The 125,814-nt window shown below is 39.7% G+C and overlaps 2 protein-coding genes, 1 long non-coding RNA gene and 4 pseudogenes across 5 annotated transcripts; 4 read left to right on the top strand and 3 right to left on the bottom strand.

Annotated features, from left to right (window-relative positions):
• Window positions 1–9,842: 9,842 nt before the first annotated feature.
• Window positions 9,843–29,303, bottom strand: LOC114688681 (annotated as a pseudogene).
• Window positions 26,961–44,020, top strand: LOC119087316. Its single transcript, XR_005090737.1, has 2 exons — window positions 26,961–27,094; window positions 42,865–44,020. It is a non-coding gene; the product is annotated as an uncharacterized LOC119087316 (long non-coding RNA).
• On the bottom strand, window positions 31,096–49,980 carry LOC114688679 (zinc finger protein 54-like). Its single transcript, XM_028863218.2, has 5 exons — window positions 49,709–49,980; window positions 41,868–41,959; window positions 38,809–39,108; window positions 35,217–35,343; window positions 31,096–33,530 (listed from the first exon to the last, which is right to left on the bottom strand). The coding sequence occupies exons 2-5, from the start codon at window positions 41,895–41,897 to the stop codon at window positions 31,882–31,884; spliced, it is 2,106 nt and encodes a 701-aa protein (XP_028719051.2). The 5' UTR covers window positions 41,898–41,959; window positions 49,709–49,980; the 3' UTR covers window positions 31,096–31,881.
• On the top strand, window positions 45,978–48,754 carry LOC119087313 (annotated as a pseudogene).
• Window positions 49,981–58,609: 8,629 nt separating the features above from the next.
• On the top strand, window positions 58,610–64,083 carry LOC114688682 (annotated as a pseudogene).
• Window positions 64,084–71,971: 7,888 nt separating this feature from the next.
• Window positions 71,972–90,571, bottom strand: LOC119087312 (zinc finger protein 54-like). Of its 3 annotated transcripts, none has more exons than XM_037202252.1 (5): window positions 90,480–90,571; window positions 88,343–88,434; window positions 81,907–81,998; window positions 74,953–75,079; window positions 71,972–73,328 (listed from the first exon to the last, which is right to left on the bottom strand). In XM_037202252.1, exons 2-5 carry the CDS (start codon window positions 88,374–88,376, stop codon window positions 72,061–72,063), a joined length of 1,521 nt encoding a protein of 506 aa, XP_037058147.1. In that variant the 5' UTR covers window positions 88,377–88,434; window positions 90,480–90,571; the 3' UTR covers window positions 71,972–72,060. The 3 variants fall into 3 exon arrangements, with proteins under 3 accessions (XP_037058147.1, XP_037058146.1, XP_037058148.1); XM_037202251.1 differs by lacking the exon at window positions 90,480–90,571 and adding an exon at window positions 89,471–89,764; XM_037202253.1 differs by lacking the exons at window positions 81,907–81,998; window positions 90,480–90,571 and having other exon boundaries at window positions 88,343–88,431.
• Window positions 90,572–101,618: 11,047 nt separating this feature from the next.
• On the top strand, window positions 101,619–110,640 carry LOC114688680 (annotated as a pseudogene).
• The last annotated feature ends 15,174 nt before the right edge of the window (window positions 110,641–125,814 follow it).

Below are 125,814 nucleotides of genomic sequence, written 5' to 3'. Positions count from 1 at the left end.
AAAGCATTGATATCTGAGAAGCGGTCGTTCCACGTTGCTCTCTCAACATATTCCAACATAACAACAGCTTTGATTGTAGTTAGGAGTTTGTTCCATGTCTCATCAAAATCCACTACTCTTGGTTTTAAAGACATTGTGCAAGTTTAGTGTTGAAACCTGCTGCCGAGGGAGCCGTACAGACGAGGCCGCTGCCGCGGGTCGGGATAGAGCCAGGGGAGGATGACGGGCAGGTGACGGGCGCGGGGAGCCAGTCGTCCTCCAGGGCTCCGGGCTTTGCCCGACACATGCCCTCCGCTCTGCTCTCTCAGCCTCTTGCACTCACACACACCCGCAGGATGCAATGGTCCAGTCCAGGTTACGGCAAGCGCAGGGAGCCACGCTTCGAGAATCGCGAAGCCATTTAAAAGGGACTTAATTACCACACCAATATTGCAGATCCAAGTCAAGGGATGAAGTCTCTTCTGGTCCTGAGCAGGAGGAGCTGATGGAGTTCAGAGGTTCAGTTCATCGTCATCATGGTGGGTCAGGGCAGCATGCAGGCAGACATGGTGCTGCAGAAGTAGCTGAGAGTCCTACATCTTGCAGGCAACAGGAAGTCTGTAATATTTTCTTTGACCAACCAATTTATTTCCTGGATTGTATCTTCAACACTAGAGATTCTCTATTCTATCTTTTGCATTCTATTGGATATGCTTGATCTGTAGTTCCTATTCATTTACTCAGTTTTTTTTCATTTACAGCATTCCCTCAGTTTGTATCTTCTTTATTGCCTCTACTTCAATTTTCAAGTCTTGAACTGTCTCCACCTGTTTGATTGCTTTTTCTTTGTTTTCTTGGCTTTCTTTAAGGGATTTATTGATTTTTTCCAATTTTTTGTTTGTACTTTTCTTGATCTCTTTAATGGAATTTTTCATTTTCTCTTTCAATGCCTCTATCATCTTCTTAAAGTTGATTTTAACGTCTTTAACAACTTCTGTTTCTTTTGCATTGGGATGTTCAGGTTTTGCTGTTCTATAACCACCAGTTTCTGTTGGTGCCATATTGCTCTTTATGTTGTTGAGTGTATTCTTGCACTGGCATCTTCCTGTCTCTTCCTCCAATCCATGCAGGTGGTGTTTGTGTCTCAGGAAGCTGTTCTTGGTCCAATCTCTTAGGCCAATCGGAGTTGGCAGAGTCTGTGTCTCAGGGAGCCACTGGGGTCACAGGGGATGGCATTCAGTGTTTTTATGGAAGAATGGAGTTTCTTCTGTGTATATGCACAAGAGTGGTATAGCTGGGTCTTGAGGTAGATTGATTCCCAGTTTTCTGAGGAACTGCTATATTGATTTCAATAGAGACTGTGCAAGTTTGTACTCTCACCATCAATGGGAGGAGTGTTCTCCTTGTTCCACATCCTTGCCAGCATGAGTTGTCACTTGTGTTATTGAACTTAGCCATTCTGACAGGTGTCTGATGAATATTTATCAGCCTTTACTGATTCCTCTATTAAGAATCCTGTTAAGGCCTATACCCATTTTTTCATTGGATTATTTGGTTTATTGATATCTATTTTTTTTTTGTACCTATCTCTCAATTAGTTTCAGTTTGAAGTCTATTTTGTCAGATATTAAAATGGCTACACCAGTTTGCTTCCTAGGTCCATGTGATGATTTAAAAGAACATTGACCTGATAGGGAGTAGCACTTTTATGAGCTTTGGCTTTGTTGGAGTAGGTATGGCCTTGTTGGAAGAAGTGTGTCACAGTTGGGGTGGGCTTTGAGGTCTCCTATGTTCAAGCTATGACCAGTGTGGCACACAGTTGCTTCTGCTACATGTGAATCAAGATGTATAACTCTCAGCTCCTTCTCCAGCACCATGTCTACCTGCATGCCACCGTGTTTCCTGCCATGACATCAATGGATTATACCTCTGAAACCGTAAGCCAGAACCAATTAGATATTTTCCTTCATAAGAGGTGCCATGGTCGTGGTGTCTCTTCATAGCAATAGGAACCCTAACTATGTCCATTTGCTTAGAATTATTATTTTTTTTACAACCTTTTATCCTGAAGTAATGTCTATTTTTTTTTTAAATTTTTTTTTTTTTTTTTTTTTTTTTTTTTTTTTTTTTTTTTTTATTGAAGATGTCTATTTTTGATGTTGCATTGTTTCTTGTATGCAGCAGAATGGATCCCGATTTTGTATTCATTCCTTTAGACTCTGTCTTTTTATTGGGGAATTGAGTCTATTGATATTGAGAGCTACCAATGACCAATGACTATATGATTTTTTCTCTTGTTGTTGTGGTTGATGGTGGTGGTTTTTGTATGTGTGGTTCCCTTCTTTTGGTTTTGCTGGTATGAAAATTTTTTTGTGTTTTCATGGATGTAGTTAACCTCCTTGGGTTGGTGTTTTCCTTTTAGTACCTTCTTTAAACCTAGATTTATGGATAGAATGGTTTAAATCAGGTTCTGTCATAGAACATTTTGTTTTCCCCATCTATGGTGATTCAATGTTTTGTTGGGTATAGTAGTCTGGGCTGGCATCTGTGGTTTCTTAGTCTATAAGACATCTCTTCAGACCCTTCTGGTTTATAAAGTCCATTGAGAAATCAGGTGTATTACTTGGTCTTTTTCTTTTGCAGCTTTTAATATTCCTTCTTTGTTCTGTTCATTCAGTGTTTTGATTATTATGTGGTATAGGGACTTCTTTCCTGGTCAAATCTATTTGGTGTTCTTTAAGATTTTGTGCCTTTATAGGCATGTACCTCTTAAGGTTAGCAAAATTTTCTTCTGTTTTTTTCCTTTTATTTTATTTTACAATACCATTCAGTTCTACATAACAGCCAGATTCCCTTGTTCTCCCCCTTCCTGCCTCCCTCCCCTTCCCCCCAGCCCAATCCCCATTCCCACCTCCTCCAGGGCAAAGGTTAAAAACATTTTCTGGGCCAGGATTCCTTTCCTTCTATTCTTATTATTCTTAGTTTTGGTCTTTCCATACTATCCCAGATTTCCTGGATGTTTTTTTGTTAGCAATATTTTAGATTTAACATTTTCTTTGACCAATATACCAGTTTATTCTATCTTATCTTCTACACTTGAGATTTTCTCTTCCATCTCTTGTATTCTGATTCTGTTGGTGATGTTCTGTAGTTCCTGTTTGCTTACCTAGATTTTCCATTTTCAGAATCCCCCCAGTTTTTATTTTCTTTATTGCTTCTATTCCCATTTTCAGGCCTTGAACAGTTTCCTTCACTTGTTTGTGTTTCTCCCCTCACCCTTGAATTTCTTGGCATTCCTTAAAGGATTTATTCATTTCCCCCATTGTTTGTGTTCTTTGAGATCTTATTTTTTCCTCAAGGATTTCTATCATCTTCAAAGAGTTAGTTTTATGTTTATTTTCCTATGCTTCAGTTGAGTTGAAATATTCAGGGCATGCTACAGTAGGATAACTGGGTTGTGATCATGACATATTATCCTGGCTCTTGTTATGTTCTTACACTGGCATCTAGGCATCTGGGTTTGAGGCAATTATATTTAGTTGATTTGAGTTTGTCTTTGTTGGATGAATGCTTTATTCTCTTGTTTTCCGTTTCCTCTCTGGTCTTTTGGTCAGAGTTGCCTATTGTTCTGGTGACTTTCAAGTCTTCTCACCCAGTAGGGTGCCTTCATTTTTTTTTTTCTTGTGTGTGACCTCTGAACTTCTGGGTTTCTGGGTTCTGTCATGGCCTCTGGAGTTCTTGGATTCTAGGAACTCTTTTGGGCTCTGATAGAGCAGGGTCTTTTGGAGTTGTGGGCTTAGATATAGCCATAAGGGGAGGGGAGCTGCTGGAGAAAAACTTGGTCAGCTCTGAGGAAGTGTTGGTGTGCAGTTTAGGTCTTACCTCGAGTTCTGGGAACCAGTATGGCCTCTGGTAGATCAGGAGGTTTCTGTTGGTGTTGTGGGCTGGGAAATGGTGAGGAGGGAAGGGAGACTGCTGGGGAAAAGCTGGATGGTCTCTGAGGAGTGTTGGCTGTCTATGGGCAGGGTCTTACTTGGGGTTCTGGGTATCCGTGTGGCTCGGGTAGAGCAGGGGACTTCTGCTGGAGTTGTGTGCCTAGGGTTTGGAACACTAGCATGGCCTCTCCTGTGTGGCCTCTGGTACAACAGCGAGTTCCAATGGAGTTGTCAATTGGAATACAGTATCAAGGAGGGGGAACAGATGTTGGGGAAAGATGAGTAGGCTCTGAGGAAGTGATGATCTACAGGTGGGGCCTTACCTGGGGTTCTGGGGACCAGCCTGGTCTCTGAGAGAACAGGGCCACACATTATATATTTAACCAGGTTGTAATTACACCTAACATTACGTAACTGTCCCTTGTACAAGTGCAAACACATTTAAAATTTAGAATAGATGGCAATGTCCCTTGCAGGACGTTCTTTCATATCTTGAATTTAAATATGATAACCATTGATATTCTCTTAATAGATGTTACAGCACAAATATTGGTACAAAAACCATTCTTAACAAAATACAACAGAAACACTTCTGTAAACTATAATCCTCATTTAGGTTTTACACACATACCCACTCTAGCATTGCAATTTCCCTGAGCCTTAAAATCCCTTCATCAACACTAAGTCAGGGTATATTAGGGATCTCCAACTCCTCTTCAGTAGGTCATCTTTTGATATATGCTTCAGCCAACCATCCAAATTTTGACACCTTTTAAACTGTATGATCTTTCAATTAAACCCTGAATCTCCACTCAATGGGTCCATATCACTGAACTCTTCCTGATCTAGTATTATGCTCCTTCCACCATCATCCCACACCCTTAAAATCCACTCCCACACATATTCATTATTCTTCTGCTTGAATGAATTAGCAAAATCATTAAGCTCTTTAGTAGCTTAGTGTACCTCCTTATGGATTGCGCTTTCTTCCTCCCCTTTAAGAGCCTGCTCTGCCTTAAGTCTGGTTATAGATCCAGAGGCAACTATTAGTGGACCCTGAGGGACATTAGTATTATCTTGTATGGCATTTCCTCCAGAGAAAGTCACCACACTGCTGTTTTAGCAGACAATGGGGATTAACTCCTCAGCCAAAGGTAAAAAAGGCAGTATTTCAAGGGGTGGGGCTGAGGGTACTATTTCCTCAGGTGCGATAAACCCTTGAGAATCTAAGGATTCCAAGTTCTCAGTTTCACTGGGGTCCTGTGCCCCACCCCAAGTTATATGATCCCATTCTTTACCAATTAATGCCATTACTTTAATCTTCAAAAGTCTCTGAGGCTGGGGCTTGAATTTTTGCTGTAATTCAACTAGCCATATAATGAGGACTTCAGTTTGATTTTCTGCAAATCAAGCTCTGTGGCTGCTGGAGGGAAGATTCTCTTTCAGGGCAAACTTAGAAATCTTTAGACTCTTAAGATGCATCTGTAGCTGATGATTTTTATCACTAAGTTCTTTGTTGTTCCTCACAGTATTCTGAGACACTAGAAGTTGGTTGATTTTATCACAGAGCTCATTCCTATCATTTATCAATTTATCCAGAGATGCTAAGACCAGCAAACCAGCAGCATCACTTTCCTTAGTTTGTGTAAATTGTCAAAAGTTTCATATACGGGGTCCCCAAATACATTGCCAGTAACAACTGGTAAATCAATAATCAAATGTATTTATCTCCTAAATTTGGGAATATAGTTCACACCATGGGCTTTCATTACTCTCCAAGTTCCCAGGAGAGGGACTGACAAGAGACACTTCAGTAGCTGTAGGTATTAGTGAACTGAAAAGCCTACTCTAAATATTTAAAGGATTCATCCTTATTCTTCTGTTGTTCTAGAGCCACTTCTCATACCAAAATCTGTATATTTAGGGTTCTCTAGAGTAACAGAACTTATAGAATCTCTCTCTCTCTCTCTACACACACGCGCGCACACACACACACACACACACACACACACACACACACAAAGGATTTATGGGAATGACTTCAAGGCTGCTGTCCAGCTAACCCAACAATGGCTGGCTGTTAACAGAAAATCCAAAAATCCAGTAGTTGCTCAGTCCACAGGGCTGGGTGTCTAGGCTGGTCTTCAAAATATGCTGGAATCCCAAAGAAGTTGGCTCCAATGCCAGTAAAGGAATACATGTACTAGCAAGGTGAAGGCAAGCAGGCAATAAACAAAAACTTCCTTTTTCCATGTCCTTATTTAGGCTTCCAGCAGAAGGTTGGGCCCAGATTAAAGGTGAATCTTCCAACCTTAACATCCAGATCAAAGGCATTTATTTTTTATTTGTCTTCCTACCTCAGAGGTCCAGAAAAATGTGGATTCACCAACTTCAAACCCAGCAAAATAATATTTCACAGGCGTGCCTCCCACTTATGAATTGTAGTTCATTTCAGACGTAGTCAAGTTTACAATCAAAAATAGCCATCACACCTAGCAATGCCAGAAGTTACATCTATAAAATCTCAACAACCTGACCACCCAAAAGTGCACTGAGCAAAGACAAACACACTGGAGATGTCAAAGTGGACAGGGAAAAGCCAACAGCCCTTAATCCTACAAAGAACTGGGAAATGGTGGTAGCAGGAGAAAGTCTCCCTTGGGGAAGAGCACACTGACTAGTTATTCAATACCAAATGGTCAGCCTTACAAAAATACAGGAAAGTAACATTATATGAGTAGTTTACTTAGGAATATATATTTATATAGAGAGACATATATGAATACAATAAAAATTAATGAAAAAGAAGCCACAAATTTGAAAGGAGAGGATTTGGTGGGAGGAAAGTGAGGGGAAGGTTCTAATTACATAATAAATTAAAAATGTTAAAAAAAAAAAGCAAAACTAAAATAAAGGAACAAACAATATCAACAAATCCAAACTAAGACCAAAACAGACAAAGAAAAATTATATACATATCCAGGAAATGGTTTTAGCTTTCATGCTACAATGGCAATGATCATAAATAGAAATGAGAACTAATGTTTGGCAAAAATGTGGAGAAGGAAGTCAAACACTATTCAGTCTAGATGTCCCACACAATAAATGAATGATAAGAAAATTACTGTGAGCCCATTACAGCACTGATGTGTGACACTATTCCTGTGTCAATGACAAAGAATTCCTGGAAACAATGACAAGCATCTACTAAAGGCAGAAAAGGAGCCAAAGAAAGCCAAAGTTGGGAAATCAATAAAGTCTAATTTGGTGAACCAATGAGTATTTTGTCTGACTGTATATCTCTGTACCTTGTGTGTTTCTGGTGCCAGCAGAGGCCAGAAGAGAGTACTGGATACCCTGGAGTTGAGGTTACAGATGGAGTGCACATGTGAGGGTCCTGGGAATTCAAAGTGAGTCTTGTGAATGAGCAGACAGTACTCTTAAACACTGAATCATCTCAAAAGCTAAGTGGACCAGTGAATTTTATGGGGTGACAAGTCTGGGTGAGGGGTTACTTATAGAAGCACAAAGGAATTAATGACAGCTGCATCACCCTGTGAGGGTGATGGCTAATGGAGGTGAAAACCTGGGGATCTCTGCACAGCTTGTAGGCAGCTCAAGGGAGGTTGGAAGTGTGTATTTCAAGCCACTCACTACCTCCTCCAGGCAGCTTGTCTGGTCCAGGCAGCTTGACCTGTGTCTGCTTCATGGCTGGTCTGAGCACCTTCTGTGCAGCTCACTTTGTCTGACAATGTCAGCAGTCCTTACCAATTTTATATACTTAAGGGCTTGAGGCAGGAAGGCATGAGTGGATTTTGCCAGTTTCTGTGAGTTCCTGAAGGTATTGAGTCCTTTATTTCTCAGCTTAAGGAGCTTATCTGTAGGACTGAATGTATCACCTCCAGTTATAGCATCCCATTAGTTTATGTCTTTCAAATCCTTGCATTTTAAAGAGCTTTCTCCAAGATGGAGGGGTTTCATCTCAGAGAAAATTGGTACACAGTAACCACTCCTGCCTATAAATTCCAAGAACTTGGCATCTTATCACTAAGATGATATCATTTGCTCAACATACTCATTGCTCCTTTTTTTTTTTTTCTCATACTAATGGAATCAACTCAGCTATCCATCAACTGACACATGGGTAACTGAATTGCCATACATATCTACAAAGCTGTGTTAGTTGCAAATAAAAATGAAAGTGTGAAATCTGGATATAAATGTAGGCAATGGCAAATACAGTGAGTGATGCCAACTAGATCTCAAATGTTAAACATCATGTTTTTTCCCATGTTAGTCCTAGTTTCAACCTTAAGTTTTCCTTTGTTCAGTAAGAGTACACATAGAAGCCAGAAAGCTAGAGATGAACCATTAGAAGGAGATGGAAGATGAGAGGGTAGGTAATTGAACATAGGTGAAATAAAATTGGAAGGCAGAATATTGGGGGCAGAATGGTTCAAATATGTACTGTAGTGGTGGTGAAGAGGGCGCTGCTGAAATGTTAACTGAAACGGGATGTCCATGAAGAAGCTACATGGGAACCTATTACTTTGCAACCCAAGTAAAAAATACAATATGATGATAGTAGAACACGTACTATAAAAGAATGGAGTATTGGGTATTTGCTAGATGTTTAACTGGGGATAAGGCAGGAAGGAAGAAGAAGAGTGGGTGGGTTAACCAAAAGTAAAGATGTATGAAGAAGTCTCATGAAATCCCACTGTCTTACAAGTTAATAGGAAATATAATTTTTAAAACTTTGAACAGAGGTTCCAACATGGGTGAATAATGCTGCTCCCAGTCACTAGGGCTATTAAATGGAACTATCTGTACCAAGTATTGGTTATCTGCCTAGGACTTACTGGTCAGGGAGGCCCTAAAGGTACCCCAAACAAAACAGGTCATTGCCAATGCTTTGTTGGTCACCATAAGTACATGGTGTTGCTGAAGACACCAAACTCTTTGGTTGCAACACACAGAGAAGTCTTGAATTTACCAGGAAATTCTCCCTCCTGGCTAGCTTTTGCAGGACTGTAAAGAAAAGATGTCAATGGTCTTATCTACTCCTGTATCCTATATCAACCTGTGCACTGGTGTAATACTGGTACAACTGCTTATGAGCATAAACACCTGTCTTGGATTTTATGATTGCTTCAGAGAGAGGAATTTATGCCATGTACTATAAAAACAATCAAAAAATCACAGCTTGGGGAGTAAAGGCCAAGGGCAGAACCTATTGATGTTTTCTTAATGATCATGTTGTTAATCTGCCATCTAAATATTCATGTTTATAATTATCAATTTGTACTATTCTCAACCTTAGTGAAAGAAGACTCTTGCAGTTGATAGTAGGTAATGCAAAGACTCGTAATACTTAAAAAAAAAAAAAAAAAAAAAATTGACTGCCAGGCAGTGGTGGTGCACACCTTTAATCCCAGCACTCGGGAGGTAGAGCCAGGCAAATCTCTGTGAGTTTGAGGCCAGCCTGGTCTACAGGGTGAGATCCAGGACAGGCACCAAAAACTACACAGAGAAACCCTGTCTTGAAAAACCAAAACAAACAAACAAACAAATAAATAAATAGAATTTGAGAACAACTGTGTTAGCTTGGTACAATTATGATTTCATCATGGTTGAGGGAGGGTCCCATGCATCTCCTTTCATGCCATGAAGGTCTACTGGCAGTTAAGGGCAGCTATATGACTTTAGAGTTTTGAGTGAATACTTGCCCTTTCCTCCTCAGTACTTCAAAATTCGTTTCTGTATGCTCTTGGAGATTTCTTTTTTGTTGTTTTTGAGACAAAGTTTCTCTATGTAGACCAGGCTGGCCTTGAACTAACAGAGGTCAGCCTGCCTTTGCCTTCACAGAGCTGTGATTAAAGACATGTAAGACCACACTCTCAGCCTTTGGAGTTTTTTTGTTTTTTGTTTTTTTTTTTTGACATATAAATAATATTTTATTCATTGCTCTGTTATTGCTTCTAGGCCTTTGGAGTTTTTTAAGCTGTATGTGAGCATGCTCATGTAATCACAGTCACAGCCAATCTCTTTATAGTTTCTCACCTTCCTGCTGTTTTTAAAGTTTGATTCTTGTATTAAGATTTTGAAGGTGAACGAAAGATGAGACTTTATTAGAGCATATTCTTGTTTCTTTCATAATGAATTCTTTTTATGTCTACAATTTCAGAACTAGGTAAAGGATTTATTAAATTGAATGCATTTCAAGGGTGGAATTTACAATGAATGGCAACACAAAGGGATTATATACAGTATAATTTCATATTGTTTCTCAGAACTATGAATTTTGTGATGTACAGCAAAATTAGAGGGCTCTGTCACATTTCTCATCTTACTACATTTTGTCTTATTATATTTATGTAGTCCTGGCTGTCCTGGAACTTACTATGTAGACCAGGATGGCCTCTGACACACAGAGATCTTCCTGCCTCTGCATTCTAAGTGCTGGGATTAAAGATGTGCACTACTTGGCCTGACATTATTATGCTTTTTTTGCACACTGAACAAGATAAATGCTCTTATTACAGCATTTTCTACAGGCTGAAGATATGGCTTAGTGGTTAAAAGCACTGGATACTATTCCAGAGGACCTGTGTTCAATTCCCAATGCACGCACCGCTCACAACTTTCTGTTAATCCAGCTTCAGGGGACCTAATGACCTCTTCTGGTCTTGACAGGCACCAGGCATGAAATACTTGCATACATATAGAAGTACCTGCAGGCAAAGCAACCATATACACTAAGAAAAAACTTTTCCCATTACTTTAGAATTTTAATATAAACTCTGTGATAGTTTTCTAAGATTTAGACCTTCATTAAAGGCATTCACGAGTTCTTATCTTCATGTTTCTATTATGTATACTGTTGGGATTTGTAAGCAGAGATTTGCAGATAAATGCTACGCCACATTATTTACAATGGTATTTTTCTCTCTAGTATGAATTTTCTGATATCTTCTAAGATTGGCAATATGGGTATAGAATGTGTCACTGTCTTTGCATTTGTAAGGTTTCTTTCCAGTATGAATTTTCTGATCTGCTCTAAGATATTTGCACCTAGTAAAAGATTTGTCACATTCCTTACAACTGTAAGGTCTCTCTCCAATATGAACTCTCTGATGTGTTATGTGAGTCCATGGTAAAAGATTTGTCACATACCTCACATTTCTAAGGTTTCTCTCCAATATAGATCCTATAATGCCTTTTAAGATGTGATATTTCAGGAAAGGACTTACCATAATCTTTGCATACAATATCTCTAAAGAATGAGTTTTATGATGCCTTCTAAATGGTTAATAGTGGGTAAAGGAACTGTGTCACAGTCATTGCATTCGTAAGGCTCCTCTCCAGTATGGAGTCTGTAATGGCTTTTAAGATGTGAAAGCTGATGAAAGACCTTGCCACATGCTTCATAACTACAACGTTCCTCAGCAGTATGGATTTTCTGATGTCTCCTGAAACTAGAATAGTGGGCAAAGGATCTATTACACTCCTTACATTTGTAAGGCTTCTCTCCTGTATGCAGTTTTTCATGGCTTTTAAGTGCTGAGGACTGACGAAATGACTTTCCACAATCTTTGCATTTATAAGGTTTCTCTCCAGTATGAAGTCTTTGATGTGTTTTAAGACTTGAGCACTGGGAAAAGGACCTGTCACATTCCTTACATTTGTAAGGCTTCTCCCCTGTATGCATTTTCTGATGATTTTTAAATGCTGACAAATGACGAAATGACTTTCCACATTCTCTGCATTCATAAGGTCTCTCTCCAGTATGAAGTCTTTGATGTGTTTTAAGATTTGTGCACTGGGTAAAGGATTTGTCACAAATGTTGCACTTGTAGGGTTTCTTTCCAGTATGTATTCTCTGATGTACACTGAGGCTTGTGGCATTACTGAAGTATTTCCCACATTCCTCACACTGGTATGGTTTCTCTCCAATATAGATTGTTTGTTGCACAAGATTGTACGTAGAATCAAAATAGTCATCACATTCTTCCTGCTCTTTCTTTGCAGTGCATAGTCTCTGATCTTGAGTCATGCTGGAACACAAATTTAAAGATTTCTCACAGTCTTTAGATTTGCAAAGTTCTTCTCCAGTTTGCATGCTTTCATGTCTATCTGGGTTTGATGAATCCATAGAGGCATCCCTGTGATTACTGTATCTGTAGTTACTGGCATTTTCTAGAGTTTCACTTGTTCTATAAAGTGCACATGTGGAGGGGTCATGAAGCACTTTGCCAAGGTCATTACACTGACAAGATTCCTTTTCATTATTCACATGTTGATGGGCAGGATCACATATGCAATCGTTCTCTGGAAAATGAGTACAGTTCAGATTAATAGGGCTTGTTCCAGATTAAACATTTGATAAGTGACTGCGACTGTCTTCCTATGTTTTCCCTTAAGATATGTCAACCAGCAACTATTTCACACAGAGCTCTTGGTATTCGACATTTTCCTTTAACTATAATTGTATGGATTTTCCAAAAACTGAGTGACAGGCTTCAAGGAACAAGAAACAAATAACTGAGGAGTCAGTAATTAGCTTTGGGATGGAGGTCACTGACTGATTATATTTAGAATACATGTTTCTATTTTTAAAATTTTTCTCTGTAAAATTGGTAAAGAAGATTTTAATCCAATCCCAGGTTCACAGTATTTGTACTTACTAATGTACAGCAAGGAAGAGTACAGTTCAGAAGTCCCAGTTCCTTTAAAGATAAAAGGCTTACTTAAGAGCATCAAAGGAGAGCCAAGCAGTGGTGGCACATGCATTTAATCCCAGCACTTGGGAAGCAGAGGCAGGTAGATCTCTGTGAGTTTGAGGTCAGCCTGGTCTATAGAGGAAGTTCCAGGACAGCCAAGGATAAAAAGCAAAACCTTGAAAAACAAGACAAAAAAACAAAAACAAAAACAAAATTTTAAAAAAGCATCAAAGTGTTTATTTTAAAAAAACCAAAAAAAAAACCAAAAAAAAAAAAAACAAAAACAAAACAAAACAAAAAACCACATTAGATTCTTTAAAAGTAAGAGAAGCAAAGCAAGAATTTTGCCAGATATAGGCTCTAGATAAACAGCCCAGAGTCTAGAATATTTGAGGCAGGGCTGTCATGGTCAGCTATTGCTTATTTCTATACTCTACTGTCTGAGCTCCACACACTGCTATGTTTCTTAACTTTCCTCATAGGGTTATTCTCAAGTCCACTCTGTACATAGACTCCACGGATTATTTTACAGAAAGGTATTCTCCACTGGGAAGAAAATGAAGGGTGTAATATGAAGACACACATGCATGGAAGACAGTTAAAGAATAAGCCTATTTCATGGACTCACATTAGACTTCAAATTTGTAAGATTATTCCAATATGATGTGAGCATAGTCAAATAAAATTTCATTTTGTACTAGTATTCAGTCACCATAATTCAGGTGTAATAAGACATGTTTTCTAACAGCTAGGGCCAGGACAGTATACTAAGGTAAATGATCCAGAATCCTTTCAAATGAAACTGAACACAGCAAAAACATTTCCAGCTCTTGCTTTGTCTTTCACTTGATGCCTTCACTGCCATCCCACTCTTTCACTAGCCTGCCCTGGTTGTGGCTACTTTCTAGTTTCTACATCCCAGGGCAATCTCATTTGCTCCAGACAGGTGACCAGGCCTACCTTGCATACAATAATCCACGTGTTCTGTGAGGTAGCCTATGAACCATGGCAGAGTTTTTAGAAAGAATATAGATGTTTAGCACAGTACTCTGCTCAGTACATGAAGAGAACACAAAGTAGTAGAATATAGGAATATTTTCCCAATTGCTATTTCCTGTCAGATTCACAGCATATTTAGGAAGAATTTTAAGTTAACTAATTTTAATTTTGAGTTTTTCTCACAATGTGAAATGCAGCAATGGACATGGAGCTTTAAGATAATGGGTGGAACCAGACACAAAACCTGTGACCTAGTAGAATCTGTCTGGCTTCCAAAATAAGCTAGGGCAATGGTGGAACAGAAATTGTGGGAGTAGCCAACAAATGTCTGATTTTACTTAAGGCTCAATCCACAAGATGGAATCCATAGCTCACACTGCTTGGGTAACCAAAGACCAGTGATTAGATAGCCCAGGGACCTAGGATAAATCAACAACTACTAGAGTAAAGAGGAAAAAAGGGGCGAAAGTATCAATAAAATGACTCCTAATGATATTCTGCTATATTCATAGATCAGTGTCTTATTCAGTCCCCATCAGAGAAGCTTCCCCCAGGCGGAGATAAAACAGATACAGAGACCCACAGCCAGACAGTATGTGGAGAGAGTCTACATGTGATGGCTCCATCAAACCCCTCCCCTTAGAGCTCAGGGAACCATGCAGAAGAGGAGGCGAAAATAGTGTAAGATCCTGAGGAGATAGAGAACAACAGAAGAACAAGGCCCTCTGAACCAACTAGCCAAGTGTAAGAGAATTCACAGAGACTGAAGCAGCAGGCACAGGGCCTACATGGGTCTCTACCAGGTCCTCTGCATATATATTATAGCTTTAAGCTTAGTATTATCATGAGTATCATGAGTGTGAAAACAAATGGGTCTCTGATGCTTGTATCTGTCTTAGGACTCTTGTTGGGTTACCTTATCCAATTTCAATATGATGTTTTTTGCTTTATTTTAATTTACTTTGTCATGCTTGGTTGTTTTGTTATCTCTTAGAAGCCTGCTTCTTCTTCTTCTTCTTCTTCTTCTTCTTCTTTTTTTTTTTTTTTGAGACAGGGTTTCTCTGAGTCACAGTCCTGTATCTCCTAGAACTGGAATTGTAGACCAGGCCAGCCTTGAACTCACAGAGATCTGCCTATTTCTGCCACCCAAGTGCTGGGACTAAAGCTGTGTATCACCACACCCCACTCCAAGTCTGTTCTTTTCTAATGAAAGAAAGAAAGAAAGAAAGAAAGAAAGAAAGGAAGGAAGAAAGAAAGGAAGAAGAAAGGAAGAAAGAGGATATGGAGGGGAGAATAAATGTGGAGAATTGGAATAGTACTGGGAGGGGAAAGTGTAATCAGGATATCTTGTATGAGAAAAAATCTATTTCAATGAAAGGAAAAAAATGAAAAAAAAAAAAGATATGAGTGGAAATGTTATATGCTACAGAATTTCTGAATGCACCTTGGAACCAAAGTGAAGGGTGCATGACACCACTAAAATGGAAAACGGAAAGAAAACAACAAATATCAAGAAAAAGTTCTTTTCTACTACCAAACGTTCCCTACTCTCCTGTTGTCTCCAAGGCAGCTTAACAGAGTTTACAACCTATAAAGTAGGTACATACAAGGGATGAGTTATACACACTCTAGAAGCAAAATGTTCTCACCCACAAAGACCAGGTTGTTGTAGTTCTCCAACATCACATCAATGTACAAAGCCCTCTGAGCAGTGTCCAGGCAATCCCATTCTCCTGGGAGAAGTCCACAGTCACATCCCTGAATGTCAACATACCCTGAAATGAAAATTTACAGTTTGACCATGTGGTACCAGACAGAGTGCTTTTCCTGGATATAAGGAGATTTAAGGAAATCAGAGATTTGGATGAGCAAAGGCAATCACTCAAAAAGATGATTTCTAATATAGTCACATTCTACAGTGGGTTATCTAACTCTGTGAAAACAGAATACTACAATATTCTCACAAGCAATATACATGAAACAATACACATTTAAGGTCTGGACAAGGTCATCCATCTGTTCTGGAAGCTGTGTTTATACCACACAGGATCACAGCATACATGTGTCAGAAGGAAAATTCATGATGAGGAAATGTGACTTTAAATGCTGTACCTGTAGAATATGCTAAATACGGACACTGAATCAATCCTGTCTGTACTTGGGCCTTACATGACTGCTGTGGGATGATCTGTATGTCAAATTACTCTGATTGGTCAATAAATAAAACACTGATTGGCCAGTGGCCAGGCAGGAAGTATAGGCAGGACTAACAGAGATGAGAACAGAGAAAACAGGAAGGTGGAAGGAGACACTGCCAGCTGCCGTCATGACAAGCAGCATGTGAAGATGCCGATAAGCCATGAGCCACGTGGCAAGGTATAGATTTATAGAAATGGGTTAATTTAGGCTATAAGAACAGTTAGCAAGAAGCCTGCCACAGCCATACAGTTTGTAAGCAATATAAGTCTCTGTGTTTACTTGGTTGAGTCTGAGCGGCTATGGGACTGGAGAGTGACAGAGATTTGTCCTGACTGTGGGCAAGGCAGGAAAACTCTAGCTACACATGACTGTATTCTAACAGGTTTCACTGGGATGTTTAAACTCTAGGTCCAATGTTACACCATTACAGAGAGAAGGGGTAGATATGGAAGGCAGTATTCATGACTGACCTTATAGGCCAAGAGTTGGTTTTTTTTCTCCACAATAAGAAAGAGTGTAGCAACACTTCAAACTGGCTATTATAACATTAATATATAAAATCATGTAGTTTATGAATTAATTTTATAAGAATATTTGAGCTACTACCAAGCAGATGTAAAATCTGCATCAGTCATGTTTGATATAATCTAAAATTGTCCTAACAATGTGCATAAGGCAACTTAGACAAATAACAATTTCAGAAGTTTAGAAGAAAATTTCACCACCAAAAAGCTATAAAAATTGAGGGAAGTCCAAAAACACATTAAATAATATTTAAGCTACAACTAAGTATATACACATAAGTGAAGTAACTTTGGTGTATTCAGGAATGACACAGATTTCCTGTGAGTAAATGAATATATCACTTTCAGTGCTTTGCAAATACAATATAGTACAGAAAAATGGCTTAGGATAAAATCTGAGCTATTTTGTATGAATTTGTAGTCCTCAATGTGTTCCTTTTTAGTACTTATGCTGTATTGTCTAATAGATTTTAGGTTAGTAGTATTTATGATAATTCCTTTATCTCTGGAAATGCAAAGTGGTAACATATTTTGTCTGACCCATGAGTCAGGGATAGAAATGTAAACCTGCGGGTCAGAGCCTATTCCCCAAATTTCTACTTTAAAATACTGCAGCTTCAGGGTAGGGGAGTAGAGCCATGACTCTCAAGAACTGACTAGAGGAAGGCAAGCATGAGGAATGTTCTTTCTGTATTAAATGTGATGACTTATGCTCATCAATCAATCAATCAATCCCCCAAGACACTTTTACTGATGCATTCCACATAATGCTACATAATGAGTCACAGAGAGAAAGGGCTGCACAGTGTGAGCCTGTTTAGAGCAAAAAGAAAAAGAGAAATAAAAAATACCGATCTCTCTACTTTGGGAAGTTACCACTGAGCTTCCTAACCAAGTGAGGATATGAGCAGCATTCTTCTGAAAGAAACAGATATCACGTGTCAACAAACACATGGACACATCATCACTACTGTGATGTTAAACAGCAAAGAGAAATACAAGCAGACTACTGCAATCTGAATCTCCACTCAAGAGCATTGATTTCATGGTAGGATCAAGCCACATGTCCTGCCGCGTTCTGCACACTTAGTACTAAGAACTAAGAAATACATCTCTTTAGTTTTATACATTTCTAAGATGTTATGGAAACTAGCCCATGTGTTCAATTAGCATTTTTATTACCATTATTCAAGGAAATGGTACAGATCCCAGAAGCAGGGCCTGTATGGCAGATGAACCATACACAGAATCATATATATTGATATAGTACATTCACTGTAGCAATGGGGCACCAACATGTGTTTGTAGTTCATGTGTCACAATAGAAATATTTTCAAAGTTATAGATCGTAAGTCCATGTGGAGTATTTGCCCTCAAAAATAGAGAAAAATGGCAGTACAGTAGAATTATGAAAAGTAGTAGAAGATATGTGGAATTATGGATTGTATTGTATAGCTGCAATCATAAAGACAGTCTAATATGGTCATAAAATAGACAGAAGAATAACAGAATAGGATAGAAATCCCAGAGAAAAAAACAGAAAGCTATGCCTACTTAACATTTAATAAAGGCAGCAAAAAGAGATTATAAAAATACGGTCTTTTAAACAAATGGTGTTGGCAAAACTGGATCCAGTAGGAGAATGAAATTAGATTCTTACCTTTCATGTTGTACAAAAGTCCACTAAAAAAATGGATCAGAAACCTTAATTAAACTAGAAACACAGAAACCTAGAAAACATAGGCAATATTCATGAGGATCCTGGAATGGACAAGGACCTCTGGATTAGAAAGAACACCAACAGCACAGGAAATAAGCCCAAGTACTAACAGATGGTGCTACATGAAAGTAGGAGTTTCTGTTTATCAAAGGAAACAGTCAGCAGAGCACACAGACACCCCACAGAATGGGAGAGTCTGTATCAGCAGCACTTTGGGTACGGGCTCATACCTAGAATTTACCAAGAATTACAGAAATTAAATACCAAAGAAATAGGAATACCAATCAACAAATGGGAAAATGAACTGAATAGGAACTTTTCAAAGACAGAAACACAAATGGCTGATAGATACTGCAAAAAGTGTACAAAATCACTAAAATGCCATCATGAAAATGCAAACTAAAATGACTTTGAAACACTGCCTTAAGTGAGGCAGGATAGCTGTCATCAACCAACGTGACAACAAATGTTCGTTAGGATGTCATGACAAAGCATCCCTCACTAACTCTTGGTGTGTGGGTGTGTGTGAGGGTTGTGGTACAAATTAATGCAGCCATTGTATAAATCAGCATGGAGATTATTCAAAAAAAATTAAAGATGGAATTAATGTATAACTCAGCTATTTCAGTTCTGGGCATATACCCAGAACTCCACACCCCACTATAAATCTGTTTACTGCTGCTTTATTCACCTTACGAAAGTGTTAGAATCATTCTAACTGTCTATCAACAGATGAACGGATAATGAAAATGGTATACATATAAAATGGAATACTATTCAGTTGAAAAGAAAAATGTAATGAAAATATGCAGGAAAATGGTTGGACTTAGATTGTGTCCAATCTAAGTGTCACAAAAGAAAGAAATCATGTTTTCCCTCATATGCAGAATCTAGCCAATACCTAGTAGATATTTATGGAAATGACATACATGTGGGCAAAGTAGAACATGGAGAAAAGAGATAAGAAAGGTTACATAATAGGGGTTGAGGTAGGACTGAATGCAGGTAATGAACACCAGGTATGAAAAAGGATATAAAGTTAATTGCTTTTAGTTCTAATTCTGTCACTGGTTTTTATCTTCTCTCTCTCTCTCTCTCTCTCTCTCTCTCTTCTTCTCTCTTCGTGGTAGATAAGTTCACAAAAATATATTTGAGAGTGAAAATATAAATTCTCATGTGTGGCTGCAGAGCTTCTGTTCCCAATGACTATTCTAACTGCAAAACAGTATATTGAGTTGTATAGTCTTTGGGTCCAGTTAATTTTAGTGTGTGATTTTTGTGGTTGTTTGTTTGTTTGCAACACTTCTGATAACATATTTTAAAAAAGGATCACAAGCAGAAAATTAGGGCATGCAATATATCAAACTATAATATTTCTATATTATAGAAAAAAGAATGGATATGACCACTGACCTGGGACAGATTAACTGGAGAATCAGCCATTTCTTAATGTTTTTCTTCTTTGTGTTTCTCTTTTACAAACAATGAATAAATGGCTTGCCAGCCTTTCATATTAATGGAGTCAAAAAGAAAAAGCAAAAATTAATATTGATATTAGTCAAAGAACAATGTCAAACCACATGAAAAGACCCAAGCGAAAGAATACGACCAGGAGTCCAGACAATGATCCCAAATCCAAGGAGCATGGAAAGACATTTAAAGCTTAGAGAAAATCACTATCAACCATACTATTACAACTAGAAAAATACTTTATTAAAATTGGTGGAGACAAGTGCATTTCAAGATAGTCTGGAATTAACACAATTGATTTCACTAAAGCAGCACTGCAGATAATCAGAGGCAAAACATACACAGGAAAGTCAGAGAATCATCCATGAGAACATGGGAATTAATAAATATCATGTGCATAGAGAAATACAGGAGAAATGGGAGGTAATCACCAATGGGAAAGAAGCAAACCACTATCTCTCACAGAGAAGGAAGAATGCTATGAATAATCCAACCAGCAGCAACATAAGAAACAAAAGCATAGGGAATAAACACCCTATGAACAAAGTATCTAGCTACTCTAGAAATCAATATGGAGAATCCTCAATTAAATAAACAAATTCTGAAGTTAAATAAATCTAGCACATGATCCAGCTGCTCCATTCCTTGGTATATTCTCAAAGGACTCAACGTCCTACTCCACAGATATTTGCTCATCCAAGTTCATTGCTGCTCTACTCACAATAGCTACAAAAGGGAAACAACCTTAATGTCCTTCAACTGACAAATGGATAGTAAAAATGTGGTACATATATGCTACAGAATACTATTCACCTACAAAAAAAATTGAAATCTTGAGCTTTGCAGTTAAATGGATGGATCATATTTAGAGAGTTACCTCAAGCCCAGAAAGAATGCATGTTCTCTCTCATAGGAAGTTCCTAGCTCCAAATCTTCAGATATGAGTACACAACCTGGAGTAACTACAGTAACAAGAAAAGTAAAAGGAGACCACAGTGGGGTGTGAGGGAGTAACAGAGATGGAGTAAAAGGAACCAGTGATTTGAAGGGGGAAAAAGAAAAAACAGGGAGGGATTCCTTATAGAGAATGGACAGATATAAACACAGAATGAGGGTAAAATAACAGTAAGGATGTCTGAAACAGTCAATGAATCATACTATTATCATCTACCTAAAATGCCTATAATACATATTAGTCTGTATAAGTATATATGTTTAGTGTATAAATGAAAAGTTCTCATGTGGGTAATAATCCTCCTCACAAGAGCATAGATATTCTAACAAAATCACTAAAACCAGATGTAAGAAGCTTGCTGTGGGATAATGCTCTTGTACACTGTAAAGATTTGTTACTCCTATTGGTTTAATAAAACACTGATTGGCCAGCAGCCAGACAAGAAGTGTAGGTGGGGTGACTAGACTAGGAGAAGGCTAGGGAAAGGAAAGGCAGAGACGGAGTCGCCAACCAGATGAAGAGGAAGTGATATAAGAATGCTGGATTGAGAAAAGGTACCAGGCAACGTGGTTAAACACAGACAAGCATTATGGGTTAATTTAAGCATAAGAGCTAATTACTTATAAGTCTGAGCAATAGGTCAAACAGTTTATAATTAATATAAGCCTCTGTGTGTTTATTTGGGACTGAATGGGTGGGAAAGAAACTTCTGCTTACAGAAGCCTGAAATTGTTGGTAATAGCCATCCAAGACATTCCCAACATTATATAGGCTATTGCTGTTGTCCATGTTTGCTTCCTAGGGATAGAAGATGAGTCCCTCTTATTGAAGAAGCCACACACTTCAGACACAAATCCTACAGGACTAGAGTTGTATATGACCTTAAAGCCTTCTCCCTGGGGACTAGCTTTCACAGTACTACAAGGCAACATGCAAGCTTCCAAAGGAGCCAACAAACAGACTTACCTAGCTCTGACACCTGTCCATAACCACAATTCTAGCATGCTGCTCATACATGCTAGCAAAGCACTCATATACATAAAATATAAATACCTAAATGTAAAATGTTATGAAATTCAAGCTATCCCAGTGTGATCCCAGATGACACTGCAGATCCACACAACCAACAGCATCATGGGAGTGGAGGAAGACAGACAAACAGCCTCATGCAATAGAACAGCAGATCCAGAACCTGCCATGTGAATGTTATCATATCAAAACACCATGAACTTATGTTGTAGACTAGACAGCCTCTTCAAACAGTGGTATTAGGAAAAGTATGAACCTAGGTTCAATTATCTTTTACCATACAATGAATCACAGACCTTTATGTATGATCTGAAACCATGAAGCCTGCAGAGCAACACAAAGGGGCAACACTTGATACAAGAGCAGGAACTGACAAATAGTACTGTGTAAAATAAAAAACATCTGTACTGTGTAAAATAAAAAACATCCGCCGGGTGGTGGTGGCGCACGCCTTTAATCCCAGCACTTGGAAGGCAGAGGCAGGTGGATCTCTGTGAGTTCGAGGCCAGCATGGGCTACCAAGTGAGTTCGAGGAAAGGCACAAAGCTACACAGAGAAACCCTGTCTCGGAAAACAAAACAAAAAAAAAAAAAAAAAAAAAAAAAAAAAAAAAAAACAAAAATCCAGGGAAAGGGTAATAATTAAAAGTATGAAGAGACACCCTACATAGCAGATACATTTATTAGCTAGCTATTTATACTACAATAGATAAAAACCTACAATCTATCAAAAGTTACAAAGGAAGCAAATGATAATCCATAAATAAGCAAATGAATTAATAGGCCATGGTCAACAACAGTCAAAATGGCCAGTATGTACATATAAAAAAGCTCTACAGTGTAGGTCATAAGATAATGTAAATTTAATATACAGAGATTCCAATTTTTTCTAGTGTCTACACTCAAGTTCCTAAACAATAACAAATGCATTTCTTTCAGTAATTTCTTGAAATGTAAAAGAATAATATTCCCTAAGCAAATGATATAAACAGACTACAGTATTCAAAAAAGGTGAGAAAACAAACATATTTTCAACTAAAAAATTTCATTTCATGTCTAAAGATACAAAATACTGAGAAAGAAGGAAAGTTTTTTTTTTAAATGCCACAACTATGGATAGCTGTTAAAGATAACTGATGATAGTCATTATAATAGTGACAGAAAAATAAAGACAAAAGTATCAAAATACAAAATAAACAGTATTAGCAAATAACAAAATGGTCCATTAGACAGAAAGTCCTTGATCAACATTAGTGCATGTCATATAAACCAGAATGCAGACATCCACAGCAGACAGAAAACAGGAAAATACATAAAACATGTGGAAACTGTCACATTGCCTCACATTCTTTTCACACACAAGACAACCTAGAAGGTGGTTTGTTTTCTCTAAGACTCCAAGCAATTCCCATTACAATCCTGTTGCATGTTTTATAGAAAGTAATCCTGAAAATACCAAAGAACAGCAAAGAGCCAGAAAATACTAAGGGGATCAAACCTAGAGGTGATCTCAGTGTTCCAATTAGTGCAACGGAAACCACTTGGAATTGTCATGACCACAGAAAACAGGAGATATCCATGGGAAGACAGTGTAGACAGAGTTTAGCAGGCTGTAAATATACTTCCTTATTCTTATCAAAACTCTGTTGGCATTACTTTCAGGAACAGAAACACTAAAAGAGACAGAATGTGCTAGAATACCAAAGCTCCAAAATTCTGAAAACAATAAATAAACTTAATTTTCATCATTTTATAAAATCATTCAATAATGGTATGAAGACATGATTAGTGATGTAAATGAATAAGGACAGCAACACTCACATGCTTAGTTAAATAAAATTTTATTTGCCTTCATTATCAATTCTTCTATGGAAAGTATTCTCACACCTACAATAGGATAACCATGAGACCTTTCTCAGTGGAAGTCTCCAGAATTATTTCCCATGAAACAAAATGTGGCAAAACTGAATTCATGTCCCACTTCCACATTCAATTGAACCCTTGCCATCCCTTCACCAATCCCTCCACCATGCCTGGATCCTTAGCCACTGTCTCCTCCCTCTCCACCTTCCAGGGCTCTTTGCTCTGCTCCACAGGTGAGCAGGTCTGGGTGATCAGTGAGCCCTGAAAGTCCTGGATTTCTAACACAGTACTATGCTCAGTAGTTGAAGAGAGGAATCTACAAATGATTCTCCAGTTGTCATGCAGGGTCAGAATACTGAAAATATTTAGAAAGCATTTTCAGTTAGCGTAACTTGAATGCTACTTCTAATCACAGCTCAGTCAAAACTCAGGGGCTGAAATGGAACTGAATAATCTGAATGACAATTTTATACACAAATGAGTTAGTGAATTTATCATGGATCAAATATGACAGAAATCTTACATTTCTCAAAAGGACATATACTTGCAGAGTAATTTACCAAGAAACCCTGAGGAGGAGCAAGGGAGACTGCAGGCAAACTGTTCTCACCCACAGACACCAGACTGCTCTAATTCTGTAACATCCACTCTCTGTACAAAGCCCTCTGAGCAGGGTCCAGGCATTGGCCCTCCTCCTGGGAGAAGTCCACAGTCACACTGCTGGCTGTCAACAGATCACAAAGTAAAACACAACACTGAGAAAGATTGTGTTGGTGCCTGTCTTTAATCTTAGCAATGGGGAGACAGATGTGGGGTGGAACTCTGTAAGTTCGGGTCCACCCTGGTCTATATCATGAGTTCTGGGCCAGACAGAGCAACACAGTGAGCTCAGGCCTCAAACAAAGCAAATGTAAGCCTAAAAAAGTAAGAGTTTGGCATGCATCCATGAACAGAGTCCTTTTCTTGAACTGAGACAAAAGACTATTGCAGACATTTTTCTGATGTAGATGAGTGATCATATTTATTCAAAAGATGCTTTCTTTATTATCTATCCTATATTAAAATACCTTTTCATTTTTTCCTTCCTTCCCTCTCTTTCCTTCTTGCTTTTTCTCCCCTGAGAAAGGGTTCCTCTGTGTAGCCCTGACTGTCCTTAAACTCACTCTGTAGACCAGGCCAGCAAGGAACTCCAAGATCTACCTGTCTTTGCCTCCAGAGTGCTAGGATTAAGGTGTGTGCCACCACCCCCAACAGGTTTATAATACACCTTCTAACTTTGGAAATACTGTGACCTGACACCTTCAAACAGCAGAGTGTGCTTTCCAAGCTCTAAGCTGCAACATTAAGAACTCAGCACAAGAAGCCACATTTCCTTTTTCTTTTCTTGTCTTCCTTACTTATTTATTTACTTTTTGTTGTTGTTGTTGTTGTTTTGAGACAGGGTCTCACCATGTAGCTATGGGTGTCCTGGAACTCACAATGTACACCAGGCTGGCCCAGAAATCACTGAGATCCACCTGCCTCTGCCTCCTGAGTGCGCCATCGGGTCTGACAAAGGCAGTTTTCAGAATGCTGTATTTACATCACAGAGTGCTTATGTCTCAGTTGGAAAGTTAATTGTGGATAAAAAGTTTACTTTTAAATGTTAAATGTTTACAACCGTATCTGTGGAACTCTCAAAAGTATATCTTCGAATTCAATTCAATCTGCAGGCATTCCTGTAAGTTAACAGGCCAGGGGAAAATCACTCTGCTCATGTCCTGCCCCAGAACTCTGAGATTGGTGCAAGCAAGCGTCTGGGAAGTGGAAGGCAGAGACAGAGGGAGCTGCTGCCTTCCAAAGCCATGAAAAACATGATGTAAGACACCTATAAGCCACAAGCCACATGGCAAGGTATAGATTTATAGAAATGGATTAATTTAAGATATAAAAACTAAATAACAAAAAAGCCTGCCACAGCCATACAGTTTATAAGTAATATAAGTCTCTGTATGTTTGATTGGGTCCGAGCAGCTGCAGGACGGGTGGGTAAGAGAAATCTGTCCTGACCGTGGGCCAGGCAGGACCAGGAAAACTTCAGCTCCACAAGTGTTACAGTAAAGATGGGAAAGGGGTTACCTGTTGGAAGCCTTACAGCTCTGAAGGGAAAGGTAGCCTGGCAGCTGGGAGCCAAGGAATACCACAAAGTCAAACTGAAAAACAAAACTCACAGAAGAGATTTATTGGGAGGGCAAAACACAGCCTCTGTGCTGAGGAGAATCACCAAAGAACTGAGCTTGATATATTTCTTGGGGGGTGGGGGGAAGGGACCTCAGAACTTTGTGGCATGTGCAGGGATTGCTGGGCTTTTGTGGCTAGATATTAGGCCTCCCTGCCTCATAAGGCGGGGCCTCGCCACACTCCAATCTCAAGGGCTAGAAATGTCAGTCAATACCCTTAAAGAATTCTAGGGGATGGGAGGTGGGGCAGGGACTAGCCACTCCTTTGTCTCAAGGGGCTTGCAGTCTGGAAATCAAGCCCTATGACTAAGTGTTCATAGGCATAACATTTCAGCATAAAGCAATACTTCAGGCCCCACTGTACTTTTCCACCATCTCACTGCACATGATCCAAAGACAGTACAAAAGTCCGACCCTCCACCAAGCTCTTCCCTTTCAGAGTAGCCACCATTCTGTGCTTTTCCCAATAAATCTCTTGCATGAGGTTTGTTGCACGGTGTGCCTTAGTTGTATTCCTTCACATCTGACTGCAAAAAATGCCCTTGCTCTCTCTCTCAAAAAAAAAAAAAAAAAAAAAAAAGTCTTACACTTCCTCTCATGACTTATATTTAAAAGCTCTCCCGGGATGCTACATCGCCACGTATAACACAGAAGTTAGCAGGGGTGATATAAATTTCAAGACTTTTGTCCTTATCATAACAAAGAAAAATCTCTTGCAAATATCTAATAAATAGATTCAAATGTGTTCTACTAGAGTATTCTTATAAGAATATTTTGGCAACCAGAAAAATCGATGAAAAAGAATCAGGATTAGTCCAGTTCATATGATCTAAAATTTAACGACAAGGAAAAGACATTCACAGCAGAACTTCAGAGGATTTCCTTATGAACAGCAGAGAAACTGCTCGCACCCCGGTCCCTCCCCTCCCGTGTCCCAGCCCCGCAGCTCCTCTGACCTGGGAGGTTCCAGGGCCGCCGGGCTGCGGTTCCCGCCACTGCGCTGCTGACTGGTGACTTTCCCAGGCCGCCCCGCGCGGCCACTGCGGCTCCGGGGAGATTTCGCGTCCCCGCGACACCCCGCCGTGTCCGCACCCAGGTCTGCACCACGCGGTTCCCCACCGTGCAGTACCTGGTGCAACGACAGAGAATGGGCACTTGTTTTGATTCCTCAGCCCAACTAACCGGGCCTCAGTGAGAGGACTTCCCAGCTTCCGTTACGTCACTCCGTTGACCCCTCCCACTCACGTCCTTCCTCTACACCTTACCAATGGCCAACAATCTCCTCCAAAGGCTGTTTCCGGTTGTGTGTCCCCGCCTCTGTGAGCCCGGTCCCTCCCACTCTGTCTCAGGCTGCCTTTCACACAGCTCCAGCTGTCAGGCTGCCCTGCACCCGCTCTGCACAGCCTCCCCACATGCTCGCTGCCAGCCTGGACCAGAACTGGATCTAGGAGGACGCTGCACCCCGGTGTCTGACCCCACAGTGAGTTCTGAACCCTTCAGATAAAAGACAGGCAGGCTAACCTCGGGTTGACTACCAGCCTCCCTGGCTACATACTTACTCAAACGATTAACACTCTAAATTCAGATGCCAGCGTCTCAGCGCTAACACAGACATGACAAGGCAAGGCCAAATACTGCAATTTCGACTTGGGGAGAGACATTTCAGGAACTTGGATGTTTAAAACAAATAGATGTCTCCAAAGTCAGTGGTTAGGCTAACAACAGCCCAGGACTGAATTCATCCCGCGAGGTACTACTTTCATCACCGATGGTGGTTTTGTATTTTTCTAACTCAGAAACAAGTTCGTCTTCTGTGACTCATGCTAAAGGTATTTTGAGATAAAACGAAGAAAAATTCTTAGAAAAAAATGCACTGGTGAATGCAGAGACTCTTGTCCCAGATGCAGAAAATAAGGTATATGTCCCAACCCTAAAAACGTTAGTTACACCATCCATCTATGGCTCTGGTAACACTGAGGATGAGGAAGAGGAAAGGAAATAAGAAGGGAAAGAGGAGGAAGGGCTAAGACACGCTGTTCTCCAGATTCCATACAGATACTATAATCAGTAACCAACAACAACTATACTAACCTGAGGTGGCCAAACACAAGGCAACAATTGATGTAGGAAAGGCTCCACTCATGAGCTCTTAAATGTTTGCTATAGGTAGACTTCTTGGTTGTTGTTTTGAGACAGGGGTTCTCTGTGTAGTCCTGGCTGTCCTGGAACAGGCTCTGTAGACCAGACTGGCCTTGAACTCAGAGATCAGCCTGCCTCTGCCTCATGAGTTCTGGGATTAAAGGCATGAATCCCCACTGCCCAGCTATGGATACATTTAAAGAGAAGAATCACTGCCTTTAGCTATAGTCCTCTGCTGAGCCCACCAGGTTCCAACACATAGCTCCAAACCCACAGTCTCACATGTGGCCCTGGTTAATCTCAGTGGCTCCCAAAGCAAAATGAATGGACATGAACACAACAGAGATTTGTTGGAAATGTGGACCGGGATAGGAGATAGGTAGAAAGTGAAAATGACAATATTTGAAGCACACATGTGTGAATATACTCGTGTGTGTGTGTGTGTGTGTGTGTGTGTGTGTGTGTGTGTGTGGAGAGAGAGAGAGAGAGAGAGAGAGAGAGAGAGAGAGAGAGAGAGAGAGAGAGAGAGCGCTAATAACAACACACTTCTTAAATGGCCATAAAAATATGTAATTTCTTTTTGGTTGTATTATCTGTTTTAATATCAGGAAATACCGAGTCAGGAAATCATCGGGTTTTTTGTTTTTGTTTTTTTGTCAAGAAGTATTTTAAGTGGCTTTGCTGTTAGTTCTTTGAAGTTCTGATAGAATACTGTCAGTCTAGTCATGGGGTTGTTTGGGAGGGCATTTTATTACTGCTTCAGTCTCATTGCTAATTGTAGTTCTGTTTACATTATTATTTCTTGTTTTAGATTGGTATGTTACATGCACTTTTAAACTTGTTTATTCCTATTAGAGTTTATAATTTAGTGGAATGGAAATCTTTAATGTTAATAGACAAAAGATACGCTTGTTCACTTTTGACTATCAAATGTTTTGTCAAGTTACCTTGGGTAATTGTCAAGACATGATAACAAAAAGTGATGTAGACGGGCGGTAGTGGCGCCTGCCTTTAATCCCAGCACTCAGGAGGCAGAGCCAGGTAGATCTCTGTGAGTTCAAGGCCAGCCTGGTCTACAGTACGAGTTCCAGGACAGGCACCAAAACTACATGGAGAAACCTTGTCTCGAAAAAGAAAAAAATGATGTATAGTTGGGCAAGGTCATGCAAGCCTATAAATCCAGCAGTCAGGAGGCAGGGGCAAGAAGTCTGAGCTCATTGAAATCTCAGTTGACCCGAGTTTTATTGGGGTGACTTACAAGAGTGGTGGTGAGGGGTTATTTATAGAATCATCAAGGACTCAATGACAGCTGCAGGACCCTGTGAGGGTGATGGCTAATGAAGCTGGAAACCTGGGGATCACTGCACAGCTTGCAGGCAGCTCAAGGGAGGTTGGAAGTGTATCTTTCAAGCTACTCACCACCTCCTCCAGGCAGCTTGTCTTGTCTTGTCTGGACCAGGCAGCTTGCCTGGTCTTTGCTTCATGGCTGAAGGTCAACTCAAATGAGATGTCCATGAAAAAGCTACATGGAACCTATCAATTTGCAACACAAAAAGTGTAAGAGTATAGTAGGACACAGGTGCTATAAAAGAATGGAGCTCTGGATAATATGTGCTAAATGTTTAACTGGGTAGGTGGTAGGAAGAAAGGTGAAAGAATGGGTGGGTTAACCAAAAGTAAGGATGTATGAAGAAGCTTTATGAAATCCTACTATCTTACAAGTTAGTGGTAAATACGATTTTAAAACTTTGAACAGAGGTTTCCCACATGGGCAAATAATGCTGCTCCCAGTCACAGGGATATTAAATGGAACTCTCTGTACCAAGTACTGGTTATCTGCCTAGGTAAGGGAGGCTCCAGGGTAATCCCAAATAAAACAGGTCACTGCTAGTGCTCTTACTTGGCCACCATAAGTACATGGTGTTGCTGAAGACACCATATACTTTGGTTACAAGATGGAGACCAATCTTGAACTTACCAGGGAACTCTCCCTGCTGGCTGGGTTTCGTAGCACTGCAAGGTCCTGTGCAGGGTCCTGGCAGAGAAAAGATGTCAATGATCTAACCCATCACCGGACCCTGCATCCGACAATACCAACGTATTAGGGAAAATGTGTGCACTGGTGCAACACTGTCACAACTGCTTAAGGGCATAACCAACCAATCCCTTGACTGAATTTGAGGCTTGCTCCGTAGAGGGGTCATGCCTTGAACTATAAAAACAAGGCAAAAAAAAAAAAAAAAAGTATAGCTTGGGGAGTATAGGCCAAGGGCAGAACGACTGATGTTTTGTTAATGATCATGGTTGTCAATCTGCCATCTAGATATTCATGTTTATACTTACTAATTTATACTACTCTCAACCTTGGTGAAAGAAGCCTCCTTTTCATTTGGTAAAAAGACTCCTAACTGTTTAGAAAGTAGTAAGAACAGGCAACTGTTCTTACTGTTCATGGCCAAGGGTGGGGGGTATCCCATGAGTCTCCTTTCAGTCCACGAGCATCTACTAGCTGTTAAAGGCAGCTATATTGTTTGATCAGAGTGAATACTTAGCCATTTTCTTTAGTACTTCAAAATGAATTTCTGTATGCCCTTTGGGGTGGGTGTCTTTGTAGTTTTATTTATTGAGATGGGGTGGCCTCAACCTCACAGAGATCAGTCTGCCTTTGCTTCCAGTGTCCTGAGATTAAAGACATGCACCACAACCTGAGCCATTGGGGTTTTGTAAGCTATATATAAACATGCCCATGTTATCACATTCACAGCCTGTCTCTTTACAGTTTCTCACTTTCTTGCTATTAGTAAGAGTAACAGGGTCCCAACCTTAGTAGGCCCCTAGACCTTAACACAACTGACTCCATTTTGGAAGAGCCATTCAGGATGTAAAACTCAGCGCATAGACACCATCACCTGCCAGAAACTAAAACAAAGACCTAATCCATCAAAGTTCTTATAGTTCTGCAAAAGTCTCAAAATTATACTAATCTTGCCTTTTAGCTTCTATAGCTCTGCTTCTGGCTAACTGTTCTTGTTAAATCAAGTGTGTCAACCCAGAACATGTTTTTTTGTGCTTAAAAGGCTAGGTGCTATACTGGGATCTCCAAACACCCAGTGTAGTCACTGGTAGACTTCCTATTGGCTTAAACCCATCTCTGAGCAGTCTCCTCTCGAAAACACCTACAACAGTAAGATTTGACTCCTGTAGGAAGATTTTGAAAGTCAACAACAGTTTAGATTTTATAAGAGCATTTTCTTGTGTTTTCTTTCATGGTGAATTTGCATTTATGTGGGCAATTTCAGCACTAGAGAAAGGATTTATCAAATTGAATTTCACACATGGGGATTGCACAGGGTATAACTTTATATGGTTTCTCAGAACTATGAATTTTTCAATGTACAACAAATTTAAAGGGCTTCATCACATTTTTTATGTTACTACATTTTGTCCTCATTACATTTTTTTTTGTTGTTGTTGTTGTTTCAACAGTGTTTATGTAGTCCCGGCTGTCTGGAAACTCACTCTGTAGACCAGGATGGCCTGACTCACAGAGATCTTCCTGAGTTTGCCTTCTGAGGGCTGGGATTAAAGGTTCTCACTACCATACCCACCATTATTATGAGTTTTTAGATTTTGAACAAGATAAATGTTTTTATTACAGCTTTTCTGAGGGCTGGAGATATGGCTTAGTTAGGTGCACTGGCTACTCTTCTAGAAGACTGGGTTCAATTCCAAACACACATACCAGCTCATAATTTTTTGTTAATCCAGCTTTAGGGGATTTGATGACCTCTTCTGGCCTCTCTAGGTACCAGAAATACATGTAGTGCACAGAAATACTTACATATAATGTAACCATGCACCAAAACAAACAAAAAACCTTTTCCTGCAGAATTTTATTTTCTTATAAACCCTGTGAAATCTCTTAAGATTTATACCTTCATTAAAGACATTCACAAGTTTTGCATCTTTATGTTTCTATTATTGTGACTTCTGAGTAGACAATTCCAGATAAAGCTATGTCACATTATTTGCAATGGTACTTTTTTCTCCAGTTTTAATTTTCTGATGTTTTCTAAGTTTCAAAATCTGAATAAAGGACAGGTCACATTATTTGCACTCGTAAGTTCTCTATCCAGTATGAATTTTCTGATGTATTCTAAGATGTGAGTTACGGGGAAAGGATTTGTCACATTCTATGCATTTGTAAGGTCTCTCTCCAGTATGAATTTTCTGATGTTGTCTAAGAGTAGAGCACTCAGTAAAAGATTTGTCACACTCTCTACATGTGTAAGGTCTCTCTCCGGTATGAATTCTCTGATGTGTTCTAAGATGCGAGTCCTGGGTAAAGGATTTGTCACATTGCATACATTTGTAAGGTTTCTCTCCAGTATGCATTTTCTGATGGCGTTTAAGTGCTGACAACTGAAGAAATGACTTTTCACATTCTCTGCATCTGTAAGGTCTCTCTCCAGTATGAATTCTCTGATGTATTCTAAGATATGAGTCCTGGGTAAAGGACTTGTCACACTTCAAACATTTGTAAAGTTTCTCTCCAGTATGAATTTTCTGATGCGTTCTCAGATTTGAGGTCACAGAAAAGGATTTGTCACATATCTCACATCTGTAAGGTTTCTCCCCCGTATGGATTTTATGATGCCGTTGAAGAGTTGAGTTCAATGTAAAGGATTTACCACATACCTCACATTTATAAGGCTTCTCACCAGTATGGATTCTGTAATGCCTTTTAAGATGTGATAAGTCAAGAAAGGATTTACCACATTCTTTGCATTCATACAATTCCTCTAGAGAATGAGTTTTCTGATGTCTTCTAAATGATGAATAGTGAATAAAAGAACTGTCACAATCATTGCATTTGTAAGGCTTCTCTCCAGTATGGAGTCTGTAATGTCTTCTTAAGTGTGAAAGCCAATGAAAGACTTTGCCACATTCTTGACACCTATAATGTTTCTCAGCAGTATGGATTTTCTGATGTCTCCTGAAGTTAGAATAGTGAGAAAAGGATTTGTCACATTCCTTACATTTGTAAGGCTTCTCTCCTGTATGCATGTTCTGATGGCTTTTAAGTGCTGAGGACTGATGAAAGGACTTTCCACATTCTCTGCATTTGTATGGTTTCTCCCCAGTATGAAGTCTTTGATGTGTTTTCAGACTTGAGGACTGTGTAAAGGATTTGTCACAAACGGTGCACTTGTAGGGTTTCTTTCCAGTATGAATTCTCTGGTGCTTTGTAAGAGTTGACTTTACAGTGAAGCATTTGTCACATTCCTTACATTTGTAAGGCTTCTCTCCAGTATGAATTCTTTGATGTACAGTGAGGCTTAAGGCAGTACTGAAGTATTTCCCACATTTCCCACATTGGTGTGGTTTCTCTCCAATGTAGAATTTTTGTTGCAAACAACTGTATGTAGAGTCAAAATAGTCATTATATTCTCCCTGCTTGTGCTCTTTTTTTGCAGTGTAGAGTCTCTGATCTTGAGTAAGGTTGGAACACAAATTTAAAGATTTCTCATGGTCTTTAGATTTGTAAGACTCTTCTCCAGTGTGCATGCTTTCATGTCTGTCTGGGTTTGTTAAGTCAATAGAGGCATCCCTGTGATTACTGCATCTGTAGTTATTAGCATTTTCTAGTAGTTTCACTTGTTCTATAAAGTGCACTTGTAGAGGGTCATGAAGCACTTTGCCAAGCTCATTACACTGACAAGACTCCTTTTCAGTCTTCACATGTTGATGGACAGGATCACATATGCAATAGTTCTCTGAAAATGAGTACAGTTCAGGTTAATAGGGCTTGTACCAAGATTAAACATTTGCTAAATGACTGTCTCCCTAAATTCTCTCTTAAGGTAAGTCAACCAGCAACTATTTAGAATAGAAGTCCCAGGAGTTCACTTTTTTTTTCACTCTAATTTATGGACTCTCAGAAAAAACAAAAACACCAACACCAACACCAACAACAAAAAAAACAGTGATAGCCTTCAAGGAAGTTGAAGCCGATAATAGAGGAATCAGTAATTAGCTTGGGGATGGAGGTTACTGACTGTTTAAATGTAGAGTATATATCTCTGCTTTCAAATATTTTTTTCTCAAATATTGATGAAGAAGAGTTTAATCTAATCCCAGGTTCACAGTGTTTACTTACTAATGTACAGCAATGAAGATTATAGTTCAGAATACCCAATTCCTTTTAAGATTAAGGGCTTATTGAAAGGCATCAAAGGGTTTATATATATATTTTTTTCCTAAATAACACATTAGATTTTTCAAAAGTAAAAGATACAAAGCAAGTATTTTGCCAGACATCAGAGGCTCAAAATCAAAGGTTCTCAACCTGTGGGTCATGACTATCTGAAAATACATTATTTCCAATGGTCTTAGGAACTGAAGCATTGTTTAGTAACAAAGTTACAGTCAAGAATTAGCAACAAAAATAATTTTATGGTTGGGAGTCACCAAAACATGAGGAACTCTATTAAAGGGTTGTAACATCACCAGGGTAGAGAACTGCTGCTCTAGACCATTTGAAGCAGGGCTATCATGGGAAGCTAGTACTTATTTCTATCTACCATCAGCATACATGCAAGGAGGCAATTACAGAATAATACTACTTCATTTACTCCTGTTAGTATTAGAGTTTTGTAAAATAATTCCAATCTGATATCAGCATAGTCAAATGCAATTGCATTTTGTACTAGTATTAAGTCACCATAATCCAGGTGCAATAAGACACATGTTCCAACAATTACAACAGGAAGGAGGCATCCCTGAGCTAGGATACTATACTAAGTTCAATTATCAGAAATCCTTTCAAGTGGAATTGAGTATAGCAAAAGCATTCTCAGCTCTTTCTTACTGTTTCACTTGAAGATATCACTGTTGTTCCATGGGTACTCTCTCCTCTCCATGTTCTAGAACAATCTCATTTGCCCCAAATAGCTGACCAGGTCTACTCTGCATACAATTATCCATGTATTCTATGAAGCTGTTCATGATGCATGCTAGAATTTTTAGAAATAATACAAACATCTAACACATTACTGTGATTAGTACATGAAGAGATCACAATGTAAAGGAATCTAGGAATAATTTCCTATTGCTATTTCCTGTCAGAATCTTCAGCATATTTAGGGAGAATTTTCAATTTGCATATCTTGAATTTTTCTTACAACTAAAGCAATGTCAAGTACAATGACAGACATGCAGCTTTAAGATATGAGTGGAAATATTATATGACCCTGAGTTTCTGAATACATCATGGACCCTAAATGAAGGGTATATGACACCTGAATAGATAGAAAAAAACAAATACCAAGAAAAAGTTCTTTGGTACTACCAAGCATTCCCTAGTCTGCTGTTTCCAAGACAGCATAACACAGAGTTCATAACCTATAAAACCAGTACATAGAAAGCCTGAGTTAGGAATTCTGCAAGCAAAGTGTACTCACCCACATAGACCAGGTTGCTGTAATTTTCCAACATCACATCAATGTACAAAGTCCTCTGAGCAGAGTCCAGGCATTCCCACTCCTCCTGGGAGAAGTCCACAGCTACATCCCAGAAGGTCAACAGACCCTGAAACACAAAGTACAATTTGTGTTTTTACCAGATAGAGTGCTTTCCTGCACATAAGGAGACTTAAGGAAATCAGGGAGGTAGATGAGCAAAGACAATTACTCAAAAAGATGATTTCTAATATAGTCACATTCTATAATGGGTTTTCTAACTGTGAAAACAAGATGACATACTAGTCTCACAGTGGAAATATTTTTAAAATTACAGGTCATTAGTGTATGTGGGGATATTTGCCCCCGCTCCAACCCCAAAATCTATGGAGAGCAGAATAGAGGTAAGTGCTACAAGACATATGGAATTATAGAATTCCATTGTATAGCTGTATTCTATTATATAGCTATAGTCATAATGATCCTCTAGTATGGGAATAAACACAGACAGAAGGATAACAGAATATGATAGAGAACCCAGGAAGAAAACCATTAATCTATCCAACTTAATATTTGACAAAGAAGAAAAGATACATTAGAATAATATGGACTTTTCAACAAATGGTGCTGGCAAAACTAGATCCAGCAAGAAAATGAATTAGATTCTTAATCTTTCACATTGTACAAAAATCCATTCAAAAACCTAATTTAAAATGAGATGCAGGGGCTGGAGAGATGGCTCAGCGGTTAAGAGCCCTGGCTGCTCTTCCAGGGGTTCTGACTTCAACTGCCAGCAACCACATGGTGGCTCACAACCGTCTGGTGCCCTCTTCTGGCCTGCAGGGACACATGCAGGTAGAATACTGTATATATAACAAACAAATAAATCTTTAAAAAAACGAAAACAAACCAGACACACAGAAATCTCGAACACAGTGAATACCAATCAGTATACTGGGAGGGACAAGACTTTTCTGAATAGAAAGAACACCAACAGTGCAGGAACTAACCCAAGATCAACAGATGGGACTACATGAAAATAAAGAGTTTCTGTTTAGCAAAAGAAACAGTCAGCAGAGCACACAGACATTCCTCAGAATGGGAGAGACTCTCTACCAGCAACACTTTGGATAGGGGCTCATATATAGAATTTACCAAGAATTAGAGAAATTAAATAACATGAAAATGAAACTGCCAATCAACAAATGGGAAAACGAACTGAATAGACACTTTTCAAAGACAGAAACACAAATGACCCCAGGAACCCTAAACTGCCAACAGAGAAATGAGAACAAAAATTACTTTGAAGTACTGCTTCACTCCAGGCAGAACAACTGTCATCAACTAATCTAACAACAAATGTTAGAGAAGATGAGGAAAGTGTCAATGAACTGAATACCAAGCCCAAACCCAATGAGAGAATGAACACATGAACACCAGATGGTAAAGCCCAGGAAAGTGACACTTCTGCTCTGGAGAGAAATGCACTCCATCTGCAGAGAACATCCGTGTTTTATATAAATTTTGTTGCTGAGCAAGCAAGAGCAAGGAGGCAGATAACAAGGGCCAAAGAAAAGCAGGTAGATTGAGCTATACCACAAAACTGTTTAAAAATTTGAAATAACAGACATGGTTCCAGCTGTGACACAGTTTGAGCAACTTCATATGTTAGTATGTTATCCCCTTCTTGTGTGAGCCAGTCTGAAGGACTTTAGATACTGTATCTTTCCTGTGAGAGCACCCTCTTTAAATACATTGAACCTAGGTAAAGAACAATTTAACCCTTGAGTTGATTTCCTTACTTTTAGAGAAGACATTTTTCTCCTCTGTCACATCAATCTTCACTCTCCTCGAAGTATTCAAACCCTTGACTCTTCAAGTTTCATATTGGGCTTTAAGAACCATTAATTTTAACAGTATTTATTCTCTGTTTCTTGAGGCTGGCAAGATGGTTGAGAATACATGGGCCAAAGTTTAGAGCAAGTAGTAACAGTAAAAGGGGACCTGCAACTGCTGTAACCAGTGTTGTTAGCCATGGGGACCCGGAGAAATGGGATTCAAACCAGCTACAGGAAGCCTGTCTTGCTTCTTCCTTCTGTCTTTTTCTTTGTTTGAACAGAGTGAGGCTGTCTTTACACCAGAATGATTAGCATATAAACAACATTGTTTCCCTGAAGCCATACATAAGCCTCCCTGCTGGAGGCATAATAAATCCAGGCCTGTCCTGTTTTGGAGAAGCACCCGTGCTAGGGAATCAAGGTAGTCAGTCACATGAGAGACAGACTTTTCCAGTCTGGACATGTCTCGGTCTATCAGTCTCCCTAGCTCCTTATAATTTTGGTTTTCCTTTCTAAGAGCTGCAGTTCCCAGGGCTGTCAATTTAGCTATCTCAACCCCACTAAGGCTGAGATAAGAATAGCTGGTAGGGCTCTTGGGTATTTCCCTCTGGAGAAGATATGGTCTAGACCTCCCTCTCCTAAGTAGTAGACCTGGGGCAGTAAGTCCACAAGGATGACTAGGTTGATACATGGTTTCAACCCTGTTGTACATGCAAACCAGAACCCATGGGAAGGGACCATGAAGTTAAACATATGTCCTGTATCTGAACTAGAAACTGGGATGCTCGAATTATAAAATCTCCCATATGCCGAGCTGTTGGGGCTATAATATTCTGAATGAAAACAGGTACTTTTTCCTTTGAGTTCTACTTGTATTAAAGAGGGAGACCCTTTGGCCCATGGGCACTGTTGGGGTTTCAGCTCATCAACAGTGATTTTTCTGATATCAGAAGGCTGGTTTCCCTGAGAAGAAAGTGTGGCTATGCCTAACATAGTATGGGGGCCGAGGCTTAATGCAAAGCTAGCAGTCAGCAGTAGCATTAGGGTTAGGAACTTAGGAACTTGAAGGTTCTGTCAAGAATCTCAAGATGTAGCTTTCTTTAGGGGACATCTTAACAGGTAGATTGGCACAGTGGGAGGTGGCCAGTCCTCTGCTGGGTGAGGGCACCCAAGATGGATTATTGGCCTGATAACCTTACTTGTGACTACTGACAATTTTGGTTGCTTGGGCTGAGAGCACTGAAGAGTAAACTCAGTGTCAGGGTCCGGTCCTAAAACATATAGCCAGAGGCCCCATGTTTACTCTGACTCCTATCTTTGGTCGACAATAATGTCAAGACACTTTTTCCTGAAGATGACGGTATGCATTATTGTAAGTAATAGTCTTCATCTTTGGGTTTAACCCAGGAAGCCAGTGTCTCATATCACCATCCCCACACAATCTCATACCCTCCACCTCATAAGGGGGTGTTCTATCTGAGAAACAAGGGTAAACTAGCATACCTCTTTAATTTTTCATAATTAGCCAAGTGTTGCAACCCTCTGGCGTGTGCATAATCTTCCACTAGGTCACAGAGATTTATAGTCAGAGACAGAGTCAGGTAAGGGGAGATGGCACTGGCTAAAATCTTGCCATCAGATATTTGGGTGAGTCTCCAGTCATAATACATTGGCATATGAGCACCTAAGTGGGGGAAAAACATCAGCAGGAGAAAGACAAGCATTACGGGTCTTTTTCCCTGCATAGTTAATTGTACCTTGGTAGGTCCCAGGGGCTTTACCACCCATTCCTTGGGCACATGTTCAGGTTTTGTCAGCTGTAGATGATTCTGCTGAATCCAGTAAGGCTTGTCAGCTACTTTAACAGCAGTTGGTGTGGCCAAGATCACCTGGAACAGTCCAGTACACTTTCCTCCTAGCTGCTGGGCCATATATTTCTTGACCCAAACCCAGTCAATAGGTTGTATCTCTGGCTCATCTGGTGGGTGTCTCTCCTGGCAGGGTAGCTGGTCCTCTCTGACAGTCTCACCGATGTTGGGCAAGACTTCCTGGAGTGCCTGCAAGGATTTAAGAAGTTCTTGGTTAGTGACTCTTTCCAGGTGTTCTGATTCTAGCTTTGGAATAATGTGGGGAAGCCTTCCAAACAAAATCTCAAAGGGAATACATAAGGGGTGGAGTGAGCACTTAAGAGGGAAAATGGGAGAAGACTTACCCAGGTATCACCTGTCTCCACAATCAGTTTGGTAAGAATGTCTTTTAAGGTTTCATTCATCCTCTCTATCTATCCTGAACTTTGAGGGTGATATATACAATGAAGTTTCCAATAGACTTAAGTTAGACCTCAGTAATGTTGGCATCAGGCAATCCATCCTGTCCCAGAACATATTTGTGAGCCTCAATCTGGATCTAACATGCCTCCTCAGAAATAAAAAGACCTGCAAGAGCTGTTGGCAATCTTCCCAGGTGGGATTGTGAGTAGTAAAGATTGTACTTATAAAGAGAGGGTCCTCAGAGAAAGAAGGGTTCTGTTGTTTTCAATTATAAAGGTAGGTGGTAGAAAAGGAACATAAACCTTTGAGGTTTATGGGTGCTTCCTCTTCAGTAGCCCAGGGCTATGCAGCTGGCATTGCCTCTTCCAAGCGGAGAAAGGAAAGGAGAGTAAGGAAACCCTGAGGGCAGTAAGAACAACCAGACTGGGAGGAAAGTTGAGGTGGAGGAGCCCCAGGCAACAAAAGTGCAAGGTCCTCTTGAGGTTGAGAAGAATAAATGGGAGGAATAAAAACATTTTCATATTCCTCAATCCTCTTGAGGATGGGTGGTCAGGGCCCTGATTCATGGGGAGAATAGAATATGAGGTTTGGCACTTTTTCAGCCATGAAAGGAGAGTTTCTAAGAGATCAGCCCAGTTACAAAATAAGGTGTCTGATCAGGAGGACTCTTTAAGTAATAGGCACTGAGTTTATAACCCAGAGTCAAATCAATGGATCCTTGTGGAGGTCAATTTATACCCAAACTAGGCCATTCCACTTCAGAGTGTTAACAAGTGTGGCCCTTTTGGATGAAAACCAAAATTCTTGGTTCTGGCCCTAAAGGTAGAAAAGTTTACTAACACATATTCTAATAGAGTCAGACAAGAGCTCTGCTTCTGTCCCATATTTGAGATAGAGGAACATAACATCAAAACCAAAGTGAAATTGCAAAAGACAGTTAAAAGACAGATGAGCTCACAAAAGACAACAACAGACCAAAGGTTACCTGGATATCTCTGAGGAACCCTGACCAGGCAGCATATAGCCATGCCCAGCCTGCTGCTCAGATCCTGATGGTGCACCCCAGAATCTGAAACTAATGCCTTTTAGGGGTTTGGAGGACCAGGGCAGAGGGATCTCTCTACAGAGCTCTTCTTGACCAACTGGCCTCTAGAAAGTCAAAAGGCCCTAGAGCCATGTACATTTTTCTCAAGGTGTAGGGATCTCGGTGGGACCCCCAAAACTAATGGATTGAATCCCAAACCCAAACCCAATAAGAGAATGAACACCAGATTGTAAAGCCTTAAGAGTTTATTATCTGATGGCACTTCTACTTGGGAAAGAAATGCATGCCATTTGCAGAAAACATAAGTCTTTTATATAAATATTGTTGCTGGGCAAGAAAGAGCAGGTAAGCAAATTACAAGGGCCAAAGAAAAGCAGTTAGCTTGAGCTATACCACATTTTTTTTTTTAATTTGAAATAACAGACATGGCTGAAGCTGTGACCCAGTCTGAGCAACTTCCTATGTTATCCCCTTCCTGTGTGAGACAGTCTGAAGGACTTTAGATGCGATCTCTTTCCTATTATAGTACCTTCTTTACAACACACTGAACCTAGGTAAAGAACAATGTAACCCTTGGGTTGATTTCCTTTCTTTTAGAGAAGACAGTTTTCTCCTAAGTCACATCAAAAGGAAACCTTATTCATGGTTGGTATGTGTGGGTGGTGGTGGTACAAATTAACATACTCAAATGGGAATCAGTCTGATGATTATTAAAAAATTAAAGATAGAACTAAAGTAAGACCAACCTCTTTGACTCCTGGGCATATACCCTGAAAATACCGCACCCCACTATAGAGATATTTATACCCCATGGTTAATGCTGCTGTATTCACATTAGCAAAGAATTAAAATCAACCTAATTGCCTATCCCTAATGAATAGACAAATAAAATGGTATTTTTCAAATGGAATACTAGTCAGCTGAAGAGAAAAGTGTAATAAAAATTTGCAGGAAAATAGATGGGCTCATAATATATATAATTTTGAGTGAAGTGGTATAGTATCAGAGAAAAGATACCACATTTTTCCTCATATGGAGAATATAGCATTAATATATGTTTATGGAAACAATGCACATGCAGGCACAGCAGAATACGGAGAAAAGAGAACAAGAAGTTTAAATATCAGGGGCTGGAGGTCAGATGGAATGCAGGTAATGAACAACATTTATAAAAAAGCTAACTGCTTTTCTAGTTCTAATTATATCACATGTTTTTTGGTTCTTGAGGGTAAATAAGTACATCAAAATATACTGGATATTGAAACTATAAAATCAAATGTGAGGCTCCAGAGCTTGTTCCCAATGACTACTCTAATTGCACTCTAAAAGTACGTTGAGTTGTACAGTCTTTGGATCTGGTTAATTTCAGCATGTGATTTTTGCTTGTTAGCAACATTTTTCATAATAAGGTTAAAAAAAGTAATTAGAAGCAGAAATTTAAAGGCTTCCAATGTTTCAAACTATAACATTTCTACAAAAAAGGGGAGACATGACCACTGACCTGGGACAGATTAACTGCAGAGTCAACCATTTCTTTCTGTTTCTGCTCTTTGAGTTTCTCTTTCCAGAACAATGAATAGATGGCTTGCTGACCTTTCATATTAAGGGGTCAAAAAGAAAGTGCAAAAATTAATACTGAAAGTTGTTAGAGAACAATATTAAACCACATGAAAAGACCAAAGCAATAGAATATGACCAGGTGTCCAGACAATGATCCCAAATCCAGGAGAGCATGGAACAACATTTAAGCTTGAAGAGAAAAATCACAGTAATCAATATTGTTGCACAAAGAAAAAATTCTACCTTAAAATTAATGGAGACATGAGTGCATTTGAAGAAAGTTATGAATTAACACAATTCATTTCACTAAAGTAGCACTGCAGATATCAAATTAGAGGCAAAACATACACAGGAGAGTCAGAGGAACTATCCATGAGAATATTGGAAATAATAAATATCATGTGAAGAGTAGATAAATATAGGAGAAATCAGAAGTAATCATCCATGGGCAAGACAGCAAATCATTAATTCTCAGACAAAAGAAAGAAAATTACTACCAATATAATCTAATCATCAACAACATAAAAAAACAAAACCATAGGGAATAAAAACCCTAAGAAGAAGAACAACAACAAAAATCTAGTGACTCTGGAAACCAATATGGAGAATCCTGAAAAAGTTCAAGAAATCTAGCACATGGACCAGTACCACTCCTTGGCATATACTCAAAGGACTTGATATCCTACTCCACAGAAACTCGTTCACTCACTTTCATTGTGTTCTAGTCACGGTAGCTATAAAAGGGAGACAACCTAAATGTCCTTCAACTGACAAATGGATAATGGAGATGTGGTACATATGACTTATATATTATTGTTCAGGGATAAAGGAAATTGAAATCATGAGCTTTGCAGGTAAGTGGATAGACCTAGAAAAGGTTATATTAAATGGAGTAACCCTGACAAAGACAGACAGACACAGCATGTTCTCTCTCATAGGAATTTCCTAGCTCCAAATCTTCAGATGTGAGTACACAACCTGGAGTGACTGCAGTGACCAGAAAAATAAGAACAGACCACTATGGAATGTGGGTGAGTAATAAAGAGGGGATAACAGGAAACAAGTGATCTAAAGGGGGAAATGGAAAACCAGGAAAAGAGATTTAATTATGGAGAAGAGACAAACAAAACATAGAAGGAGGATGTCTAAAAAGTCATAAGAAATCATACTATTATCCATCCAACAAAATATGCCATATATATATATATATATATCCATACAAATACATTTAGAGTGTAATTGAAACATCTCCATTTGGGCTGATGATGATCCTCACAAGAGCCATAGATTTTCTAACAAAACCACTCACACAAGGCATGAGAAGCCTGTTTTGAAGTTGTTTGTCACAGCTGTCCAAGAGGCACCCAAAACACAGGCTACTGCTATTGTCCATGCTTGCTTCCCAGAGGTAGAAGGTGAATTTCTATTGTTGAAGAAGCCATACACTTCACACGTATAACCCAGAGGATGCAAGATGGATATGACCTTAAAGCCTCCTCCTTGGGGACTAGCTTTCATGGTACTACTAGGCAACATGCAACCTTCCAAAAGAGGAAGCCAGCCAACAGTCCTACCCAGCTATGACACCTGTGAACCACAACAATGATCTGCACTGCATGATAGCCCTAAGGGTGCAAGAGTGGCACACAGACCTTGGTGGTAATCACAGCTTCTATTTGGATTAAGACACTGTCAACAAGGGGGAAATCATGCCTGGTACTGGAAACCTAGTCAATTTCCCCAGGGTTAGTGAAGTCAAGGATCCTGGAGAGGAACCTACAATCATTACTTTACTAAATCAGCATAATCCCTAACTGCAATCTAAATATTTATCCTTATTCCCACAGAAAAATGTAGTTCTCACCTCTCATCAATAAAAATAATTTATGCAATACATAGAGGTTGTTACAGAAAACAACAGTCAGAATGCAGGGTTGTGGTGCCCAGTCTCCACTGACACATAAGCAACACAACTCCTTTGTGTTCAGGGATCACTGGGAAAGAGGGGCAGAAATACTGTAAGAGCCAGAGGAACAGGAAATGTCAGAGAAGCTACATGCATGAAATCATACAAACATGCTGATTAAACATGAACGGAACAAGAACACCACCAACACACTTGCTAACATGAAAAGAGGAAAGCTCACTAGGCTCATCCCTAGTCAAACACTAAGGAATTCTGAGAGCTGGGAAAATTTCCCAGAGAAAAAGGTGCCATATGGTTATCCAATACCAAATGTTCATCCATGAAAACATAAAGACTGAGTAGGTTGTATTTTTATGTTTAGCATACACACAAATATACAAAAACAATAGAAGAAATAGTTATTAATAAATAATAAATGTAGATGAAATTCTAAACAGTCTTATTAAATAAGAAACACAAAGCCAAATACAGAGTTAAAAGCCCAAGAGATCAGAGCACTTAGCTTATGAGTCACTGCCGTCCTTCCCCTGAGAGAGAGACCTTCTCCTGTGTGACCTGTCTTTTTATTGCCTTTCTGTTCTACCTTCTCATTGGCTCCAAACCCAACCATATGATTTCCTCATCACTGCCTATCTATACAGACCTTCAGGTCTCTAGGGTTCGTACTGGGATTAAAGGTTAGGGTCACCGCTTGGCTGTGTACTTGACTAAGCAGAGACTGCCTACCATGTGATCAGATTAAGGGTGTGTGCTACCACTGCCGGACTTCTGCTAAATGGCTTGCTTTTAGCTCTGATCCCCAGGCAACTTTATTCATTAATATACAAATAAAATCACATTTCAGCACAAACACAATATCACCATATTTCCCTTCTAATAAAAAGAAAAAAGTAGCCGGGCGGTGGTGGCGCACGCCTTTAATCCCAGCACTCGGGAGGCAGAGGCAGGCGGATCTCTGTGAGTTCGAGGCCAGCCTGGGCTACCAAGTGAGCTCCAGGAAAGGCGCAAAACTACGCAGAGAAACCCTGTCTCGAAAAACCAAAAAAAAAAAAAAAAAGAAAAAAGTAAAAGTTATAATTAATATAAGAAAAACTATATACAATAAGTACAATAACTATATACAATATATACAAGCAATAAATACCTAAACAATGTCTAGTCCATTTGCATTTGACAAACTCAGAGAAAATAATTCCATTATCTATCCTATTTTGGTAAGTCCAAAATGTACCTGATTCACTTTCTATCCTAACTTATATTACTAACAGAGAACTATCTTATAATGCCTTTCAAATTTATACACTTACACCTCTTTAGTGAGTTTCTTTTCTGAAATTCTTAACAAGGAAAACTACAACCATCTAATCTTCAACTGCCTCAGAGACTGAAGAAGGAAATAATATTACTAAAAAAAAACAGGAAGTGCATGAAAGCGGCTTCCAAAAAAACCGTGAGTTGACAGAAATAGCCAGCTGCCTGGACAGTCACCCGAGATTTCTCCGCAACGTTGGGGCATCATCTTCAGGCTAATGGCTTAGCATATCTGACAGATTTATTTGTGAAGTAGGGTGTACACAAGGCCTACATTTCGACCTCGCATTTGGTGAGAGTAGTCCATGTACCAGAAACACCTGAATTCCACCAGTGTCCTGTCATGATTCAGGGTTTTAAATTCTGGAAATTTTTGATTTTTTTTTTTTAAATTCAGCTGTCCATTCTTCTTGGTTTGTGGGTGGCTTCATCTCTTCTATTAAATGCCAGTCTACCATTGAGAGGTTAGACTCCGTCAGCTTAGTTACTCTTTAAAGAATAACTGTTTCAGCTGCTGTTCCACTGCATATCAGAAGTCATCGGTCCACTGCCAGTTCAGCTGTCTTTGAAGAAAGGGGCACTGTACTTTTTCTAGATTACAAAGGCCACTTCAGGGATGGTGCCATATAGTCCTGGTCTCAGAAGATACCTGTTGTTAAAGCCACAACGACACTTGTCTTGGCAAGAATCGATAGTCCTTTGTTTCATGTCCTGTCTGTCCATTTTGACCTGTTTGTCAGCAGTCGATTCGAGGATACTTTGTTGTCCAGTGGCTAACTTTTGCCACAGTGAAAGTTAACTCATATGCAGTGACAGAAAATCAAGGCAAAAGCTGAAGACAAGGAGTGGATACCTGTCACCAACCCTGGCTGCCTGGTTAAGGACATGAAGATCAAGTCCCTGGAGGAGATCTACCTGTTCTCCCTGCCCATTAAAGAATCTGAGATTATTGACTTTTTCCTGGGGACATCCCTAAATGATAAGGTTCTAAAGGTCATGCCAGTGCAGAAGCACATTCAGGCTAGGTAGAGGACCAGGTTCAAGGCTTTTGTCATTATTGGGGGCTACAGTAGTCATGTGGATCCTGGTGTTAAGTGCTCCATGGAGGTTGCCAATGCCATCTGAGGGGACATCATCTTGGTCAAGCTTTCCATTGTCCCTGTATGGCAAGGCTACTGGGGGAACAAGATTGGCAAGCCCACACTGTTCCATAAAAAAGTGACAGGCAGCTGTGGCTCTGTGTTGGTGCTTCTGATCCCTGCCCCCAGAGGCACGAGAACTGTCTCTGCTCCTGGGCCCAGGAAGCTACTGATGATGGCCAGTATTGACGACTGCTTCACATCAGCCAGGTGTTGCACTGCCACCCTGGGCAACTTTGCCAAGGTCACCCTTCACACCATCTCCAAGACCTACATCTACCTGACCCTTACCATTGGAAAGAGACTGTTTTCATCAAATCTCCTTATCAAGAATTCACTGACCATCTTATGAAAACCCAGAGCAAAGTCTCTGTTCAGAAGAACCAGGCTCCAGTTGTGACCACCACATAAGGATTTTAATATAAGAAAAGTGAATTAAGTCTGTTAATACACACACACACACACACACACACACACACACACACACACACACACAGAGTAAGCACTATTAACAAATGATAAATTAATCCATTAGATAAAAAGTTGTGATCAACATGGGTGCATGTCACAAAACCCAGAATGCAGACATCTACAGCAGACAGAAAACGGAAAAATACATAAAACATGTGAAAACTATCATATTGCTTCATGTTCTTTGCAAACATAAGAAGACAATCTAGAAAGAGTCTGTCTTCTTTAAGACTCCATGCAATTCCTATCACAATCCTATTGCATGTTTTACAGAAAGGAATGCTAAAAATACCAAGGACCAGCAAAGAGCCAGAAAATACTAAGAGGATTAGCCTAGAGGTGATCTCATGGCATACTACAATTACAGCAATGGAAACCACGTGGAATTGTCATGACCACAGACAATGGGATATATCCATGGGAAGACAGTGTAAACAGAGTTTAGCAGGCTATAATATATACTTCCTGATTCTTATCAAAACTCTGTTGGCATTACTTTTAGGAATGGAGACATTAACACTAAAAGGTAGAGAATGTGCTAGAATACCAAAGCTCCATAATTCTGGTAACTATATAAACCTAGAGGTATTAATTTTCATCATTTTATAATACATTAAAATCATAGACATGAAAACCAATTAATATGGCATAAAGACATGATGAGCGATGTGAATGAATAAGGACAGCATCACTCACATGCATAGTCAAATAAAATTTCATTTGATTCCATTATCAATTATTCTGTAGAAGATCTTCTCATGTCTACATTAGGATAATCCTGAGGAAATTTTCCTCAGTGGAGTCTCCAGAATTATTTCTAGTGAAACAGAATGTGGCAAAACTGATTTCATGTCCCACTTATATATTCATTTGAACCCTTGCCACCCTTCACCAATCTCTACACCATATCTGGGTCCTTAGTTACTGTCTCCTCCCTCTCCATCTCCCAGGTCTCCTTGGTCTGCTCCACTGGTAACCAGGGCTGGCTGATCAGTGAGTCCTTCATATGAGAAAGAGATACTTCAGAAAACACCTAGATTTTTAAAACAGTACTGTGTACAGTAAAGAGAAAACAAAACAGGATTATACAAGTGTTTCCCCAATTGTCATGCAGTGTCAGAATACTGAAAATATTTTAAAAGGTTTTCAGTGAGTATAACTGGAACCCACTTCCAGTCACATCTCAATCAAATCTCAGGGGCAGAAACGGAACTGAATTATTGGAACGTGTATACTATACACTAGTGAGGTTCTGAATTTATCACGGACCCAATATGAGGAATCCTCACACCTCCCAAACGGACACACAGGAAGAACAGAGATTATTTCATGTAGATTTTCTTTTCTGAAGATTTCACTTTACTCTGTGAGATGTGAGAATCATTCACACAAAGCTCATACATTTGCACAGTAATCTGCCAAGAAACCCTGAGGAGGAGCAAGGGAGACTGCAGGCAAACTACTCTCACCCACAGAAACCAGACTGCTCTAATTCTGTAACAACCAGTTCTGTACAAAGCCCTCAGGACAGGATCCAGGCATTGCCCCTCCTCCTGGGAGAAGTCCACAGTCACACCACTGGCTGTCAACAGACCACAATTGAAAAGGATAATGGTTTGAATGGTTGTGTTGATGCAAACCTCCAGAGAAAGAGGTGGGTGGAGCTCTGTTAGTTTCTGTCCAATTGGTCTACATTGTGAGTTCTTGACCAGACAGAGGCACATTGTGAGATCACATCTCAAATGAAGAAAGCACAATAACCAGAAAAATAACAATTTGGTCATATGTTCATGGACAGAGTACTTTTCTTGAACCAAGAAGACAAAAGACTATTGCAAACATTTTTCTGATATAGATGAGTAATTGTAATTATTCAAAAGATGCATTCTAACAATATCCTACACTAAAATGCTCTTTTCCTTTTCCTTTTTGGTTTTTTCAAGACAGGATTTCTTTGTGTGGCCCTTGCTGTCCTGAAACTTGCTCAGTAGACCAGGCTGGCAATGAACTCAGTGATCTAACTGCCTGTGTCTTCGTAGTGATAGGATTAAGGACATGGACTACCACCACCTGGCTTATAATGTCTTTTCTAACTGTGAAAATAGTGTGACCTGATACCCTTAAGCAGCATGATGTGATTTCCAGACTCCAGGTGCAACATTCAGAACTCAGGCACAAGGAGACAAATTTTAGTTTCTGTTTGTTTGTTTGTGAGACAGCGTTTTATAATATAGCTATGGATGTCCTGGAACTAACTATGTAAACCTGGCTGGCCTCAAACTTACATCTGCCTGCCTCTGCCTAAGTTCTGGTATTCAAGGCCTGTGCCACCAAGCCTGAAAAGGACACTTTTCAGAATGCTGTATCTACACTACAGAGTGCATTTGTCTAACACGAAAAAATGATGGATAAAATGTTTACTTTTAAATGTTAATGTTTACAACCACATCTGCGGAGCTCGCAAAGTAATATTTTTCTCAGGATCAATCAAATCTGCATGCATTCCTTTCATAACTATTATCTAAAAGCTCTCCAGGGATGACAATTCCCCAGGTCCAGATGCCATTCTTTTGAAGGGTGAGTGGTTTAACACGGAAGTCAGGGTGATGAACGTGAATTTCAAGAGCTCTTTTCTATCCATCATAGCAAAGAGAACACGTTTGCAAATATCAACAAATAAATTCAAATATTCTACTAGAGTCTTCTTATAAGAATATTTTGCTCCAAAAAAAAGAGAGGGGAAAAAAAAAAGAATATTTTGGCAACCAGAAAATCAATGAAAAAGAATCAGAATTAGTCCAGTTCATATGATCTAAAATTTACCGAAGACATCCATAGCAGAATTTGAGAGCTGGCTTCCTTAAGAACAGCAGAGAAACTGCTCGCACCCCTGGTCCCTCCCCTCCCGTGTCCCAGCCCCGCAGCTCCTCTGACCTGGGAGGTTCCAGGGCCGCCGGGCTGCGGTTCCCGCCACTGCGCTGCTGACTGGTGACTTTCCCAGGCCGCCCCGCGCGGCGACTGCGGCTCCGGCTCCGGGGAGATTTCGCGTCCCCGCGACACCCCGCCGTGTCCTCCACAACCAGGTCTGCACCACGCGGTTCCCCACCGTGCAGTACCTGGTGCAACGACAGAGAATGGGCACTTGTTTTGGTTCCTCAGTCCAACTAACCGGGCCTCAGTGAGAGGACTTCCCAGCTTCCGTTACGTCACTCCGTTGACCCCTCCCACTCACGTACTTTCTCTACACCTTACCAATGGCCAACAATCTCCTCCAAAGGAGGTTTCCGGTTGTGTGTCCCCGCCTCTGTGAGCCCGGTCCCTCCCACTCTGTCTCAGGCTGCCTTCCACACAGCTCCAGCTGTCAGGCTGCCCTGGGCCCGCTCTGCACAGCCTCCCCACATGCTCGCTGGCAGCCTGGACCAGAACTGCATCTAGTTGGATGATACACCCGTGTATCTGACCATCTTATCCTGAGTTTTGACCACTTCGGTTTGAAATTGTTCAGTCCTATAAACTCAGATAGAAAGAGACAACAATCCTCTTAAATCCTGATGCTTGCTCACATACCCCAAACACTAACATGAAATATTGCTGCCCCAAATCACCATTTCCTTGCCTATGTCCCCTAGGGAGAACAAAATAGATTAAATTTAAGAAACAGAGCACGCGCGCGCGCGCGCGCACACACACACACACACACACACACACACACAGGTTTTATATCCTGCTAGGCACACCCCCCTGTACAAGCAAATCCCTCACACATAACTAGGTGTCAAGACCAGCTAGGCATTCCCTACCTGCATTACATAAAGAGTGCTGTACACACTTTAGTTCTCTGATTCTGCTAGGTACACTTTTCCTATAGTGAAAGCCCAGCATATACATACAAGTCTATGTATCAGGTCCCCTGTGACATAACCCTTCCCCTACAACCAAAGATCACATATAATACCCAATTATGTGATACATCCTGCTACATATATACCCTCCCCTACAACCATAGCCCCATATTCACACAAGGCAAGTGTCTGGTTCTTCTATTTATCTCTTCTCTTCAAACCAAATCTCCAAATGCATATATACAGTTAGGTGTTGGGTCCTGCATGGAATCCCCTTCCCTACAGCCACAGACCTACTATCACATGGTAGGCTAGGTGTCAGGTCCTACTGTGCATCCCCTTGCCTACAAATAGAGCTTACCACACAGGTATGTTTCAGGTCTTACTTGGTACAAACTTCCCTACAACACAATCTACACATACATACTCACACACACATACATACACAAGCACACATGCATGGTGCATGGAAAGTGTCAGATCCTGCAAGATACCTCTCCCCATACCAGTACAGTTACACACACACACACACACACACACACACACACACACACACACACACAGGGGAGAGAGAGAGACAGAGACAGACAGAGAGAGAGAGAGAGAGAGAGAGAGAGAGAGAGAGAGAGAGAGAGAGAGAGAGAGCGAGAGCTGAAGCCCCACACTCAGGTCTATGTTTCAGATCCTGCTAGGCATCCTCTACCTTAAATAGACCACACACACAGGACTAGGTATCAGGTCCTAATAGGTACCTCCTTCTCCAATTCAAAGACTCAATACACCAACATAGGTACCCTCACCCCAGTGACAAAATACTCAGTACACACACACACACACACTCACACACTCACTCACGTGTGGGTGCACAAGTCTAAGCCCTACAACTAAAGCATCACAAATACATGCATGGCTATGTGTCTGGCTTTTCATGATAATTCCTCCTTGCAGGCAAAACTCCCTGAAATGGGGTTATTTGTGTGGTCTGCTAGTTGCAAACTCACCCCAACTCCTAATTCCCCGCCCTCCACACACAGCTAGATGTCAATTCCTACATGGTATCCTCCTCTATAATCAAAGTCCCACACAGGAATCTAGATGCAGTTCCTTCTACATGTCCTCTCCTGTCACCAAAGCCTTTCATACACATACACAGTTGTGTCTGGATCTACCATGCATTTCCTCCCACTCATCCAAAGCCCCACAAACACATACTACGAGAGTCCCACTTACACATACAGATCAAGGTATCCAGTCATGCTAGGTACCTCCATGCTTATCTGTTCCTCCATGTTTTATACTCACATTCAAAGAATGTGAGTTAAAAACAGAAGATGTGAAGAACTTGCAGCATTTGCATTTTTGGATCTGGGCTCATTCGTTCAATATAATCTTTTGCTAATCCATCCATTTACCTAGGAAGATGGCTCACTAACAAAGAGGGTTAATATGCTGAGCATCTGAAACTAGGTTTGTGACTTTGCAGTTGGTGAGAAGTCACAGGGCCCATTTTATTGATTAATGATGTAGAGATGGCCAGCCCATTGTGTTTGACTCCACCCTCTCAAGTTGTTCCTGAGTCCTGTAAGTAAACTGAGCAAGCCAAAAAGAGCAAGCTAGTAGTCAGCTTTGTTCCATGTTTTCTGCCTCAGTTCCTACCCCAACTTACCTAAATGACAGACTTTGATTGGGACATGTAAGCCAAATAATCTCTTTCTTCCCATATTGATTTTTGTCATGATGTCTATCAGCAATAGGAAATATACTAGGGCAATATCCCAAAACTGGCCTCAATCTTACAATCTTACTGCCTCCACCTCCTGAGTGTGGGGATAGAGGTATGTACTACAACACTAAATAGATAAATAGAAGTTTAAAGATGAGATAGATGTCATAGAGAAAAATTAGTCAATGTCTAGGCAAATAGAATTCCAGGTTCAGGATATTATTAATGAAGTTGATCAGAGAAAGTATCTTAAAGAAAATGGACTTGAGAATCAGAGTAGAAAACAAGAAATATGGCACTTGAAGAATACAGACCCAGGGGAGGAATTTGACTTTATTTTTACTGTATTGAGAAGCCAAGTTTTCTATTTGCCAACAAGACAAAGATCCACACTACATGTAGCTAAATGTCAGGTACTGTTACATAACCCCTCAACCACAAGTATATACAGACAGACACACAGACACACAGATACACAGACACACACACACAGACACACACAGACACACAGACACACACACACACACACACACACACACACACACACGCACACACACACACACACACAGAGCTAGGTAGCAGGTCCTGTTAGATTTCCAATTTCCTTAGAGCCAAACACCAAACAGTGTCAGCTTCTGTTAGGTCCTCTCATCCCTACAGCCAATATTCCTCAAGGATAGGTATCATGTCCTTGTAGAGATCCACTGACATACAGTAAAGTCCCCCACCCAGGGCTGAGTGTCATTTCCTGCTAGGAACTCCCTCACCTATAGGCAAACACCCCCAACACAGCTTCTTTATTCATACAAGTGTCAGGTTCTGGTATTTATCTCTACCATTTCAACTAAAGTTCCATATACACAAACATGGTTAGGTTTTAGGAACTGCTTTGCACCACATCCCATACAGCAAAACACCAGATCCACACATACAAACACACAAACACACAAATGCATGCATTCACACATGCACATATGCAACAATTATGCAAGTAGGCCCCTAAGAACCCTCACCAAGCTGTGAGGTCCCACTAGTTTTCCCCTATCTCTTGGATAGATAGCTTTGGATTTAGGGGAAGGGTACCTAGTAGGACCTGATACCTACCTCTGGGTATGTGGCATTGCTTCAGAAGAGGGGATTCCTAGCAGGACCTGACAAATAGTCATGTTTGTGTATATGGCCTTGGCTGTAAGGGTGCGACTACATTGCTACCCCTAACACCTAGCCCTGTGTGGAGAGATAAGGGTATAAAAGAGTAAGAAGTCCATCAGGATCTGAAACCTAATTTTGTGTGTATGAAGGGCAATGCTTTAGATATGCTGATGTGACACCTAGTAGATCTTGAAACCTATCTTACAGCCAAAGCCCCTCACTATTAGGTCCTGCTGCACAGACCCTCCCGTATAGGAAAAGCCAAATCTACACAAATTTCAGAACCTGTTAGATATATCCCCCTATAGTCAAATGACCCAATAGATGACTAGAGTATCATGTCTTCCTCAGCATCACCTCCCCTAGAGCAAAGATTCAAAGACACAATCAAGGCTAGTTATCACATCATGTTAGGTACCTCATTTCCTACAGCCAATGCTGCACATATACAAAGGGATGGTGTTATGTCATGCTGACTATTTCCTGCCTTACAATCAAAGCGCTCTCTCTCTCTCCCTCTCCCTCTCCTCTCCCCCTCTCTCTCTCTCTCTCTCTCTCTCTCTCTCTCTCACACACACACACACACACACACACACACACACACACAATCCATTTCCAGGTCCTGTTAGGTAACACCTCCCCTAAGGCCAATCCTTTATACAAATATACAACTATGTGTCTATTACTTCTAGACATTTCCTCCCCCACAGAAAAATACCCACATACACACACAGGGCTAGGTTTCCACTTCTGCTAGGTACAAGCTCCCTAGGAGGGTCTCAGGAACTAGGAGAACCTGATATCTAGCTGTGTAAGAGGGCCAAAGCTATGTGTCAAGTACTGTTGGTATCTGCTCCCCTCTCTGTTCCTCCATATTTTATACTCACTTCAGAAGTTTGGGAGACAGAAACATCTGATGGAGAGTACTCCTGGCATTTGGCTTTCTGGATTTGGGTTCTCTCACTCAATATAATAATTTCCACATCCATCCATTTACACAGAGAGATGCCTCAAAAAGAAAGAGGGTTATTGTGCTAAGTGTCTGAAACTAGGACTGTGATTTTACAGTTGAATGCAGGTTACAGCACCAATTTTTTTTATTAATGCCTAATGTGGGAGATGCAGCCCACTGTGGGGGGCTCCACCCCTGGAAGTTGTTCCTGAACTGTGTAAGAAAGCACATTAAAGCAGCCATGAAGAACAAGCCAGTAAACAGTTGTCCTGTACATCTGCTAGAGTTCCTACAATACCACCCCTAATGATGGAGTTTGAACAGGACATAGGAGCCAAATAAACTCTTTCCACCACATTGGGTTTTATCAGGATATGTCTATCATCAATAAAAAGTATACTAGGACAGTATCCCAGGACTGGCCTCAATTTGGAATCCTCCAACCTCCACCTACTGAGTGCTGCCTCTAAGTATGTAATATATACCTATATAAACAAATACAAGTTTTAAGTTTGGATTGATGTCATGGGGAAGACAAATCAAGGTCCAGGAAAATCAAGGTTAATTATAATGAAGTTAATCATAGAAAATATCTGAAGCAGATAGATTTCAGGAATCTTGCTGAATGAGGGTAAACACAACAAAAAAGTGCCCAAATGATGTATACGGAGCTAGGGGAGGAATCTGAGGTTTTGTTTGTTGGTTTTTTTTAATATGTTGAGCACCCATGAGAAGATAAAAACAGAAGAATGAAATCTTCTGACTTGAGATAGTTAATCATGGGACATGTAAGCTGCAACAGCGATTGCAGGAACATCAGTTTAGGAGACTGCAAGAACTCAGGTAACACCATGGATGATTTATCACCTAGTCCTATTTCAAAACCTTGATGAATTATGTCCACTATGCTGTGTGTAACATGGTTCATGAGGTCAGAATATATGTTAACACATAGTAATCAGCACCATAACCATTGTAATACATATAACCTGGCTCATGAGATCATAGGATGTGGGACATTCTGAACCCTGCCCTAGAACACATCCCATCACAATTCCTGAAGCCTGGTTTGTGAGGTCAGAAGGGATACTACTCTAGCTCATCCAGCATCATTCAGCTATCCCACCTACAAACCAGCACCATGTGTCTCACACCTGAGCTCAAGCAGAATACAGACAAATTAAGCACAACCAAACTAGGAACACCAAGCACCAATCAAAATACTCCCTGAACACAAAGGTATTAGAACAACTTAACCAAAAAAATAAATCCAGATGAGCAAGCCCCATGACAAAAAAGGAAGTAACATGAAAAACGAAAGTCAACATAGCTCCACCCAAGATGACTAACCCCATAGTAGTGGTCAAATTCAATGCTACGTAAAAAGGAAGGCTCAGGGGTGGACACATGGATCTCCCTGGGAAGGGGAAAAAAGAGAGATCTCCTGGATCGATGGGAACTTGAGGGATCTGGTTGGGAGGTGGATGGAGAAAGGGTGTACTGAAAGAGATGATTAGAAAGGGGGGACCATTTGGGGATCAGGTAGAAACCTAATACAAGGGAAACTCCCAAAAATCTACAAGAATGAACCCAGTGAATTGTTCTAGCTATAGTGGATACAAAATCTGAATTGGTCATCTCCTGTGATCAGATTGGTGGTTATCCCAATTGTTATCAGAGAGACTTCATCCAGTAACTGATGGAAACAGATGCAGAGACCCAAAGCCAAGAATTGTTCTGAGCTCAGGAAATCCTGCTGAAGAGAGGGAGGAAGGATCATAGGAGCCATAGGGGTCAAGGGCATCACAAGAAAACTCACAGTAACAACTAACTGGGCTCATAGGAACTCACAGCCTGCACGGGAGTGACCCTGGCCCTTTACATATAAGTGATAGTTCTGTAGCTTGGTCTACTTGTGGGACTCCAGTGGGAACAGGGGCTGTCCTTAACACTTTGGCTGGCTCCAGGGAACCTATTCCTCACACTGGATTGCCTTGCCCAGCCTAATACAAGGGGAACTGCTTAAGCTTATCTCATCTTCATAAACCATGCTTTGTTGATAACCATGGGAGGCCTACCTGTTTCTGAACAGACCCAGAGGAGGAGGGACTGATGGGGTGGTCAGAAAGGAGGAGAGAGGAAATGGGAGGAGGGGAGGGAGGGAAATGGAGATATGGGTGTAAAACAAATAAATTAATTAAAATTAAAAAGGAATATGAATATGTTCAGATAAATGCATCAATGAATTTATTGTGGTACAAATAATTCTGAGGTACAAATAATTTCCTGAATTAATTCAGAAAACAAATGCAATGTGAAATGAAAGCAGGAAGAAACTTAAGATATGAAAATAGAACTTAATAGAAAGACATAAGTACTAAAGAATAAAGCTATCATAGAAATGAAAAATAAATAAGTCTAACTAAAAGCAAAGTGGAAAGTCTTGAAAGATAGAATGGTATGCATGGGAAACACAGCTAGAAGATGAAAAATTTAATAATTTAAATAAATTTCAGTGATAAATTTTTTAGTATGAGGAAACATGAATTTTTAGATAAACCATGGAAAAATATGAATTATGGGAATAGAAAGATGACAAGAAGCTTTCCTGCCACAATATGGAAAATGTGTTCAGTAAAAAACATAGAAGAAAATTTCCACATCTAGGGGTGTCCAGCAGTTCCTGATATATAGCTATATATGTGGAACAGAGGTAATGATGATCATGTTAAAAAGAAAGTTGTGTGTGTGTGTGTGTGTGTGTGTGTGTGTGTGTGTGTGGTTGTAATGATGGATTAGAGAGTGTGTGGCAGTGCCTTCATCTGCTGTGAATGTGAAGTGAAGACCTGCTGTATTTTTGAAGTGTATCTTAGATGACAGAAATGAAGGTGGGGTGATTGGTTGGGGGTTCAGTGGGGCCTGATATCAAGCAGTACATCTTGGGCTTGAGAAGCAGGGAAATGGACTGTAGCAAGGTCAGATATAGAAATTTCTGTAGGGGATATGGACCAGCAAGACCTGAGACTTAAAAGTTCATATGTCCCTCCCCATCCCTTGAAAATACCCACATACAATGCTAGGTTTGTTACAGCCATATGTAAACCTGTACCTACAATATCACATACACTAAGTCATAAGTCCCTGCTGCATATCACTCTGCTTCCCAACACACAGTCCTCAGTATAATGCCAATTGAACAATTCCTAACTCACGGAGGGTAGGTAACACTGAGATAAGATGGGGTCTGTAGATGAACAAGAAAACATGACTACTACTCTGGGAATATATTGGTATCATTGATACATTTGTGGGACATGGGATTCATGTGGGATTCACATGTGAGTATGAGCACTTTTGAAGATCTGGTAGGATATCCTAGGTGGCAGGGACTATGTCAAGGAATGACTGACATGCCTTTGGTAGAAAAAGACTGACCAAGAGTAAAGCCCCAATGAGAAAGGCATGCTATTCTGTACTCCTTTCCTGTTCTCACTTAGCAGCTTACTCCCCAGCTTGCCCATCCCTGGGGCCCCAGGGAAGGTAAACCACTTCTGACAGCAGTGGGCTACGGAAACCACCCAGTGAGACTTAAGGAGGACAGCTCCACAGAGATGCAAACCCCACTAAAGCAATGTGGAGTGCCACAGCCGTTGACTGCCCTCTATGTCTTGGCCACAGCATACCTACCTTCCCACCTTGGTTTTCCTGCATACTATGTAGACAATGTAATATGTTAGTGACTAAGATCTCATATGGAAAACAACCCCCAAATGATGTTGATCCTCTATGAATTGTAAAAATGGAGGTAAAGGTAAGACCTAGGCCAAAGGACAAGTGGCATGGCACAAATGACTATGGAATTTCCTGATCCCTGGTTCTTTACCCACCAAAAAGAACCAGATGGAATCCATACTATGAGAGATCTCATATGGAGTGAAAGCTCAGCAGAGTAAGGAGATTGAATGAAGGTAAATGGTTTCCAACAGCAGCCCATGCTAAGGGCAGCTAAGTGGGTAAGAGGCCTTGTGATTTCATTTTCTGCACTAACACGCCTCCGTGCTTAGTTCGAAGAGGAAAAGCCTAGAAGTCTCACAGGATGCCTATGTAAGTTGTTCAGGGTCATGAATCTAAGAGGCTTTGCCATTTTCGTCTTGCTACAGTGTTCCTGAGAGAATCTTTGAAGGATGCTGTCTGTGATGCTGTGTGATCTGTGGGTTAGCAGATAAGCAGTTGGATGCAGTCATTTCTTATGGACTTTCCCAACCAGTTGGATCTTGAAAAAGTGAGTTTTCCTCATTTTCTGTTTGGCTTTTGGTGTTTGGGATTTAATGATTGGGTTTTTGAAAACATTCATTTTTGTTTCAAAATTTGGCTGTATTTCTGTTTCTTCATTGACTGAGGTTTTCCATTTTTTTCCCACCTCATTTCTTTGTCATTGTTAGCTGTGTTCTGGTTTATTTTATACTTTGCTGGTATGTATGTATCCAATGAGGAATTTGATCAGGACTACATAGTCCTACTGTAGTGAACTGTGGTAATATTCATCAGCTCTGTGTCACTTCCTTGCTCACATCATGTGATCAATACTTCCCATTATACAAAAATATACCCCTTGTCTATTACCTGAGGTAGACAAAAATGAATTATTTTGTTTGTAGAATTGGATTGTTTGTAGTAAAACTTTCTCAATTTCCAAGTTTTTCCCTGGCAGTAGCATTTCATTCCTTTTCATGGGTGACTATGTTCACTTGATGTTGGGTATGCTATGCTCTTTGTCAATTTTTGCATATGGATTGATTCTTGGGTTCCTAGTGAAGGCATCTTGATCATGAAGAATGGTCTTTTTTTTTTTTTTTTTTGGTTTTTCGAGACAGGGTTTCTCTGTGTAGCTTTGCGCCTTTCCTGGAACTCACTTGGTAGCCCAGGCTGGCCTGGAACTCACAGAGATCCGCCTGCCTCTGCCTCCTGAGTGCTTGGATTAAAGGTGTGCACCACCACCACCCAGCAAAGAATGGTCTTTTTAATGTGTCATTGAATATGAAGTAAAGTATCTACTGCTGTCATCAAGGACATTCTCATGTTCTTAGTCAAGAACACTGCCAGATACTTGTGTCTTTTCAAGGTGTTTTTACTTGGTTAGAGAGTAAGGGCTTCATGAAAAGTTTGTTTTATGAAAAGATTTGAAAGTATCCCTTCCTCTAGTTTCATAGGCTACTGTAATACTTGTGGATCATTAATTATTTCTTTAGATTACTGGATTCATGAGTGAATTTTCCTGGTAACAATACAAGACATTGTTGACATGTTGGTTCTTTCAGATTGTTGCCTAGTCTTATTATTTGGACTTTTAAGTTTTCCACTGATTCTTGTATCTCTCCTTGTTATATGAGTTTGTTTTTGTAGTGGGGAGGAAGGTAAAGATGAGAGGTTATTAGAGGGACTGTGATGCTAGGAGAGATCCCCCTTTCAGGCAAAAGGACTCTAGTAATGATGGCCACTCAGTGGGAGTCTGAAGCAGTTTGATTCCCCTCTAAATTATGTCTCCATGGGCTTCAAGGTTTCTTTCTTTCTTTTTTGTTTTTTGAGACAAGGTTTCTCTATATAGTTTTGGTGCCTGTCCTGCAGCTCCCTTTGCTGACCAGGCTAGCCTCGAACTCACAGAGATCTGCCTGGCTCTGCCTCCTGAGTGCTGGGATTAAAGGCGTGCACCACCACTGCCCAGCAACTTCAAGGTTTCTGAGGAAGAGGAGGTCCTGAATCACCAGGAAACAGGCTTTATTCATATGAGACTTGTGTTACATGCCAGAGGAAGGGACCTGGAATTGAGGCTACTTGCAGGGGTCATTATTTCTCTGGTGAGTGTGTGGGGGAGAGATGCAATCAATGTGTGACCGTAAGAGCAAAGAATCTGCTTTGACTTCTGGACTACATAGGTGGGGTGGGGATGGGTAGGAACCCCCTCTGCTAAGCTCATTTATATTGGTTACTATTCTGTTGTGATGAAAGTTCACAAACATGGACTTTTAAGAAAGAGCATATCTGGCTAATTTTTGGAGGGATAAGAGCCCATGGTGGTGGGACAGAGGAACGGCAGCAAGTTGGAATCTTGAAGGCAAAAGCAGAAGTCTCAGAGTGTCACATCCTCAAATTCAAACAGGAAGCAGAGGGAGCAGATGAAGACTAGGCTTGTTCATCTCAAGGACAGTCCCAATGATGGACTGCTGTCTCTAAGGCTCCACCATATAAAGTTCCCCAAAACATACCATCAACTCTCCTTGAATGTCCATGTGTACAAATGCCCAATTTGTATGAGACATTTTTAATTCAAATATCACAGTGGTTTTGTTAAATATATGTATGTTAGATGTGTTGAGAACTTGGTTTCTAGTTTGGAAATTTGTGGAACACATGGACACGGAACTGGCTAGAGGAACTGTGTCACTGAAGGATAGAGAACTTCTAATGCAGGGTCACCAGACACCTAACAACTCTGTAGGGAACAAGATGCTCCCAACATAATGGCTTCCATGTCTCTTGAAAGCCTATGCACAAACCCCTTCCTCCCTAAAGTTGATTCTGGTCCGAGATTTGGTCACAGACATGAGAAGAATACTCTGGGAATTAGTTGTGGTACAGAACCTGATAAAAATCACTGTCATATCTGACAAGCCATGATTGGTTGGTTGCTTGTGGTGACATCACATGGAGGCATTATGAAGAATGTTAGTAACTAGTCCATGTTGGGCACTGCCTGCACTGGGCCCTGTCGCATCTTGGAGTAGCAGTTGGTTACCTTCAGGGCATTTGGACTTAAAAATGGCTCTAATAAACTAGGAATCCCCAATCTTCTGGACCTCACTAGAGTGAGTTTGTTTCTGGTTTGTTGGTTTTGCTTCCAGGAGTTAAGGTTTGCTGTTTCATGTTTACATTTATATTATTGGTTTACATCCTTTCCTGGGTTTGACTTGTGAATGTCTAATCTATTTTTTTATTATTACCAATTTCCTATTTGAAAACCCATGTAATCCTTTTTTTTAAAGTTGGTTTCAATTATCTTCTGTTAGAACATGTGTTACTGTATACAATTTCAATATATCATTCTAATACATGTCTATACGGCAAATGGTCATACTCTTCTGCTCTATTTCACTTCCTCCACTCCAGCTCTGTGACTAATACTCTTTCTTTTATAAATGGTCAGCCCTCTTCTTGCTCATATCCACAGGGGAAAAATGTCATATTTCTGTTTGTGGAATTGGTTTGGTTTATATGATACTAACTCTAGTTCTAGCTACTTTGCGTATAGCAGAACAGTTCAGTGGTCACTGTGTTTGAGTATGGACTCTTCCCCAAGTCTGAACATATGGTATACTATTGTTCAGTTTATGTAAATTATCCTCAATTTTTCTTGTATTTCTATGGCCTTAAAGGAATCATTAGATTGCTTGGGATATCTTAGATTTCAAGACAGAGAATTCATAGCTATAAACTTCCATCCTAAAACTACATTAATTTTTTTTCTAGCCTTGTGTGTCCCTGAAATTCTCACAAAATACAGTGGTTGAAATTGAGCTGAACATCATGGCCAGCTCCTGGGAAGAGGACATTCTTAAACAGGATTTCAGTATCTTATCATCTCTAAGTTGTGGTGCATTTGGGAAGTGATGCTTACCTGCCACATGTACAGGTGACAATCAAGGTCCTTGAGAAAAATCACAATGCTCTGGCTCACATCAGCTCTGAAGTAAACATCCTTCAATATTTGGAACATGTAACATAGTGCAATTTTTTTTTTTTACATTGTTGACACACTGACAACTTATGTGGTCGTGGAATATGTTGCTGGAAAAGATCTGGAGATGTTCCTTAGGGGACAGGCTATCTAATGGAGGTGGCTAGATCAATATTCCAACAGGTCATGTCAGCAGTGTACTCTTTCTACCAAAGACATATTGCACATCATGATATTAAATTAACGAATATCCTTTTTGATGGAGCTAACAAGGTCAAGCTTTGTGATTTTGGTATGGCAACTCAGCTTGCAGAAGGAAAGATGTTGGAGGATATCTGTAGCTCCTTGCTTTATTAGGCCCCAAAAATCTTGGCAAGGAAACTCTATAATGGACTGGCAGGTGATATATGGAGCTTGGGCATCGTCCTATATGTCCTGGTTACTGGGCACTTTCCATATGTAGAAATCTGTCTTGATAGTATGCACAGGATCATCACCACCACAATGTGCCCCATTCCCTACCATTTGTCAAAACCCTGTCACAATATCATTGCACGATTATTCATGGTCCCCATCTGGTACAGGCTAACAATGTCAGCTTGTGGAACTACCTTGCCTGAGCCACATTCAGGAACATGTACTGCCTGCCACTAAGGAAACTCTTCCCAAGGTCGTAGAGACTATGTGCACCACTGGTTATACCTGTGAAGAGATTGTGTCATCCCTAACACACAGGCAACCAAATAATGTAACAGTAACAATCAATATTCTAAAGTACCAAATGAGCTGTGGAGACAGCCATCAGTGAGATGAGAAGCCCTGGTTAAATACAATCCCTCCAGGCATTTTTAGACTCCCTCTCCCCTTGAGTAGGGCCCTTAAATAGTAGCCCTACATTGCAGAAAATGAACATATAATAATCACATCCCAGAATTCCTCATGAAAGATAGAACATACCATACCACCAGTGGACAGTCCATGTGTGACAATGGATGTTTGACCACTCTTGTGGCCAGTCAACCTTCCCAAGTTACAGTCCCTTGGCCATTCACTCAATTAGATGAGACATACAAAAATATACAAAAGGATAATAAATGTGTTAAGCCAAATTCAGGTAAAGATTACACCTCTCATCCAGTATGTGAGAGTTGTTAATTCTACTATCAAAGCCAAAGACACACACAGGCACCACACATACAATGGCACACCCACAATGATACATGCACTAAATGTCTCTTGAGAATTGTACCAATGAGCTTCTATGAAATAGAACATGAAAAACAAAGTATTCATTGCTGCCTCAGAGACAAATCAAATTCTCTGCTAAGCAGTGATTCTCATAACACCCCAACTAGGAAGCCACTCAAAGGCCCACCAGGTGAGCCACTGAAGGTCTAGTTTCTATCAATCAACATGGTGCTTTAAACTAATGCACACCGCAAGGTGGAGGAATCTACACAATGATGCAATCTATAGGGATAGGCCAGGGTGTACAATTGTGACTCCCTGAGTTCTGATCATCGGTACCCACTTAGAATAGACATGGTGGCAGGTATCTGTAGCCCTAGGATTGAAGGATACAGAGACATGAGGATGACAGTGACCCTCAGCCAGCCAGCATATCCAGGTTCAGTGAAAAACTCTTTCTCAAAAGTTAGGTGAAAAGTGATAGAGGAGGACACTGAACTTTATCAACCTCTGTCTTCCTCATACACTCAAGGATGAGCACACCTGCAGAGAAAGGCCCACTCAAAACACATATGAGAGTAAGTGATAATAAAATACATTATATGAAAAAACTCTATTTTCAAGAAAAGAAAAAAATCTGTATCAATTTTCATAAAGATAGATCAAAATTTACATATAATCGTAATGTCTTACATTATACCATACTAGTGTATTTGAGACATATATTTGTCTCTGTTCTTTTAGTTTTAAAGGAATATAGTTTTGTTAAAACATTAATTAAATGAATAATTTGTTTACTAGAGGGATAATCAAATGGATCACAAAAAATGCCAAAACAATCTGCTTGAGTTTTTATAATCCCTAATGAGAGACACTTTTAATAACTGAATAATTTCAAAGTGTCTGTTAAGTTTTATGTCCATAATAAACAAAGTTTTAAATATCATTATTTAGTTTTTGAGATTATGAAAATAATTATGTCATTTCCCCTTCTGCCCATTTGCTCCTTCCAAACCTTCCCAGAAACTCATTCCTCTTCCCTTTTAAATTCACAGCCATTTTTTTATTCATGGCTGTTATATAAATATACATGTATGTATTATATATGTGTATTTTTATATTTATATATGCATATATTCCTAAATAAAAAAATAATTCCTGAAGAAAAATATATGTTCAACAACAATGGAAACAGGGGTAAAGAGTAGATCCATCTGCAAAAAATTCAAACTTGTGCTCAGTGCATGAGTTGGCTGTTTGAAACCTGGGGCTTATGCAGGAACGCTTGGCTCAGCCTGGGAGGAGGGGACTCGACCTGCCTGGACTGAGTCTACCAGGTTGATCTCAATCCTCAGGGGAGTCTTTGTCCTGAAGGAGATGGGAAGGGGGCTGGGGGGCTGGGGGAAAGGTAGGGGTGGGAGCGGGAGGGGGGAGAAAAAGGGAATCTGTGGCTGATATGTAGAATTAAATTATATTGTAAAATAAAATAAAATAAAATAAAATAAAATAAAATAAAATAAAATAAAATAAAAAAGACTAAAACATGGTGTGGCTTTAACCATTGGGGGTTAGTAACAAGAAACACACAGAATTTGGAGCTCTAAGTATGTTACCAACATTTATGCACATGTCACACATCAATAAAAGGCTGACTGTCTATGACAAAAGTGGTTAGGCCTTACCTGGGATGACCTTCTCATAAGATTGGCTGAAGGGCCAGCTATTCTGGGGGAGGCTGCTCCACAAAAACAGTAGAGAGAAACCTAGAATTTACAGTGACACAAATTCCCTGGGTACAGTCCATTCCCAAGTAAAATAGTGGAATGTTTGAGATATCCAGTGTGATTCCAGACCAGCCCAATGCAACAGAGTAGCAGATCCAGAACCTATCCAATAGCCATGACCATGTGAATGTCACCAGAATACCACAAACATGTTTCAGACTAGACAGCCTCTTCAAACAGTGTCATTGGGAAAAGTATCTATCTGCATATAAAACCATGATCCTGCATCCAAGTCTCTAGTACCATATAATGAATCACAGATCTTATGAGAAACAGGTGGGTGAAACTATGATTTCCAGTCTCGCTTGGTCTACATGGTGAGTTCTGGGCCAGACAGAAGCAACACAGTGAGTTTAGGTGTCAAACAAAGGAAACACAAGCACAAAAAAAGTAATAGTTTGGTCATGTGTCCATTGACAGGAGTGCTTTTTTTGAACCAAGAAGACAAAAAAATTATTGCAGATACTTTTCTGATGTTGATAAGTGATCATAATTACTCAAAAATGCTTTCTAATATCATCCTATACTATAATACCTTTTCTTCTTTTCATGACAGGGTTTTTCTGTGTAGTCTAATGCCACTAAATGAAAATAAAGACCATTACCTATAGTAGGACAAGCCCACAGGGTTGAGGAAATTGGCTCAAACCAGTTGCTAAGGTGGGTGCATATTGTACTTCCTTATGAGCCAACCTGGAGTCTACCTGAGGGCCTAACAAACAGACACTGTCAGAGGTCCTGATCATGCAGTCTGCCTGAGGGCCTAGCAATAGGTGCTGACAGAAGTCCTAATTGTTCCTAGCTAATGAGGGGTAACCACGAAATGAGGGATGACCACTCAATGTCACAAGATTGGGACACAGCCTGGGTGTTGAGAGGAGGGTATATAAAGCTTTCCTTATTACTGAATAAATGAGTCTGCTATTTGCCCTCACCTGACTCCTGGTGTCTGTGTTGTTGATGCTGCGTCTTCTTACCCCCTCCTCTGAGGTAGCTCTTAGGACCCAGCCATAATTACCCAAATCCTTTGATCAAATTAAGCAAGATTTATTTTCTGTCAGACAGGGCTGTCACCCTAAAGTGGGGATTGAAAGTATAGCACTGAATACAGGAAAAAGTTGGGCTTATATATCCCCCAAAACTGCAGGACGGGTTTTTTTTTCAAGGGTTGGTGGGTTTCCAGAGAAACTTTTGTGTAGGAACTTGGCTGAACATTTTATATTTATTTGGCAGAACATCTTATCAGGGTATGTTCAAGCTGTGAGTCAAATTCCATAGAGTGGGGAGCATGTCAAATTCTAGAAACAGGTTAAAGCACAGTCAACTTGAATTTGGCAGCAAACAGAAATGAACTTGTTCTGACCTTGTAACAAAATGGCTTCCATCCTTAAGGTGGAGTCAGGCTGGTCCATCATTAGCTCTGGTTGTCCTGAAATTCACTTTGTAGACCAAGCTGGCATCAAACTCAGAGGTACACCTGCCTCTACCTCTGGAGTGGTGGGATTAAAGTAGTGTGCCACCAACACCTGGCTTATAATACCTTTTCTAACTATGAAAATACTGTGACCTGACACCCTCAAACAGCATACTATGCTTTCCACACTCCAAGGTGTAACACTAAGAACTCAGCATTACCATCATCTAATGTCCAACAGCTTCCCAACTTCTATTTCCAAGTCAGTGTCCCCAACCCACTGAGCCCAGTCCCATCTACACTGTCTCAGGTTGTCTTTCAACTGTCAGGCTGTCTGGACCCATGCTTTCTGGCAAGCTTTGACCAGCACTGGATCTAGGAGGATGCTGTATCCCCATATCTCACCCCTACAGTGAGTTCTGAACCCTTTAGATGCAAGATAGGTGGTGATTAATACCTCCACTGAACTACCAAACTCTTGGGATATATACTAACACCAAATGATTAAAGACTAAATTCTTCTGAGAGTCCCATCGACAACATGAACATGACAAGTCAAAACCAAATACTGCCATTGTGACTTGGGGGGAGACATTTCAGGAACTTGGATTTTGAAAATAGGTGTCTCCAGAAGTCAGTGGTTAGTTCATTGCTAACTACCCAGAGCTGACTTCATCCCACGCTGTACTGCTTTCACCAGCAGATGGTGGTCTTGTCATTTTCCTAACAAGTTAGTCAGAAACAAGTTAGTCTTCTGTGATTCAGGCTAAAGGTGCTTTGAGATAAAACATAAGCCCCCATCCCCTCACACACTACCCCCACCTACCCCCAGGTGGATGCAGAGACTCTTGCTGTCCCAGATGCAGAAAATAAATGAGGTCTGTGGTCCCAGCCCTGAAAATGTCAGTTACATCATTCCATCTATGGCTCTAGGAACATTGAGGAAGAAGAGGAGGAAAGGAAATAAGGGGAAGAGGAGGAAGGGCTAAGACATGGCATTCTCTAGACTCCATATAGCTGTTGTAATCAGTAACCAACAGCAACTGTGCTTACCTGTATTGACCTCACACTAGACCACAATTAGTTATCATTTCTCATTAAGGAAACTGCTCTTTGCAAGAGACTACTACAAAACCCCCACAACTAATGAAAATGCAGAGTTGGGGAGGTCAGGCCCAGTGGATACATCTACAGAACATTCCTGCACCTAAGGCACAAGGAACATTTTGAAGAGGAGGTGGAAAGATTGTAAGAACTATAGATTCAGAAGTCTGCTGTGAGATTATGTCTCCTAATAATGCGAGAAGCTACATCTATAGAAATGTCACCTACGGGACTACCCAAATGGAAGCTGAGCAAGGACACAAACAATGAACATACCAAATTGCATGGGCAAAAGCCTACAAGGCCTCAACTCTGCATAGAGAACTACAGGTAACTGAGGAATGCTGGGAGCAGGAGAAATCATTTCCTAAGTGGAGAGCATGCTAATTAGCTCTCCAATTGTCAGCCTTGAAAACATGCATCCAAGTAACATTATATGACTTGGTAGAACACATGTGATATAAAAGAATGCACTTTGGATACTGTATACTAAATGTTTAACTGGGCATGGAACAGGAAGAAAGGAGGAAGAGTGCGTGGGTCAACCAAAAAGAAGGATGTATGAAGCCTTAAGAAATTCCACTGTCTTACAAGTTAATAGGAAATTCAGTTTTTAAAACTTTGAACAGAGGTACCCTGTGGGGCATTTACCCACCACCCCCACAGTTCCCCAGAGTTTTCTTGAGTGTGAGCAGCAGGAAATATTAGATAGAAGGATTTATTGTGCAGAATATTGCGGAGATAAACAGAAAATAAAGAATAGCCTTGAGAGGGCCTGGAACTTTTTCCAACGGCCCCGACTGTCTCTGCCCCAGGATTTTTATAGAGACGCCAAGGGGTGGAGCAAAAGACCTCCTCCTCCAGCACAGCCAAGTGCAGACCATCTCAGACACCTGCACTCAGGCCTGTGGTCCTAATCATCCTCTCTGCGGACCTGCTGGGTAAAGCCACGAGGAACCCAAAAACGGGCTCCCACAGTACCCTACACAGGTAAATAATGCTGCTCCCAGAAACCAGGGCTATTAAATGTAACTCTCTGTATCAATTACTGGCTATCTGCCCAGAGGTGCCTCAAACAAAGCATGTCATTGCCAGTGCTCTTCCTTGACCATTTTGTTGCTGAAGACACCAAACAATTTAGTTGCATGATAGATAGCAATCTTAAATTTATTAGGGAACTCTCCCTGCTGGCAAGCTTTTGTAACACTGCAAGGTTCTGTGAGGGCTGCTGGTAGAGAAAAGATGTCAATGGTCTAACCTCTCTGGACCCTACATCTGACAATACCAACCTTCAAGCAGGATGTGTGCACTGGTGCAACACTGCACTACTGCTTATGGGCATAACCAACCAATCCCTTGACTGAATTTGAGGCTTGCTCTGTAGAGGGGAGCTCATCAAGACCATGATGGGGAAACTTACAGATACAACTGAACCAAGCTAGTGGGAATGCATGAACTTTAGACCAACAACTGTGGAGCCTCCATGGAACAGGAACTAGATCCTCAGTAGAAGTGAGACAGTTGTATAGCTTGGTCTATTTAAGGGGCCCCTGGAAGTGGGAATAGGATCTATCCCTGGTGAATGAACTGTCTTTTTGGAGCCCATTACCTATGGTGGGGCCCCTTGCACAGCCTTGATGCAGAGGGAGGGGCTTGGACCTGTCTCAATTGAATGTACCAGACTTTGTTGACTCCTCATGGAAGGCCATATGTTTTCAGAGAAGAGGATGGGGGGTGGCCTGGGGGGAGCGGGAGGAGTGATGAGAAGGGGATCTGTAGTTGGTATGTACAATGAATAAAAAATTTCTTAATGAGTAAATACAAAAGAAAGAAGAAAAAACATGGCTTGGAGAGTATATTGATGTTTTGTTAATGATCATATTGTTAATCTACCAATTAAACATTCGTCTATAATTATCAATTTGTACTACTCTTAACCTTAGTGAAAGAAGCCTCCTTTGCATTAGGTAGTGGGTAATGCAGAGACTCAAAACTGTTCAAAAAGTACTAAGAGCAGGCAACTGTGTAAGACTGTGACAATTACTATATCATCATGGCTGAGGTGGGGGGTGGTCCCATGAGGTTCCTTTCACTCCAATAGGGTCCAATAGCTATAAAAGGCAGCTATTTTGTTTCAGAGTCGAGTGAATATTTCCCCATTTTTCTTTAGCCCTTCAATTTCTGTATGTCCTTGTGGATTTCTTTGTTGTTGTTTATTGAGACGGGGTTTCTCTACATAGACCAGGCTGGCCTCAAATTCAGAGTTCAGTCTACCTTTGCCTCCAGAGTTCTGGGATTAGTGACATGCACCACAACCTTAGCCTTTGGGATTTTGTGAGCTGTATATAAGAATGCCCATGTTATCACATTCACAGCCTATCTCTTTACAGTTTCTCACCTTCTTGCTATTAGTACCAGGACCCTGTACTTAGTAGGCCCCTAGACCTTAACACAACTGACTCCATGGTGGAAGAGCCATTCAGGTTGTAAAACTCAGCACATAGATACCACCACCTGCCAGAAACTAAAACAAAGACCCAATCCATTAAAGTCCTTATAGTTCTTCAAAAGTCTCAAAATTATACCAACCTTGCCTTTTAGCTTCTATAGTTCTGCTTCTGGCTAACTGTTCTTGTTAAATGAAGTATGTCAATCAAGAACACAGTTTTTGTGCTTAAAAGTTCACCCTGAGAAAAGCTAGGTGCTACACTAGGATGTCAAATGCCCAGTGTAGTCATTGGCCGCTAATAAAGACTTCCTATTGGTTTAAACCAATGTTCCAGCAGCCTTCTCTGGAAAATATTCCACAACAGTAACATTTGACTCTAGTAGGAAGTTTCTGAAGGTCAACAAAAGATGAGATTTTATGAGAGCATTTTCTTTCAAGGTAAATTTCTTCTTATGTGGGAAATTTCAGCACTGGGGAAAGGATTTATCAACTTGAATGCATTTCAGGGATTGGAATTTCCAATGAACAGCCACATGGGGATTATATATGGTATACCTTTATATGGTTCTCAGAACTATTAATTGTGTGATGTACAACAAAATTAAAGGGCTTCATCACATTTTTTATGTTACTACATTTTGTCCTCATTATGATCTTTTTGTTGTTTAGACAGTGTTTATGTAGTGCTATGGAATAATGTACGCTGGTTTAATAAAATGCTGATTGGCCAGTAGCCAGGCAGGAAGTATAGGCAGGGTGAGCAGACTAAAAGAATGCTGGGAAGAGGGAGGGCGGAGTCAGGAGTCACCAGCCAGATACAGAGTAAGCAAGTTGACAAGGTAGAACTGAGAAAAGATACCAAGCCATGTGGCTAAGCATAGATAAGAATTATGGGTTAATTTAAGTGTAAGAGCTAGTCAGTAAGAAGCCTGAGCTAATGGCTGAACAGTTATAATTAATATAAGCTTCTGAGTGATTATTTTATAAGTGGCTTCAGGACTGCAGGGTTGGGCAGGACTGGACAAAAGTTCCAACTACAATGTAATCCTGGCTGTCCGGGAGCTCACTATGTAGACCAGGATGGCCTCTGACTCAGAGATCTTCCTGGCTTTGCCTTCTGAGTGCTAGGATTAAAGGTTTGAACCACTATACCCACATTATTATAAATTATTAGATGTTGAACACAAGAATTTTTTTTTTTATTATTACAGCTTTTCCAAGGAGCTGGATATATGGCTTAGTGGTTAAGAGCACTGACTACTCTTCCAGAGGACCTGGGTTCAATTCCAAACACACATACATGCTGTGGGATTGTCTTTCTATATGCTGTGAATATGTGTTACTACCACTGGTTAAGAATCTGCTTTGGCCTATGGCAAGACAGGTTATAGCCAGGCTGGAAATCCAAGCAAAGATACAGGGAGAAGAAAGGCAGAGTCAGGAGGGATGCTGTGAGCTGCTAGGGGAGCAAGATGTATTACAGCACAGGTAAAGACACAAGACATGTGGTGATACATAGATGAATAGAAATGGGTTAATTTAAGATGTAATAGCTAGCTAGCAATAAGCCTGAGCCATAGACCAAACAGTTTGTAATTAATATTAAGCCTCTGAGTGATTATTTTATAAGCTGCTGTAGGGCAGGATGGGACATAGAAAAGCTTCCAGTTACACATACCAGCTCACAATTTTTTGTCAGTCTACCTTTAGGGAAATCAGATGCCTATTTCTGGCTTCTCCAAGCACCAGGCATTAAGGTAGTACACAGAAATACTTACATAAAGTGCAAGCATACACACACACACACACACACACACACACACACACACACACACACACAAAAGCAAAACAACAAACTTTTCCCACCTTTGCAGAATTTTATTTTCATATAAACCATGTGAAATTTTTTAAGATTTAAGGCATTCACAAGTTTCTTATATTTGTTTCTATTGTTGTGTTTTCATATTATTTGCAATGATATTTTTCTCACCAGTATGAATTTTCTGATGTCTTCTAAGATTCAAAATCTGGATAAAGGACATGTCACATTCTTTGCATTTGCAAAGTCTTTCTCCAGTATGAAGTTTCTGATGTGTTCTAAGATGTGAGTTACGGGTGAAGGATTTGTTACATTCCATACATTTATAAGGTTTCTCTCCAGTATGAATTTTCTGATGTTGTTTAAGAGTTGAACACTCAGTAAATGATTTGTCACATTCTGTACATCTGTAAGGTCTCTCTCCAGTATGAATTCTCTGATGTATTCTAAGATACGAGTCCTGGGTAAAGGATTTGTCACATTGCCTACATTTGTAAAGTTTCTCTCTAGTATGAATTTTCTGGTGATTTCTAAGATTTGAGGACATAGTAAAGGATTTATCACATACCTCACATTTGTAAGGCTTCTCACCAGTATGGATTTTGTAATGCCTTTTAAGATGTGATAATTCAAGAAAGGATTTACCACATTCTTTGCATTTGTACAATTCTTCTAAAGAATGAGTTTTCTGATGTCTTGTAAATGATGAATAGTGAGTAAAGGATCTGTTGCAGTCCTTGCATTTGTAAGGCTTCTCTCCAGTATGGAGTCTTTGATGTGTTTTAAGGCTTGAGTACTGAGTAAAGGATTTGTCACAAATGTTGCACATGTACGGTTTCTCTCCAGTATGAACTCTCTGATGCTTTGTAAGAGTTGACTTCACAGTAAAGCATTTGTCACATTCCTTGCATTTGTAAGGCTTCTCTCCAGTATGAATTCTCTGATGTTCAGTGAGGCTTGAAGCAGTACTGAAGTATTTCCTACAGTTTCCACATTGGTGTGGTTTCTCTCCAATGTAGAATTTTTGTTGCAAATGACTGAATGTACAGTCAAAATCGTCATTATATTCTCCCTGCCTGTGCTCTTTCTTTGCAGTGTCCAGTCTCTGATCTTGAGTAAGGTTGGAACACAAATTTAAAGATTTCTCACAGTCTTTAGATTTGGAAAGTTCTTCTCCATTGTGCATGCTTTTATGTCTGTCTGGGTTTGTTGAGTCAATAGAGGCATCCCTGTGATTATTGCATCTGTAGTTATTAGAGTGCTCTATAGTTTCACTTGTTCTATAAAGTGCATATTTGCAGTGGTCATGAAGCATTTTGCCAAGCTCAGTACACTGACAAGACTTCTTTTCATTATTCACATGGTGATGGACAGGATCACATATGCAATAGTTCTCTGAAAATAAGTACAGTTCAGATTAACAGGGCTTGTTCTAAGATTAACATTTGACAAATGACTGTTCTCCCTAAGTTCTCTGTTAAGTCAATCAGCAACTATTTAGAATAGAGCTCCCAGGAGTCTATTTATTTCTTTCACTAAAATTTGTGGATTCTTACAAAAACAGAGTGATAGCCTTCAAGGAAGTTGAAGCAGATAATTGAGGAATCAGTTATTAGCTTGGGGATAGAGGTTACTGACTGATTATATTTAGAATATATGTCTCTTATTTTTAAACATTTTTTTTGTCAAATATTGATGAAGAAGAGTTCAATCTAATCCCAGGTTCACAGTGTTTACTTACTAATGTACAGCAATGACGATTATAGTTCAGAATATTCAATTCCCTTAAAGATTAAAGGCTTTTTGAAATGCATCAAAGGGTTTATTTTTTTTTCCAAAAAGTACATTTGATTCTTCAAAAGTAAGGGATGCAAAGCAAGTATTCTGCCAGACACCAGAGGCTCTAAATAAGCAGTTTTCAACCTGTGGGTTATGACTATCTAAAAATACATTATTTCTGATGGCCTTAGGAACTGAGGCATTGCTTAGTAGCAAAGTTACAGTCAAGAATTTGCAACAATAATTTTATGATTGGAGTCACCAAAACATGAGGGACTCTATTAAAGGGTTGTAATATTACCAAGGTTGAGAACCACTGCTGCTCTAGACCATTTGGGGCAGGGCTATCATGGGAAACTAGTGTTTATTTCTACCCACCATTGACATACATGCAAGGAAGGCAATTGCAGAATAGTCCTACTTCATGGACTCACATTAGTCTTGAGTTTTGTAAAATTATTCCAATCTGTTATCAGCATAGTCAAATACAACTGCATTTTGTACTAGTATTAAATCACCATAATCCAGGTGCAATAAGTCACATCTTCAAACAATGATAGCAGGAAGGGGGCATCCCTGGGCCAGGACACTACACTAAGTTCAATTATCAGGAATCCATTCAAGTGGAATTGAATATCGCAAAAGCATTCTCATCTCTTCCTTTCTCTTTCACTTGAAGCCATCACTGTTGTTCTGCTCATTCACTAACTCACCCTGGTTGTGGCTACTCTCTCTTCTCCACATTCCAGGGCAATCTCCTTTGTTCCAGATAGCTGACTTTGAATACAATAATCCATGTGTTCTGTGAGCGAGCCTATGATACATGCTAGAATTTTTGGAAGAATACAGATGTCTAATAGCACAGTACTGAACTGAGCTCAGTACATGAAGAGAACACAAAGTAGAGGAATATAGGAATGACTTCCAATTGCTACTTCCTGTCAGAATCTTCAGCATAATTAGGGAGAATTTTCAGTTTGCACATCTTGAGTTTTTCTCACAACTGAAACAATGTCAACAGCAATGACAGACATGGAGTTTTAAGATATGAGTTCCTGAATGTGTCATAGACCCTAAATGAAGGGTACAGGACACCTACAAATTGGAGAATAGATAGAAAAAACATACCAAGCTACTAGCCTGCTATTGTTTACAAGACACCCTAACTGAGAGTTCATAACTTATAAAATCAGTACCTAGAAAGCCTGAGTTAGGAATTATACAAGCAAAATGTTCTCACCCACAGAGACCAGGTTGTTATAATTCTCCAACATCACATCGATGTACAAAGCTCTCTGAGCAGAGTTCAGGCATTCCCACTCCTCCTGGGAGAAGTCCACAGCTACATCCCAGAATGTCAATAGACCCTGAAACAAAAAAGTAGGGTTTGTTTTTCTACTGGACAGAGTGCTTTCCTGTATATAAGGAGACTTAAGGAAATTAGGGATGTAGATGAGTGAAGAAAATTACTCAAAAACATAATTTCTAATATAGTCACATTCCATAATGGGTTTTCAAACTGTAAAAAGAGGATGACACAATGTTCTGACAAGCAATATACACAAAACAACACACACTTAAGGTCTAGACACAGTTATCTTTCTTGTATAGATGCTGTGTTATGTTGCACAGGATCAAAGTGGACATGTCTCGTAAGGAAAATTTTTGTGAGGTCTAAATGCTGTGCCTGAAGTTCATGGTAAAATACTGACAGTGAATCATCCTGTCTGTTCTTGGGCCTTACATGATTATATTTTAACATGCTCAATTCATATGTTTAGACTCTAGCTCCAAAGCCTCACCATTAAAGAGCAAAGGGGTAGATGGGGAAGGCAGAATTTATGATTAATTAGGGAGTCAAGGAGTTTTTTTTTTTTCTGCAGTAAAAAGGACTATATCAACATTTTATACTGTGAATTTTAATCTTAACATATAAAATCAAGTAGTATATAGGGAGATAATTTTATGAGAATATAGGGCCACTACCAAGCAGACAGAAAAATCAGCATCAGGCATATTTGATATAAACCAAAATTTTCTAAAAAATATGAAGACCTGACTTAGATAAATAACAATTTCAGAAGTTTTGAAGATTTCACTTGCAAAGAGTTATAAAAAACTGATGGGAGTACAAAAACACATCAAATAATGTTTAAGTTACAGCTCAGGATGTACACATAAGTGTAGTACACTGGATGCATTCAGATGTGATATAATTTCCTGTCAGTAAATGAATATATTAAATTCTGTGAGAACTATAGTCATTTTTCAGTGCTTTGCAAATATAACTCAGAGAATGGCTAAAGAGAAAATTTGCACAACTCTGTCTGAATTTTGTAGTTTTCAATGTGTTCTTTTTAGTACCTATGCTGTATTGTCTAATAGCATTTTAGATTAGTAGTGTTTGATTGTCTTAGTTATGGTTCCTGTTGCTGCGATGAAACGTCATGACCAAAAAGCAAGCTGGGGAGGAAATGGTTTATTTGGCTTACACTTCAGCTTTGCTGTTCATCACTGAAGGAAGTCAGGACAGGAACTCAAACAGGGAAGGATCCTGGAGGCAGGAGCTGATGCAGAGGCCATGGAGGGGAGCTGCTTACTGGCTTTCTTCCCCTGACATGCTCGGTGCCCCTTCTTATAGAAATCCGGATCAACAGCCAAGGGATGGCATCACCCACCATGGGCTGGGCCCTCCCCCACTGATCACTAAATGAGAAAATGCCTTGCAACTGTATCTCAAAGATGCACTTCCTCAGCTGAGGCTCCTTCGTGATGATTCTAGCTTGTGTCAAGTTGACACACAAAACCAGCCAGCACAACTGACCCCTTATCAGCTAAACACACAAACACATCACTGGTTAAGTCACAACCTTTCCTTTCTTATTTTTCTCCATGGTCTTGAATAACTTTAAATGTCCCAGTCTTTACAAATTCAAACACATTAAAATTTCAGTTCCTTTAAAAGAGTCAATCTCTTTAAAAACCCAAAGTCTTTTAAAATCCAAGTCTCTCAGCTGTGAGCTCCAGTACAATGCTTTATTTCAAGAGGGAAAAAGTAGGGCACAGTCACAAACAAAGCAGAACAAAATTCCAGCTGTCCACTATCTGGGATGCAGCCACCATCTCCTGGAGTCCTCCAAAGGACTTGTCACTTCTCTGGCACTGTCCTCTGAAGCACACACTGCTGTGGGATGTTAATGTATGTCCTGTGGGAGCCCTTCTTGGGTTCCTTGTGGCGTTACCCAGCAGGTCCGTATAGAGGATGATTAGGACCATGGGCCTGAGTGCAGGTGTTTGAGATGGTCTGCACTTGGCTGTGCTGGGGGATGGTCTGTATGTCAAGTTGTTCTGATTGGTTAATAAATAAAACCTGATCGGCTGTGGTTAGGCAGGAAGGATAGGCGGGACTAACAGAGGAGAAATAAAAGGACAGAAAGGCAGAAGGAGACGCTGCAGCCATCGCAATGACCAGAGACACTGCAGCCGCCGCCATGACCAGCAGCCTGTGAAGACGCCGATAAGCCACCAGCCACGTGGCGAGGTATAGATTTGTAGAAATGTGTTACTTTAAGATATAAGAATAGTTAACAAGAAGCCTGCCACGGCCATACAGTTTGTAAGCAATATAAGTCTCTGTGTTTACTTGGTTGGGTCTGAGCGGCTGTGGGACTGGCAGGTGACAAAGATTTGTCCTGACTGTGGGCAAGGCAGGAAAACTCTGGCTACAACACACAGCTGGTTTTCTAGGTACTGGCTGGCTCCACCCCAGTGTTCTACTGTCCTGAGTGGTCTTCTAGTGACACTGGCATCTCCAAAATGCTGTAGTCCCTTGCTGCCACTGTACTGCACTTTCCCCAAAAGCCTCTCATAGGCTCTCTTCATGGTGCCAAGTTTCAACTTCTTTGTATGACCCCCTTATTCCTGGGCCTTCAACTGCCACTGAGAGTGCACCTTCACCAGTGGCCTTTCCTGGCCTCTCAGTGACAAGCTTCAGCTGCTCTCCATGACCCCTTCATGCCTTCAAAACCAGTACCACCTGGGTGATGCTTACACGTTACCAAGTCTGGCTGCAAGCACAAGGTACAACCTTGGCTGCCTCTGAAACAGTTTCTCTATGCGCTCAGGAAACACTTCTCAGCAGATATCACCTCAGTGATACTGGGTTCTTAAACACCACTAATTTCTTAGCTCCAGCCAACCAGCACCAAGTATCCCAGCAAAGCAAAATTTTGCTTTAGTAGTTATGGTATCTTGTTAATCACAGCTGATTCTTCAGCCCCAGTTAACCAGAACCACAAGATTTTAATGCAAAATAACAAAAGACCCTGATAGGGTCTTTAAACTTCTCTCTGAAACTTCACAAGCCAGGCGGGCCTCCATCTTCTGCATTGCTCTTAACATTCTCATCTTCCAAGCTCACAAAGACCATCCACAGAGCTCTTTTTTTTTTTTGTTTGTTTTTGTTTTTTTTCGAGACAGGGTTTCTCTGTGTAGAGCTTTGTGCCTTTCCTGGAACTCACTTGGTAGCCCAGGCTGGCCTTGAACTCACGGAGATCCGCCTGGCTCTGCCTCCCGAGTGCTGGGATTAAAGGCGTGCGCCACCACCGCCCGGCTTCCACAGAGCTCTTAACACTCAATGTTTCTTCTGGCCAAAAGTTCCAAAGTTGTTCTACAATTCTTCCTAAAACATGGTCAGGTCTGTCACAGCAATACCCCACTATGCTGGTACCAATTTCTCTTAGTTAGGGTTCCTGTTCCTGCAACGAAATACCATGACGGAAAAGCAAGCTGGTGAAAAAAGGGTTTAATTGGCTTACACTTCAGCATTGCTGTTCATCACTGAAGGAAGTCAGGACAGGAACTCAAATAGGTCAGGATCCTGGAGGCAGGAACTGATGCAGAGGCCAGGGACAGGAGCTGCTTATTGGTTTACTTCCCCTGGCATGCTCAGCCCACCTTCTTATAGAACTCTGGATCAACAGCCAAGGGATGGCACCACCTACCATGGGCTGGGCCCTCCCCCACTGATCACTAAATGAGAAAATGCCTTACAGCGGGATCTCAAGGAAGCACTTCCTCAGTTGAGGCTCCTTCCTCTCTGGTGACTCTAGCTTATGTCAAGTTGATACACAAAACCAGCCAGTACAATTCTTCTTTTATTTTTCTGAAAATACAAAGATGTGGTGACATCTGTCTGAGCCATGAGGCAGGGTTACATATGCAAACCTGCAGGTCAGAGCCTATGCACCAAATCTCCACTTTAAAACACAGCAGCTTCAAGGTACAGGAGTCGAGCCATGACCCTCACAGGAACTGACTAGAGCAAGGCAAGCATGAGGACTGTTCTTTCTGCATCAAATATGATGCTTATGCACATCAATCTGTCAATGTCCCCAAGACACTCATGATGCATTCAACATAATGCTACACAATGAATCCCATCCAGAAAAGATTGCGCAATGGGACCATGTTGGGGGTAGGGGGAGACAAATAAAAAAAAAAATACTGATCTCTCCTGTTCAGCCAGTTACCACTGAGTATCCTAACCATGTGAGTGATGTGAACAGCAATTCTCCTCAGACAAACAGATACAAGGTTTCAAACAGATACAAAGATATGAACAGACACATGGACACATCATTAGTGTCATGATATTAAACACCAAAGCGAAATACAAGTAGACTAGAATCATGATATTAAACACCAAAGCAAAATACAAGTAGACAAGAACAACAATTTCATGGCAAGATCAAGCCACATGCAACTGTCATGTTTAGCACTCTATAGTGTGTTTAAATCTTTAGTATTAAGACACTAGATATGTCTCTTTTAATTCCACATATTTCTAAGATGTTGTTCCAACTCATTCATGTGTTTCCATATGCACGGAAATGGAACAGATCTGACAAATTGATGCTACACGGCACACGATACCCGGCTCAACAATATGTAAGTCCATCCTCCATATCAATTGGCCAGAAACATAATTTTTTTGGTCATGTGTCACAGTGGAAATATTTTCAAAATTATAGGACATTTGTGTATGTGGGATATTTGACCCCCTCCCCAAAAAAAATCTGGGGAGAGCAGAATAAGTGCTACAGGAGATGTGGAATTATAGGATTATATTGTATAGCTGTAGTCATAAAGACAGTCTGGTATGGGAATAAACACAGATAAGAGGATAACAGAATGGGATAGAGAACCCAGAAGAAAACCACCAATCCATCCATCTTAGTATTTGGCAAAGGAAGAAAAAGATACATTAGAAAAATATGGTCTTTTCAACAAATGGTACTGGCAAAACTGGATCCATCAGGAGAATGAAATTAGATTCTTACTCTTTCACATTGTACAAAAATCCATTAAAAATAGATCAAAAGCCTTATTTAAAACCAGACACACAGAAACCTAGAAAACAGGGAATACAAATCAGGATATTGAGATGGGCAAAAACCCATAAATTAGAAAGAACACCAACATCACAGGAACTAACACAAGTATCAACAAATGGGACTATATGAAAATAAAGTTTTTGTTTACCAACAGAAACAGTCAGCAGAGCACACAGACATCCCTCAGAATGGGAGAGAATCTGTACCAGCGACACTTTGGATAGGGGCGCATATACAGAATTTACCAAGAATTAGGGAAATTAAATAACATGAAAATGAAACTGCCAATCAACAAATGGGGAAACGAACTGAATAGACACTTTTCAAAGACAGAAACACAAATGACCCCAGGAACCCTGCACTGCCAACAGAGAAATGAGAACAAAAATTACTTTGAAGTACTGCTTCACTCCAGGCAGAACAACTGTCATCAACTAACCTAACAAAAAGTGTTAGAGGGGATGAGGAGAGAAAGTGTCAATGAACTGAATACCAAGCCCAAACCCAATGAGAGAATGAACACATGAACACCAGATGGTAAAGCCTCAGGAAAGTGACACTTCTGCTCTGGAGAGAAATGCACTCCATCTGCAGAGAACATCTGTCTTTTATATAAATTTTGTTGCTGAGCAAGCAAGAGCAAGGAGGCAGATAACAAGGGCCAAAGAAAAGCAGGTAGTTTGAGCTATACCACAAAACTGTTTAAAAATTTTAAATAACAGACATGGTTCCAGCTGTGACCTAGTTTGATAGTATGCTATCCCCTTCTTGTGTGAGCCAGTCTGAAGGACTTTAGATACTGTATCTTTCCTGTGAGAGCACCCTCTTTAAATACATTGAACCTAGGTAAGGAACAATGTAACCCTTGGGTTGATTTCCTTTCTTTTAGAGAAGACAGTTTCTCCTAGGTCACATCAAAAGGAAGCCTTATTCATTGTTGGTGTGGATGGGAGGGTGGTGCAAATTAACACAATTTCAAATGAAATCAGTTTGAAGATCATTAACAAATTAAAGACAGAACTAACATAAGTCCCAGCTCTCTCACTCCTGGGCATATACTCAGAGAACTCCACACCCCACTATAGAGATAGTTACACCCCACAGTTAATGCTGCTGTATTCACAATAACAAAGAATTGCAATCAACCTGTTTATCCACAGATGCATGGATAATGAAAATGGTATACATATAAAATGGATTCCTATTCATTGGAAAAGTGTAATAAAAATTTGCAGGAAAATGGATGGATTCATAATGTGTAGTAATTAAGTGAAGTTGTACAATATCAGAAAGAAAAAATCATGTTTTTCTTCATATGCAGAGTCTAGCGATTATTATGTGTACGTGGGACACAACATACATGTGGGCACAGTAGAACATGGCGAAAAGAGAATAAGAAAGGTTAAATATCAGTGTTGATATAGGACTGAATGCATGTAATCAAAACCAGCTATGAAAAAGGATATTAAGCTAAGTGCTTCTCTAGCTCTAATTATGTCACAGGTTTTGGTTTTTGATGGTAGATAAATAAATAAAAATATATTAGATATTGAAACTATAAAATCAAATGTGAGCCTCCAGAGCTTCTGTTCCCAATGACTACTCTAACTTTGTAAGTACATTGAGTTGTGCAGTCTGGGTCTGATTAATTTCAGCATGTGATCTTGTTTGTTTGCAATATTTTTCATAATAAAATTTAAAAAAAATCATAAGCAGAAATTTAAAGGCTTCCAATGTTTCAAATTATAACATTTCTACCAAAAAGGGGGGGGGGGGGGGGGGGGCGCATTACCACTGACCTGGGACAGATTAACTGCAGAATCAGCCATTTCTTTCTGTTTCTGTTCTTTGAGTTTCTCTTTCAGGAACAATGAATAGATGGCTTGCTGACCTTGCATATTAAAGAGTCAAAAGCAAAAGCAAAAATTAGTAATGAAAGCTGTTAGAGAACAATGTCAAACCACATGAAAAGACACAAGCAACAGAAGATGACCAGGTATCCAGAAAATGATCCCCAATCCAGGAGAGCATGGAAAGACATTTAAACCTTGAAGAGAAAGTTACCGTCAACAGTACCGCTGCATAAAGAAAAATTCTATCGTAAAATTGATGGAGACATGAGTGCATTTTAAGACAGTCAGGAATTAAAACGGTTCATTTCACTAAAGCAGCACTGAAGATAATAAATTAGAGGCAAAACCTACACAGGAGAGTCAGAGGAACTATCCATGAGAATACTGGAAATAATAAATATCATGTGAATAAAGAAATACAGGAAAAATGGGAAGTAATCATCCATGGGTGAGACAGCAAATCACTAATTCTCAGACAAAAGAAAGAAAATTACTCCCAACATAATCCAACCGGCAACAACATAAAAAACAAAACCATAGGGAATAAAAACTCTACAAACAAACAAAAAATTTAGCGACTCTGGAAACCAATATGGAGAATCCTTAAAAAGTTCAAGAAATCCAGCACATAGACCAGCTGTACCACTCCTTGGCATAAACTCAAAGGACTTGACACCCTCCTCCGTAGATACTTGCTCACCTATTTTCATTCTGCTCTATTCACAATAGCTATAAGAGAGAGACAACGTGAATGTCCTTTAGCTGACAAATGGGTAATAGAAATGTGGTACATATGACCTATAGAATACTGTTCAGGGATAAAGAAAATTTGAAATCACGAGCTTTGCAGGTAAGTGGATGGACCTAGTAAAGATCATATTGAATGGAGTAATCCAGACTAATAAAGTCATAGCATGATCTCTCTCATAGGAAGTTCCTAGCTCCAAATCTTCAGATGTGAGTACACAACCTGGAGAAACTGCAGTAACAAGAAAAGAAAAAACAGACCACTGTAGGTTGTGGGGTAGTAGCAGAGACAGAAATAACAGAGAACAAGTGATCTGAAGGGGGAAATGGAAAACCAGAGGGAGGATTTAATTATTGAGATAGGACAGGTATAAACACAGAAGGTAAAATAACAGTAAGATTTTGAAAACATCATAAGGCATAATAGTATTGTCCATCTACCAAAAAATGCATATAATACATATAAGTCTGTGCATGCATATTCATTCATAGTATAAATAAGAATTTCCCATCTGGGCTGATGGGAATGTGATGCTCCCACAAGACATTTTCTAACAAAACCACTCACACAAGGCACTTCTGTTTTGAAGTTGTTTGTCATTGCTGTCCAAGAGACTCCCCAAACGTAATAGGCTATTGCTGTTGTCTATGGTGGCTTCCCAGAGGTAGAAGGTGAGTCTCTATTATTGAAGAAGCCTTGCACTTCAGACACAGAACCCAGAGGATTCAAGATGGATATGACCTTAAAGCCTCCTCCCTGGGGACTAACTTTCATTGTACCAAAAGTCAAAGGAGGGAGCCAGCCAACAGTCTAATTCAGCTATGACACCCACGAACCACAATGATCTGCACTGCATGATAACTCTATCATGCAAGAGTGGCACACAGACCTTGGTAGTAACCAACAGCTTCTAATTGGACTTAAAATCTTTTCAACAAGAGGAAAATCATGCCTGGTACCTAGCCAGTTTCTCCACAGCTAGTGAAGTCAAGGATCTTGGAGGAGAACTTACAACTACTACTTTACTAAATCAGCACAATCTGTAACGTCTTTCTAAATATTTTCCTTATTTTCACAGATAAATGTAGTCCTCACCCCTCACCAAAGAAAGTTCCTGATGCAACACATCAAAAAGCACAATCAGTCAAAATGCAGAGTTGTAAGGCTCAGTCTCCACTGACACATGACCAGTACAACTCCTTCACCTAAGGCTCAGGGGACACTGAGAAAGAGAGGGCGGGAACATTTTAAGAGCCAGAAGAACAGGATGTTTGCTGTGACATTGTGTCTCCTAGAAATATCAGAGAAGCTACATGCATGAAATCATACAAACATGGCTGACTAAACATGAGCTGAACAAGGACAACACCAAGAGACATGCTAACATGGAAGGGAGAAGGCTCATTAGGTCTCAAATCTAGTCAAACACTAAGGAATTCTGAGAGCTGGAGAAATAGTCTTTCCCAGAGAATTGAGCACCATATGGCTATCCAATATCAAATGTTCAACCTTAAAAACATACAGACTGAGTAGGTTGTATTTTTATGTTTAGCATACACAGAAACATATAACAACAATGGAAGAAAAAGTTATTAAGAAATAATAAATACATATGGAAAGTCAAGATTTTGGATCATTTAGATTAAAAACATTATAATATTTTCTATTACTGCTACTCACATAATTAAACTTAACAGGGGGCTAGAGAGATGGCTCAATGGTTATGAGAGCCTGTTGTTCTTATAGAGACCCAGGTTCCATTCCCAGACTCTGCACAGTGGCTTCTATCTGTCCATAACTACAATTCCAGGATGCATATGACATACAGTCATACATGCAAGCAAAATACTTGTATACATAAAATATATGAATCTAAATAAAAATGAATAGTAAATAATAATTAGTAAAGAGGGAGACAAAAAACAAACAAATAAAAACAAAACAAAATAAAATTCCTTGAATGAACTTACTAAACAGAAGAAAGGTCCCTATCTGAAAATCTTGATTTGCTGAAGAACTGAAGAAGATGCTAACATGGGAAGATGATTTACACAGATATAAATAATATTGAAATTTTCAGTATTTCTGAAAGTGATTTCTATGATCAGTTCAAACTTCATGACATTTAAACTTCTCACAACATACTTCAGAGAAATAGTAAAGAGAAACCTAAAATTTGTACTGATGGACAAATTCCCTGGGTACAGAGCAGCCCCAGAATAGTGTTACAATGCTGGAGCTTTCCCAGTGTGATTCCAGAAGACACTGCAGAGCCACACAACCAACAGCATCATGGGAGCAGAGAAGACAAACGGTCCAATGAAACAGACCAGCAGATCCACAACTTGCCCAATAGCAATGATCCTGCCACTAAAATAACACAAACATGAGTTTCAGATTAGACAGCCTCTTCAAACAGTGACATTGGGAAAACTATTTATCCACATATAAAAACATGAACCTGGGTTCAAGTCTCTCCTACCATATAATGAATCATAGACTTCTGTGTATGATCTGAAACAGTGAATCCTACAGAGCAACACAAAGGGGCAACACTTGATACAACAGCAGGAACCCACAAATAGTACTGTGTAAAGTTAAAAACATCCAGGGAAAGGGTAATAATTAAAGAATGAAGGGACAGCTTACAAAGCAGATACATTTGTTAGCTAGCTATTTATAGAACAATGGATGAAAACCCACAACCTGTCCAAAATTACAAAGGAAGCAAATGCTAATATCATTGGTAAATAAACAAATGGATCAAACACAACATGCTCAACAGCAGTTGAAATTCCCAATTTATTGGACATATTAAAAAGTTCTATATTGTAGGTCATAAGGTAATGTAAATTTAATATACAGAGATTCCAAATCTCTAGTCAATGTCCACACTTTGGAGTAACTAAATAACAAATGCATTTATTTCAGTAATTTCTTGAAATGTAAATGTATAAAATATTTAAGCAAATGATATAAAAAGACTACACCATTCAAAAGGAAAAAGGTCAGTTGAAATTTAAAACATATATTTGCTACCAAAGGTTTATTTCATATACAAGAAACTGAGGTAGAAGGAAATTTTTTTTAATGTGATAAATATGGACAGCAGTAAAGAAGACTGATGATCATAAGTAAAACAGTGACAGAAAATCAAGGCAAAAGCTGAAGACAAGGAGTGGATATCTGTCACCAACCCTGGCTGCCTGGTTAAGGACATGAAGATCAAGTCCCTGGAGGAGATCTACCTGTTCTCCCTGCCCATTAAAGAATCTGAGATTATTGACTTTTTCCTGGAGACATCTCTAAATGATAAGGTTCTAAAGGTCATGCCAGTGCAGAAGCACATTCAGGCTAGGTAGAGGACCAGGTTCAAGGCTTTTGTCATTATTGGGGGCTACAGTAGTCATGTGGATCCTGGTGTTAAGTGCTCCATGGAGGTTGCCAATGCCATCTGAGGGGACATCATCTTGGTCAAGCTTTCCATTGTCCCTGTATGGCAAGGCTACTGGGGGAACAAGATTGGCAAGCCCCACACTGTTCCATAAAAAAGTGACAGGCAGCTGTGGCTCTGTGTTGGTGCTTCTCATCCCTGCCCCCAGAGGCACAAGAACTGTCTCTGCTCCTGGGCCCAGGAAGCTACTGATGATGGCCAGTATTGATAAATGCTACACATCAGCCAGGTGTTGCACTGCACCCTGGGCAACTTTGCCAAGGTCACCCTTCACACATCTCCAAGACCTACATCTACCTGACCCTTACCATTGGAAAGAGACTGTTTTCATCAAATCTCCTTATCAAGAATTCACTGACCATCTTATGAAAACCCAGAGCAAAGTTTCTGTTCAGAAGAACCAGGCTCCAGTTGTACCACCACATAAGGATTTTAATATAAGAAAAGTGAATTAAGTCTGTTAATACACACACACACACACACACACACACACACACACACACACACACACAGAGTAAGCACTATTAACAAATGATAAATTAATCCATTAGATAAAAAGTTGTGATCAACATGGGTGCATGTCACAAAACCCAGAATGCAGACATCTACAGCAGACAGAAAACGGAAAAATACATAAAACATGTGAAAACTATCATATTGCTTCATGTTCTTTGCAAACATAAGAAGACAATCTAGAAAGAGTCTGTCTTCTTTAAGACTCCATGCAATTCCTATCACAATCCTATTGCATGTTTTACAGAAAGGAATGCTAAAAATACCAAGGACCAGCAAAGAGCCAGAAAATACTAAGAGGATTAGCCTAGAGGTGATCTCATGCATACTACAATACAGCAATGGAAACACGTGAATGTCATGACCACAGACTACTTGCCAAGTCACCTGACACCATCTCTAAGACCTACATCTACCTGACCCCCAACCTCTGGAAAGAGACTGTTTACTAAGTCTCCTTATCTGGAATTCACTTCACCATCTTGTGAAAAGCCACACCAGAGTGTTAGAGATTCAGAGGAACCAGATTCCAGCTGTAACAACACATGAGAGTTTTTTTTTTTTTTTTTTTTTGTTTTTCGAGACAGGGTTTCTCTGTGTAGCTTTGCGCCTTTCCTGGAACTCACTTGGTATACCAGGCTGGCCTCGAACTCACAGAGATCCACCTGCCTCTGCCTCCCGAGTGCTGGGATTAAAGGCGTGCGCCACCACCGCCCGGCTACATGAGAGTTTTTATACAAGAGAAATAAAGTGAATTAAGTCTGTTTAAAAAATACAAAAATAATGAGTGCGGGCAAATGATAAAATGATCCATTAGACAGAAAGTTCTTTGATCCACATGGGTGCATGTCACAAAACCCGGAATGCAGACAGCCATAGCAGACAGAAAATAGAAGAATACATAAAACATGTGGAAACTGTCACATTGCCTCATGTTCTTTTCAAACATAAGAAGACAACCTAGAAGGAGGTTGGTCTTCTCTAAGACTCCAAGCAATTCCCATTATAATTCTATTTGCTTATTTTACAGAAAGTAATCCTGAAAGTACCAAGGAACAGCAAAGAGTTGAAAAATCTAAGAGGTTCAAACCTCGAGGTGATCTCACAGTGTGTTACAACTACAGCAATGGAAACCACTTAGAATTATTATGACAACAAACAATAAGAGATATTCATGGAAAGACAGTGCAGACAGAGTTTAATAGTCTGTAAATATACCTCCTGATTTCTTATCAAAACTGTTGGCTTTATTTTCAGGAATAGAAAATTAACACTAAAAGGTGGAGAATGTGCTAGAATATCAAAAGCTTCCAGATTCTGAAAAAAAAATAAACAAATGTAGATGTCACATTTTGATCATTTTATATAAAATCATAGAAATAAAATACCAATTAATATTGGTATGATGACATGATTAGTGATGTGAATGAATAATGACAGCATCACTCACATGCATAATCAAATAAAATTTTATTTGCCTCCTCATATTAATTCTTTCTTAGAAAGTCTTATCATACCTACAATAGGATAATCCTAAGGAGACTTTTCTCAGTGGAAGTCTCCAGAATTATTTCTAGTGAAATAAAATGTGGCAAAACTGATTTCATGTCCCACTTACACATTCACTTGATCCCCTTTCCACTCCTTCACCAATGTCTCCACCATACCTGCACCTTTAGCTCCTGTCTCCTCACTCTCCATCTTCTAGGGCACTTTTCTTCTGCTCAACAGGTGAGTAGGTTTTGCTGATCAGTGAGACCTGCACATGAGGAAAAATTTCTTCAGAAAGCACCTGGATTTCTAACACAGTACTGTGCACAGTAAAGAGAAAACAAAACACAGGATTATACAAGTGATTCCCCAATTGTCATGCAGTGTCAGAATACTGAAAATATTTAGATAGCATTTTAAGTTAGCATCATTTGAATCCAAATTCTGATCACACCCCAGTCAAATCCCAGGGTAGAAATGGAACTAAATGATTGGAATGAGAATATTATACACTAGTGAGGTTCTGAATTAATCATGAACCAAAATTGATAGACGCTTTACATCTCCCAAAGGGCCACATTTCATGTAGATTTTCTTTGTTCCTCTGAGGATTTCACTTTACTCTGTGAGATGTGAGACTCATTCACATAAAGTTCATACATTTGCAGAGTAATCTGCCAAGAAACCCAGAAGAGGAGCAAGGGAGACTGCAGGCAAACTATTCTCACCCACAGAAACCAGACTGCTCTAATTCTGTAACATCCAGTCTCTGTACAAAGCCCTCTGAGCAGGCTCCAGGAAGAAGTCCACAGTCACACCACTGGCTGTTAACAGACCACAAATAAAATAAAACACAACAGTTTGAACCATCCTGTTGGTGCACACCTTTAATCCTAGAGCTTGGGAAACAGAGGTGAGTGGAATCCAATCCAGCCTGGTCTACAAGGTAAGTTCGTGGCCAGAGAGAGCAAAGCAAGAACCAAAGAACTAAAGAATGAATGAGAGAGAGAGACAGAGAGAGAGAGAGAGAGAGAGAGAGAGAGAGAGACAGAGAGAGAGAGAAAGAGAGAGAGAGAGAGAGAGAGAGAGAGAGAGAGAGAGAGAGAGAGAGAGAGAGAATGAGAATATTTTGGCAACCAGAAAATCAATGAAAAAGAACCAGAATTAGTCCAGTTCATATGATCTAAAATTTACCGAAGACATCCATAGCAGAATTTCAGAGCCGGCTTCCTTAAGAACATCAGAGAAACTGCTCGCACCCCCGGTCCCTCCCTCCCGTGTCCCAGCCCCGCAGCTCCTCTGACCTGGGAGGTTCCAGGGCCGCCGGGCTGCGGTTCCCGCCACTGCGCTGCTGACTGGTGACTTTCCCAGGCCGCCCCGCGCGGCGACTGCGGCTCCGGGGAGGTTTCCGTCCCCGCGACTCCCAGCCGTGTCCTCCGCTCCCAGGTCTGCACCACGAGAATCCCCACCGGGCAGGACCCGGTGCTACGACAAGGAATGGGCACTTAAACACTTCTAGCTTTTGCTCCTCCTGCCCAACTCACCGGGCCTCAGAAAAGCTCCTTGCTGGCTTCCGTTACGTCAATCTTCTAACCCCTCCCACTCACGCACTTCACCAATGGCCATCAACCTCCTGTTTCCCGGTGAGTGGCCTGGTCCCACAAGGTCCCACTGAATCTCAGGATGTTTTCCCCACAGCTCCAGCTGTCAGGCTGCCCTGCACCCGCTCTGCACAGCCTCCCCACATGCTCGCTGCCTGCCGGCCTAGACCAGAACTGGATCTAGGAGGACGCTGCACCCGCGTTTTGACCACTTCGGGTAGAAATTATTCAGTCTAAGGCTTCATTTTGGCATTCCAGTGTCCTGGCCTATATACTCAGATAGAAAAACCAACAATCACGCGAAATCCTAATGCTAGCTTCCACACCCCAAACACTAAGATGAAACGTTGCTGCTCCAAATCACCATTTCCATAGCTGTGTCCCCTTAAGGAGACCAAAGTAGATAAAATATGAGAAACAGAGCACACACACACACACACACACACACACACACACACACACACACCCACAGAAGTATTTTCAATGAGGTCAAAGTACATAAAGAAGACCCTGACATCAAAGAGGACAGGAACAAAGTGATTGAGTGACAAGAAAACACAAGCAAATGGCTTGTCCTTGAAGAATGAGGACAATTCAGACTATGAAAAGTGAATTAAGTAAGGCGTTAGCAACACCAAGGAAAACTCAACAGAAGCGAAACAGGAAGTGAAAAACACAATAACCATAATAGTAAATCAATGCAAAGACTCACCACCGGAAGAGACAGAAGATCAGGGCTTGTAGACAAGGCACGAGGATGTGCATCACTCAGTTAAATACGATGATTAAAAAAAAAAAAAAAAATCAGAAGCTCCATGCAAGTAGCACTAGTAAAATGTGAAAGTGAAATTCCAGCCGCATCTTCTACATTGATATAGAACATTCTAATAGCTGATGCAATAACCGTCACCATGGAGAGCATTCCTGGGAAGCTGGATAATCATTTCCTTCATGATGCAAATGAAGTGACTCTTAGAGCCATCTTTATCCCGCCCTCAAAGTTCCCCACTATTCACACCAAATAGCTGGGTTTCCATGAGTAGCAACATCAACTTTGGGCAGGAAAAACATTTCAGAAACTCTGGATTTCAAAAGGCAGTAGGGGTCTCTGTAAATTGCTGGCCTAAACACTACAGACAGGCAAGGCTTGAATTCATCTTGTGCTGTGCAGCTTTTACCACTAGATGATGATCTTATCATTTTGCTGAGTTTGTGTTCTGGGAATGATGTTTAAGTACTTTTAGATAAAACAGAACATTGTAAGACAAATTGCTAAATGGCCTTATTAATAAAAAACATAGACCCAGAAATTGGGGTGAAAAATTTAGGGAATCAGATGAATGAGACAAGCCACAGACAGCCTCACCTTACTGACTCCTCAGCTTCCAAAGAGACCTACTTCCTGTATACCCACGTCTATATGCCTTTCTGCTCTGCCATCTCATTTCCTCTCTGCCCAGCTACATCACTTCCTCTTCCTGCTCAGCTCTGTCACTTCCTGTCTTTATAGACCTCCAGACCTTTATGGTTAATTAGAGTTGGAATTAAGGTGTGTGCTATCACACCTGGCTCTGTTCCCAGTGTGTCCTTGAACTCACAGCCCATGAGAGATAGGATTAAAGGCAGGTGCTATCATTGCCTGACCTCTATGTTTAATATAGTGGCTGGCTTTTTCCTCTGATCCTCAGATAAGATTTATTAGGGTGCACATACAAAATATCACCATATTTCCCCGTTTTGTCTAAAATAAAAAATAAAATGTTGTAACTAATATAAGAAAAACTCTATACAATAATTAAAATAACCATATACAATATATATGAGCAATAAATACATCAACAATATCTAGTCCACTTGCATTTGACAAATTCAAAGAAATATTCCATCATCTGTCTGATTTTGGTAAATCTAAAGGATTGTATCTAATTTATCTTCTATCCTAATTTGCATTACCAAAACTATCTTTTGATGACTTTCAGACTTACACAATTTACACCTCTTAGTGCTTTCTTTTCTGAATTTGTTAAGAAGGAAAACTATAATTATCTAATCTGCAGCTCCCTCAGAGATCCCCAGAAGGAAATATTTCTAGTTAAATAGGAAGTACAAACAAGCAACTTCCAAAAAATGTGAGGAACGACAGAAACAGGTGGCTGCCTGGACAGTCACCTGAAGTTTCTCTGCAATGTTGGGGCATCCATCTTTGGCCTACAGGCTTAGCATATCGGACAGAATCATCTGTGAAGCAGAATTTCCTAAAGAGCTTTCCTACTTTGTCTTAGCAAGGATCACCAGTCTTTTCTTTTGTGTTCTGCTTGTCCATTTTGGACAGCATACGGTCAGCAGACACGGCAAGGGTATTTTCTTTCCCTGTGGCTAACTTTTGCCACACAAAAAAGCAAACTCCATGTGGAGTTTCTTCAATGTCAATCATCTTCTCTGAAGTAGATTAGTGCTGCCAGGAGCAGACATGTCTCATAGTCATAAAAAAAAAAATCTATGTTGTTAAAACATCTTAAATGCCATATTCTTCAGATCTCTCTAAAATAATTTCTGCTTGACCTTGAAAACATGCCTAATATGACTACAAGTTCGATTGTAATGACTACTTTCATTTCTTTATATCCTAATTAGTTGGTAATAATATTTTTCAAGGACTAGCAAATTACATTACATTGTTAAATGAACTGTATAGGTACAATACCTTGAACAATATTAGAAATATATGTACAGTATTTTCTAACAAAATCAATCTCAAATTTGTATCAATATGCATAGTTTGTATACAATATACAAATATCCAGTCCAATGTAAAATATTTAATACTGGTAGTTGTCTTTTAAAAGTAGATTTAATAATCTACCTTTTTATCTATATCATATATATATATATATATATCCTCTCTTTTTTCTTTTCATAGTAGATTCAATAATTTACCCTTTATTCTATCATTTCTATATTTTTTTTCAGAGTAGTTTCATTAATATACCTCTTATCTATATATAGTTAGAGTTTTTCTGGTCCTGCCTGGCCCATGATCAGGACAAATCTCTCTCACCCGTCAGTCCTGCAGCCGCTCAGACCCAACCAAGTAAACACACAGAGACTTGTATTGTTTACAAACTGTATGGCTGTGGCAGGCTTCTTGTTATCTAGTTCTTATATCTTAAATTAACCCATTTCTATAAATCTATACCTTGCCATGTGGCTCGTGGCTTACTGGTACCTTACATCTTGCTTGTCATGGCAGTGGCTGGCAGCGTCTCTCTCTGCCTCAGCCTTCCTGTTCCCAGAATTCTCTGCTTGTCTCACCTATACTTCCTGCCTGGCTACTGGCCAATCAGCATTTTATTTATACAGAGCGATATCCACAGCATCTATATCCTCTTTTTCTTTTCTTCTTTTTTTTTTTTTATCAAGAACCTTAAATCTAATCTCCTTTGTTTAACCTCTTTCCTGACCATTAACAATAACAACTTGTAAACAACCATCCTAAACAATGACAATTATCCCAAACCCAAAACTCATTGAAAGACCAAAAACTAACTGCCCCATCTCTTGGTAATATGGGTGTTGTGTTCTTAAAATTGCTTCCTGCTGTGTGTGAGTGAAGGCATCTTTAGGGGATCCTCAAAAGAAAATTTTTTGGGTTAATAATCAAGTCCTGGGAGAGGTAGCTGTATCATTTGTTGTTCAGTCTCGGCATAATGTGAAAGTGCAGGGCTTATCTCAAGTCCTCGCTCTAATAGTATATTGTAAGGCCCTGGTCTTCCCATTTTGAGCAAGCTGTTGCCTGCTTGCCTTCCTTCACCAGATGTCCTCCCTATGCTAATTCCCTGCTGGTTTCCACCCTGCTGAATGCTTAAGGGAAGTTCCTTGTTTGTGGATCCTGCATATTGGGCGTTAACAACTTAGATACAAAATTGTAAACATCAGTAGTGAACTTCTGCCCTCTGGGGTTCTCCCATTGTGCTGTAAGCCTGTATTTAAGGTTTTCTCCCTCTTTCAGACATGGTGAATGGGTGGTGGTAGCGCAGGCATTATCGCTACAGTCTATGAAGCAGATCATCTCAGCTAGCCATCTCAAAATTGTCCTGATTACTTTGGGTTCTGTTTGTCAACTTAGTGGTATTATTATTGTCCATGTGGAATCGTCATTGTGGGGCTCCATCATCTTTCTGGAGACTTCAAACTTGCTGTTAGGCCTGGTCATGATTCTCTGCAGAAAACTGATAGACTCCAACACAAAAACAAGTATAGGCAGCTAAATGAAGCCTTTCTTTAGAACTTGTTAGTACTCTATATGACCATTAACATCATAAAAAAGTTTAAAAAATATATATCTTATAAACTTTAATATAAAATTCATACCTTAAGAAAGGTTTAAAGAACCAAAGAATTGAGATTATTGGTAATAGAATAATCCCTTAATTTTGATTTTCTAACCATGTATGTGCATTTGGAGATTTGGTTTGAAGAGAAGAGATAAATAGAAGAACCAGACACTTGCCTTTGTGATACCTCAGTAAAACCCCCCACTCTATCCCCTACAGACAAAGAGAAGCTTAAACCAGGATTCCTAAGTGTAGATAAGAACTTAGACCCCTTTTTCCCAGGTGGGTGTATCTGCTACAGGGACTTTGGAAAACAGGATATTCGACCAAAAGACTAAAAAGGGAGGGGGGTTAAAATAAATTATATGGTCTGTGCCTTTAAGAACTAGCCTCACAAAGAAGGGGGAGCACTCCTTCCAACCTCCCTGCTGTGAGTGAGAGGTTTGGAAGAGCCTCCCTGGAGACTTGTAAACTTAGAAAACACCTTACTTTTGCATTCTGTACCTAAAAGTCTCCTGTGGCAGCTTTGGGGACTGTGATCTTGGCCAGGCCAGTTTCAAGTCCCCAGAAATGATGGCACCAGCCCCAGGAACAAAAGAACAGAGTCAGGATGTCTAATGGTAACCAATTAACCACGAGATGTCCCTCTCCAGAGATAACAAGGCCAGACCCGGGAGATGAGTTATAAAACTCCTGACTGGGCAAACAGATAAGATAAAGTCCAGGCCCGGAAAAACTTGACCAATCAAGGATGGACCCGTACTAACCCCCTCCCCTCTAAGAAATTTTATGGGTTTTGCCTATAAAAACTAACTTCCCCAAGAAAGAGGACTCCTCCCTGCCTCACTGTATTGGGTGTAGGAATGAGTCCTTGTCTAGACTTGTATCTGCAGAATAAACCTTGCTGTTGCATTCTGGACATCCAAGGTCTTCGGTGGTCTCTTTGGGGGGTCACAATCTGGGCATAACACCTTGTGTGAATATGGGGCTATGGTTGTAGGGGAGGGTATATGTAGCAGGATGTATCATATAATTGGGTATTATATGTGGGCTTTGGTTATGGGGGAAGGGTTATGTGCTGTTTCTTATATTTTTCTTTGGTCTCCGTAGGGGACACAGGCAAGGAAATGGTGATTTGGGGCAGCAATATTTCATGTTAGTGTTTGGGCTATGTGAGCTAGCATCAGGATTTCAGGTGATTGTTGTTTCTTTCTGAGTTTATAGGACAAGACACTGGAGTCCCAAAATGAGGCATTAGACTGAACAATTTCCACCCAAGGTGGAAAAAACTCAGTATAAGATGTTCAGATACACGGGTGCATCATCCAACTAGAAGCAGTTCTGGTCCAGGCTGGCAGCGAGCATGTGGGGAGGCTGTGCAGAGCGGGTCCAGGGCAGCCTGACAGCTGGAGCTGTGTGAAAGGCAGCCTGAGACTGAGTGGAAGGGACCGGGCTCACAGAGGCGGGGACACACAAACGGAAACAGTAGTTGGAAGAGGTTGTTGGCCTTGGGAAAGGTATAGAGAAGTGCGCAGGTGGGAGGGGCCAGGGGAGTGGCTTAACGGAAGCGGGGAAGTCCTCTCACTGAGGCCCGGCTAGTTGGGCTGAGGAACCAAAACAAGTACCTGTGCTCTGTTGTTGCATCAGGTACTGCACGGTGGAGAATCTCATGGTGCAGACCTGGGAGCTGAGGACACAGCGGGGCGTCGCGGGGACATGAAATCTCCCCGAAGCCGCAGTCGCCGCGCGGGGCGGCCTGGGAAAGTCACCAGTCAGCAGCGCAGTGGCGGGAACCGCAGCCCGGCGGCCCTGGAACCTCCCAGGTCAGAGGAGCTGCGGGGCTGGGACACGGGAGAGGAGGGACCGGGGTGCGAGCAGTTTCTCTGCTGTTCATAAGGAAGCCGGCTCCGAAATTCTGCTGTGGATGTCTTTCCCTTGTCGTTAAATTTTAGACCATATGAACTGGACTAATTCTGATTCTTTTTCATTGATTTTCTGGTTACCAAAATATTCTTATAAGAAAACTCTAGTAGAATATTTGAATTTATTTGTTGATATTTGCAAACGTGTTCTCTTTACTATGATGGATAGAAAAGAGCTCTTGAAATTCACATTAATCACCCTAAGTTCTGCGTTAAATCACTTACCTCTTCAAAAGAATGGCATCTGGACCTGGGGAATTGGCATCCCTGGAGAGCTTGCATGCAGATTTGATTGATCCTCAGAAAAATATTTTTTTTTTCGAGCTCCGCACCGCAGTTATGGTTGTAAACATTAACATTTAAAATTAAACATTTTATCCATCATTAATTTTTCATCTTAGAAATATGCACTCTGTAGTGTAGATACAGCATTCTGAAAAGTGTTCTTTTCAGGCTTGGTGGCACAGGTTTTGAATACCAGAACTCAGGCAGAGGCAGGCAGATGTAAGTTTGAGGCCAGCCAGATTTACATAGTTAGTTCCAGGACATCCATAGCTATATTATGAGACCCTGTCTCATAAACAAAGAAACAAAAATCAAAATTTGTCTCCTTATGCCTGAGTTCTGAATGTTGCAACTGGAGTCTGGAAATCACATTATGCTGTTTAAGGGTATCAGGTCACACTATTTTCACAGTTAGAAAAGACATTATAAGCCAGGTGGTGGTAGCCCATGTCCTTAATCCTACCACTATGGAGGCACAGGCAGTTGGATCACTGAGTTCAATGCCATCCTGGTCTACTGAGCAAGTTTCAGGACAGCAAGGGCCACACAAAGAAATCCTGTCTTGAAAAAACCAAAAAGGAAAAGGAAAAGAGCGTCTTAGTGTAGGATATTGTTAGAATGCATCTTTTGAATAATTACAATTACTCATCTATCAGAAAAATGTTTGCAATAGTCTTTTGTCTTCTTGGTTCAAGAAAAGTACTCTGTCCATGAACAAATGACCAAATTGTTATTTTCTGGTTCTTGTGCTTCCTTCATTTGAGATGTGATCTCACAATGTGCCTCTGTCTGGTCAAGAACTCACATTGTAGACCAGTTGGACAGAAACCAACAGAATTCCACCTACCTCTGTCTCTGGAGGTTTGCATCAACACAACCATTCACACCATTATCTTTTTTGATTGTGGTCTGTTGACAGCCCCTGGTGTGACTGTGGACTTCTCCCAAGAGGAATGGCAATGCCTGGATCCTGCCCTGAGGGCTTTGTACAGAGACTGGATGTTACAGAATTGCAGCAGTCTGGTTTCTGTGGGTGAGAATAGTTTGCCTGCAGTCTCCCTTACTCCTCCTCAGAGTTTTTTTGGTAGATTATTGTGCAAATGTATGAGCTTTGTGTGAATGATTCTCACATCTCACAAAGTGAAGTAAAATCCTCAGAGGAACAGAAAATCTACATGAAATGTTCTCTCTTCTTTCTGTGTGTCCGTTTGGGAGATGTAAGGCTTCCATCATTTTGGGTCCATGATAAATTCATAACCTCACTAGTGTATAATATACCTATTCCAAAAATTCAGGTCTGTTTCTACAACTGAGATTTACTGAACTGTGATTAGAGATGGGATTCCATTTACACTAACTGAAAATGCATTCTATCTGCATGACAATTGGGGAAACACTTGTATAATTTTGTGTTTTGTTTTCTCTTCGCTGTAGAAATTTAGGTGTTGTCTGAAGAATTTGTTTTTGTGCAGGGCTCACTCATCAGCCAGCCCTGCTCACCTGGAGAGCAGAACAAAGAGCCCTGGAAGGTGGAGAGGGAGGAGACAGTGGCTAAAGATCCAGGGATGGTGGAGGGATTGTTGAAGGGATGGCAAGGGGTTCAAGTGAATGTGGAAGTGGACATGAAATCAGTTTTGCCACATTCTGTTTCACTAGAAATAATTCTGGAGATTTCCACTGAGAAAGATCTCATGATTTTCCTATTATAGCTATGAAAAGAAATTCTAAGAAAGAATTTAGAGTGCGAGTAAAATAAAATTGTATTTGTTGATGCAATGTGAGTGATGCTGTCCTTATTCATTCACATTATATGTCATATATTAATTAGTTTTCACATCTATCATTTTAATGTTTTATAAAATGGTAAAATTTAATCCTCTAGGTTTATATATTGTTTTCAGAATATTCGAGCTTTGGTATTCTAGCAAATACCAAATATATAATTGTAATAGACTGTGAAATCGCCTCAAAATTTGATCCTGTAAGTATTTTCCGGCTCTTTGCTGTTCCTTGGTACTTTCAGAATTACTTTGTGTATATATAATATGTAAATAGAATTGTGATAAGAATTGATTGGTGTCTTGGTGTTTTAAAAGAACATATGGCAACACACCAATTTTCACATATTTTATGTTTCTGTCTTCTGTGCATGTCTGCATTCCAGGTTTTGTAATAGACACCCATGTTGATGCAGGACTTTCTAACTAAAGGACCATTTGTTAATACTCTTCTCTTTTGTACTTTAATGATTTTTGTCTTGATTTTTCTGTCACTATTTTAATTATGATCATCAGTCATCATTTCAGTTGTCTATACTGATGACATTAAAAAAATACTTCTTTCTAAGTATGTTGTATCTTTAGATATGAAATAAAATTTTGGTAGAAAATGTTTTAAATTCAGTTGTCATTTTTCTTTTTTGTTCTTTTTTTTCTTCCTTCCTTCCTTCCTTCCTTCCTTCCTTCCTTCCTTCCTTCCTTCCTTCCTTTCTTTCTTTCTTTCTTTCTTTCTTTCTTTCTTTCTTTCTTTCTTTTTATTTTGAGACAGGGTTTCTCTGTTGCTTTGGAATCTGTCCTGGTACTCAATTTGTAGACCAGGTTGGCCTCTAACTCAAAGAGATCCATTTGTGTATGCCTCCCTAGTACTGGGACTAAAGGCATTGGCACCGCCACCCAACTGGTATTTGTTATTTTTAATAACATTTTCTTTCATTGTTGTTGTATGTTTGGTATATTTCTAAACATAAAAATACAATCTACTCAGTCTGTATGTTTTCAGGGAAGAATATTTGATATTGGATAACCATGTGGTGCACTCTTCTCTGGGAAAGACTCTCAGCACTCAGAATTTCTTAGTGTTTGATTAGCATTGATGCCTAGTGAGCTTTCTCTCTTCCATGTTAGCATGTCTTTGGTGTTGTCCTTTTTCTGCTCATGTTTAGGATGCCATGCTTGTAAGATTTCATGCGTGTAGCTTTTTGGGTTTTTCTTAGGGACACATCCTGTTCTTCTGGCTCTTACAGTGTTCCCGCCTCCTCTTTCTCAATGATCCTTGAGTGTGAGGTGCAGCATTTGTGTTGTTATGTCAGTTGGGACAGAGCATCACAACTCTGCAATTTAGGTGACTTTGTTTTTTTATATTATCTCCCTATGTTGCTAAAAATAACTTTACCTGATGAAGGGTAAAGACTACATTTATCTGTGGGAATAGGGAAACTATTTAGAAAGAAGTTAGGGATTAGGCTGATGTAGTAAATTAGTTGTTGGAGACTCTTTTCCAGAATCATTGACTTCACTATTCCTGGGGACACTGTCTTGGTTTCCAGTAGTAGGCATGATATCCCTCTTGTGGAGAGGGTCATAAGTCCAATTATAAGCCATTGGTTAAAACCAAGGTATGTGTGCATCTCTTGCAAACTTAGGTTATCATGCAGTGCAGATTGTTGTTGTGGTTCCTCGGTGTCACATGTAGGACTGTTGACTGGCTCCCTCCTTTGGAAGCTTGAATGTTACCTTGTAGTGTCATTAAGGCTAATTTCCAGAGAGGAGGCATTAAAGGTCAGTTCTGTAGTGATATATTGTATATCCTAATGAAATTTGCCTGAAGATCAGAGAACAGATAAGCCACCAGATTAAACATAGAGGCCAGACAGTGGTGTCATATACTTTTAATCCTAGTACCCGGGAGGCAGAGATCCAAATGGATCTCTGTAAGTTCAAAGCCACCCTGGACTACATGAGATTGACTCAGTCTAGGAAAGCAAACAGAACCATGCAATGGTGGCACAGAACTTTATTCCCAGTACTGGGAAGCACACACATCTTTAGTCCCAGGAAGTGATGGATGGGCAGAGAAAGGTACATAAGGCATGAGGAGACAGGAAGTAAAGGCTTTTTGACAGAAGTGTCCATTTCATCTAGGGCTTTTTCTGCTGTAACTTTTTTGGCTGAGGAAGCTCTAGAAGCCTATCAAGTGAGCTCTTCTAGGCTGAGGAGTTGTTGAGGTAAGAGGTGGTGGCTGTGGCTTGCTCTACTTCTCTGATCTTTCAGCTTTCTCCCCAGTATCTGGCTCAGGGTTTTTTATATAAGACTATTTAAGATTCCAACAACAAATTCCATCTGGAGTTCTCTGGGTTCTGTATGTGGTGATATTTTGTTGTACTCGAATAAAATTTGCCTGAAGATCAGAGGAAAGAACAAGCCTCTAGCCTGAACATGCTAGTGCTATGCCTCTGCTAGGCAGTATTGGCACACATCTTTAATCCTATCATTCGGGAGGCAGAGGCAGAGATTTGTCTGGAATTCTGTGAGATCAAGGCCACACTGTGCTACATGAAATTAATCCAGTCTAACAGAGAAACAGAACCATGCAGTGGTGGCACAAACCTTTAACCCAGTACTTGGGAGTAATATGCCTTTAATCCCAGCACTGGGAACTTTGAGACATGAAATGACTGGGTTGAGAAAGGCATATAAGGTGTGAGGAGACAGGAAATCGAGGCCCCTTTGGCGGAGGCATTTAGTCTGAGGATTCGTGGAGACAGAATTGGCTGATTAATTGGTGAAGTGAGAAGTGGCTGTAGCTTGTTCCCTTGTTCCCCTGATCTTTCAGCATTTACCCCAATATCTGGCTCCAGGTTTTTTATTATAAGATTATTTAGGATTCTTGCCACATGTGTGTGCTAAGTGCTTGGCTTCTTTAGCAGTAGGGACTCACCTTCTACCTCTAGGAGGCAAGCATGGACAACAGAAGTAGCTTGTAGTGAATGGTTGCATCATCTTAAGGATAGCTGTGACCAACAACTTCAAAGCAGGCTTCTTACACCTGGTGTTAGTGGTTTTGTTAGAAAATTTGTGTCTCTTGTGACAAGCTTTATTAGTCCAGGTGGCAATTTTTCATTTAAACTTTAACTGTAATTGGATACATAGATGTATATGTTATAGGGTATTAATGGTAGATAATAAGAGTATGATTGCTTATGACTTTTTAGACATCCTTAGTGTTACTTTACCCTCCTTCTTCTGTGTTTGTATCTGCCCCTCTCCATAATTAAATCCCTCCCTGTTATTCTATTTCCCCCTTTAGACCCTTGTTCACTGTTATTCCTCTCTCTATTACTCCCCCATATCCCACTGTGATCTCTTTACTTTTCTGGTTACTGTACTTTGTGTACTCAAATCTGAAGATCAATTTTCTTCACAGCTGAATAATATGGTATATATGCACTATGTTTTCACTATCCATTTGTCAGTTGAAGGACATTTAGATTGTTTCCCTTGTGTAGCTACTGTGAATAGAGCAGTGGTGACCATGAGTGAGCAAGTAACTTTGAGTAGGATGTGAAGTCCTTTGAACATATGAACAAGTGGTATAGCTTGCCCATATGCTGGATTTGTTTAACCTGAGGATTTGTATATTTGGTTTAAAATTCTCTGTATTGATTTCCAGAGTTGCTAGAATTTTTGTTCATAGGTTTTTTTCCCCCTATGGTTTTTATTTTAATGTTGCCTTTAAGCAGAAGTTTCCCTGTCCCTTAGCCACTCTAAAATAATCACTCAGAGGCTTATTAATTATAAATGCTCAGCCAATAGCCCAGGCTTATTACTAACTAGCTCTTAAAAGTTAACCCATTTTTGTTAATTCATGTACTACCCCAAGGCTCGTGGCCTTTACCTCTATCACATTGTGTGTGTCTGACTCATCCTTCTTCTGGCTGGCAACTCTCCTAACTGTAGCTAGAGTTTTCCTGCCTTGCCCACAGTCAGGACAAAGCTTTGTCACCCGCCAGTCCCACAGCCACTCAGACCCAACCAAGTAAACACAGAGACTTATATTGCTTACAAACTGTATGGTTGTGGCAGGCTTCTTGCTAACTGTTCTTATAGTTTAAATTAATCCATTTCCATAAATCTATACTTTGCCACGTGGCTTGTCTTCACATTCTGCCTGTCCTGGCGGCGGCTGGCAGTGACTCCTTCTGCCTTCCTGTTCTTTCTTTTCTCATCTCTGTTAGCCCTGCCTATACTTCCTGCCTAGCCACTGGCCAATCAGTATTTTATTTATTGACCAATCAGAACAACACATTTGCCATACAGAACATCCCACAGCACCTAGCTCTGCACTTCTTTTTCTCAGCATCCTCAGTTTGATGTTTTGAACTAGACTTATCCTGTCCAGTTGTCGGCCAATCAGCATCTTTATTAAACCAATCACAGTGACAAATCTTCACAGTGTACAAAAGGATTTTCTATAGCCGTTGCTGGTTGGTTGGATTATTGAGCATACTGTTTATTTACTATAACCGTTAGTGGTTTGCTATCTTGCCCATGGATGATTACTTCCCATTTCTCCTCTGCTTATCAATTCTTCACATGAAATTTATTACTTCCCATGTTCTCATGGATAATTTCTCTGATTCACCTCTGCATATTTTTCCTCTAATTTATTATCTGCTGTCTTGCTTTATTGATGTGAATTGTGTTAATTCATGCCTGTCTTGAAAAGCACTTATGTCTCCATCAATTTAGAGAGTTTTTTTCTGTTTGCAACAATATAGTTGATGATGATTTTCCCTCCAGGCTTTAAATGTACTTCCATGTTCTCCTGTCTTTGGAATCATTTACCAGACACCTGGTTATATTCTGTTTATTAAGTCTTTTTATGTGTTTTGACATTTTTCTTTAACAGCTGTCAGTATTAATCTTTGTATTTTCTTTTTGACCCCTTATATGAAAGGGTAGCAAGCAATCTATTCATCATTCATGAAAGAGAAACTCAAAGAAGAAAACAGAAAGAAATGGCTTATTATGCAGTAAACATGTCCCAGGTCAGTGATCGTGCCCACTATATTTTCTATAAGCATTATATTTTGAGACATTGGAAGCTTTATTTTTCTGCTTCTGATATTTTTAAACTTTGTTATAAAAACATTCCAAACAAACACACAATAGAAAATTCAGATAGTGAAATTAGCCACTTTACAAGGCTTTACAACTTAATGTAATTTTATATAGTTAAAGTTGTCATTGGGAACAGAAGCTCTGGAGCCTCACCTATGATTTTATATTTTTACTATCACATATATTTTGTTGTAATTATCTACTACCCAAAACCTAATGACATGTGACAGAATTAGAACTAGAAAAGCAGTTAGCTTTATGTAATTTTTCATAACTTGGGTTCATTTCTTGCATTCAACTCCTGCTATGTCACATTTCTTGTTCTTTTTTCTCCATGTTCTACTATGCCCACATGCATGTTGTGTTCCATATACACATATTTTTAGCTAGATTCTACCTGTGAAGGAGAATATGGTTTCTTTCTCCTGACTTGTATACCCTCACTTACTGTTACATATTCTAAGTCCAATCATTATCCTGAAAAATTTTATTACATTTTTTTCTTCAGCTATATAGGAATCCATTTTATAAGTATACCATTTTCATTATCCATTCATCTCTTGATAGACAATCACCTTGATTCCAATTCTTTGCTTTGTTGAATAAGCAGCAATAAATATGGGGTGTAAATATCTCAGTAATGGGCTGTGTGATTATTCCCTGGATATATTCCCAGTAGTGAATGAGCTGTTCATATATTAGTTCTATCCTTAATTTTTTAAATTACCCTCTAACTGATTTCCACAAAGATTGTATTTACACCACGCACACACACGTGCGCACGCGCACACATACACACATACACACACAAACACACACACACACACACACACACACACACACACACACACACACACACACATATACCAGTGACTAAGGGTATCTATCTCTTCTCATCCTCTCTAACATTTGTTGTCAGATTGGTTGATGACAGCCATTTTGCCTGGGATGAGGAAGTATTTCAATGTTAGTTTGCATTTACATGGTGGCAGTTTAGGAATCCTGAACACGTTTTGCAACATTTATTGGCCATTTGTGTTTCTCTGTTTCTCTGTTTGCAAAGTGTCTATTTAGATCATTTTCCCATATATTGATTGGCAGTTTTATTTCCATGGTACTTAATTTCTGTAATTGTTTGTAAATTCTTGGTATAAGGCACTAATCAAAGTGTCACTGATACAGACTCTCTCCAATTCTGAGTGATGTCTATGTGGTCTGCTGATTGTTTTCTTTGATAAACAGAAGCTTTTTATTTTCATGTTCCCACCTGTTGATACTTAGGTTAGTTGCAGTTCTGTTTGTGTTTTTTCTTTTTAAAAAATCCTTACCCATCCCATATCCTGAAGGTATTTCCTCTATTCTTTAGGTTTCTGTGTTTATAATTTTAAATACAAGTTTTGATCCACAGTATCATGATCTACAGGTACAGCATTTAAAATCACATTTTCTCATCACAGATTTTCTTTTGAGACATATAGACTGTGATCCTGTGGGACATAAACATAGCATCCATAACAGATAATCATCTCTACACTTTGAATATGTGCCTTGTTTTGAGTATATTGCCTGTGAGACTACTGTGTCATCCTGTTTTCACAGCGTTAGAATGTCCATTATTGAATGTGACTGTATTAGAAACTTTTTTTTGAGTAATTGTCGTTGCTCATCTACATTCCTAATTTTTCAAGTCTCCTTTTATCCAAGAAAGCACTCTGTCTGGTATCACATGATCAAACTGTACTTTTTTGTTTCAGGATCTGTTGACATTCCAGGATGTAGCTGTGGACTTCTCCCAGGCGGAGTGAGAATGCCTGGACTCTGCTCAGAGGACTTTGTACATTGATGTGATGTTGGAGAATTACAGCAACGTGCTCTTTGTGGGTGAGAACATTTTGCTTGTAGTATTCCTAACTCATCTTATGTATGTACCAATTTTATAAGTTGTAAACTCTTGGTTAAGCAGTCTTGGAAACAACAGGGGACTACAGAAACTTTGATAGTAGAAATGAACTTTTTCATGATATTTAATTTTTTCCCCTTCATTTTCCATTTTTCCACAATTCATTCAAAAACTTAGTTACATACAATATTTGCACCCAAATCTTCTTTTTCATTGTTTTTCTTTTATTGCTACATATTCTTTTCTCATACAGTATATTCTGATTAAACTTCCCCCTCCCAGTTCTTCCCTATATCTCTTCCCCTCAATATCCACTCCCTTTCTTTCTCTCATTTGAAAAGAACAGCCTTCTAAGAGATAACCACGTATGAAAAAATAAAATAATAATATGAAGTGAAAACCATCAGTCATATTGAAGTTAGACAAGATAATCCAACAGAAGGAAAAGTCTCCTAGGAATAAGCACGAGCATCAGAGACCCATTTGTTCTCACACTCAGGAGTCCCATGTTAATATTAAGCTTAAAGCTATAATATTTATGCAGAGGACCTGGTAGAGACCTGTGTAGGCCCTGTGCCTGCTCCTTCAGTCTCTGGGTTTACATGCACTTGGCTAGTTTTTTCAGAGGGCATTGTTCTTCTGTTGTCCCCTATCCCCTCAGGATCTTACACTCCTTTCACCTCCTCTTCTACACGGTTCCCTGAGCTTTGGGGAGAAAGGTTTGATGGAGGTATCAAATGTGGACTCTCTCCACATACTGTCTGACTGTGGGTCTCTGCATCTTTTCCCATATACCCCAGGAGGAATCTTCTCAGATGGTGACTGGATAAGGCACTGATCTTTGAGTATAGTAGAATTTCATTAGGAAGCATTTTATTGTTACTTTTTTTTTTCTTTTTACGCCAATAGTTTTTGGGTTTACTATTGTTTTTTGGTCTATCTAGTCTTTGGTCCTTGGTTACCCAAGCAATGCTACCTATTGGTTCCTGCTTATAGATTGGACCATAATTAAAATCAGACATTTGTTAGCTACTCCCTCCATTTCTGTTCCACCATTGCCCTAGCATATTTTTCAGGTAGGACAGATTGTAGATCAAAGGATTTGGGGCTATTTCCACCCTCATCTCAAACTCCATGTCCATAATTACATTTGATATCATTTTAATTCTGAGATAAACTAAAGGTATACAAACTTGAAAATTCTCTCTAAATATGTTTAGAATATTTACAGAAAATAGCAATTGGGAAACATTCCTATATTCCCTTACTTTGTGTTCTCTTCATGTACTGAACATAGTACTGTGTTAGATGTCTATTCTTTTTAAAAACTCTGCTATGGGTAATGAACTACCTCACAGAACACATGGACTTTATGCAAAGTAGGCCTGGTCACAAGTCTGGAGCAAACGAGATTTCCTGAAATGTGGAGAGGAGAGAAGAGCCACAACCAGGGTGAGTTGGTGAATGAGCAGAAGCAAGAGTGATGGCTTCCAGTGAAAGAGAAATTGAGAGTTGAAAATGGTATTACTGTATTTAATTCCACTTGAAAGGATTCTTGATCATTTAACTTACTGTAGTGTCTTGGTCCCAGCATGCATGCTGTCATAACTATTAAAAAACACTGTGCATCTGAATTATGGTGACTTAATACTAGCAAAAATGAAAATTTATTTGATTATGCTGACATCAAATTTGAATAATTTTGCAAACTTTACATTTAAAATTAATCCATGGAGTAGACATATTATGTAGTGCCTTCTTGCATGTCTTCATATTACATCCGTAATTTTCTTCCCAGTAGAAAATACACTGTTGTTTGAATCTTAGATGGTCCTATTAATAAAAATCTCGAAGCCAGATATTGGGATAAAAGCTGAAAGATCAGAGAAGCAAAGCAAGTTACAGCCAACCTCACCTTGCTAACTCCATAAATCTTCTGACTGAAAGCTTCAAAGTCTTCACCCAAAAGGCTCTCAGCTGAACTGTTTTAGTTTCTCTTTCCTCATGCCTTATACACCTTTCTCCCCTTGCTGTTACTTACAGGAATTAAAGGCATGTGTGCTTCCCAGTACTGTGATTAAAGGTGTGTGCCTCCACTGCCTGGCTCTGTTTCCTATGTGGCCTTGAACTCACAGAGGTCCAATTGGATCTCTGCCTCCCGAGTGATAGGATTAAGGGTGTGTGCCACCACTTTCTGGCCCCTATGTCTAATCTAGTAACTGGCTCTGTCCTCTGATCCTCAAGCAAGCTTTATTAGGGTATACAATTATCACCACATACACAGACATCATTCTGGGAAATAATCTCAGGAGTTGGTGTACAGAGTACACTTGAGTCCACCATAGGAGGAAAGTTAAGAAACAACAGTGTGTGGAACTCACACAATGGAGGATAGAAAACAGCAATAGTAAACCATGCCAGCTCAAGTGATCTTAGCCTCTAATGTTTGGCCTAATACTGTCTCTGGATCCATTACTTTTGGAGAATATATTTTGTTTTCTAGAGAAAGGAATATCCTCCGTGATGCTTTTGAGTAAACCTTTCATCTTGAAAGGAATTCTAAACAGTACTCTTCTTTGATTCTCATTAAGAAGTAAAAATACTTTCTATCTGTGAGTAGATTAAACTTTTTCATCAATATCTGGAAAAATAAATACTTAAAAATAGAGAAATTCTAAATATAATCAGTCAGTGAGCTCCATCCCCAGGCTGATTTCTGATTCCACTAATATCATCTTCCCTGAAGGGTAGCACTTTGTTTTTGTGAGAATTCATAAATTATAGTGAAAAAATGAGTTGACTTCTGAGAACTCTATTAATAGTTGCTGATTAACTTTTCTTAAGTTAGAGAGTCTATCATTTATGAAATGTTTAATCTGGGAACAAGCCCAATTAATCTGAATTGTACTCATTTTCAGAGAACTATTGGATATGTGATCCTGTCCATCAACATGTGAAGACTGAAAAGAGTTCTTGTCAGTGTAATGATCTCGGTGAAGTGCTTCATGACCCCTTCACACGTGCACTTTATAAAACAAGTGAAACTACAGAAAACTCTACTATCTGCAGATGCAGTAATTGTAGGCATGCCTCTATTGAGTCATCAAGCACAGATAGACATGAAAGCATGCAAACTGGAGAGGAACCTTGCAAATCTAAAGACTGTGAAAAGTCTTTAAATTTGTTTTCCAAAATTATTCAAGACCAGAGACTCTACATTGCAAAGAAAGAGCACAGGCAGGGACAATATGATGACCATTTCAGCTTTACATACAGTTTTATAAAACAAACAATCTACTTTGGAGAGAATCTACATGCATGGCGGAAATATAGAAAATGCTTCAGTACCTGCCCAAGTCTCACCATATATCACAGAATTTATACTGGAGAGATACCATACAAGTGCAACATTTGTGACAAATCGTATAACAAGAGTGCAAATATCAAAGCACATCAAAGAGTTCATACTCTGGGGAAACCTTGCAAAGATTTTGGAAAGTCATTTTACCTTTTGGTAGTACTTAAAAACCATCAGAAAATACATACTGAAGAGAAGCCATACAAATGTAAGGAATGTGACAAGTCCTTTGCTCTAAAGTCGGCTCTTACAAAACATCAGAGAATTCATACTGGAGAGAAACCCTACAAGTGCAACGTTTGTGACAAATGCTTTAATAGGTGTTCAACTCTTAAAATACATCAAAGAGTTCATACTGGGGACAAGCCATATAAATGCAAAGATTGTGGAAAGTCATTTTCTTATTTTTCACGTCTTCATATCCATCAGAAAATCCATACTGGTGAGAAGCCTTATAAATGCAAGGAATGTGACAAATCTTTTACTGGAAAGTCACTTCTTACAAGGCATCAGAGAATTCATACTGGAGAGAAACCCTACAAGTGCAATGTTTGTGACAAATCCTATAAGAAGAGTGATAGTCTTAAAACACATCAAAGACTTCATACTGGGGAGAAACCTTACAAATGTGAACAATGTGGAAAGTCACTTCCTCAGTTTTCACTTCATAGCATGAGAAAATGCATACTGGAGAGAAGCCTTACAAATGTAAGGAATGTGACAAATCTTTTATTGGAAAGTCATGTCTTACAAAACATGAGAGAATTCATACTGGAGAGAAACCCTAAAAGTGCAACGTTTGTGACAAATCCTTTAATAGGTGTTCAGATCTTAAAATACATCAAAGAGTTCATATTGGGGAGAAACCATACAAATGCAAAGATTGTGGAAAGTCATTTTCTTATTTTTCAGTCCTTCATAGGCATAAGAAAATACATACTGTCGAGAAGCCTTACAAACGTAAGGAATGTGACAAATCCTTTACTCAAAAGTCAACTCTTACAAGGCATCAGAGAATTCATACTGGAGAGAAACCCTACAAGTGCAACATTTGTTGCAGATGCTCTACTCTAAAATCAACTCTTACAACTCATGAGGGAATTCATAATAGAGAGAAACCAGCAATTCATAGCCATGAGAATATGCATACACACAAAATGCATGCTGGATAGTAGCTTTACAAGTGCAATTAGTATGGCAGATCCTGTAGCCACATTTGGAAAGCGTCAGAAAATTCATTCTCAGCAGTCATTGGTGAAATATACTTTTAATCCCACCACTGTAGAGACTGAATTTGGTGGATCACAGAGAGTTCCAGGACAGCCAGGACTGTTTCACAGAGAAACCCGGTTTCAAGAAACAAACAAACAAAACAAAACAAAAACAAACAAAAAATTCAGTCTTGAGAGAAATTGTACAAAAGCAAAGAATGTGGTATTTCCTGTCTTGAATTATCAATCTTAAAACACATCACAGAACCTGTGCTGTTGAAAAGTCTTACAAATGTGAGGTACCTTAAAAATCCTTTACTATGACCTCAACTCTTAGAACATGCCTGAAAATTCATACTGGAGAGAAACCTTACAGAGAAAAAGAATCTAAAAAATCTTTTACTAAGTGCTGAAGTCTTAGAGATCATCAGAAAATTCATACTGGAGAGAAAACTTACAAATGAAAAGCTTATGACATATCCTTTACCCAGTATTCAAATCTGAGAAAACATTAAGAAGTTTAACTTAAAGAGACATCATACTTCTGTAAGGAATGTGGCAAATATTTTACTAGAAGCTCATATCTTAGAGTACATCATAAAATTCATTCTGGAGAGAAACCTTACAAATGGAAATACTGTGACAAACCCTTCATCCAGTGTTCAAAATTTAGAACACACTTTAGAGTTCATATGGGAGAGAGAGTTTACATGTATAAGGAATGTGGTGAATCTTTTACTAAGTCCTCAACTATTCAAAGACATTAGAACATTCATACTGGAGAGAAAAATGCTGTTGTGAATAATGTGACTTTGCATTTATCTGGAATTCTCTGTTTACAAATCACAACAGTATACATAATAGACACAAAAAGATAAGAAACTTGTGAAAGCCTTAAATGGGGTTAAATATTAGAAACGTATCACAGAGTTTATTTTAAAATAAAATTCTGCAAATCTGTGTGGTGTAACTGTGTGAGTCGATACACGGGTGTGTGGGTTCACATGGGTCCATGCAATGAAGACATAGAGGCATGTTAAGAATAAATCTAGTCTTTCATGGCTGCAGGGGGGTCCAAGGACTGAAGCACAAACTGCCTAGGGCAGTTTTATTTCTCTCCAATACAGTTTAGCCAGTTAATTTCCATATGCTCAAAACAACTTGAAAAGGGCTCCCAACAATACAATGCCAAATGTAAATTCTTTGATTTGTCAGGTACCAGGGTTTTCTGAGTTTCTTGAATCAAGTTTTGCATAGGCTTTTGTATCCTTGGGAAACTCAGACAGGATTCACATAGAGGGCAACAAGGGAAACAAAAGGTGTCTGCTAAACAAAAGATGTATTAGGGCTAGGTGCTACTCTCTGGAGCCAGGCCAGGTGCAGCCTAGCAGGAATGCCCCTACAGTGTGAAAAGCTCTTTTAAGAAAATGTATGTAGGAATTTTGACTGCATGTATATCTGTACACTCCATGTAGTCAGCCTGCCTTTGGAGGCTAAAAAGAGGGTATTATCCCCAAAACTGGAGTTAGAGGCAGGTGTGAGTTGCTGTTTGTATACTGCAAATGGAACCATGATTCTCTGGGAGAGCAGTGAATAGCTGTAATAGAAATATTTATCTTGGGCTGGAGGGATAGCTCAGCAGTTAAGAGCACTGACTGCTTTTCCAGAGGTCCTGAGTTCAATTACCAGCAACCACATAGTGGCTCACAACGATCTATAGTGAGTGAGATCTGGTGCCCTCTTCCAGCCTGAAAGGACACATGCAGGCAGAATACTGTATTCATAATAAATAAACCCTTTAAAGATTATCTTGCTCAATATCCAAACATAAGTTTTAATTCCAGTCATGATGGTGCTCACCTTTAATCTCATTCCTGACACAGAGGCAGAGAGGGGGACTTGTGTGAGTTCAAGGCCAGCTTGAGCTTCATAGCACATCAGGACAGGCAGAACTATATAAACCCTCTCCCAAAACAAATAATAATAATGATAGTAATAATAATGACAAAACATTATCAAAAGTTGTGACAAAATCTTCAGTAGATTTGTACTTCTGACAAACTTTATAAAGATAAATCGTATATAGTCCCCATGTCTTGCTGTTCATTGGAAGTTCCACCCCCCAAAACATTCAAATTGACAAATCTGTTGCCTAGTGCTGAAGTAGTAAACATGAAAAAAATTCATAATGAACACACCAGAAAATGATCCAATAATTCCTATCTTTTACCTACCCTCAAACATCTTCATACTAGGTTCAAACCATAATGAAAAGTTGAGAAAATGTAAAGAGACTAATGACAACATGTATACACCTACAGTTTAGAAATTTCCTAATTCATGAGTGAGAGATATTGAGACCATGATTGGAAAAAGCACAGGGACAAATAGCCAAACTAGCAGGAATGCATAAACTGTGAACCAATGTCTGAGGAGCCCCCATGGAACTGGACTAGGCCCTATGGATAAGTGAGACAGTTGATCAGCTTGAATTGTTTGGGATGCCCCCAGGCAGTAGAGCCGGGACCTGCCCTTGGTGCATGGCCTGGCTTTTTGGACTCTGGGGCCCATGCTGGGACACTTTGCTCAGCCTTGGTGTAGGGAGGAGTGGACTGGACCTACCTCGGCTGAGTCTACCAGGCTGGACTGACTCCCCATTGGGAACCTTGCCTTGGAGGAGGTGGGATTGGGGGGAAGGGATGGGGGGTGGGGGGGGGAGGATGGGGGAATCCATGGCTGATAATGTGATATTAAGTTAATTATAAAATAAAAATATTTTTTAAAAAATTCCTAATTCAGGGTTGGAGAAATTGCTCAATGGATAAGACTACTTGCTGCTTTCCATAGGAACTGGTTTGATTGACAACATCTAACTGGCAACTCGCAACTGTGTGTAACTATAGTACCCAGGGATCTGATGACTTCTGGATTCTGTAGGCACTGCATGTACATACTGCATAGACATACATGCAGGCAATACATCCATATCCATATATATGTATATATATGTGTATTATATATATATATATATATAATATTATGTATATATATATAAATACTGACTAAGATCTCAGGGCATAGTAGAACATGCCTTTAATCCCTGGATGCTGGAAGTAGAGGCAGAGTGATCACAGAGATATCAAGGCCAGCTTGGTTTACAGAACAAATACTAAGACATCCGGGGTTACAGAAAGACACCCTGTCTCCAGAAAAGAAAGAACTGCCTGAAGGTATGAAGAATGTATTTTTGAAGTACTGAAGGGAAATGGGAAAGTATTTACTCTGTTTCTATTACTATGAAGAGACACCATGACCACCACAAATCTTACAGAGGAAAATTTTAATTGAGGTTGACTTATAGTTTCAGAGATTTAGATTATCATGGTGGGACATGGAAGCATGTAGGCAGACATGGTACTAGAAAATGAGCTTAGAATGGAGAAGGAATTAGATCTTGACTTGTAGGCAACAGGAAGTGGTCTGAGTATTATACTGACCTAAACTTGAGCCAAACAGACCTCAAAGCCCATCCCCCACAGTGATACACTCCTTACAAAAAGGCCACACCTACTTCAATTCAAGACCACATCTAATTTGGCCACTCCCTTTGGGGATTTTCTTTCAAATCATCACATACTCTAATCTCTAAATATACCTGCCCTTAACTGCCAGTGGACCTTTAATAATGGAAAAAAGACTCCAGAGGCCCTCCTTCAAACACGATGAAATGGAAATTGCCTGAATTTTACAGTTGCTTGTTCTCAGTACTTTTTGACCAGCTATTTCAACTCTGAATTACCCACTACCAACTGTAAGAGGAGACTTTGATCACCAAGGTTGACTGTAGTACAAATAGATAATTATAAACATGAATATTTAGATAGCAGATCTCAATATTAACCAAACATCAGTATGTTCTGCACTTATACCTATAATTCCCAAGCCATGATTTTTTTAACCATGTTTACAATAACAGGCATGAATTCCCTTCTATGCAGCTGGTGTCAATCCTATCAAAAATCAGATTGGTTATACCCATAAGCTGTCATATTTTTGTACCAGTGCACATGCCTTGCCTAGGAGTTTTGTATTATTGATGCATGATACAGGGAAAGTAAGACCATTGGCATCTTTTCCCTGTAAAGTAACTGCACAGAACCTTGAAGTCCTATGAAAGTTATCCAGCAGGGAGTGTTCCCTGGTAAGTTCAAGATTACTCTTTCTTTCTACCTTGTAACCAAAGTGTTTTCTTTCTTCAGTAACGTCATATACCTATGGTGGCCAAGGAAGAACACTGGCAATGAAGACCTGTTTTGACTGGTGTGCCTCTGCTATGTCCATGACCAGTAATTCTTAGGCAGATAACCAATATTTGGTAAGTTGCATTTCATTTAATAGCCCTGGTTTCTGAGAGCAGCATTATTTACCTATGTAGGATACTGATGTTCAAAGATTTAAAAATTATATTTCCTATTAACTTGTAAGACAGTGAGTTTCATAAGGCTTTTTCATAATCCGTCATTTTGGTTAACCAACCTATTATCACTCCTTTATTTTTGCCCCGTCTCCTCTTAAACATCTAGTACACATTATCCAATTACCCATTCTTTTATATCACAAGTGTTTTATCTTTCCATTATGTTTTTCTTTGTGTTGCAAAATGATAGACTCCCATCTAGTGTTGCATGAACATCTCATTTTAGTTGACTTTCAGAAGACCTCATTCATACCCCAAACTACTGTGGTAGTTTGAATGTAATTCACCCCCATAACCTCTTTGGGAATGACACTATTAGGGGGCATGCCTGTGTTGGATTAGGTGGGTTCTTATTGAGAAAAGTGTGTCACTGTGAAGGCACAGTTGAGGTCTCATATATGCTCAAGATACCACCCAGTGTTAGAGTCCTGTTGCTTTGTGATGAATAATGCCAGCACATTATCTGCCTGCACACCACCAGGCTGCCCACCATGATAACGGACTAAACCTCTGAACTATAAATGAATCGAACAAAGTAATGTTTTCTTTTTAAGAGTTGATGTGGGCATGGTGTCTCTTCACAGTAATAGGAACTCTAAGACAAACTTCAGTAATTATTTAAACCATTATACTCCACGATTCCCACTGTCTAATTTCATATAACCCATATTCTATCTTATCTCTCTTCTTGCATCTACAGTAGTGGTCAATTCTAGTTATGTGGATTCTACATTTAGTCTTATTTAGTTGTTTAGTCTAAAACATAGGATATTAAAAGAGAGGGACATGAACAGGTTGCTCTAAGGCAGTGGACCTCAAGCTTCCTAATATAAACCATGAATACAGTTCCCCATATTGTGGTTATCTCCCTACCTAAATTATTTTGTTCTTCCTTCATAGCTATAATTTTGCTACTATTATGAATTGTAATATAAAAATCTGATATGCAGGATATCTGATATGGACCCTAAAAGTATCATGACAGAAAAGTTGCATGCCACTGTTATAAGGGAAAGCAAAATATTTCATCCTGAAGAAAACCTCCTGAAACTCAGAAATACACAACTTAATACCTTCAGAAGGTAGTCACAGAAACTGTCAAGACTCAATAGTATCCTCCTGCCTCAAGCATATATAACTAGTAAGGACTGCTGAAGGTGTCAGACAGCTGACCTGCACAGAAGATGCTCAGACAAACAATGAAACAGACACCAGTCAAGATGCCTGGACCAGACAAAAAGCTGCCTGGAGGAGGTAGTGAAGGGTGAAAGACACTTCCAACCTCCCTTGAGCTGCCTGCAAGCTGTGCAGTGACCCTCAGGTTTCCAGTTTCATTAGCCATCACCCTTACAAAGTGATGCAGCTGTCATTGAGTACTTTTTGTTTATATAAGTAAGCCATCACCCACATTCTTACAAGATACCCCAATAAAACTCATTGTTCCCTTTGACTTTAGAGACAACTCTGTAGTTAAGAGCACTGTCTGCTTTTTCAAAAAATTCACTTTGAATTCCCAGCACCCTCACACAGGCACTCAATCTGTAACCTCACCACCAAGGCAACACAAGAGTTGAATGCCGCTGATAAAAGGGAAGGCACAGTATGTTATCCTGAAGAAAACCTCCTGAAACTCAGAAATAGACAACTTAATACCTTCAGGATGTAGTTGCAGTAAGCCAGCCATCACCCACACTCTTGTAAGGCAAGCCAATTAAACTCATTGGTCCCTTGACTTTAGAGATGACTCCATAGTTAAGAGCATGTCTGCTCTTTCAGAAGACTTGCTTAGAATTCCCAGCACCCTCATACTGGCACTCAATCTGTAACATTACCACCAGGGCATCCAATGCCGCCTTCTGGTCTAAGTGGCCACAAGGAACACACATGGTACACAGACATACATACAGACAAAATACTCCTAAAAAGAAACATTATTGGTTCACCATATTAGACTTTATTGGTTCCCCAACTTTGGTTTCCCTTGATTCCTATGTTTCCTTAAGTAGATGTTTATCATTGTTTCCACAGGAAAAGAGTCACCCATCAGTAGCAAAGGACTCGGGTATGTGGTAGCTGTGGGGCACTTCAAGTGACAGTGGAAAATAGTGAAGTCAATTTAGTCATATTTTGTTTTGTTAGAAATAATTCTGGAGAACTTCAGTGAAGAAAAAAAAAAACTCCTGAGGGTTATTATATTGTAGGTGTTAGAAAACTTTCTACATAAAAATTAAAACTGGGGGAGCAAATATAATTTTATTTTACTATGCATGTGTGTCATGCTGTTCCTATAACATTCACATTGTTGATCATATTTTCATACCAAAGTTAAATGGTTCTCATTCCTCTGATTTTTGTGCAGTGTAGAATTGTGAAAATTGATGTCTCCAGGTTTTTTTTTAATGATGTCAGAACTTTTAGAATATTTTGTAGTTCCTTCAGATTCTATCTCTTTTAGAGTTACTCTATTTTCTAAAGTAAGTCCAGAAGGACTTTGATAAGAACTGCTCAGCATTTCAGTAGTATATTAAATGCCACTTACATTGTCTGCCCATTGATATCTCCTATTGTCTGTCTTCATTATAGTACTCAATGGTTTCCTTTGCTGTAATTTTTATATATTTTGAAATCACCTTTGTGTTTGATCCTCGTCTCAAAATATTTGAAATCTGCTGTTTCTCACAAATTTCTATCATTTTAAGACTATTCTCTCTTTCTATAAAAATGCTAGGAAGATAGGAATTGCTTAAAATCTTTACAAAGCACAAATCTCCCTTTCCATTGTCCTCCCATGTTTGAATGAGAACATGCTACCTGTGTGTCAGTGCTCACATATCTGTTATTAGTGTTCTGTTTTCTCTGTGGTTGAAATCTACATTCTAGTTTTGACAGAAAACACACTTTCTAACTCCTTATCTTTACTAATTTTAAGGTCTACTCTACCTCTGAGACAGGACCACGCTGTGTTTGAGAACGCTGTGGATCTTCTGCTGTCAAGTGAGTTTTCTATGCAGTTGATGCTCCTCTTTCTGACTTATTACTGTCTGCTGTCTTTATCTGACAGTCAATGATGGATGGATGCTGAAGTGTCCCAGCATCCTTGTCTGTTTTCTTCCTGCCATTCTGCAAGTGATTGCTTCTTCATGTGTTTGGAAACTATTCCATGAATTGTGTTCATCTTGATCACATATCTTCCTAGTGAATAAAACATTTTATCATTTCTTAATATTATTTTTTGTTTTTAAGAGACTTTATATTTTTAATAGGCTTTTTCTGTCTCCTACCATACTTATAGTCAACTTTCATCTTTATTGCAAGGCACATCCATGGTCTATCTTGTGATTGTTTTGCGTTCGGTTTTTATTCTCTTTAATGGTGCAGCCTATTTGGAGTTTTGGCTGTGATGTTCTTACTGGAGATGATTTCTGTGTTTATCCTGAGAACACACAGCATTCCTCTGCCCTCTGTCCTTATGAAAGCAGTCCTTTCCCTGAGTTTTGAGTTTGTGTATAAGTGAGAGGTTAAGACTACAGTGCTGTGTTGCTCATTAGTGATGCTTTCCTGCCTGAAGGCTGCATTGTGGTTTCTAGGCCCTTCCTCATAATAAACCTTATTTTGCCTTTATTTCTAGCTCCATCAAGAGCTCTTGTTCGCCTCTAAATTTCCTCTGTGTGAACAGTGGTCCTCAGCCTCTCCACCCCCTGTTTTTACTTTCTTTTTTTTCTGATTTATTTATGTTTTCCCCAAAATAGTAACTTCTATAATATTTAGGAATTCCATGAATGCACCCCAATCTCATTCCTTCCAGGTCTGCCTTCCACATATAAAGAATAACAACACACTAAGTTCAATTTGTGTTGCCCATATACTTATTGGAACATGGTCAAAATCCCAGTGGACAGTTCTTAATGTTGTGACCCATTAATACAGTTCCTCATGTTATGGTGACTGCTTCCAACTGTAAATTAATTTTGTTGTTATTTCATAACTGTAATTTGGGACTGTTATGAATTGTAATATTAATATCTGATATACAGAATGTCTAATATTTGAACGCTATGTAAGGTTAATTCCACCCCTAGGTTGAGAACCACTGGTCTAGAGACATGCCCAAGACCCACACTGAGATGTATGAAAATAAAATATGGAATCAGTACATTGGAGAAAACATGCCAGAACTTTCTTTCCTATTAGGAACTACTTCAATTAATACTATTTTCATTTCTGTTTATTTTGGTACAAATATCATGCTCACAGTTTTCTTGGCTGCAAAGTGAAATTCCATCATGTAAATTCACTCCATTTTCTTGACCTATTAATCTGCTGTTGGTTATCTATGCTGGTTCCATTTCTTATCTCTTGTGAACTATGTAGCAATAAGCCTGTATGTGCAAGTGCTCTTCTTTATTGGGCTTTTGAGAGATGGATATATTTCTCAGTGTTTGCTATGGTGAGTAATATGATGGTTCAAATTTTAGGCTTTAGGCCTCAAAAATGTTTTCTAAAGTTTTCACTGGCTCACATTCCCATAAGGATTCCACTCTTACATTTCCTCAGGTGCATTTCTTGCCATTTGTTTTCTTTTTTTTCTTTCCTTCTCTCTCTCTCTCTCTCTCTCTCTCTCTCTCTCTCTCTCTCTCTCTCTCTCTCTCCCTCCCTCCCTCCCTCCCTCCCTTCCTTCCTTCCTTCCTTCCTTTCTTTTTTTTTTTTTGAGACAGGGTCTCACTGCATATTTCTAACTGTCCTGCAGCTTTCTATTTAGACAAGGCTAGCATGGATTAAAGAATATTCACCTGCCTCTGTCTCTGGAGTGGTGTGATTAAAGGCATGCACACTACACCAGGCTCATTCATTGGTTTTCTTTTCTTTTCTTTTTTTTTTTTTTTTTTTTTCGAGACACGGTTTCTCTGTGTAGCTTTGCGCCTTTCCTGGAACTCACTTGGTAGCCCAGGCTGGCCTCGAACTCACAGAGATCCACCTGGCTCTGCCTCCTGAGTGCTGGGATTAAAGGCGTGTGCCACCACCGCCCGGCTTGGTTTTCTTAACGTTAGCCATTGTCACTAGGTGAGGAGTATATGTTGGCTTTGAACTTGTGATTCTCTTATGGCTAAGGATGATGGATCCTTTTAAAGATATTTTTTGCTGTCTTCAGAGCAACCTCAGTGGTGAAGAGCTCTTGTTGCCCTAGCCAAGGACTTTTGTTGCTTCCCAGCACCCAAATGGTGCCCCATAACTGTCTGCAATTCCAGTTTCATGGATGAAATGCCTTCTTCTGGCCTCTGTGGGCAACAGATACTCATGTGGTGTACATCTCTACCTGCTGACCAAAAAGTCATATTCAAAAATATATAAATATGTGTATTTTAAAAATTAAGAATATAGACATATATGTATTGTTTTGTTATTATTATTTTTTTTGAGAACTACATCTTTTCTTGGGATTGTTGATTACATTTTTTTTTTTTATTTTCTAGAGAGGGTCTCACTATGTAATCCTGGCTGTCCTGGAACTCACTAGACTGTGGTGATAGTTTAATTGTGCTGAAATGTGGTGATATTTTATTTGTGTGTTAATAAATTAAGCTTGCCTGGAGATCAGGGGGAAAAGGTCAGCCATATTGAGCAAACAAAGAAGTCAGGCAACATACACCCTTAATCCCTTAGCAGGCAGGATCTCTGTGTATTCAAGGTCACACTAGGGAACAGAGCGAAGTGTGATGACACACTCCTTTAATCCCATTACCAAACATAGAGACCTGGATGCCTGTACAGACAGACAGTGACAGAGCTGTGTAGGAAGAGGAAGTGAGGTAGCTTGGCTAAGAGCCAATGAGAGGGCAGAAAAGCAAGGCATTTAAGCCTGGGTAGACAGGAAGTCACTCTTTGGAAGCTGCAGAGTTGGTGTGGTGAGGTTAGCTGGTGGCTTTCTGTATTTCCCTAATCTCTCTAAGGCTTTAATCCAAATTTCTGGCTTTGTTTTTTATTTAATAAGACCTTTAAAGAATTGTGTTACAGTAGACTAGACCAGCCTTGAACTCACAGAGATTCCCCTGCCTTTGCCTCTCAAATGCTAGGATCAAAGCCATATGCTACAACACCTGGCTTTGATTATACATTTATGTTTTAGATGCGTTGGGCTTCCGATATTTGTATTTAGCAGTTCTTTACATGCTCATCTCCTCTTTAAAGTCCTCTATCATCTTCATAAAGTCACTTTTAAGGTTGTTCTCATATGCTTCTATGTTGGTATATCTAGGTCTTGCTGTAGTAGAACCACTAGTTTCTAGTGTTGCCATATTGCTCTTTATGTTTTTGAATATATTCTTGCACTGGTAGCCACCTATATCTCCTTCCAAATGTTGCAAAATGGTGTCTGTGTCTCAGGGAGCCACTCTTGGTGCAATTAACACTGGTGGTATTTGTGCCTCAGGAAGCTGCTGAGGTCTCAGGTGGATGGGTTGGTTTGGGGGACAAATTGGGGCTTATAGATTTTAGGGTCCCACAGGGATTGGTGGTGGGATGGCCTGAGCTCAGGACTCTTGCTTTCTGGCCTGCAGTTGGGACTATGATGGGAGGGGGTATGGGTTATTTTCTTTGGCCAAAGACCTAGAGGCTGGGGTGATTGATTAGGAGAACGATGACTCATCTCCTGGTCCAAACAGAGCTGGTGGATTCTGGGTCTTGGGTAGGAGCTGCAGTTTCAGTAATGGGTGGATTTGTGGGGTGGAGTGGGACTTGTAGGTTATAGGGTCCAATGGGGGTTGTATTCTGGCCTGCCTGCAGGAGTCCTGCCTGCTGGCCTCCAAACTAAGGCTTCATGGGGGCATGGATTGTGCCCCTGAGCCTAAAGCCTAGAGGATAGGTTGTTTGGCTAGGAGAACAAAGACTCACCTTTTGATCCAATTGGAGATGGCGGAATCTGGGTCTCAGGGAGCATCTGTGGTTTCAGAGGATCTTCCGTCAATTTTTATAACTCTTTGTGAGAGAAATCTTCAAAATTTCTCAAATTGCTGTTTGTCTAAGTCACCTTCTGAATACTTTTAGAAAACATTAGATTATATTAAATGTGGCTGGTGCTGATTTTTCTATTTACTTGGAAGTGCCCTAATATTCTTATGAAATTAATTCTATAGACCAATTGATTTTACATATTAATATTATTTGCAGTTCACATTGTCATATTCCTTGTTACTGTGGGGAAAACCCCAAACTCTTTGACTATTGTGTCAGTCGTAAATTTTGCCCTTTGCTATTTAATGATGTGACTTTAGACCTAGAGTCTAAAGATCCGAAGTGAACTTGGTAGAATAGAGTCATGTAAGAACCAAGTACAGACAGCATTGATTCAGTGTCAATGCTGTAGCACGATCTTCATGTACAGCATTTAAAAGCACATCCTCAAGGATTTCTCTTCTGAGGCATGTACAATGACATGCTGTGAAACATAACACATACAAGTTAGATAACCCTGTACAGATCTTAAATGTGTGTCTTCTTACATGGACATGCTTGTGAGACTATTATGTTATCCTGTTTTCAGAGTTAGAACATTCATTATACAGTTTCACTATGTTAGAAATCATTTTTTGAGTATTTTTTTTCACTCATCTACATTCCTAATTTCTTTAAGTCTTCATTTATCCAGGAAAGCACTCTGCCTAGTATCATGCAATCAAAGTATGCCTTTTGTTTCAGGGTCTATTGACATTCAGGGATATGACTGTGGACATCTCTCAGTGGAGAAGGAATGCCTGGACTCTGCTTAGAGGACTTTGTACATTAATGTGATGTTGGAGAATTATAGCAACCTGGTTTCTGTGGGTGAGAACATTTTGCTTGTATAATTCCTAACTCAGGCTTTGTATGTACCTAATCTGTAAGCTGTGAACTCTCTGTTAGTCTCTCTTGGAAACAACAAGAGACTAGGAAATGCTTGGTAGTAGAAAAGGCCTTTTCCCTTGGTGTCTGGTATTTGTTTTTTGTTTTTGCTTTTTTTTTCCACATTTTTCATTTTCGAGGTGTTATGCACCCTTCATTTTAGTTCCACAATGCACACAGAAATAGAATAGTGTATAATATTTCCACCCAAATATTAAAGTGCATTATCCATCATTGAACTTGACATTGTTTTAATTGTGACAAAAAACTAAAGATGTAGAAACTTAAAATTCTCCCTACATTTGTGGAAGATTCTGATAGGAAACTGCAATTGGGAAATCATCCCAGTATTCTTCTAAATGTTGTTCTCTTCATGTAATGAGTTGAGTACTATGTTAGATGTCTATATTCTTTCTAAAAATTCTAGCATGAATCAAGGGCAACCTAACAGAACAAGTGGATCATTGTATGCAAGGTAGGCTTGGATAACTATCTGGAACAAATGATATTGCCCTGTAATACGGAGAAGAGAGAATAGCCATAACCAGGTTGAGTTTGGGAATGAGTAAGAAAACAGGGATAGCTTCAAATGAAAAGGAAAATAAGGACTAAGAATATTTTTTGCTTTATTCCACTCCACTTGAAAAGTTTCCTGGTCATTTTAATTAATGTAATGTCCTGGCCCCAGGATGCATGTGGCCTATTTTAAATGTTTTAAGAAGGTGTGTTTTATTGCACCTGAATTATAGTGACAATACTTGTATAAAATGCAATTTTATTTGAATATGCTGACATTAGGTTGGAATAATTTTGCAAATTCTCAGCCTAATGTGAATCCATGGAGTAGGATTATTTCATAATTGCCTACCTTGGAAGTATGTCAATGCTACATAGAAATAAGCAATGGCTGTCTGTGATAGTCCTGCCTCAAATGATCTAGAGCAGTGGTTGCCAGTGTTGCTGATGTTATGACCCTTTAATATATTTCTTTGCATTGTGGTAAGCCCCAACCATAAAATTATTTTAAGACCTCCTTCTTGAATGTAGTTTTTGCTACTAAGTGATGTCTCAGTTCCTAAGATCATTGGAAATATGTGTTTTCAGATCATCATGACCCAGAGGTTGAGAACCACTGATTTGGAGCCTCCAGGATCTGGCAGAATCCTTTCTTTGTATCCATTAGTTTTGAAGAATCTAATTTTTTTTTTGAAAAAACCCTTTGATACTTTTCAGTAAGCCTTTAATATTTAAAGGCATTGTGTTTTCTGAACTATAACATTCATTTTTGTACATTAGTAAGCATCAAGACTATGAACCTGTTATTGGATTATACTCTTCTTTAAATTTTCTAAGAAAAAATATTTAAAATAGACACATGTGTTCTAAATATAATCAGTCAGTGAGCTCCATCCGAAGGCTAATTACTGATTCCTCAATTATTTGTTTTAACTTTCTTGAAGGCTATTATTCTATTTTTGTTAAGATACATATAAGTATAGTGAAAGAAAGAAGTTCACTTCTGCAAACTCTATTATAAGTAAGTAGTTGCTGATTAAATTGTTTTTAGAACTTAGGCAGAAAGTCATCAAATATTTATTTTTGGAACAAGACCTATTAATCTGAATTACACTCATTTTTCAGAGAACAATTGCATATGTGATAGTGTTCATCAACATGTGAAGGATGAAAAGTATTCTCACTGTAATCAGTTTGGCAAGTTGCTTCAGGATCCTTACAAATATGCACTTTATAAAACAAGTGAAACTACAGAAATCTCTAATAAATATACATGCAATAACCACAGGGATGTCCCTGTTGAGAGCTTAGGGGAGTGGGAGATCCCAGCTGGATCAAGAACAGAGAGGGAGAACAAGGAAAGAGATACCATGATAAATGAAGACCCCATGGGGATAGGAAGAAGCAAAGTGCTAGAGAAGTCTCCAGAAATCCACAAAGATACCTCCACAATAGACTACTGGCAGTGGTCAAGAGAAAGCCCGAACTGACCTACTCTGGTGTTCGGATGGCTGAACACCTTAACTGTCATGATAGAACTCTCATGTAATGACTGATGGAAGCAGATGCAGAGATCTATGGCCAGGCCCAAACTGACATACTCTGGTGTTCGGATGGCTGACCACCTTAACTGTCTTGATAGAATTCTCATCTAATGACTGATGGATGCAGATGCAGAGATCTATGGCCAGGCCCCACACAGACACTTCTTGCACCTATTGGAGAAAGAGATTGGTAAACACAAGTGTAAAAATACATACAAAAACATAAAGCACAACAGAAAGTAGCAGAATAAAGTGACCTTAAAAATAACTTTATGAAGCTAATAGAGGCCTTTAAACAGGAACTGAAACACTCTAAACATTGGAGGAAAAGACTAACAAAAATTGGAATAAATCAATAAATTCCTTAAAGAAAGCCAAGGAAACCAAGAAAAAGCAATTAAACAGGTGAAGAAAACAGTTTTACACCTGAATATTAAAATACAAACAATGAAGAAGACACAAACTGAAGGGATGCTGGAAATAGAAAATCTGAGTAAATGAACAGGAACTGCAGATGCAAGCATAACCAACAGAATACAATAGATGGAAGGGAGAATCTCTGGCTTGGAGAATATAGTAGAGGAAACAGTAGTCCATCAAAGAAAGAACTAAAGCAAACAAAAAAAATCATTACACAAACATCCAGGAAATCTGGGACACCATGAAAAGGCCAAACCTAAACAAACATATAAAGAAAATATATTCAACAAAATCAAAGAAGAAAACTTTTCCAACATAAAGAAGGAAATACCTACGAAGATATAAGAAGTTTACAGAACACCAAATAGACTAGACACCCCCAAACATCCTCTTGCCACATTATAATCAAAGCACTAAAGATACTGAATAAAGAAATAATATTAAGAGCAGCAAGGTAAAAGGCCAAGTGATTAATAAAGGCAGATCCATTAGAATAAGACTTGATTTCTCAATGGAGACTCTGAAAGACAGAAGGCCCTGAACAGAATGTAATCCAGAAAGTAAGAGACTATGAATGCCAGCCCAGACTGCTATACTCAGAAAAACTTTCAATCATCTTAGATGAAGCAAACAAGATACTCCAAGAAAAAAAAAAGCCATATTTAAACAAGACCTATCCACAAATTCAGCTCTACAGAAAGCATTAGAGGGAAAAATCCCACTTAAGGAAGTTAGGTGCACCCCTGAAAGGACAGGCAGTAGATAACCACATAGCAGGAATTCCCAAAGAAGAGAAATACATACCATGCCCCCTAAAATAACAGGAATTAGCAATCACTGATCATTGATTTTACTTAATATCAATGGGTTCAATTTGCCTATAAAAAGACACAGGCTAACAGAATGTGTATGTAAAGAGGATTCACCCTTCTGCTGCTAAAAAGAAACATATTTCAACTTCAAAGATAGACACTACCTCATAATAAGGATTTGGAAATGACTTTCCTATCAAATGGACTTAAGAATGAAGTTGGTGTGGCCCAGAGCTCCCATCCAGACCAGAGGTGAGTGACTGGGGTCATAACCAGGGAGTCCTGCCCCTAGGTCACATCCCAGGGCTCCAGCCATTCCCAGGGAAGACCCACCCAACTCGGCCTCAGATGCTGGCAAGCAGGCAGGGTTCCTGTGGGAAGGTTCCTCTTATCTAAGACTCCTCCAGACCTTGAAAACTACACGCACTGCCCCCATATCCATCCACCCAAGACCCCCACCACTTCCTGAGACTTAGAGACCAGCTACCAGCTCC

This window comes from Peromyscus leucopus, chromosome 1 (assembly GCF_004664715.2).
Source record: "Peromyscus leucopus breed LL Stock chromosome 1, UCI_PerLeu_2.1, whole genome shotgun sequence".
In the NCBI taxonomy this organism is placed as follows: Eukaryota; Metazoa; Chordata; class Mammalia; order Rodentia; family Cricetidae; genus Peromyscus; species Peromyscus leucopus.
The sequence above is the reverse complement of the archived record's forward strand: the minus strand, read 5'-3'. Positions and strand labels throughout refer to the sequence as shown.

Coding starts and splice junctions, on each gene's coding strand:
- LOC114688679 (XM_028863218.2), bottom strand. CDS start 41,897: ATGGTTGACTCTGCAGTTAATCTGTCCCAG. Junction 39,109..41,867: donor CTGCAGTTAATCTGTCCCAG/GTCAGTGGTCAT, acceptor AAATCCTTGCAG/GCACTCCAGGAAGTCTTGCC. Junction 35,344..38,808: donor AGCCCCTGGGACCTACCAAG/GTACAATTAACT, acceptor TTTGTGTTTCAG/GGTCTGTTGACCTTCTGGGA.
- LOC119087312 (XM_037202252.1), bottom strand. CDS start 88,376: ATGGAGAGTGAGGAGACAGGAGCTAAAGGTGCAG. Junction 81,999..88,342: donor GACAGGAGCTAAAGGTGCAG/GTATGGTGGAGA, acceptor TTAATATGCAAG/GTCAGCAAGCCATCTATTCA. Junction 75,080..81,906: donor CTGCAGTTAATCTGTCCCAG/GTCAGTGGTAAT, acceptor TTTTTGTTTCAG/GGTCTATTGACATTCTGGGA.